This window comes from Mustela nivalis, assembly GCF_964662115.1.
Source record: "Mustela nivalis genome assembly, contig: HAP1_SCAFFOLD_755, whole genome shotgun sequence".
Classification (NCBI taxonomy): Eukaryota; Metazoa; Chordata; class Mammalia; order Carnivora; family Mustelidae; genus Mustela; species Mustela nivalis.
In genome coordinates, this window is record NW_028135908.1 from 153,169 (window position 1) to 297,347 (window position 144,179).

Genomic DNA, 144,179 nt, shown 5'->3' on the forward strand with positions numbered 1-144,179 from the left:
TCCCCTGAAATTCAGAAGTAGGTTTCTGGAGGGTGTGTAGGAGCCTCAACAGGGAAGCTTGCAGCCGAGGCCTATGTGGGGGCTCTGCTGCTATCAGCTGGAAGGGGAGTTTGGGAAATTCTCCCAATGTCTGTGGGCCTCAGTTTCCTCATGTGTAAGATAAGGTTGATATTCAAATTCTCCAAAGTCCCTTCCTGCTCAGTTTCTCTGAGTGCACGAGTAATTGAGGTGCCTGTTCCAAACCTTTGGGGACTGCAGCTGAGACCCGACTTGGTCCCTTCTCTGTGTGTCTCCTGCAGGAACCTGAGCTGAGTCCACACTGAAAGCAGAGAACAGAGGGAGCAGATGGAAGACTGGATATCAGCAGGTTTGCGGGATGAGAATAACACAAAGAAAGACAAGGCAATGGTGGAGCACGTGGTTGCAAAGGGACAGAAGAATAAGGACCATTCGAGTTCAGAAAAATCAGGGGAACCTGAGGAATAAATACACCAGCATCCAACTCTGCAAGAAACTGCCTGAGCTGAGCACGGAGGACCAGGAGAGTAACTTAGTCCATAGTGAACCTGTGCCCCTGCCAAGGAGCCCCACAGGACAGATTGGGATTTGTTTGTACTGCTGGAAACACCCAGTTCTCAGAGGAGGAGGATGCGACCATGAAACTCTGCCCCAGTCCCCTAGTTTCAACCTTGGAGCTGCCTTCATGGTGGATGTCTTCCAAGAAAGTGTGGGCTTAGAGGGATCAAGGATGTTTGGATAAGGGTTGGAGATGTCCATTCTTACTGAAGGGAGTTATGCCCTTACAAATCTGACCCTAATCATGGCTCTAGGTGCCAAATAACAAAGCAAACCACTTACTTCCATTGGTTGTACAGAAACAGGATGCTCTTAATGCACATAAATGGAAAGTTACTCTGCCTGTAGGGTCATGCAATAGAACAGATAACTTGGGCAGTGGCCCAAGAAGGGGATGGGTTGAGTTTGTGACAGTGTCTCCTAGGTCTTGGAGAAGAAGGTTTGGGGCTTGAAGTTGCAGGTGGGCTGGCTCATGGTAACATTACCCAATCTTGGGAAAACATGTCTAGCACAATTTTGGATTCAATGGACACTAAATGTTTAGTCCATGAACTGCAGTCATTCTTTCACAGGTTATCCACTATTGGCTTCAAACAAAAGTGACTTTTCTATTCATAGATACCAAGGAGCACCTGGGTGGCTCAGTCAGTGAAACATCTGACTCTTGGTTTCAGCTCAGTCATGAGCTGGTGGTAGTGGGATCAACACTGAGTTGGGCTCCATGCTCAGCACAGAATCTACTTCAGCTTCTTTGTCCCTCTCCATCCCCCTCTGTTCTCCCAGATCATACTACTCTCTCTAAAATAAATAAAATCTTAAAAAAATAACAATGCTCACAAATATGCAGGTTTAAACACATCCTATGATGATTTTGATGAACAACAAGGTAAAGCAGATTTTTAAATTTTTTTTTCCAACAGAGAGCAGAAGAGGCGAGTAATATATCATTTCGGCATCAAAAAATAAACAGGTAAAGGAAAGAATGTATGGAATTGTATGTCATCTACACAATGATCAGTTGGTTATAAACAAATTGGAATAAATCTATGTTTATATTGACTCATAGGTCCAGTGAAATTGGCAGAGCATTGGGAAACAAAAACTGGCCAGGGGGGAACCCGGGTGGCTCAGTGGGTTATGCCTCTGCCTTTGGATCAGGTCATGAACTCAGGGTTGAGATAGAGCCCCGCATCTGGCTCTCTGCTCAGCGGGGAGCCTGCTTCCCCCCTCCCTCTGCCTGTTGCTCTGCCTACTTTTTATCTATGTCTGTCAAATAAATAAAATCTTAAAAAAAAACCTCATCTAAAAGTCATTCACATAATTGGAATTTAGAAAACCACTAAGCAAACCTAAAGCAAAAATATTTAAAGCTGTTTGTGAGCCACATGTTAACCCATCAGGGGTGAACTTTATGAGACACCTAACACTGAATGGATGCTTTGATTTCTTTGAGATCTGTTACCTGAGACCCAGGGAATGTGACCTTGGGAGTTATGCAGGTGAGCAAGTTTTACCTGATAGGATGTTAAGTCCAATGACTAAAGATGTATCTTAAATATGCTACACACACCAATCATTACTTAAGTCAAACATCTTCACTCTTCCTTGGGGAAATGGAGCTGACACAAAGGACTGCAGATTCTGTTGCAGAATCGAGACCTGATGCTTACAGACAGATGGCAATGGACACCTCCTTCAGATCTGGAGTATAAGCCTTTGTCTCATAAGGCAACTGAGTCACACAACTCAGTCACACACAAGTGATCACACAAGTCGATCACACACACCCCTCAGCCTGTCACTATTACTTATTTTCATGCTGTTGGTGCCATCCTATAATAGACCACATCAGAAATGAGAGAAATCAGATTTGGGCACAAACTCATGGCATTTGATGGATATATCATTGCATACTGTTCCAAATTTTCTGGCAGTACATAATGCCAGCAATAGATTACTGAAGACTAAATTAAATAATAAGTGGGAACATCAGTCTCTAAATTTTGCAACTGTGGTGTTACAGCTACACACAAGATAAATTGGCAGCCTTGCCAACTGAATGGTTACTCTCAAGGAAAGTGTATTAATGGACATACAAAACATTTTGCATCCATTTGTCCACAAGACTCTGGACAATCTTCCCTGGCATACGACTGGATTTGGGTTGGATTATTCCTTTTCATTGGGCTGCTGAGAAAAGTGCAAGGGAATGGAATCAGATCCTTCTCACCTGACAAATACCTAAATCTAAAAAGATATGGTCACTGCCAGATCCAGCTTGAATCTGAAATGCATTTGCTTACATCAAGACCCAACATCAATGTATAAAACTCAGGTGTGATTTATGTGATTGCAGTGCCTAACTGAAAGGTGAAAAGCGGTATCATTTGTAATAGCATAAAGCTTGAAATACTGAGGGATAGATCTGACTGAAAATCACAAAATATTTCACAGAGAAGTGAATGAAGCCTTAGAAAATGAAGAGAACTTCCTTATTTGGGGGTGGCAAGATTCAATACTGTTCAAACATCAATTTTCCCCACTTGATCTATACATTCAATTCAATCTCTCTCAAAATCTCAGCCTGTGTCTTTGGTAGAAAGTGACCCGTTGATTTTAAAATTCATATAAAAATATAAATGACATCATATGGCCATACACTTGTGAAGCAAAGAACCAAGTTTTAGGGTTAGCTGTACCTGATTTGAAGAACCATTCTGAAATCATAGTAATCAAAACAGATTGGTATTGGCATATGACTGGTAAGTAGATCAATGAAATGGATTACAGAATCCAAAAACAAACTAATACTTATATAGTGAACAGATTTTTGACAAATGTGAGAAGCAAGGCACTGTAAAAAACATAATCTTTTAGAGCACGAGGGTGGCCCAGCTGGTGAAGTGTCTGACTCTTGATGTTGACTCAGGTCATGATCTCAAGATCCTTGGGATCTAGTCCCTCATCAGGCTCCATGTTAAGAGGGGGTCTGCTTGTGATTCTCCTTCTCTTCCTCTGCCACCCCCACATAAATAAATTTTTTTTAAAAATATAATCTTTCAACAAGGGGTAAAGTGTAATCTTTTCAACACATGAATATGGACATGACATGGGTATGCATATAAAAATAAATACATAAAATTGGATCCATAACTTACATTATACAGAAATTAGCCTAATATAGAGCATGAGCTTAAATTGATACCCTAAAATGTTAAAACTTTCAGAAGACATAGGAGAAAATCTTTAGGAACACGTGGGTCACCCAGTCGGTGGCTCATGTGACCCATGATATTGACTCACATCCTGATCTCGTGGGTTGTGGGATCAATCCCAGAGTTGGCTGTGCTCTCAGTGGGCAGTCGGCTTTAATTTCTCTCCCACTGTCCCTTTCTCCACATGCTCTGTCTGAGTCAGTCTCTCTAAAAGTTAAAAAAATGGGGCAGGCAGAGGGACAAGCAGACTCCCCGCTGAGCAGGGAACCCAATCTGGGGAGGGAAGGGCGAAGGGGGAGTGTGGGCAACCCCAGGGCCTTGGGATCATGACCTCAGCCGAAGGCAGATGAGGAAGCAACTGAGCTAGCCAGACACCTCAATCCAATAAATAAACCTTTTAAAAAAATCCTTATAACCTTAAGTTGGACAATGATTTCTATTCTTTTAGATTTTATTTATTTATGTGACAGAGTGAAAGAGAGAGCACAAGCAGGGGAGAAGCAGAGGGACAGGGAGAAATGGGCTCCCCACTGAGCAAGGAACCTGATGCAGGGCTGGATCCCAGAACCCTGGGATCATGACCTGAGCCAAAGGCTGACACTTAATCGACAGAGTCACCCAGGTGCTCCTGGACATTGTTTTCTTAGATATTACACCAATATTGTGATTTTTGAAAGAACAAATTGATAAACTGGATTTAATCAAAAGTTAAAACTTCGTCTCTTCAGAAGCCATTGGTGAGAGAATGCAAAGTCAAGTCACACATAGGGAGAAAGTAGTTATGAATTTCATACCTGAGGAAGGTCTCCTAATACAACATTGAAAGAACTCTCAAAAGTCAATAAGAAGACAATCCAATTTAAAATGGGTAAAATAAAATTGTCTGGGTGGCTCAGCTGGTGAAGCAGCTGCCTTTGGCTCACGTCATGATCTCAGCGTCCTGGGATCTATCCCTGCCGCCCTCTCTCTCAATCTCCCATGAGCAGGGAGTTCTCTCCCTCTGCCCTCCTCACCCTGCCCCACACCCCTGATCTTGCTCTCTTTCTCTCTTTCAAATGAAAAAATAAAACCTTTAAAAATTAAAATAATAAAATCAAATGGGTAAAAGATGCATAAAGACAGTTCAGCAAAGAATATATATGGAAGGTATATAACAACATGACAAGATCTATATCATTAGTCCTTGGGAAAATACAATTTAAACCATTATTTGCCAATAAAATGGCAAAAATGAAAAGGAACTCCATCCCAATTATTGGCAAGGATGTGAGGGAGCTAGATTTCTCATACACTGCAGATGGGAAGACTAAATTCTACTACTCTAGAAAATATTCTGGAAACTTTTTTTCCCCTTAAGACTGACTTCTTTGAGAGAGAGGAAGTGAAAGTGAGTGGGGGAGGGGCAGAGGGAAAAGGAGAGGGACAGAATCACAGGAAAACTCCCTGCTGAGCGCTGAGCCCTACTTGGGGCTCTGTCTCACCACCAATGAGATCATGACCTGAGCCAGAATCAATGCCAGATGCTTAACCAACTCAGGCACCCAAGCACCCCAACAGTTGGGAAATTCATCAGAATATTAAACCTATACTTACCATTGGCCATCAACATTCCACTCAAATGAAAAAAAAAGATATATTTAAAAAATCTATTGATTGCAACTCTAATTTTTTAATGGTTATTTTATTTTATTTTATTTTATTTGAAACTCTTATTTTTCATTGTCATTCAAATCCATCCACAGGTTAGTGACCCAAACAAATTGTGACATACCCAGCTCATCGAATATTATTCAGTTTTACAGAGTAATCTCTTCACATACATAACAAAATGGGTAAGAAAAATATTTTTTTCTCAGATAATTATTCTGAGCAAAAAGACATCAGAGCAAAACATGTACATAGCATATTATTTCATTATATAAAACCTCAGAAATTGCATATAATTCTATTGTTACAGAAAGCCAATCAGTGGTTTCCTGAGGTGGGAGTATGAGGGAGGAATTGCTAGAAGCACAAGGAAACTTTTGGGGGTGATAGATATACCCACTACTGGGGTGATGCATATATATGTTCAAACTTATTAAATGTGAGACTTTAATTATATATACTTTACTGCATGGAAATTATATGTCAATATACCTGTTGAAACAGTTTAAATACAAAAAAAAAACAAAACAAACAAAAAAAAAACTTTCAAACCCTGAAATTCACTAAGTGGTACCTCTATTTTCAAAAAAAATCAACCATATAATTTTGCAAGCTTGAAGTAAGCAATGAATCATTTCTTTGGATATGAAAATGAATATATCTATCTTAACGTTTCTATATGTAACTCTCGAAGAAAAGACAACCTTAAGAGAACATAAAGGGAAGCCACAGTATAGAAGTACGTTTATCTCTGACAAAGGACTTTTCTCTAGAATTAGATATCATGTAGTCTGAGAAGATAATTAATACAATAAAATAATTGGCCAAAAAACTTGACAGAAACTTCACAAAACAAGATATATGAATGGTTCATTAGCACATGACAAGAGGCATAACTCATTAGTCAGGAGGGAAAGAAATCAGTATACAATGAGATACCTTGTGTATCTACTTGTATGTCTAAAGTCAGAAAGTCTGAAATCTCACAAAAAACACTTGGAAGTCTCATGTAGCTGTGGGAATGAAAAATTGCACCACCACTTTGAATAGCTGACTTCCACTTATAAGATTAAATATAAATCCTATGGACAGTCATTCTATTCATAGTTATTTACACAATATGTCTATAGAATGATCAGCATGTGAAAGTTCATAACAGTTTTATTATTATGCCTAAATTATAACTGCCTCAAACCAGAACATGAAAGTCCAGTAACAGAGGAATGTATAAACAAACATAAAACCCTTGAAATCTTACGCAGCATAAAAATGTATCAAAATATTGATTGAGGTAAGGATATAGATGGATTTATTTTTTTTTAAGATTTTATTTATTTGCTAGAGAGAGTGAGAGAGCACAAGCAGGGGGGGTAGCAGAGGGAGAGGGAAAAGCAGGCTCTGTGCAGAGCAGGGAACCTGACATGGGGCTTGACCCCAAGACCCTGAGCTCATGACCTGAGCAGAAGTCAGATGGTTAACAACTGAGCCACCCTGGTGCCCCTCCTTTATGCATTTTTAAAAAGACAGACAATTGGCAAAGAATAGACAAACTGTTCTGATATAAATATCCTTTCCTCTGTTCTAGAAAGAAATAATGTATATATAAAAAGATTGGAGAGGAACCAATTTGTATGGAACAACTTTGCCAAGATCCTGAAGCAGGTCTACTTTCCATTAGGACCAGAGATTAATGGAAGCCCCACCAGTCTGGAGGGGGCTAAGAAAGTCCTAGAACCCTAGAATGATCTGGACTACCAGACACATGTTCCTCAAAAAGATCAACTACTCACCTCCAAAGGCACTGAGCAATTTGTGAAACTGTGGGTGAGTTTAAGACCAGCACCACTCTAGAACCAGAACTCTCCCTTGAACCAAAGCCAGGATATTGATAGATGCCATTTCGAAAATCACCGTTATAGGCCATGGCATGCTCCACAGTAGGGAAAATGGATACATGAGCATCAATTGAGAGAAATATCAATCAACAGACAAGAGACTTTTTTTTCAAGAGACATTATTAAATAACGTCCACCACCCACTAAAACCCAGGAAAGTTCTCATTCAAAAACAATGTTTTAAGGAACATAGAGGTATGCATCTTCATGATTTGTGGATAGAAGCTGATTTCTTAAATGTACAAGCAACCCAACAAATCAATAGATAAGCTGGATTTCATTCATTGATTCATTCAAGTTAAAAGCATTTTTGTTTCAAAGGACACTATCAAGGAAGTGAAAAGCCAATCTATGGAGTGGGAGAAATATTTGTAAATCGTAGTATCTGATGAAGGTCTTCTATGTAGAATACATTTAAAGAAACCTCTTACAACTAACCAGTCAGGAAAAGGACAGCCAATGTAAGAAAGGGAAAAAGAGTTTCAGTAGACTTTCTCCAAAAGATAATACCAATGCAACAGTGAACACATGAAAAGATGCTCAGTATCATTAGTCATTAGGAAAATACAGATATAGGCACCTGGGTGGCTCAGTGGGTTAAAAACTCTGCCTTAGTCTCAGGTCATGATCCCAGAGTCCTGGGACTGAGCCCCAGATCAGGATCTCTGCTCAGCAGGTAGCCTGCTTCCTCCTCTCTCTGCCTGCCTCTCTGCCTACTTGTGATCTCTCTCTCTGTCAAATAAATAAAATCTTTTTTAAAAAAAAAAAAGGAAAATACAGATCTAAAGTGCAGTGAGATCCCACTTCATCCCACTAGTGTGACTTCAAACAAAGAGACAATACATATGTCAGGAAACTTATAGAGAAATGGAATTCTTACACATACCTGGTGGGAAGGCAAAATGGTGTCATTGCTTTGCTTTGGAAAATAGCTTGGCAGTTCCTCAAAAAGTGAAACACAGGGTTACCTTTGAAATAGCAATTCCACTGCAAGGTAAATAGCTAAGAAAATTGAAATCATATGTCCATAGGATGCGAAAAGAAGTCTACGTAACACAGAGATGCAGAAAGAATATTGAGAAAGTTGGGACAGAAAAAAATTTTCAAAGTTAATTGCATAAACTAACTCTGTTTTCTGTCTTGTTTTTGTTTTTGCTTTGTTTTGTTTTTGCATAAAAGAAAGCTTTATTTACTACATACATCCTAATAAAGTATTGTAAATGGAGGAAGATCTAAATAAATTGAAAAGCTTTTCAAATACAAAGCAACTAATGATAACTAAACTGCTAGCATGCTTCTCTTGTGTTTCTAATGGATAGAGATAGAGAGAAAAAAACTAGAAAAGACTAAGAGAAGAACATTGTGATAGTCTACGACTTTACAAATTTCTTTTACTGGAAAAGCCTTAAGATCTGCGTTACCTTAAAGAGAAGTGGGATGAGTTCATGAAGGCCCTTAAGAAAACCTCTTGGGGGGTGCCTGGGTGGCTCAGTGGGTTAAGCCGCTGCCTTCGGCTCAGGTCATGATCTCAGGGTCCTGGGATCAAGTCCCACATCAGGCTCTCTGCTCGGCGGGGAGCCTGCTTCCCTCTCTCTCTCTCTGCCTGCCTCTCCAACTACTTGTGATTTCTCTCTGTCAAATAAATAAACAAAATCTTAAAAAAAAGAAAAACAAGAAAACCTCTTGGGTGGGTTGCCTGAGTAGTTCCCTTGGTTGAACATCTGACCTTGAGTTTAGGCTAGGGTCATGATCTCAGGGGTTGTGACGTTGAGCCCCTTATCACACTCTCTCCCTGTACCCATGCCCCCATTCTCTCTCTCAAATAAATAAAGAGAAAGAAAAACCAAAACTTCTTGGGAAAGTATTTCTCCCTTGATGATATTATAAACACATAAGAATGAACAATGAGAACTATGCTGAGATAATGTTTTAGAAAGAGATGGGAACTGTGCTATCAGCACAAGGGTAGACAACTATTGACATTGGCCACTGAGGGGTGGGACCCATCAGTGGTGACCTTCAGGGGAGACCAAGAAGCCTTGTATACCAGCATGGCCTTGGCAACTGGAAGGCAGGGTCTCCCAAAGTTCCACTGACACTCTGGACGTTCCATTCTGTTAGTGCAAGTACAGAGTGTTAGCTGCCATTCTGGGGGCTCCCTTGGTCATTCCAGTTGGAGTCTGAGCTACAAGCAGTGCCTTTGGCTCCCAACTCTGCCATCTTGAAACTTGTTTTTGTGGTTACCGATTCTCAAGTGCTATGGAGTATTGTTCAAATTGTTCCCAACAGTAAGTAAAGAATTTCTTTTTCCTCACCCCTCAGCCCTGATTAAACCTACTTGATGGCACTGGTTTTTAACCCATCATGTGTTTGGGTTTCTTCTCCTTGGTGCCCAGCCCTACCTTTCCTGCCACACATCACCATGGCAGCACCTCTTGCATCTCTGTGCAGGACAGGGGCAGAAACCAGTCTCCTGAAAATAAACCAAGGGCTTCAATTCCAGCTGGAAAAAAGCAAGCAGGACTTCTGAGACCTTAAGAAGAAATTCTTTATATCTGAAGCTACTGCCTACTTCCTGGCCAACCAACTGTAGAAATACAGTAAGTCCTACAAGGTCCTGCTCTACAAAGTCATGGCTGTGTGTACTCCTTCTAAGAAATGAAAAGCCTCTTCAGATGCTATCTTCTTCATTTCTAATGTCACCATAAATTTCATTCCGACCACAATGCAGTAATGGTAGAAGTGGGTATTTGACCCTCAGTTTCCTGAGGATGAGAAAATGGAAGACAAGTATGTTCGCATCCTCCCCAGGTTAGCAGTGACCTATAGGGTGGGTTAGAGCTTTCATCCCAGTGCTTGATTCCTGGTGCAGACACAGAGATGACTGGTCCTCTCAGGATCCTCTCTGTCCTATAGCAGACCCTTCATCTCAGTTGGTCTGGGACTAAGGAACTCCACCAGGTCTTGGTTCTTGGATGTTCCATTGGCAAAGCACCAAGCTAGCTACACTGCAGAAACATGCTGATGGTCCACGCGGCACCAGGGTTGTGGGGAGGGGGTAGGACTATAGCAGGTGACACTACCTGCTTTCCAAGAGAAGGAGGTGGGTTCTGGTTTCCCTGAAACTGTGGTATCCATGAAGGATGCCATCCACGCAGGGACTCCCCAGGTGAGAGGGAACCCGTGCTCAGGATCTGCTTCCCGAGTCCATGGAGGACAGGTGATACCTGGTTGGAAGACTTGGGGTGTTTCAGGGAATATGAGACAATCTTTGCTACTTCCTGTGTCTCTCCCTGAGCTGAGCAAACTTCAGTGAGGCAGGATGGTCAGCAGGTCCAGGCCTGAGCCATGAGACACGTGGCCAAGTAAGAATGAGGGTGAGTGGGGAAATCCACAGGTCCAGAAACCACCCAAGTTAATGCATGGGGCAAGCCCTCCCCCACAGTCAGCCTGAATTGGGGAGCTCAGCTGCCTGTTCATTAGGAGGGGGCTGTGGTGGCAGAAGGAACCATGAGAATGGAACACATGCACAGCTGAGTGACAAGAAGGATGCTGAGGCTGAATTTTTGTCATTTACTCACAGTTTGCCTTCAATACAACAAAGGGAGGTATAATTAAAAATGAGTGAGGCAGTGACAAGTAAAAATTGAAAACTGCTCTTTAGGAAAGTGAAGAGATGATGACCTCTCAGGGAAGGAGAAGCAAAGTTTCAATTGCAACTTTCCTGATAATCATCATGTAACTGTGGAAAACCAGTTGTGAAGATGATGAAGATAGTTACCACCCGAGGGCTTGGGGTGGAAGTAACACAACACAGGGGTGAAGAGCATGGGTTCTGGGTCAGTCCACCTGGACTCAAATCCCTGATGCCTATCTTGCTGTGCCCCAGTTTCCCTCTCTGTTAAACTATTACCATTGTGAGACCTACTTCTCTGAGTTGGAATGAATCCTGAGGAATTTTTTGTTAAGCTCTCACAAAAGAGCCTGGAGCCATGTAAACTCTGTTCATGATTCTACTGCTTCCAATGACACAAACATCATGAGGATTTGGCCATGTTCCTTTCAAGTCATTCTGGTGTTTTGCATTCTAGTTCACACAGGCATTTCTGGGAGAATTTTTACCTTTGAGACACTGTTCAGTATAGGAATCACAGCTCAGGTACCCATCAGTCATGTAATACTTGGGGCCTTACATCCTGTCCCTGCTTAGTGCTTTCCTTAAGAGGCTGCAAGGCCTTGCTGGGCCATGATCAGTGTTGGTATCAGGAGATACGAATTCTGACTCTGCCAAATACCAGTTAATCAGGGCATTTAGTTCCTCTCTGTGTCCTGGGGCTGTTCTTTCCTGGGATCTAAAACAGGGAATAATCCACTGTCCTGTATTTGGGAAGCTGACAAAAAAGACGTGGAACTCCCAGCACAGAGCCTGGCTGCCCGGTTCCATTTGTCCTGGGATAGACCCTGCCTCCTCCCTTGAAGGCAGAGAGCATAGCAGCATGTCCAGCTTTACACTGAGGCAGCCGTCTCTGTTTCTCAGAGTGTGAACAGTCCACCAACATCATTGAATCCGTGCTGGGGAAGGAGATGCTGTTTGAGATGGGCAAGCAGGCAGACACGTTGGCTGAGAAGCTCAGGTAAGGAGGGCTCTCTGTGGGAGGCTAGAGAGAAACTGTGGGCATTTCTGACTTGGGGTAGCAAAAGTCTGGGCCCGGAGAGGGGCAGAAACCATCATGGCAGTCACATTATACAAACATGTCCAAAACCAGTAGACAATAGTGACTGGTAAATGATGGAATCTAATGACTGAGAGCCTCATTTCCTCTTAAAAAAAAAAAAATCAAAATCACCATATACAAGGGAACAATTCACGACATTTAGCATTTTGACAATGTTGTGAGACCAAGACCCCAGTTACTTTGCACACTGTCAGGACCTGGCTGACTGCAGTCTGCCATCCTTTCTCTCAGAAAATGCTGTCTTCTTGACCTGCCATTCTCCTGAGCACACCAGTTAATGTGAGCCATACTGTCCACACTTCTGTGTCTGGCGCTGTGTCCATTCACTGCTCACTGCACTATACGTAGTTTTCCAGGGAAATGTGTGTGCCCCAGGTGAGCAGCTGAAGGGACATCTTCCTGATGTGTTCTTAGGAGGACACCTGCCTTTGTTTATAGAAGTAAAGATGCACGGGAAGTCCAGGGCATGACCAGAAGAACGCTCTGAATACAGAAGAGGCCTTGTTTTACCTCCTTTCTCTGCCACAGACAGGTCACCACACAGGCCAGACTTTAGCTTCAAGGACTCCTTGGGGAAACTCTGCCAGAAACCTCCATGAAGGCTACTGTTCAATTACTTGGATTTAAAATTTTAAAAATTTAAATTTAAAAATTTAACAATTTTCTCTGTCCCACCTTAGGCAATATCATATCCTAGTTAAAGATCAGGATAAAGAGCTGACCCGTTTCTATGAGAAGCTACAGGAAGGGAAAGATGTTTCCCAACTACTCAATAAGTACCTCGAGGACCTCTTCACCCAAAATGACAATGAGCATTGCCAAGGACAGGTCTTCCAAGAGCAAATGGCTGAGGGGCACAGGCAGGCCAAGTGCCTTGCCTGAACGCTCAGTCCAGGTAAGATAGCCACAGACCCTGATTGCACTGCACTGCTCCAAGTTCCTGGGATCCCAAGAGACTCCCCTCCTGCCCTCATACTGTTTGCAGCAGCTTTCCTGGGTTCCTGCCACATGTGGGGCCATGAGAGGACCAGGACTGGGAGGTGGTCGCAGAGAGGAGCAATGCACAGGGTGGACATCACATGGTCCACCTGCCTTGCTTCCTCCCTGAGGGGACACAATCTTTGGGGCAGGGGGCAGCATGGAACAGATTTAGAACCTAGAAAGGGAAATGTGACAGGAGGCAGCTTGTTAGTATGCAAGGATCCCTTGCAGAAGTGGGAGGTTCCCAGACTCAGCCCAGTCTGCATTGACCGTGGGTGAGAGAGTGAGTTTTACTTTATCCATAGCTATCCCCTCATCTGTAATGTATATCAAATAAATTCTTGGCACCATAGTGATCAAATGGGAAAATTCTTGAATGCACTTCAGTAAAAAAGAAAGGCCCTGACCATGTGGAGTTGGATGTGGTACTGGACTCAGTATGATTTGAAGGTGGGAACACAGTTTAGATTGAACACTTTTCGTAGAGAGATGTCCCCTTGAGGACACTGAAGCCCACGTGGGGTTCATGAAGTCCCTGGTGGAGGGATGTGGGAAAAGCTGGTTGTCCTGTCATGAGGGTGAGGAGGAGGCTCTGTGTGAGTGCTGTGAATGCACAGAGTCTGTGTCTGGGTGGGACTTGGGGCCTGCTGAAAGACATGCTTGTGGAAGTTAAGACTGAATCTGGACAACAATCCCCTGATATGGACAACAAGAGACAGGAGAAACAGTTGCCTAGGTTCAGTGATGCTGAGCGTCATAATCACAGACACACCGCCTGATGGATCAGAAGCCCAGGTCACAGAAGTTCTTAAAGACACTGCCCTAAACTCAGTAGAACATCTAGTCATGTAAAGACACTTATGTCTCTAGGGCCATAAAAGCTGCTGTGCTTATAGTGATGATGTGGGAAATAGCTGAAGGAACAATTCTGGATTACTTTGCAGATCATTAGGACAATCAGGAGGATTAAGAAGAATAAAAAACAACGACCCAGGTGACAATGCATATTCAGGAACTGGTAACATGTGGGTAAGAATGTACAAGGACGTAGAAAGAAAAGTAAGTGAGATCAAGAGAGTCCCAGGTGCCAGATGCAAGGATGAGCAGGACTGCAGATGGTCAACCCAGGATGCCCTGTGAGTCTGGTTATCTGTTGTCTTTATGGGGCTTGGAAGACCAAGATGAATTAACAGCCTTAGGATTCACAGTACCTACAAAATAGCCATTCTTCCCTGTAAATGGACGATGGAAGGAGATGCATATTTATTTTCCACAGTCTCTAAGGTCCTTGGTAGGAAGGTGAGCAGCAAAGGAATTGCTAGAGACAACTACCAAAATTAAACACCAAGAGAAGTAATTAACCAAAAACCAAAAAGTCAGGGAGTCATGTGACACTAATTAATACAAAGGTGCCAAGAAGGCACACATTTCTGCAGGCTGTAAGGAGTCCAGAGCTGTAACCACAAGACATAGGTACATGGTGGTTTCCCCTGGGCTGGTCTTCATCTGCACTTCATGTGGTGACTGTACCATACTGGGATGGTTGAGTCTCATGTCTTATCAGTCGTTCTGTGGCTGGTGCTCTGAGTATCTGCTGCTGCTACTCTCCCACCCCGAGGCAGCCACACTCTGTCTCTTGTAGAATGGAGAGCTTTTTCCCTCTGTAGGCAACGGCCCTTTGTTTCTACTGACACTCCCCACTAACTCCCATCAACACCGCACCAGCTAGAAAGCCACACTGTCTGATCCTCCTGGTGTGGTCTTCTCTCATTACTGTGTTATGCGGCACAGCAGGGAGCTGCAGGAAGTTGAGAAGAAGGAAGTCCCACAGGACACAGAGGATGAATGTGTTCTGACTCCTTCAACTCTGAAAGAAGGGTGTGACAGTGACCAGTCTTACAATGATGGTGAGTTCCCATTAAATGAACAGGAATTAGGCTCTGCTCCAGATTTAGCCTGTGAATGCTCCCATTCCAAAGGAGATGAAACTCCATGTGCTCCCTCAGGTAGTGTCCATATTGTTTGTTCCACACACCTTGTCTACACTGCAGAAGGTCATCTCTATACACAGGCCCTATAGACACACACATTGCTTTAAATCAGGACATAATGAATTTGGGAACATAGAGGTCAGGTGGGTCAGGGAGCCTTCAACCATCCTAAGTAGGGGCCATGCCTCAGACCCTCCAGCCCCACTGTCAGGTCATTGCCCCGGTGTTTGGGGCAACAAACTCTATCCACTTCAGTAGGACATCCACAAAGGTGTTGTCAGATACCCTACTTGGATCAAATGTCTTTTGCAATATGTACTGATACTTTCTCTTTACGATCAACCTCTCTCGAGGTTCTAGGCCTGTCCAACATTGTTGGCTGACATAAGGGGCTTTCCCTCATTTCACTGCTCTCACTCCCAGTTGCTCTCTTCTCTATTCTGGCTCAACTTAGCTAAGCAGTCACCTGAAAACAACTGTGTCATTACCTTGTGTGTTTGCTTCTGTGAAGCAAGGTTGGGATCTGGCATCACTAAAACCACAAATGGCTTTTGTTTTAGAAGAAGACCAAAGAGTCTTTTTGATTTGATGGTTTCTACAATTGATTCATTAATCTAGTCTCAAGTATAAATTCCTGAGAAGCTAGAAGACCATGATATCTCATGGAATTATCCTCTTTTGCAGCAACACTTCTGGCAGGTGCCTGGGTTCTTCCCCTGCATCTCTGGGGGAAAATATATTATAATCTCTTCTCACAGACTCACATTAGAGAAGGATATTGGGATAATTTGCAGGGGACAAGGAAGAGAATTTCCCCAGCAGGTCAGGGTACAGTCCTGTCTAATTCTGTGAAGGCTTACCCTTGGACATCCTGGAATATCCCTGCCAGAACAGTATGGTTTTACACTGAGAATATTAATGTCCTTCCAGTGTGTGTGGTCACTGCATTGGTAACATGGGAGGTGTGATTTCCTTAGTGTGAACTGCTGTCTCCATACTTCCTTGCAGAAAGTCAAGATGATCTTGGGGAAGAAAATGGACAACAACCAATGTGCTCTGGGTAATTGAATACTATAGACTATGAATTTTCCTGGTGACCCCTGGAGACCTCACATCCAGGGATAAAGAGAAAGTGTTGCCTAGAACTATTTCATCCATACGGCTAATAGAAGAACATCCCCTTTAACCATGTCCTCTATTTCCATGTGGTAGTTGTGGAGGCCTCAATTTCTTACTCCCTCACATGTTGAGTAACCTACGGAGAGTAGACACACAGGAACTAACCCAACCCAGGGATTCCTGTAATCAGCTGTTCTCTCCTCAGTGGTGCAAACACAGGTGAGAAGCATATCAGCTTTGTGCCTGTTTGACAGCATCACCTTGGCAGGATTTTTAATAGCAAGGGAGGAAATTGAAGAATAAATGTATGTCATATCAAAATAGTGGAAAAATATTCATTGGAGTCAGCATGCCTGAGAGTAAGGCCTCAGGAGCTATAGTCATTTGGGCACTGCAGATAAAAGTTAATACATTGTATGTAGAAGAGTTGAAGCGATGGCTTTGGATTCCCTCTGTGTGCTGGGAGTCATGACTATGATGGAGAGTTTAGTCTCCTCCTCCATCACTTCGTTATGAGGTCAGTGCACAGAGCATCTACAGCTCTGTCTCTCACCGATCCTCATATAGGATGCCACAGTCTGGTCCTCATACTGGAATAGTTTTTTCCTTCAAGGGGAAGCCAAATTGATTTCTGTGAGCACAACCTATTAACTCTGATCAAAAACACCTAGGAAGCAATGGTGTCTGATGCTTCTGATTTGATCTTTTATCATTCCTATCTTACCGTCAAAGCATGGAGCATCATGAAGGCGAAAAGAAGGAAGAACTACAGGACACAGTGGATATATGTGTTTTGAATCCTTCAATTTTAGAAGAAGAACATGAAAGCAACGAGTGTTATGCTGATGGCAAATTCCCATTTGATGCATAAGAATTCGGTTCTGCCTGGATATAGGCTCTGAATGTTCCCATTCCAAAGGGGCAGAAACTGCACATGGTTCCCAAGTAATACCCATATATCTTGTTCCTCACATGCTATGTAGATTGAAGGACTTGACCACCGTAAGTCAATCATATACTTACAAACTCTTTTGATTCAGGCTCTAAAACAGAGTTCAAAATAAGATATTCCATGAGTCAGTGAGCTTTGCTCAACTCCTGTCTAAGCCACAGCACTTTTATGTCTGGGCCACTGCCCATCACTGCTCTCAAGGCAGCCCTGCCAGAGAGTACCACTCTAGCCCAGGCACAGGAGGTCACTTCCAGACCTCCTACTTTTGAATTCATCTCTTGTGTCTCTTGCAAGGACCTAAATTTCATTCTTAAGCCATATCCCTGAATTTCAATGCCTGCCAAGGTAGCTGGCATCCTTTTCTATATATTTGGAGATGTCAGTATCCTGGTTCACTCTGCTCACTTAGTCTGTGTCTCCATTTGTCTTAAGTAAGCAGAGAATCAGAACTAGATCAATGCTATCATGCAGTGTAAATTTTCTGGAGCAAGGCAGAAACTTTCCTCACCCATAAAAAGCTCTTGTTTCTTTGTGGCTTTGAAGATTATTCTGATTTGATGGTGTGTAGATTCCATTTTTTGGTTTAATCTCAAAGGCTGATTCCTCTAAACAACTAACCAACAGCATTTCAGATGGAAAAAGCCTGAATAGTGCAGCAACACTCTAGGAAGTAGTTCCCCAATCTTGGGGAAGAGAATCATTTGTTCTTTGCATAGTCTCAAGGCAGGATGCTGTGATGATGGCCTGACATATCAGAAACATTTGTTTAATGGCTCAAGAGAGCAATCCCAGTGATTGCTTACAAGGACCTAAGTTCTCCAGGATGATTTTTCTCACAGTTGCCTGTAATTACTCTGCTTAGATTTCTGCCCTGTGCTACATGGCACACAGGAGTGGGCATTTGTGAAGGGGAATCTGCTTGATGTCACTTTGTCTTCGTTTATTTGCAGAAAACACCAAATGGATCAGGATGGACTGAAAGGACAGGAGTCAGTTGCCCCCAGGTAATTCTGAATACTTAGGGGCTGTGAATTGCAAAGTGGCAACCAGGGAAAAGCAGAAAGTGCTCAAGAGAGCTCTATTACCCATTTGGTCAATGACACATGATCCATTTTCACAACATTGTCTGTTTTCATTGTGGTACTGGGATTGCTCCCCATTTCTGAAGTACTTCTCTAGTTGAGTAACTAACCCACAGCCAGCTGACCCAGTTGAACTAATACATCACAGGAATCACTGTGCATGCTCATTGTCCCCGGTCTATTTTACAGAGACATGCATGTCTACTTTCTGCCTATTGGACTTATCAATTGACAGTGTTCATAGAATGAAAATATCATGGCAAGAAGACAAACATATTCTATCATGCCACCTTATTTAGAGAAAAGGACCTTCCCAGGCATGAGATACCTGGGACAGTCACCTGCTCCCAAAGCTGCCAGTGGTTGGCCACTAGATGCAGAATTGAATGCCATTTGAATGAAGGGGGAAAGCCACCATTCTGGAACTCTGTATGTAGTTAGTCATGGCTGGATGGCACAGAGAGAATTCAGTCTCTTCCTTCACAAGCTTGCTATTTGGCTTGTGTACTGAGCACTTATTGTCCTTTCTATCTGCCACAGCTGTCACAAGCACACACCTTGTCCCACAAACACAAGAAGAGTTGTTCCTCTCTTTCCTAGGTTAACCTCTTTGCTTTCTGGACCACTCCCTTCTGCCCTCCATCAAAGCCAGACAAGACAGAGAATTCAGATCCCTCTGAGGTTAATGTTCAGTTGTCCCCATGCAGCAGGCTCAGCAAACAGCTGCTAGAGGTGGTAGAGAAGGACACCTCATGGGACTCTCCGGATGAATGCTACTTGACCTGTCTGACTCCTACTGGCCTTACAAGAGCACCACCATCTTCTCACCTGAGAACCCAGAAGTCTGTTCCTCTCTGGAAGGGGCTAGTGAGTATTCCATTTTCCAGGTGATAAAGCTCCCAGTGGACATCCACACAGATCTCCTGTTCTTTATACCCTAGACCTCTTCCGTGCCCAGACAAGTTATCCCAGTGGGCAAGCTCTGTAGAGACATATTGATCTGAACTGGGCTCTAAGATTGATTTTTAAGCCCAGACATCAGGTGGGCCAGGGAACTTTCCTCTCTTCCTACTCCCAGGGCATCACCAGTCACCCTGGCTTCTCTGTCAGGTCACTGGGCCCATGTCAGGCACCACAAACTCAACTCACCTCAGCAAGATGACCAGAGAAGATGTCTGTCAGGCCTAATCTGGATGAAATTTCTTTTCTCACATTTAATAAGCTGTACATTTCATCTCTGAGCCAAGTCCTTTATGAACCTATGCTTGCCACAGTCAAATGGCATTCTTGTCCAGGGTTAACTGGCTTTGTTCTTCTTAGCCCCATTCTCTTTCTCCTTTAGGTTGGCCTTTCTTCCTAAACAGTTGTCTGAAAACCCACCATCAGTGCCTCCACTGATAGCCTGTTTGTGTATTTCTAGCAGCACAGCTGTGCCTTGGCATTTACTTCCCCACACACAAATTGCACTACAGATCTGTGTAGCACCAAAGACTCACTTTAACTTGAGGGTTTGTAGTTGCATTCCATCTGCTCAGTCTCAGTGTATAAATTCCACTAAGCTTTCAGCAACCCAGCTATCTGAGGAGAGAAGACTGAATACTGCAGTAATCCTTTTAGAATGCAAAGAGGCTGGCTCTCCAGAATCTGTGAAAAAAAGAGAAGTTAAAGTGTTTACACAGACTTCAGATAGGGGAAAGTGGGATGATAATCTCCTACCCAATGGCTAAGGCTGGTAAATCAAGGCAGTTATCACAAGGCAATACATGAGGTATCCTCATGTAATCTTCTCACTGAACATGCTCTCACATTAAGCATATCTGAGTGCCTGAGCAGCATTAGACAATGGACTCTTTTGTACTGAAAGTGATCTGCTTAATGACTGGCATGGTCTCTTTTTACAGAAAATCAATTCCATTGTGAGGAGAAAGAAGACCAAGACTTCGTAGGTCCCAGGTAACTCTGAAAACTCATGGGTTTTTATAAGAGACTCTTAATCTGGAGAAACAAACTGAGGGCTGCTGGGGGTGGGGGAGGGATGGGGTGGCTAGATGATGGACATTGGGGAGGGTATGTGCTATGGTGAGTGCTGTGAATTATATAAGACCGATGATTCACAGACCTGTACCACAGAAACAAATAACATATTATATGTAAATAATAAAAAGAAAGAGTCATGGGTTGCTATTTCAGTGGTTAAATTTAAGGACTGCATTTCAATGAAAAAAATAGAAACTGATGAATGTATCTATTTCATCCATTCTCCAACCAGAAAGTATCTCTTTTAACCATGATGTGTGTCTTCACTGTGTTACATGGCTAAATTCCATTAATGGACCCCTCCATCTCACTAACCTGCATTCAGTTGAACTTGGTGAATTGATTAGTCAGTGGGATTATCTGCATTCCCCTGTTGTCTTCTTTTGGTAAATCCACAGTGACAGGCATAGCTGTCTCTCCCTCTTTGGTGTTACCACATTGAGGATATATTCTAGCAAAAGAATACCTAGAAAAAAATTCATGTTTTATCACAGTAGTTAGAGAGTCACTGAACACATGAGATCTCTCCAGGTTGAGGATGCCTTTTAAAATTGGAAGGGGAGGTGAAATAGGAGAGACTATGGACCCTGGAAAACAACCTGAAAGTTTTGAAGGGGAGGGGCGTGGAAGGTTGGTAGAACCAGGTGGTGGGGTTTGAGGAGGGCACATATTGCATGGAGCACTGGGTGTGGAGCAAGAACAATGTATACTGTTACACTGAAAAGAAATAAAAAAAAAAGTCGCGTTCACTTGATCACTGAACATAACAGCAACAGCATTTATGCAAAAGTGTCAAAACCATCTTTAGAATTCTCTACAGTTACTGTGAGCCATGACTTCTATTTTACAATCGTTCAGTTTTTTGCTCAGAAACTCTGTTATCTGGCCACTACCCGGAGATCCTTCTGTTCTCTAGATATCTCTACTGTCTCCACAGCAGCCACACACTGCTCATGAAACAGGCGGATAGTTTTTGCATCAATAATGGTTGTGCTCCTTTGTTATAACTCAGCCATCTCCGCTTCCCATCAAAATCAGTAGGATGCTGGGGTGTCTCCTTTTCTTGTTTTAATGTTCAGATCTCCCCACCCTCCCAGGCTCAGCATGATGCTGCCAGAAGTGGAAGAGCAGGATGCCCAAGGGGACTCACTGGGTGAATGCTCTTTGACTGATTCACCCCCTCCTGAATCGTCTGACCAGCATGCAACTTATAGGAGGGTTGACATCAACTCATTTAAAGATCTGGACATCTGTTCTGCTCTGGAATTAACTAGCGAGTCCTCCACTGTCAAGGTGATAAAGACCCAACTGGACTCCCAAGTTGACCCCCTATGTTTGGTATCCCAAATTCTGGTTACAATGAGATGCCTCATCCCTGTGTAGAAGTTTGGTAGACATAGGGATGTCAGTCAAGCTCCAGGATAGACTTTTCAGCACAGACATCAGGTGAGTCATGGACCTGCCCTTTGTTCCTCATCTCAAGCCCTGAGATGGTCCTAACATAGGACACTGGATTCAAGGCAGATGTGACAACTCACACTCACTTGTCTTACACAGGCCAAGGTGTCTGTCTTTGCTCCTGATTTCCATTAAATGTTTCTCCTCATCTGTACTGCTCTTGTTTTCATACCCAAACAATGTCCTTGCACTTTTATGCCTGTCCAAAGATGTTGATGAAGTCCCAGAACCTTAAGTCAGGTTCGGTGTGGTGAGGAGGTTCGGAGCCGACGACTAAAGAAAGAATTCTTAAGACATCATTGGTGCAAAATGGTGGTTTATTAAAGCACGGGGACAGAACCCGTGGGCAGGAAGAGCTGCTGCCCCAGGTTGTGAAGGTGGGCATGTTATATACCCCACGGTTGGGGGGGGAGGTGGTAAAGGAATGGGGGATTTCGACAGAGTTCTCACATGCTAGGGAGGGTCTACAAGGTGCCGGGGGGGGGGGGAGTCTTTGCCATTATGGCTTGATTAATGTCGTCTTTAGGTCAAGCACTAACATCAAGATAATGGGGGATTCTTGGTGGGGCATTATGATCTGGCTATCATTTACATTCCTTTCTACCCCAGTCTCCTCCAGTTTATGGTGGGAGGGAGACATTAGGGCTTCAGGAACCAAGAGTTATTCGCCTCTGGAAATTTGTGCTATTGATAAGGTAACCTCCCTGTTCAGGTCTCTAGGACATCTTGTAGGGCAAGGGAGATTCCTGTTCTGCAGGATTGTGATCCCTGCAAGTTAACTATTTATCGTTTTATGGCAGTCATGGGTGCCTGAGGAATGCCACACATATGGAGGGGAGCGGGTGAAGAGGGGGTGCAAGGCGCCAGCTTTTGCTTTGTCCTCAGCCAGCCTCCTGCTCCCTCATCAATGTCATCAGCCTTACCTATATCTTTGGACTGGTTGTTTCCCTGGTTTAACTGCTCTGATCCCCACAGTTGGCTACAGCCCCTCTATGTTGGCTACCTTGAGTGAGTCATCATTGTTGGAATATCAGGACATCAGCTTCTCTGCCATAAGCTGGCTTGGATGTCTCCCTGAAGCAAAGTTGAGCCTGAGCATTGCCCCTCCCCATGCATGTCTCCTATGTCTGTGTAGCACAATGTATTTTACACAAAAGATTCCTCTTGCTTTGAGGATTTGCAGATTCTATCCATCAGTCTGGTCTCTGTGTCGAAATGCCTTTAAACCATCACACATAGAGTATCTCATGAGATAAGGGAAGGTGAGAAGGTTGCAGTAAGTTTTTAAAATTCAGGTAAGATGTTCCCCAGAATCTATGGTAAAACATTTCACTCCATACACAAGACTCTGTCTATATGGCCCGACCACATCAGGGAGTTCATGCCCAATGGCTAAGGAAGGCAAACCATGACACATTCCCAAGACATTCCCTGTGGCCTCCTGGAGGATTTCTCTCACATTATCCTCGGCCCCACTAAGGATAATTATGCCCCAGTGCTAGCTGTAGCAGATATTTAATTTTAATGCATAAATGGTGCTCTGTTGAATGTGATTGGCCCTGTCTCTCTCTATTTGTAGGAAGTCATAATGATCTTTTGGAGGAAGAAGACCAAGACCTGATTTACCCCAGGTAACTCTGAATAATCATGGGCTTTTATTTAATGGTGACATTTGAGATCCAGGCAAATCTAGAAAGTGCTAAATGTACCTATTTCACCCATTTGGATACCCACAAAATGGTCCATTATCAATGTTCTCTCTTTCACTCTGCCACTTGTATAGGCCCCTTGCCTAATCCCCCCCAACCTTGGAACCTACAGTCCCTTGGGGGAAATACACAGCCATCTAAGCCTCACTCAAAAAAACTGAAAAATCCTGAATACACCAGCTCTCTTTACATCTTAAGAACCAGAAATTCAACAACAAATTAAGTCAACCCTATGCACGAGAAGGGAAATAATCAAGATTAGAGCAGAGATCAGTGAGTTATCTAGAGATACAGTAGAACACATCAATGAAACTAGAAGCTGGTTCTTTGAAAGAATCAATAAGATCAATAAACCACTGCCCAATCTAATCCAAAAGAAAAAAGAAAGGACCCAAATTAATAAAATTATGAATGAAAGGGGAAAGACCACAATTAACACAAAGGAAATGGAAACAATCACCAGAAATTATTAACAGTTCTATGCCAAGAAGTTCAGCAACCTTGAAGAAATTAATACAATTCTGGAAATCTCTAAACTTCCCAGACTGAAACAGGAAAAAACTGACAACCTGAATAGTCTAATATCTAGTAACGAGACTGAAGCAGTGATCAAAAACCTCCCAAAAACAAGAACCCAGGACCTGACGGATTCCCTGGGGAATTCTACTCAACATTCAAAGAAGAAATACCTATTTTCCTGAAGCTGTTTCAAAGAATAGAAACAGAAGGAAAACTTTCAGATTCTTTTGATGAAACCAGCATTACTCTGATCCCCAAACCAGGCAAAGCCCCATCCAAAAGGACAGTTTCAGACTGATGCTGGTAGACCCAGCAATCACAGGATTTCTGGCATTATCACGGTCTCTCTTTGATTTGGATCCAGCCTAAGATGCTATCTGTCTCTGCTGGTTTTGCATTATGATGTCGGCAAGAATTCATGGCAAAAAGAGTGTTTAGGAAAAAAATTTATGTCTGTCTTTAGACACGTAGGCCTTGGACACACAAGCTTTCTGGGAATCCACAATGTTGCCATAGCGAGGGGTGTCTTGGGGTCTTCTGTAAATTTCACCAAAACGTATGCAAAAGAGTTAGTGCTGGTTGGATTGTTTTTCGAGTGTGCTGTGTGTTGTGACTGTCATGCACTGGGGAAGTTGAGACTCTCCCTTTAAACTCCCATTTTGGCTATGCTCTGACCACCTCCTGCTCTCTTTCCCTCCATGGTTCCCTGAACTATCCCCAGCACATCCACACTCTGGCCCCAGATGGAGGCAAAATAGCTCATCTCCCTGGATGAGGACTTCTCGTTTGTTTCCTGTGACCAGTCCCTCCTCCTTCTGTCAATGTGGGACTCCACATTGACTCAGCCTTCTTGTTGCATCTCCAGTCTTCCTAGTGACAGAAGGCTCCACAGGGAGCTGCCAGTGACAGAAGAAAATGAAGTTCCACAGAGGTCACTGGACGAATGTTATTTGACTTCTTCAGTTGGCCAGGACCTGCCAGACACCTGGAGGCCTTCCTTATACAAGTGCCTCATCCACATGTGAAAAGCAAGAAACCTTCTTGGATATGCATGAGATGGTAAGTACTCCCATTGTGAGGGGAACAATTTTCCCAGGGAGAGAGGGTCCCAGGAAGCCTGTCTTCTCTATATCCAACAATCCAAACAGGCCAAAAGATGGATCTATGCCAAAAAGCCTTGTAGACTCACACTGGTTTGATCTCTGCTCTTGGATTCAATATTAAATTACATACAGCCAGGAGCTCTATTGTGCTGGAATCACAGGGTCCTCACAGGGACATTCTCCAGTTGGTGTGGCATCTCCTATGAGAGCTAAGGGCACTGAACACCAGCAAGGTCACATCCCTTGCCCAGGACCGTTGGCCAGTAGGCGTGGACGTCAGACCCTCATCAGCCTAGACTATTCACTGCTCTCCACTTGGTCCTATCAGGCACTAAGTGGGGACAGGGCTTGCCTTTTCATCTCTGCTTTTCTATCAAATTATTTGAAATAGCTGTAAATGTGAACAAAAGATTGTACGACAGTCCCCAATGTCACCTGGGAGCCAGCCACACCTCTGCCAACACCTACCCTGGGAGTGACTCTGTCGTGTGAACAGAGGCTGCGGCTCATCCAGCTCCTCCAGGAGATGAGCATCTCCATGAGGTTCTCCACCCAAAAGCAATCAGGGCTGAGAGGTCCCAGGCCCTATCTGTTCTCACCAGGGGTCCCCTAGAGGCTCTTGACTAGGATGCCTGACATCCTTGTGTTCTGCACAGCTCCCTCAGAGATGCTGACAGCCAGGTCTGGGTTCCCTGGGAGGGAGGGATGAGAAAGGTTCAGACACATTTCTCAGAATGCAGGTGTGTGTCAAGCCCCATGATGCTCCAATACAGCAAGGTGAGCAAAAGCCTGGTGTTTAGTATCAGCTCTGAACCACGTGCTGGGCTTGCAATTTCCTGGCTCTTTCATTGGCCAACTTCTTCCTCTTCTTACATATGTTTCCTTCAGTCCCCTTACTGAAAACCACAGGAAATGGTGTCTTCATCTCATTGATTGGGAACATGAAATATAATTTCTAGGATCCCTGATCCAACAAAATTGCTCAGCAATATGTATCAACTTGTCCTGTCTAATCCTCAGATCCCTATAGTGCTTCAACTCTTGGAAATGGTTTCAGGCTCATCGCTAGAGCCCATCTTGCCTGCCTTTCTCAGAAAGGCTCATGTGCCCAGTTTCCTCACCTTCAACATCTTCAAGCCAATCTTCTCTGTTTGGTGCTCACAGTCACAGTGGAAATACTGGCCTCACAAGACCATCTCCTGCTTATTTTTTTTTTCCTTTTCTAAGGAAATAAAAGTCTACTTTGTTCCATTAAGTATACACATCACTCTCTCCTATAATCCTCCATCTAGCCCATCATCTCCCCTCACCTGCGGGGCCTCATCCCAGCCTCCTGTTCATCAGGATCCACTGCTGCTTGAAATTCCTCAAGACTGAGCTTCTCCACCCTCCTCTCGGTCTGTGTCCCTTACCCTCCAGCACTCTGTGTCCCTTCTTGGAGTCTGGGGTGGCCCGGGGCTCCTCTGTCAGACACCAATCTCCCTGAGAAATGAAGAGATGCAGTTCCCATGGGGAGGTGACATCAGCAGCAGCAGCACTGTGGCACCAGGGAGAAGTGCCAGAGAAAGAGCTCAGTGAGTGTTCTGAAAGCACAGCTCCAACAACGGCCTTAGGTTGCCATCCTTACAGTTCTCCCCCTCAAGCCTGTCACTTCTCCTTGGTGCCCACCGTCCCAGCACTGACTCATTCCCCTGGCTCTCCTCCTCTCTCTTTGACTCATCTCCTACAGAAGCCTGAGCAGGAAACCAGGCTCCATGCCAGTTACTTTGTCCTCTCTGGTTATTATAACAAAATTGCCACTGACAGGCTGACTTCTTAACAACAGAAATCAGTATCTCACAGTTCTGGATGCACAACAGAGCCACAATCAAACAGGGGCACATTCTGGGCCTGGTGACACTGCCTTCCTGGTTCAGAGGTGGCCACCTTCTGGTTCTTCCCTCACAGGGCACAGAGGTGATGGAATTTGGTGGGTTTTTTTTTTAAAGTTTTTTGATTGATTTATTTGACAGAGATCACGAGTAGGCAGAGAGGCAGACAGAGAGAGGGGGGGAAGAAGGCTCCCTGCTTAGCAGGAAGCCCGACGTGGGGCTCGATCCCAGGACCCTGAGATCGTGACCTGAGCTGAAGGCAGAGGCTTAGCCCGCTGAGCCACCCAGGTGCCCCTGGTGGGGTCTTTTTTATAGGGCATGGATCCCTTTTATGGGAGGATCTGCCTCCCAAAGGCTTACCCCATAGTACCATCACACTAGGGATTACATTTCAGCCTATCAACTAGAAGTGAATGCAAACTTTTGTGCTGTGACAGATGGTTTTACTCCGATTTGTTCCCACCAGCTCCCCCATACCCTTCCATGCTCACCTGTTTCTCAGCACCACTTTTTTCATTCCTGTTGATTCCATGTGTTTTTTCCCATTTCAAATGAGCAGAAGTGGGGTTAGAATGTTATGTTCCATGTCCCCCAAATCCCTATTTAATCATTGACTCAGTTAAATATAGGTATGTACATACAGACAGACACACACATTTAGAACTTATGTCACATAGATGATGTCTGTTCAATGTTTATATTACACATAGTGCACATGTATGAAATGTACAGCATGTTGAAGTGTGTTGTGTAAATTCCCCAGCTTTCTCTTCCCTGGTTGCTCCCAAAAGGCTTTCCTTCAACCTTGACTTTGGCTGAGCTCTGTAGTCTCTTCTCTCCAACAGTACAGCCTCTTTCCAGCACAATTTCCTTGACTTTGTCTTCTCTTCCCCAGAACTATTTCTTTTTACCAATTTTATTTCTCTTGATTTCACATTTGTCCATTGTGAACATGTTGGGCTCCTGGCACCATTATCCTTACGGGAGTGTGAGAGAGATGAACACAACAGGGAAAAATTGAAGTGTGTCCTTTGGTGTCCCCTCACCTGTGAACTGTCGGATGGCCTGTCTCATTCTGCCCACTGTCCTTCTTTGACATCAATGTATGTGGAGGCTCAGAAAGATCATGAATCACAACACATCCTGTTGTTCTCCTTTTCTTTTCAGAGCTGGCTTTGGATGCTTCATCTGCATGAAGAACCCTCCCAAGCCTGAGTGTGATGCTGGTGAGGACTCAAGGGATGGCCGGGATGTGTGTCTAATCTTTGGCCACATGAAAATCCTCGGTGTCATGAAACAGAAGATTCCCAAAAGAAAACTGTAGTTTGACAAGGGGAGACAAGCATATAGATTCCGTGGCCTTTAAGCTTAGGGTGCAGAGGTAATCACGTCTTTGGCTCTTGGAGCATGGATTCCTATTGCTCTCCTTCTGATTATAGCTCCACCCTCCCCCTCAAATGCACACATTGTCTGTTCTCTTCCTTGTTTGGTCATTCCCACAGCTGGTGCTACCTCTGTTTCACACGGGGGCTGTCACCCAGCTGGTCCTTCCATCTCCATCACCTGGTTGCATCTGAACTCTGCTGTGTTCCTGCAGGGGCTGTCCTGAGATTCCCTCACCCCTCTCCTCGAGGCCATGGGGAAGCAGGCCCTATGGCCCTCCTCAGCAGAGCAGCATTATTTACACCCATCAAACACTTAGAACTTGGCCTGAAATTACACTCTTTCTTGGCTTTTTTGCCTTCCTTCCCTGCTTCTGCAATTGCAAGGCTTCGTTCTCCCAGGACCATTGTCTTAATGAGTCACTTGCACAAGCTTTCTCCTCCTGGGATACTCAGGGAATCTGAACTAGGAGGACACAGAACCCTCAACTTCTCCATGTGAATAAGACGTGTTAAAACTTACAAGAAAGAGCCCCCAAGGCAAAATCTACTGAGAACCCAAGTCTCAGCTGGGAGTGCCACAATGAAAAGCTGCAGTCAGGTTTCCCCTCAATATATATATATAAAATATAATATAAATATATTTTTTCTTTTTTATGGTTGTCTACAATTTTAGTGCCATTGAAAATATGAAGTTATTAAGTAGTAAATATGCACCATTGGCCAATAGTTCCTGTTATCTTTCTTTTACTTTTTTTTTTGTAATTTACAACTATCTTTAAGAAACAAGATTGTTTTATGTTTGAATCTGTTGCATTTCAGTATGCAGTTTTTTCTATTAATTTCTTTTATTTTTTTATAAACATAAAATGTATTTTTATCCCCAGGGGTAAATCCCCTGTGAATCACCAGGTCAGTATTCAGTTTTCAGTTTCAGGTCAGTATTCAGTATTCAGTTTTCATAAAACAAATAAAACATCTTGGAAATTATCAAACTGAATAGCATTCCTTTTCAGTGTGTATGTTGAGGACAATGTTTTCATCACATCTGTGGAAGTTAGAGAATTTAGTAGTAGGCAATCCTGAGCTACACTGATGCTATTGCTACTGATTGCATTGTGTCTGTTTTGAGGAGTCCCCACCCCCAGGTTTGAAGGCTCCTATTGAGATATTCTCAAGCACAGAGATTTTTTTTCCCTCTTCTTTTTAAATTTATTTTTAAATTTATTTTCAGCATAACAGTATTCATTGTTTTTATACCACACCCAGTGCTCCATGCAATCCGTGCCCTCTCTCATACCCACCACCTGGTTCCCCCAACCTCCCACCCCCCCACCACTTCAAACCCCCCAGATTGTTTTTCAGAGTCCATAGTCTCTCATGGTTCACCTCACCTTACAATTTCCCCCAACTCCCTTCTCCTAACTCCCCATGTCCTCCATGCTATTTGTTATGCTCCACAAATAAGTGAAACCATATGATAACTGACTCTCTCTGCTTGACTTCTTTCACTCAGCATCATTTCTTCCAGTCCTGTCCATGTTGCTACAAAAGTTGGGTATTCGTCCTTTCTGATGGAGGCATAATACTCCATAGTGTATATGGACCACATCTTCCTTATCCATTCGTCCCCTGAAGGGCATCTTGGTTCTTTCCACAGTTTGGAGACTGTGGCCATTGCTGCTATAAACATTGGGGTACAGATGGCCCTTCTTTTCACTACACCTGTATCTTTGGGGTAAATACCCAGTAGTGCAATTGCAGGGTCATAGGGAAGTTCTATTTTTAATTTCTTGAGGAATCTCCACACTGTTCTCCAAAGAGGCTGCACCAACTTGCATTCCACCAACAGTGGAAGAGGGTTCCCCTTTCTCCACATCTCCTCCAACACGTGTTGTTTCCTGTCTTGCTAATTTTGGCCATTTTAACTGGTGTAAGATGATACCTCAATGTGGTTTTAATTTGAATCTCCCCAATGGCTAGTGATGATGAACATTTTTTCAAGTGTCTGATAGCCATTTCTATGTCTTCATTGGAGAAGTGTCTGTTCATATCTTCTGCCCATTTTTTTGTTTTTTTTTGTTTTTTTTTAAGATTTTATTTATTTATTGACAGAGAGAAATCACAAGTAGATGGAGAGGCAGGCAGAGAGAGAGAGGGAAGCAGGCTCCCTGCTGAGCAGAGAGCCCGATGCGGGACTCAATCCTGGGACCCCGAGATCATGACCTGAGCCGAAGGCAGCGGCTTAACCCACTGAGCCACCCAGGCACCCCTCTTCTGCCCATTTTTTGATATGATTATCTGTTTTGTGTGTGTTGAGTTTGAGGAGTTCTTTATAGATCCTGGATATCAACCTTTTGTCTGTACTGTCATTTGCAAATATTTTCTCCCTTCTGTGGGTTGCCACTTTGTTTTCTTGACTGTTTCCTTTGCTGTGCAGAAGCTTTTGATTTTGATGAAGTCCCAAAAGTTTATTTTGGCTTTTGTTTCCTTTGCCTTTGGAGACATACCTTGAAGGAAGTTGCTGGGGCGCCTGGGTGGCTCAGTGGGTTAAACCTCTACCTTTGGCCCAGGTCATGATCCCAGGGTCCTGGGATTGAGCCTGCTTCCACTACCACCCCACACCTGCTTCTCTGCCTACTTGTGATCTCTCTCTCTCTCTGTGTCAAATAAATAATTAAGTAAAATCTTAAAAAAAAAAAAAAGAAGAAGTTGCTGGGTCTGATTTCGAAGAGATTACTGTCTATGTTCTCCTCTAGGATTCTGCAGGAATTTTTTTCCTCAGCTGTGTCCAGTCTACTAACAAACCCATCCAAGGTGCTCTTCATTTTTGTCAAAGTGTGTTCTGTGTCTAACATCTCTTTTGGGTTCTTAGGATTTCCATTTCTCTGTTCACATGGTCCATGTATTCTTGCATGCTCTCTGTTCCATGCATTATAACCGTCAGAATATTAATTACAGTTGTTTGAAATTCCTGACCTGATAATTCCAATATCCTTACCATGTCTGTTTCTGATGCTTGCTCTGTCTCTTCAAATTGTGTTCTTTGCCCTTTTGGTATGCTTTGTTTTTTCCTGATAGCCAGGCATGATGTACTGAATAAATGGACCAGCTATAAATAGACTTTTGCAGGATGCCTGGGTGGCTCAGTTGGTTAAGCAGCTGCCTTCAGCTCAGTCATGATACCATAGGTCTCCCTGCTCCATGAGGAGCCCGCTTCTCCCTGACTCTCTGCTTGCTGCTCTGCCTGCTTGTATTCTGTGTGTGTGTGTCAAATAAATACATAAAATCTTAAGAAAAAATAAATAGACCTTTGGTGTTACAGTATGAGTATTAGGAGAAGGGAAGCATTCTATATTTCTATGATTAAGTCTCATGATATTTTAGTGAGTCTTTTAGTTAATGGATGTCTCTTGTGAACTTTGAACTTCAGAAGCATTTCTCAGCTTTGTTTTGTTTGCTTTTTTCCTTTCCTTTAGGTGGTACAGGATGGCTAGAATGGTCTATACTTGGCTATTTCCCATAGAAAATTAGACTGGCTGGACTTGGCTATTTTTCTTTCAGCAGGTGAGCTGAATCTCCTAACACCCCAGCAGATTAGACTGTGGTTAAATAGTTTCCCTTGAGGGCAGGCTTTGTTGAGGGGAAAGCAGGTTGCTCTGGTTAGTTCTTTTTCTTTTCAATTTTTTAAAGATTTCTATCATTGTTTTTATTACTGTGGAAAATTTCAAACATTTACTAAAGTAGAAGAAATAGTATAATAACTTCCAAAATATCGAGCATGTCATCCTGAATAATTATCTACATTTACCAACTTCAAATTTTCCCTGGCCCTGCCCAAAACACAAGTGGGGGAGGTTGTTTCCATTACTTATTGAGGAAACCTGGTCAAGCTGCTGGAGGTGTATCTGGTGAGGGGCATTTTAGGTCTCTTCTTCCTGGGAGTTTTTATCTCTCAGAGTTGTGTTGAGCCTGTAGGAACTGAGTGACTATACTTTGGGGTTTCCTACCCTAGTTCTCCTTCAGTGGTGATTTCTGCTGGAGTCTGTACTATGGTAAGTTTTAACTCCCATGTATTCCTGTGTTTGTCTCTCCAGTGTTTGAGACAGTTGATTTTTTGCCCTGTGTCCTGTCTTCTCTTAGAGAGCCATGAAGAGTTACTGCTTTTTCAGTCTGTTTAGTGTTTTCATTTGCTATAACTTGGCAAGAAATGACATGTGTAACTGGGAATGGAAATTAGGTGTTTTTTTTTTAATTAATAGGTTATATTTTAGAATAGTTTTGGGTTATAGAAAAATAAATCAGAAACTGCAAATTTGATATATATCATTTGCCCCCACATATAGTTTCCTTTAGTTTCTTGTGTTAGTAATTTACTGCATTATTGTCATACTTTTGTTAAAACTGAATCTTTATTGACAGATATGCTATCATTTCCTGAGGTCCATAGTTTATGTTAGAGTTCACTCTTTGTGTTGTATATTCTGGAAGTTTTGATAAATGCATAGTATGTATGTAGTTTATTACAATGTGCTACAGAATATTTCTCTGCCCTCTAATTTCCTGTGCTCTGTCTACTTATCTTTCACTCTTATCCCTAAACACGAGCAACCACTTATCTTTTTACTATCTCCATATATTTGTCTTTTCAGAATGTTATTTAGTTGGAAGGATACTGTATGTAGTCTTTGTGGACAGGCTTATCTGTAGTAAATATTGAGGGTTTCTCCCTGTTTTTTCAAAACTTGATAGTCTGTTTCTTTTTATTGCTGAATAATTTTCTGTTCCTGTGATGTACCAGTTTATCTGTTCACCTATTGTATGACATTTTCATTGTTTCCCATTTTTTACAATAATGAAGAAAGTGATATAACTTTTATGTGCAGCTTTTGTGTGAAGATAAGTTTTCAACTCATGTGAATAAATATTTAGAAGAGTAACTGTTGGATCATGGGATAAGACTGTGATGAAAATAAAAATTGCAAACTGTATTCTACATGTAAGTGGTCAGACCATTCTCTTTGATGCAAGCAATGAATGAGAATTTCTGTTGCTCCACATTCTCATCAATATTTCGGTCTTGTCAGTGTTTTGGGTTTGAATCATTCTAGATGTGCATTGATATCTTGTTGTTTTAATTTGCAAGTCCCTAATGCCCTAAGACACTGTGTAGCTTCTTCTGGGCTTGCATTTGCCCCTTGTTTTTTCTTCTCATCTTCCGTACCTTTTATTTTTTAATTTATTTTTTATTTATTTTTGGCATAACAGTATTCATTATTTTTCACCACACCCAGTGCTCCATGCAATCCATGCCCTCTATAATATCCACCATCTGGTACCCCAACCTCCCACCCATCCACCAAGTCAAATCCCTCAGATTGTTTTTTAGAGTCCATAGTCTCTCATGGTTCACCTCCTCTTCCAATTTCCCCCAACTCCCTTCTCCTCTCTAACTCCCCATGTCCTCCATGCTATTTGTTATGCTCCACAAATAAGTGAAACCATATGATAATTGACTCTCTCTGCTTGACTTCTTTAAATAAAAAATAAATTTTTAAAATAAAAATAAAAAATAAATTAAAAAAGATTTCTCAAAAAAATAAATCATTTGAGCAAAAAAAAAAAAAGAAAAACAAAAAATCCCCCTTTTTTTTCTTTTAACACATTCACCATGACTTTAAGAACAAATGGTAGATGTGTAAAATTTTTAATTCATTAAGTGACCAAATAAACGTAACGTTCACTTTCCTTACCAAAATTTGTGTTTTTTTTTTCTTTTTTTTTTTTTAATTTTTATTTTTTATAAACATATATTTTTATCCCCAGGGGTACAGGTCTGTGAATCACCAGGTTTACACACTTCACAGCACTCACCAAAGCACATACCCTCCCCAATGTCCATAATCCAAAATTTGTGTTTAAGTTTGTTAAAATGAGACTAGTATATGAACAGCCTAAACTTAAATTGTATTTATTTCTATGCATGAAAATTTTGCTTCTAATTAGGAGTCCTAAATGAACAGCCCTTCTTGTGTTCTATATTGAATTTTTGGAGACTTTTATTTATACTATTACTATAATATGTATGTATGTATCATACAAAAACAAAAACACAGTTCTGAAGTCAAAGTTCTTACATTATAGAATGATTTTAGTAAAAAGTGGTTATGTGGATAGTTGGTATTATTAATAAAAACTTTTAAAGGAAATTTATAAAATTCATTAATTCTCCAGAAAGGAAATACTTTCACTCTGTTTTATATTCATGAAATTTAATATCATGGTCATCCAAAAAGTTCAAACCTGTTGGTGAAAAAATGTCTTCAACCTAATTAACATCAAATTTTGGAAATGTAAAGTCTATGCTTTGAATACTGATATTTCTGGTTAAGAACAGCAAAAGTAAGACTTGGTAGAATTTAAGAGGCAATGTACTACTGTTTAGTTTCAAAGAATATTGATCCATACTTGGAACTTTTATGTAAGTTTTCAGTGCTACACCTTTGCTACTTAAATCCATTTACAATTTATTATACCATTTCTCCATTCTAAGAGGAGATAATTTGTCCCTGTTCCCTATAATCTAAAATGTAATAGTTCACCTGAAGATTGTTGAGTAACCCAAGGGTTGACTCCATGCAATTTCAAAATGATCTTGCTTTCAACAGCAGATGGACACATCAATATAGATACGCAAGTCAATTTTTTTCCAAATTTTTCTTCAGAATGCATAATGGATTTATGTGTATATAAATAGTTGTCCTATGAAAGCTTAACCTTATGTTTTAACTACTTAAATATTCCATTGTGCTGAACAAATTGTTTTTGTTTTGTTTTTTGTTTTCTGTAATTGGCTACTACAATATTTTTCAGTTTTTTTTTTTTAAACACTATCATGTCCAAATCCTCCCTGTGTGTTGTCTTTTCTAGTTCGTCCATGTTTTTACCTTTGATCCTATGAGTCTTGTTATGCTCTCTCTACGATTTAGGAATGCCTGCTTTATCCTTAAAATCCAACTTAATTAAATTCAAAACTCCTATATTGAGTTAGGAGCTGTGTTCAGCTCTGAGGCCAAGTAGGAGAACAGTACTCTATGAATTTCCCTTGGAAGTGGACAACAGAATAGGAAAGGAGGCATGGAAACAAATAATTATGATAAGTTAGAGATGTAACAGACTTAGGAAAATATTTGCTTTATGTGACAAAAGAATGACAGTACTACTACACTACAGAAGAAAGCTTTCTTGTTAATGTGCTACCAATAATATCTGATTGTCTTATATAAAGCCATACTCTATAAATCTATATAATATCCCCAAACTTAATTTCATTAGGAGTTGATTGTTTCCTTATTTTCTCCAACTATTACAGCTTGAAATATATCATTTAATTTCTTAACCGATTCCTAAGAGTACAACATATTTTAATAAATGATTCAAGAACTACTTTTATGGTCCTCTTTGAAGTGAAGACTGTAAAATCACCTCTCTGCAGTGACTCTGAAAGTTCTGAGAAAGCATTACGAATGACTTAGAATCCCCACATATGTCCCCTAGTTTCCTGATAGTAGAGATCACACTTAAAATGGAGATCAGCTGCTACATTTTAATTTTGGAAAACCCCAAATAATACTGATATTGACAAGAGCTGGAGATACGTGTGTGTGTGTGTGTGTGTGTGTGTGTGTGTATTTATCTATATATATGGAAAACATGAGAATGAGAGACTTAAATGTTTATCCCTTATGTGGTTTATTGTGGTGGTTAATTTTCGGTCTTCATAATATCTTATTTTCAAAATACCATTCTGGTTCTTATTTTCTTAGCTATTAAAATATTATTCTGAAGTATAATTTGACTTTAGGACTATTGACTTACTGAACTAGCTCTATGGTCTTGGATACACTGTTTAATTTCCCTGGTAAGACTGAAACATGTCTTGTTCCTCGTCATGGGTCAGGTGGTCTGTATGTCAGCATTAATTAGGGTATCAGCTCCTCTACTCTATGGTCAAATAATCTTCGACAAAACAGGAAAAAATATTCAGTGGAAAAAAGACGGTCTCTTCAATAAATGGTGCTGGGAAAACTGGACAGCTATATGTAGAAGAATGAAACTCGACCATTCTCTTACACCATACACAAAGATAAACTCAAAATGGATAAAAGCTTTTGGCTTCAATTTTGTTTTTGAGATTTGATTTAGGAGGTTGAGAAAATTTGCTAGTATTCTAAAATTACTGAGCAATTTTATCATGAATGCATTTTCTCAAGTGCATTCACCACATCTTTTGCAGTTAGCATATAATATTTCTCCTTCAATTTTAATGGAATAAGTTAAATATGTAGAAGTTTGTTTTTTTTTATGTTGACAACTTTGACTCAGGGATTATTTTGTTCAACTAGTTTCTTTAAGATTTTTTGTTAAGTCATCTCAATAACCAATATGGGGTTTGAACTCACATCAGGAGTCACAGGCTCCACCCACTGAGCCAGCTCAGTGTCCCTCCACCAATGTGGAAGCTTATATCCTGGGATTGGACCCCTTTTTCTTTTTTCTTTATTGCATTTAATGTTATAAATCTAAGCACTGAATAGCTTATGGGACGACTTTTAATAAGTTGTGTTTTCCTCAGTTATTTTTTTGAGGTTTTTTGTTATTTTCAGACCCATGATCCATTAGAAATAGGTCATATAATCTTCAAGCATGTGGAGATTTTCTAGATGTATACTACTCAGTGACTTAGAATTGAATACTACTGTAGTACAGAACAAATTCTCTACAAATTCTCTTCTAACAAAATGTGACCTGTTTTGTGGCTCATCATATGGCTTTTATCACTGAGTATTTCCAGTACATTAGAGAGAAATGTGTATTTTACCAATATTCAGTGTGATGTTATATAATATCAATTAAGTCAAAATAGGACCACTCTTCCAATCTGCTATATATTGACTGACTTCCTTTGCCTAATTAAAGACTGGAGGAAGGATATTAATGAGGCCGACTATTGAATTATGAAGAGGTTTTTTAGTTCAGTTTTGTTTTTTTGAAATTGTTGTATTTACCATGTATGTATTCTTCCAGGAATTGTTATCTATTCAGAATTAGTTTTCTATATGGCATCTTTTCTCTTCAGTCTAAAGAAATTCTTTCAACTCACTTGATTTAGCAGGTCTGCTGGAGATAAATTCTTCCACATTTTGTCTGAAATGTATGTATTCATTGATCTTTATCTGCTATTTACAGTTCTCTTGAAAGCCCAAAAAAATAAAAATGCCTAATGTGATTTTTTTATCGTAAAATTTCTATTCAGTGCTTTTGAAAATTTTCATCTCTTTATTGAAAAGCATTACTTATTCCCTCATGATACTTACTTCTCTAAATTATTTGATACATCAATCGTAATTACCTCAATCTATTTCTGATAATTCCAAAATCTGGACATTTCTGGGTCCAATATCATTTTTATTATAGTAATATGTTTTCACATTTCTTAATATTTCATTCAATGTGAGAAACTTTGTATAAAAAAACTGATAAAAATTGTTTCCCATAAAAATGAGACGGTTTCATCTGCCACATTACTCCTCTGGGATTGAAGGACAGAGTGCCTGATGCCTTGTGTAAGGTTCAGCCACCTGTTAACTTTCTCCTGCTCCTCTACATACATCCTTACTCTACCAGGCCCCTAGCTGTCCCTTGACAACAAGTGACCCTTATTCTCATGCCTCAACTCCAGGGACAGACAGTCATTCACCATGTTTAAATTTTAGCTGCTTTCCTCTTAACAGCATTTAGGGAGGTTTCTTCCTCCTCTCACTTCTCTGTTAAAGGTTAAATCCACCATGGATCTCATCTAGCAGGGGAATTGTTACTTTTCTGTATTCACAGGGTTCATATTCCCAAGTCTATATTCTAATAATATAACTATGACTTTGAGTATTATTTGTCTTGAAATAATTACTGGGTCTCAAGTGGAATTCTTTAGTGATACCTTACTAGCCTGGTACTATTTTAAAAGTGGCACGTGGAGATTGGGTCTTAAATTAGTTGTACTTGAAACTACTGTGAAAATGTGTATCCGTACTTGTGCTAAAATACCCACTGTGGGTATTTTAGTCACCCCTAACTGTGTCCCCAAAATTTATAGTTTGCTTGAGCAAACTGTTGGGAATAGAAAAAGGAAAAGACCATATAACATGTATACTGAGAAATACAGGTTTATGTTTTCTAAGGAATCAGGCCATAAGGCTTCCCAAATGAGTCTAATAGGTGCTGAAAAAATAGAGTTGGTAAGTTTGGGGCCACTCTATATAAACATTCATTTCTGCTATTAGAGTAAAAATGAGAATAAGCTTTCTTATAGGAGGTTATTGAGTGGACAATTCTTATATCTTGCCAAATACATATTAATTGAAACAGTCTGATTATATACTATGCAAATCAAAAAAAGATGATAATCACCAAAAAATAACAACAAACATAAAAGACATTGGGGTGTGTCTGCTTAACCAGTAAAAAGACCTGCCAATCTGAAAAGAGGGAACCAGGCCATACTTTAGAAAAGATAGTTGATTAATAATCAGAAGACAACTTATTTTGGTGAAATCCCATTGCTTTATTTTAACTTTTGTTTCCCTTGCCTCAGGAGACATATCTAGAAAGAAGTTGCTATAACTGATGTCAGAGTTTACTTCCTGAGTTCTCCTATAGTACTTCCATATTCTCCTATGGCTTTATGTCTCACATTTAGGTCTTCAACCCATTTTGAATTAATTTTGGTGTATGGTATAAGAAAATGTTCCACTTTCATTTTTTTGCCTGTTGTTATCAAGTACTTTGTCAAAATAAATCCTTCTGCACAGTGAAGGAAAAAACACACTAAAGGCAAATTACAGAATAGGATAAGATATTTGCAAGTGACAAATTTGATAAAGGGTTAGTATCCAAAATGTGTAAAGAACTTAAACTCAAACCCCCAAAATGAATAATATAATTCAAAAATAGGCAGGAGACATGAATAGCCCTTCTTCCAAAAATATACAAATGGTTAACAGGCACATGAAAAGATACACAACATCACTGATGATTAGAGATATAAAAAACTATAGTCAGCTATCAACTCAAAAGTGTCAGAATGACTAACCTCAAGAACAGATGAAATAACAGGCGTTGGCAAGAATGTGGAGAAAGGGAACCAATCTTGCATTGCTGGTGGGAGTGTAAAATGGTGAAGCCATTCTGGAAAACAACATGGAGTTTGGTCAAAAAGTTAAAAATAAAACTACCATACAATTCAGCAATTTTACTACTAAGTATTTACCCAAAGAATCCAAAAATACCAATTCAAAGGGATACATGGAGCATTATCTACAATAGCCAAATTACAGAAACAGTCCAACCATCTGTCAACTGACAAATGGATGAAGGGGTGGTATGCGCGTGTGTGTGTGTGTGTGTATGTAATTTCATTATTTTTATGGATGAGTAAAATACAGTGGGATATTATTCAGCCATTAAAAAAAAAAAAACCTTGCCATTCACAGTGACATGGATGGAGCTAGAATAAATAATGCTAAATGAAATAAGCCAGTCAGATTAAAACAAATAGCATATGATTTCAGTCATGTGTAGAATTTAAAAATGAAGGGAGCTCAAGGAAAGGAGAGAGAGAAAGACCAAGAGACAGACTTAACTATAGCGAAAAATGGATGGTTACGAGTGGGGATGGGTGAAATAGGTTACGAGGATTAAGGAGGGCACTTGTGATGAGCACAGGGTATCTTACAGAAGTGCTGAATCACTATATTGTATACCTGCAACTAATATTACACTGTATGTTAACTAGCTATAATTTAAATAAAAAACTAAATTCATTTTAAGTTACTGTTTTAAGTTCATAGTAGAACACAAATTCATGTAATTAAAGCAAAAATTCATAAGGGAAGAAAAGAATGTAAGAACAAAGTGAGTGAATAATGCAGAATTCAAATTATTTAGTAATAAAACGATGTATTACGTTGCTATTGTAAATGAGGCAGAAATTGGGCTTTAAAAAATCAAAAAGACACTCACCATTGAAAATAGTGAGGAAGAAAAACATGGCTGTCAAGGTGGTCATATTTCCAGAATAAGATTTTTCAATGATAGATGATAGAACAATTCAAAAAGACAAATGTAAACCATAATTTTGAGATGAATGTAATGTTTTAAGACAGTTTTTGATTTTTTGTAATAATGGTTTTACTATATATATTTTTTTGTTTTACTATATTTTACAACATTTTTAACAGCCACAGAAAGAATAAAGTTCTTATCATGCAGAAATCATCATGGTTTTCAAGTACAAAATTCTACAAAATTGTCACCATATCAAATTTATATTTTCAAATAGAAATTACTCTAACTTTATAATCAGTATAATAAAGACTATTGTGTTCCCTATTCAGAACCTAAAACAATAGCTTCGATATAGTAGCTGTTACTAAAATTTATAAACAAATAGTTTTTGTTTAAAGGACTATCATTTCTAAAAGCAAAAAAGGAAAACACATCTGTAATCACACTGCAGCTATACTGTTAATTTTTTATCTAAAGCTTCCCAGAGTTTTAACATAAATGTATATGTATATTTAGAATCCTACTGTATCTACACTAAAATGCATATTTAATAGGATTTGAATATACTTCTCAATCCTTCCTAGCACAATATTTCAGAGATTCTCAAAGCCCGAGCTGGGTTGAAAGAGGGGATGTTTAGCGCCAAACTGTGCTGGAGTCCAAGTATTTGAGGAGCTAAACAAAAACCATTGAAGGGGCTTCCCCATCTTCCTCCAATCTTGCACACGCTTGAAAACGAAATCTGTTGCTTCACTAATATCAAATCTTTTTCCCCCTAAGGGAAAATGTGAATATGAGTGTCCTCCAGCAACTCTGAGTTACATATAAAAATGTTTTTGAGTTCCAGCAGAGAGCAAGGTGAGAAAAGCAGCATGCCCATGGATCCCAGGGCCCTCCAGGCTCATCAGTGTGAGGCCGGCGGGTGAATTGGGGGGCCTGGGGACAGGTCGCGGGCTGTGACCTGCAAAGACCCAGCGCCCTTGCCGCGGCTGCCCACTGGCAAGGCCCAGGCTGAAGCAGCTGCAAGCTTCCCTGCACCCGACCTCACCTTGGCTTAGATGGCAGCGGCCTTTGGGAGCCCAGGCCTCACCTGCTGCCTACCCTTGGGCGCAACTCTGCAGGGCCTCCATCAAGCCCCAGCCCAAGCCCCCCGGTGCGCGGCGCCTTTGGACATCAGGTGTAGAGGAGCGAGAAGAATGGTGCCCACACGAATGCCTCCCACTGGGCCATCAAGGTCTGAGAAGGTGGGTCTGTGGGGACGCTAGCTCGGCCACCTTTGGGCCTTGCAGCCCCACAGGTCCCGCCCTGGGAAAACCACTTCGTCACCACTCATCTTCCATAGAGAACGGTGGACAGAGGCCCTAATGGGCCCAGAAGGACGGGTGGAACGGTTAATGGGCCACAGGCAGTTGGTCTTCATTACACCAAACATTGATGTTGGAAGATCGACATGGGAGAATTACATACGGCGTATGGCCAATGGGAAGACCACTCTTCGGGAAGATTTAATGGCCGTTTTTAGAAGGCCTGTGTACGTAATATGAAAAAGCTGCTCTCAGCTCCCCACCGCCCAACCTTTCAAAGGAAAACTTTTGCCACATCTAGGCCTTCTAGATGTAAAGATGTTGCAGACATATGATAAAGTAGAGTTAGAAAAATCACAAGTCTTGTAAATGCTTTTTTTTTTTAAATCATAGAAAAGATGTCTTTTGAAAATGACTTTGAAATGGAATTGCTAAACCACCTCTTGAAGGGACATCAGGAGCGACACACATCCACATTTGTTCAGTGGTTAAGAAGACATGAGGCAGATGACCTTGAGGAGGAAGAAAAGAAGGTTCTGTGCCAGACTGGTCATATTTAGAAGACATTTTCATATTACAACCATTGTTTTGTGTCTGCATTTTATCGCTCAACTACTGTATATATAGATAACAATGCTAAGTACAATTTTGAAATATCTACTCTTTCCAGATATTCTGAAGTGCCTGATAGGTGTTGAAAATAGAGGTAGTAAAAAGACATTCTAATAATAAATATCTTTTTGTTAACATTCATATGGAATGCGGTTTAATTTGGGGGGAATGGCCAAAACACCTCTTTGAATAGACACCTTGTGTTAGTGCACTGGTTCAAAGGAGGAGGGAGGAGAGCGCTGCCAGTGTGTTCATAGTGAGGGAAGATTAACCATTGTCCTTTATGTTCCTGCATTTTGGTTTACTTAGCTGTGTATATAGTGTATATACTAGACAAATGAGTCCTAATTTTCAACATCTAGTTTTTCTAGAACTTAAAGAGGTTGGCAGTGTATGACAAATTAGTAAAATTAGCATATTCTGTACACATTGCATTGAAATTCAAAGGAAAGCTTTTCTTCTATAACTGACTTTTGGCTATGAATTTGTTCAACCACCTTTAAACATTATACTTGCCTGTACTTGTCTACTGGATTTTTGGTGGAAAGAAGGAAGTGAGGGAGAGAATAGTTTAGTCCAAAATAATGGTCATATTTAGAAGGTATCTCCGATTATATCCATTGTAAGGTGTGTGCAATTTAATAGGGCTGTTGTGTACATAGTGGCCAAGTACCTATATGAAATATCTAATCTTTCTAGTTATTTAGAAATGCTTGATGTATTTAAAAGTAGGTTAATGCCTCCTATAAATAGCTTTTAAAAACTGATGGCTGCATAGTATTCCATTGTGTATATATACCACATCTTCTTGATTCATTCATCTGTTGATGGACATCTAGGTTCTTTCCATAGTTTGGCTATTGTGGACATTGCTTCTATAAATATTTGGGTGCACGTGCCCCTTTGGATCACTATGTTTGTATCTTTAGGGTAAATAGCCAATAGTGCAATTGCTGGGTCATAGGGCAGTTCTATTTTCAACATTTTGAGGAACCTCCATGCTGTTTTCCAGAGTGGCTGCACCAGCTTGCATTCCCACCAACAGTGTAGGGATTATGGACATTGGGGAGGGTATGTGCTTTGGTGAGTGCTGTGAAGTGTGTAACCTGGTGATTCACAGACCTGTACCCCTGGGGATAAAAATATATGTTTATAAAAAATAAAAAATTAATTTAAAAAAACTGATGGGAAATATTATCTTTGAAAGTGGAATTTCTAAACCACCTCTCTGAACAGTATACTTGTTCCATGGTTTGAGGGAAGTGGGAGGAAAGAAATTGCAAAAGATGCTTGACTAGTGTGTACTAGGAAATTTCAGTTTATCCATTGCCCTATATGTCATGTGAATTTAACTTGACTGTATATTTCTAAGAAATATACAGAAATAAAAATAAATTTCTATATATACTAGACAAGTAGGTCCTAATTTTATAATATCTAGTCTCTAGATATGAAAGAGGTAGCCAATGTATGACAAAAGTAGAGTTAGTAAACTAACACATTTTGCACACTTTGTGTTAAAATTCATCAAAAGGCTGCCTTCTGAGAAGGTCTTGAAGAGATGACATTGTAGTCATCTAAGTGACACGTGCCTATTTGTACTCACCCGCTGGGTTGGCAGTAGAGAGGAGTTGTGAGAAATGAAGAGTTCTAGACTGGAATGTTTCCATGCAGAAGACACTTTCAGATATAACCCATTGTTCCATGTGTGTAGTTGATTCAACACTACTGTGTATACAGTGGACAAACTTAAGTCCTTATTTGAAACATCCAGCCTTTCTAGATGGTTAGAAGTGCACAAAGTATGTTAAAAGTAGAGGTAGTAAGATAACACATTTTGTAGATAATCCTTTTGTTAAAATTCATATGAAATATTATTGTCTTGAAAATGGAATGATCAAAGTGATCAAACCACCTCTCAGAGCAGTACACATTCTGTGATATTTGTGCTGGTTCAAGGAGGAAGGAGAAGAAAGAGCAAAGGAATTTATACCAGTATGTTTATAGTTAGGGAGGATTATCCATTGTCCTGTATGTCTGCATTTTGTTTTACTTAGCTGTGTATGTAGTGTATATTAAGGACAAATGAATCCTAATTTACACTACCTAGTCTTTCTAGATGTTAAAGAGGTTGTCAGTGTATGACAAAAGTAGTAAACAAATGCATTGTGTATGCTTTGTGTTTAAGTTCATAGGAGAGACTATTCTGAGAACAACTAGAGGAAGGGAAATTGTTAAAATCCCCTCTAAGCATTACAGATACTTATACTTCCCACTAGGTTGATAGAGATGAAAAGAGGAAGGGTTCTAAGTAGTATGTATGTGAGCAAATTTTAAATAAATCCTTACTTGAAACATCTAGTCTTCTGGATGTTAGAAAGTGAACATGTTAAAAGTAGAGTTGCAACAACCTTTATTGTTAATTTATGGGAATGTTTGTATTTTGTAAATGGAGTTGTTAAACTTGATGTCTTGGAGAGCATACTGACTTTTCACTGCGTTCACTAGGGGATGGGGATGGGGTCAGGGAAAGAAGCGAGGAGAAAATTGTTCTGTGCCCATGAGTCTTCAAAGTTCTGTATGTGCATTTTAGTTAACATTGATGTATGTCAAAGGATAAACAAGTCATAATACCCAAAGTATATTAAAAGTAGAGGTAGTAATCAGGAACAGATGCTGGATTTTGTCAAATGCTTTTTCTGCATCAATTGAGAGGACCATGTTGCTCATCAAAATCAAAAGCTTCTGCACAGCAAAGGAAACAGTCAAAAAAAAAAAAAAGAGACAACCCATGGAATGGGAGAAGATATTTGCAAATGAAAGTGCAGACAAAAGGTTGATATCCAGGATCTGTAAAGAACTCCTCAAACTCAACACACACAAAACAGACAGTCATATCAAAAAATTGGCAGAAGATATGAACAGACACTTCTCCAATGAAGACATAAAAATGGCTATCAGACACATGAAAAAATGTTCATCATCACTAGCCATCAGGGAGATTCAAATTAAAACCACATTGAGATATCACCTTATACCAATTAGATTAGCAAGACAGGAAACAACATGTGTTGGAGGGGATGTGGAGAAAGGGGAACCCTCTTCCACTGTTGGTGGAATGCAAGTTGGTGCAGCCTCTTTGGAGAACAGTGTGGAGATTCCTCAAGAAATTAAAAATAGAACTTCCCTATGACCCTGCCATTGAACTACTGGGTATTACTCCAAAGATACAGATGTCGTGAAAAGAAGGGCCATCTGCACCCCCATGTTTATAGCAGCAATGGCTACGGTCGCCAAACTGTGGAAAGAACCAAGATGCTCTTCTACAGATGAATGGATAAGGAAGATGTGGTCCATATACACTATGGAGTATTATGCCTCCATCAGAAAGGACGAATACCCAACTTTTGTAGCAACATGGACAGGACTGGAAGAGATGATGCTGAGTGAAAGAAGTCAAGCAGAGAGAGTCAATTATCATATGGTTTCACTTATTTGTGGAGCATAACAAATAGCATGGAGGACATGGGGAGTTAGAGAGGAGAAGGGAGTTGAGGGAAATTGGAAGGGGAGGTGAACCATGAGAGACTATGGACTCTGAAAAGCAATCTTGGGGGTTTGAAGTGGTGGGGAGGTGGGAGTTTGGGGGTACCAGGTGGTGGGTATTAGAGGGCACGGATTGCATGAAGCACTGGGTGTGGTGCAAAAATAATGAATACTGTTATGCTGAAAATAAATAAAAAATAAATTTTAAAAAAAGTAGAGGTAGTAAATACTCCCTTTATGAATGCCCTTTTGTTAGACTTTAGGAAGGACTGTTCTGGGAGTGTTTGTCAATCACCTCTTAGAGCCAGATGTAGTCCTAGACTTGGTTATTAAAATGGTGGAGGGAGCAGAGGAGGGGTGAAGGGAAGGGCTTTTTCCTAGTTCTCTCCACATAGAGAAGACCATTTTAGGTTATAACCATAGATCTGTGTGTGCATTGTTATGAATTACCTGTGTTTGTTGTGGGCCAGTTTCATTATTTTGCAACACCTAAGCTTTTTGGATGTCCTGAGGTGACAATGTGTGATAAAATGTACAGCTAGTGAATCAACACATTTATAAGTTTCTTTTTGTTATTGTTGATAGGAAAGAAACATCTCGGACACAGAATTATTATGCTGTCTCAGAAATGTCAGGACTTACTAGGTTGGCAGCAGAGGGGCAGAAGGAAGTATAGAGGGAGAGATGTAGGCGGATGTGTTCATTCTTCTATTGTAAAAACTAGTTATTGTGTGTGCATCTCTTTCAATGGAAACATATCTCCTTGCTAATATTTGAGTAGTCTAGATTGGATAATGAATTCTTTTAGAAGCATTATACATTTTGTATTCTTACTTAGGAATGTTTTAATTGTAACCCTGCCAGTATCTTTATCTAGAGGCCTGTTGCCATTTTTGTCTTTTCTGAATTTTTTGTCACCAAGAAAGGCAGGATTGTATTTTTTTTTTCTTTCAGATGGAGTTGGTGTGGTGTATTCTTCGTTATCAAAATACTTACAGTTTGGGGGCTTTGAAATGGTAAATATCCATGGTGTATAAAAAAGCATGATACAGGGGCACCTGGGTGGCTCAGTGGGTGGGATCGAGCCCCACATCGGGCTCTCTGCTCAGCAGGGTGCCTGCCTCCCCTTCTCTCTCTGCCTGCTGCTCTGACTACTTGTGATCTCTCTATCTCTGTCAAAAAAGCATGACACATACTATGATCTTAATTACATTAAAATGCTTACTTTTGTAGATACACACATGGGAACTAGAAGTCAAACTGTAAACTGCTTATGATTATGGGTGACTTTGTTCTTTGCTTTTTGTGTTTTTCCATTTCCTTTTATGCACATGTTAACTTTTAAATAATAATTTCTTAAAAAAACTAAAAAAAGTTTGTTTTCTTTCTTTCTTTTGCTTACTTTCTTTTATTTGCATTCTTTAAAAGTTTATTTCTTTGGGAGGGAGACAAACCATAAGTGACTCTTAATCTCACAAAACAAACTGAGGGTTGCTGGGGGGAGGGGGTTTGGGAGAAGGGGGTGGGATTATGGACATTGGGGAGGGTATGTGCTTTGGTGAGTGCTGTGAAGTGTGTAAACCTGGTGATTCACAGACCTGTACCCCTGGGGATAAAAATATATGTTTATAAAAAATAAAAAATTAATTAAAAAAAAAGTTTATTTCTTTGAAAAATGGTTTGCTTTCTATTTAGCCCATCTGGTGTCATAAGAAAACTCACTTTTGGGGCTTCTGGGTGGTTCAGTGGGTTAAGCCTCTGCCTTCAGCTCAGTCATGATCTCAGGGTCCTGAGATTGAACCCCGCATCAAACTCTGCTCAGCGGAGCGTCTGCTAACATTATTAATTTCATAATTAAAATTTCAAAAATAGACATGTATACAGTACATTGATTTGTTTTTTCATATTTAATATACAACAATGCATATATACATGGCACAAAATAGTGAGGGATCATAATTCAAAGCCGGAGTCCTAGCCCAGTCCCGTACTACTTCACACAAATCTGTTACCTCCTTATCACTGAGTAACATGGTCTGTGTTCTTTATTTATCTTTAGAAATTTCTCATGACTTACAGCTAGAATGGCTAAGAGTGAAGATCAAATTAACCATCCTGTCATTACTCGTATCATTTTAAATTTTTTACTTCTGGGATATTTAAAAGATATGTTGCAACAAATATCTATCTATCTATCTATTTATTTATTTATTTATCCTAACTGGTTAACATGCTGCCTCTTGATTTGCCTCTCAGATGAAGAAAATTCCTCCATCTACAATTCTTTCTTATTCCCATAAATCCTTTTCTGGCAGTTATAATCTTTATTTTCATGTTGCCTAGATTGACTAAAATTTACACTACTGAATATTGACATTTCCAGCCAAGATAAAAAACAATAAATGTTAAAATTCTATGACTTAGAACCATGGTGCTTGCATAGGCAGCAGTATCCCAATCTGTGGGTCAGTGTCCTAGCTCTGAGATACTCAAGAATGGAACTCACATGTTCTTGAAATGGATTTTCTCTAATTACGCATCATCAAGGTCTCAAAGGTGTGATTTGTTACAGTTAGTTTATATTCAAATCAGGTTTGTATTTTTCCAGATTTTCTATTTCACCTTTATGCCGTCCTTATTGACTGAAGTAAAGAGAGCTTTCTTTAGCATGGACTATTTGTTCCATACATACTTTTTGGTATCTACTTGGTTCCTTTTCTTCAAGACTATTTCTCCTTTAGATGTCACACAACTTATGTTCTTATTTTAATGTTGTATTTCAAGGTCTCCTTAGTGCATATATCAAGTTACCATTTCCATTTTGCTGGAACTCTAGTTGAATTCACTGTTGTGGGTATAGCCTTCCTTTATTTTACCTTTCATTTATATTATTCTTATTAAAATGTTCAGAAAACATCCTTAAAAAAAATGAAGATAGGGAAAGAGGCAGGCAGGAAGATACACAAAGAATGGAAGACACAGGAAGAGAGACAACATAGGAGGTAAAATTTCTGTCTGGTGGTCTTAGGAGACAGAATTTTAGGCTTGAATCATATTTTACAGTCAAAATGTTAAAGATATACCACAATTTTATTTGTAGACTCCAGTGTGATGAAAATCTAATGCAATTCTCCTGTACTTTCTCTCTAGAAACTCAATGCTCTGCATTTCAAAGTTATGTATCAAGGGGAAGGTTTAATTAGCTATATTTTACACCCATTCTTAAGGGCACTAGGCAGTCCTTTTATTGTGAAATTTGTGGGATGCTTTATCCCTTCAGCTGTTCTAAATGACTTCTCTGCCTGCTATAAGTATTTGTCCTTCTCCTTCTTTTCCCCTTTTCCCCAGCTCAAATACATGCCATTCATATATGGACACGATTGGAATGCTGCATTAGGCTGTTTTTCTCTCAAAATAAATCCCTCTTAGTCTTCTTAACTCTGAATAAAATTTCCTTTTTTTACATGTTTTAATGTTTTAAAATTTCTAATTTACATAATGAATATACAAAAATTTTTAAATTTATTTATAACGTATTTTCAGCAGAACAGTATTCATTATTTTTGCACCACACCCAGTGCTCCATGCAATCCGTGCCCTCTATAATACCCACCACTTGGTTCCCCTAAACTCCCACACAACACCCCTTCAAAACCCTCAGATTATTTTTCAGAATCCATAGTCTCTCATGGTTCACCTCCCCTTCCAATTTCCCCCAACTCCCTTCTTCTCTCTAACTCCCCATGTCCTCCATGCTATTTGTTATGCTCCACAAATAAGTGAAACCATATGATAATTGACTCTCTCTGCTTGACTTCTTTCACTCAGCATCATCTCTTCCAGTCCTGTCCATGTTGCTACAAAAGTTGGGTATTCATCCTTTCTGATGGAGGCATAATACTCCATATTGTATATGGACCACATCTTCCTTATCCATTCATCTGTAGAAGAGCATCTTGGTTCTTTCCACAGTTTGGCGACCGTAGCCATTGCTGCTATAAACATTGGGGTACAGATGGCCCTTCTTTTTACGACATCTGTATCTTTGGAGTAAATAACCAGTAGTTCAATGGCAGGGTCATAGGGAAGTTCTATTTTTAATTTCTTGAGGAATCTCCACACTGTTCTCCAAAAAGGCTGCACCAACTTGCATTCCACCAACAGTGGAAGAGGGTTCCCCTTTCTCCACACCCCCTTCAACACATGTTGTTTCCTGTCTTGCTAATTTTGGCCATTCTAACTGGTGTAAGGTGATACCTCAATGTGGTTTTAATTTGAATCTCCCTGATGGCTAGTGATGATGAACATTTTTTCATGTGTCTGATAGCCATTTTTATGTCTTCATTGGAGAAGTGTCTGTTCATATCTTTTGCCCATTTTTTGATATGATTGTCTATTTTGTGTGTGTTGAGTTTGAGGAGTTCTTTATAGATGCTAGATATCAACCTTTTGTCTGTACTGTCATTTGCAAATATCTTCTCCCATTCCATGGGTTGTCTCTTTGTTTTCTTGACTGTTTCCTTTGCTGTGCAGAAGCTTTTGATTTTGATGAAGTCCCAAAAGTTTATTTTGGCTTTTATTTTCTTTGCCTTTGGAGACATATCTTGAAAGAAGTTACTGTGGCTGATATCAAGGAGAATATTGCCTATGTTCTCCTCTAGGATTCTGATGAATTCATGTCTCACATTGAGGTCTTTTATCCATTTTGAGTTTATCTTTGTGTATGGTATAAGAGAATGGTTGAGTTTCATTCTTCTACATATAGCTGTCCAGTTTTCCCAGCACCATTTCTGGAAGAGACTGTCTTTTTTCCACTGTATATTTTTTCCCATTTTGTCGAAAATTATTTGCCCATAAAGTTGAAGTTCCATATCTGGGCTCTCTACTCTGTTCCACCAGTCTATGTGTCTGTTTTTATGCCAGTTCCATGCTGTCTTGGTGATCACAGCTCTGTAGTAAAGCTTGAAATCAGGTAGCGTGATGCCCCGTTTTATATTTCTTTTTAAACAATTCCTTAGTGATTCAGGGTCTCTTCTGATTCCATACAAATTTTTGGATTATTTGCTCCAGCTCTTTGAAAAATACTGGTGGAATTTTGATTGGAATGGCATTAAAAGTATAGATTGCTCTAGGCAGTATAGACATTTTAACAATGTTTATTCTTCTGATCCAAGAGCATGGAATAGTCTTCTAACTTTTTGTGTCATCTTCAATTTCTTTCATGAGTGTTCTGTAGTTCCTCAAATACAGATCCTTTACCTCTTTGGTTAGGTTTATTCACAGGTATCTTATGGTTCTTGGTGCAATAGTAAATGGAATGGATTCTCTAATTACCCTTTCTGTATTTTCATTGTTAGTGTATTGATTTGCAAATGTTGAACCATCCTTGTAGCCCAGGGATGAATCCCACCTGGTCATGGTGGATAATCTTTTGAATGTGCTGTTGGATCCTGTTTGCTAGGATCTTGTTGAGAATCTTAGCATCCATATTCATCAGTGATATTGGTCTGAAATACTCCTTTTTGGTAGGGTCTTTGCCTCGTTTGGGGATCAGGGTAATACTGGCTTCATACAAAGAGTCTGGAAGTTTTCCTTCTGCTTCAATTTTTTGAGCCAGCTTCAGGAGAATAGGTGTTATTTCTTCTTTGAAAGTTTGGTAGAATTCCCCAGGGAATCCGTCAGGTCCTGGGTTCTTGTTTTTTGGGAGGTTTTTGATCACTGTTTCAATCTCGTTACTAGATTTCGGTCTATTCAGGTTGTTAATTTCTTCCTGGTTCATTTTTGGGAGTTTATAGTTTTCCAGGAATGCATCCAATTTATCTAGGTTGCTAAGTTTATTGGCATATAATTGCTTATAATAACTTCTGATGATTGTTTCTACTTCCTTGGTGTTAGTTGTGATCTCACCCTTTTCATTCATAATTTTATGAATTTGGGCTTTCTCTCTTTTCTTTTGGATTAGTTTGGCCAATGGTTTATCAATCTTATTGATTCTTTCAAAAAACCACATACTAGTTTCATTGATACGTTCTACTGTATCTCTGGTTTCTACCTCATTGATTTCAGCTCTAATCTTGATAATATCCCTTCTTTTTTTTTAATTTTTTATTTTTTATAAACATATATTTTTATCCCCAGGGGTACAGGTCTGTGAAACGCCAGGTTTACACACTTCGCAGCATTCAGCAAAGGACATAGCCTCCCCCATGTCCATAACACCACCTCCCTTCTCCCAACCCCCGACCCCAGCAACGCTCAGTTTGTTTTGTGGGATTAAAAGTCACTTATGGTTTGCCTCCCTCCCAATCCCATTTTGTTTCATTGATTCTTCTCCTACCCACTAAAGCCCCATTGTTGCATCACCACTTCCTCATATCAGGGAGATCATATGATAGTTGCCTTTCTCTGCTTGACTTATTTCGCTAAGCATGATACGCTCTAGTTCCTTCCATGTTGTCGCAAATGCCAAGATTTCATTTCCTTTTAAGGCTGCATAGTATTCCATTGTGTATATATACCACCTCTTCTTTATCCATTCATCTGTTGATGAACATCGAGGTTCTTTCCATAGTTTGGCTATTGTGGACATTGCTGCTATAAACATTCAGGTGCACGTGCCCCTTTGGATCACTACGTTTGTATCTTTAGGGTAAATACCAAGCAGTGCAATTGCTGGGTCATAGGGCAGTTCTATTTTCAACATTTTGAGGAACCTCCATGCTGTTTTCCAGAGTGGTTGCACCAGCTTGCATTCCCACCAACAGTGTAGGAGGGTTCCCCTTTCTCTCCATCCTCGCCAGAATCTGTCATTTCCTGACTTGTTGATTTTAGCCATTCTGACTGGTGTGAGGTGATATCTCATTGTGGTTTTGATTTGTATTTCCCTGATGCCAAGTGATATGGAGCACTTTTTCATGTGTATGTTGGCCATTTGAATGTCTTCTTTGCAGAAATGTCTGTTCATGTCCTCTGCCCATTTCTTGATTGGATTATTTGTTCTTTGGGTGTTGAGTTTGCTAAATTCTTTATAGATTCTGGATACTAGTCCTTTATCTGATATGTCGTTTGCAAATTTCTTCTCCCATTCTGTCAGTTGTCTTTTGATTTTGTTAACTGTTTCCTTTGCTGTGCAAAAGCTTTTGATCTTGATGAAATCCCAATAGTTCATTTTGGCCCTTGCTTCCCTTGCCTTTGGCGATGATCCTAGGAAGATGTTGCTGCGGCTGAGGTCGAAGAGGTTGCTGCCTGGGTTCTCCTCAAGGATTTTGATGGATTCCTTTCACACATTGAGGTCCTTCATCCATTTTGAGTCTATTTTCATGTGTGGTGTAAGGAAATGGTCCAATTTCATTTTTCTGCATGTGGCTGTCCAATTTTCCCAACACCATTTATTGAAGAGGCTGTCTTTTTTCCATTGGACATTCTTTATTGCTTTGTCGAAGATTAGTTGGCCATAGAGTTGAGGGTCTATTTCTGGGCTTTCTATTCTGTTCCATTAATCTATGTGTATGTTTTTGTGCCAGTACCATGCTGTCTTGATGATGACAGCTTTGTAATAGAGCTTGAAGTCCGGAATTGTGATGCCACCAACGTTGGCTTTCTTTTTCAATATTCCTTTGGCTATTCGAGGTCTTTTCTGGTTCCATGTAAATTTTAGGATTATTTGTTCCATTTCTTTGAAAAAGATGGATGGTACTTTGGTAGGAATTGCATTAAATGTGTAGATTGCTTTAGGTAGCATAGACATTTTCACAATATTTATTCTTCCAATCCAGGAGCATGGAACATTTTTCCATTTCTTTGTGGCTTCCTCAATTTCTTTCATGAGTACTTTATAGTTTTCTGAGTATAGATTCTTTGCCTCTTTGGTTAGGTTTATTCCTAGGTATCTTATGGTTTTGGGTGCAATTGTAAATGAGATTGACTCCTTAATTTCTTTTTCTTCTGTCTTGTTGTTGGTGTAGAGAAATGCAACTGACTTCTGTGCATTGATTTTATATCCTGACACTTTACTGAATTCCTGTACAAGTTCTAGCAGTTTTGGAGTGGAGTCTTTTGGGTTTTCCATATATAGTATCATATCATCTGCGAAGAGTGATAATTTGACTTCTTCTTTGCCGATTTGGATGCATTTAATTTCCTTTTGTTGTCTGATTGCTGAGGTTAGGACTTCTAGTACTATGTTGAATAGCAGTGGTGATAATGGACATCCCTGCCGTGTTCCTGACCTTAGCGGAAAAGCTTTCAGTTTTTCTCCATTGAGAATGATATTTGTGGTGGATTTTTCATAGATGGCTTTGATGATATTGAGGTATGTGCCCTCTATCCCTACACTTTGAAGAGTTTTGATCAGGAAGGGATGCTTTTTCAGCATCTATTGAGAGTATCATATGGTTCTTGTTTTTTCTTTTATTGATGTGTTGTATCACATTGATTGATTTGCGGATGTTGAACCAACCTTGCAGCCCTGGAATAAATCCCACTTAGTCGTGGTGAATATCCTTTCAATGTACTGTTGAATCCTATTGGCTACTATTTTGGTGAGAATTTTCACATCTGTGTTCATCAAGGATATTGGTCTATAGCTCTCTTTTTTGGTGGGATCCTTGTCTGGTTTTGGGATCAGGGGATGCGGGCCTCATAAAATGAGTTTGGAAGTTTTCCTTCTGTTTCTATTTTTTGGAAGAGTTTCAGGAGAATAGGAATTAGTTCTTCATTAAATGTTTGGTAGAATTACCCCGGGAAGCCATCGGACACTGGGCTTTTGTTTGTTTGGAGATTTTTAATGACTGTTTCAATCTCCTACTGGTTATGGGTCTGTTTAAGGCTTTCTATTTCTTCCTGGTTCAGTTGTGGTAGTTTATATGTTTCTAGGAATGCATCCATTTCTTCCAGATTGTCAAATTTGTTGGCCTACAGTTGCTCAAAGTATGTTCTTATAATAGTTTGTATTTCTTTTGTGTTAGTTGTGATCTCTCCTCTTTCATTCATGATTTTGTTTATTTGGGTCCTTTCTCTTTTCTTTTTGATAAGTGTCCAGGGGCTTATCAATTTTATTAGTTCTTTGAAAGAACCAGCTCCTAGTTTCGTTGATTTGCTCTATTTTTTTTTTTTTTTTTTTTTTTGGTTTCTACTTCATTGATTTCTGCTCTGATCTTTATGATTTCTCTTCTCCTCCTGGGATTAGGGTTTCTTTCTTGTTCTTTTCCAGCTCCCTTAGGTGTAGGGTTAGGTTGTGTACCTGAGACCTTTCTTGTTTCTTGAGAAAGGCTTGTACCACTATATATTTTCCTCTCAGTTGTGTCCCACAGATTTTGAACCGTTGTATTTTCATTATCACTTGTTTCCATGATTTTTTTCAATTCTTCTTTAATTTCCCACTTGACCCATTCATTCTTTAGAAGGATGCTGTTTAGTCTCCATGTATTTGGGTTCTTTCCAAACGTCCTCTTGTGGTTGAGTTCTAGCTTCAGAGCATTGTGGTCTGAAAATATGCAGGGAATGATCCCAATCTTTTGATTCTGGTTGAGTCCTGATTTAGGACCGAGGATGTGATCTATTCTGGAGAATGTTCCATGTGCACTAGAGAAGAATGTGTATTCTGTTGCTTTGGGATGAAATATTCTGAATATATCTGTGATGTCCATCTGCTCCAGTGTGTCGTTTAAGGCCTTTATTTCCTTGCTGATATTTTGCTTGGATGATCTGTCCATTTCAGTGAGGGGAGTGTTAAAGCTCCCTACTATTATTGTATTATTGATGATGTGTTTCTTTGATTTTGTTATTAATTGGTTTATATAGTTGGCTGCTCCTACGTTGGAAACATAGATATTTGAAATTGTAGATCTTCTTGTTGGACAGACCCTTTGAGTATGATATAGTGTCCTTCCTCATCTCTTATTATAGTCTTTGTCTTAAAATCTAATTGATCTGATATAAGGATTGCCACTCCTGCTTTCTTCTGATGTCCATTAGCATGGTAAATTCTTTTCCACCCCTTCACTTTAAATCTGGAGGTGTCTTTGGGCTTAAAATGAGTTTCTTGGAGGCAACATATAGATGGGTTTTGTTTTTTTATCCATTCTGATACCCTGTGTCTTTTGACAGGGGCATTTAGCCCATTAACATTCAGGGTAACTATTGAGAGATATGAATTTAATGCCATTGTATTGCCTGTAAGGTGACTGTTACTGTATATGGTCTCTGTTCCTTTCTTATCTACCACTTGTAGGCTCTCTCTTTGCTTAGAGGACCCCTTTCAATATTTCCTGTAGAGCTGGTTTGGTGTTTGCAAATTCTTTCAGTTTTTTTTTGTCCTGGGAGCTTTTAATCTCTCCTTCTATTTTCAATGATAGCCTAGCTGGATATAGTATTCTTGGCTGCATGTTTTTCTCGTTTAGTGCTCTGAAAATATCATGCCAGCTCTTTCTGGCCTGCCAGGTCTCTGTGGATAAGTCAGCTGCCAATCTAATATTTTTACCATTGTATGTTACAGACTTCTTTTCCCGGGCTGCTTTCAGGATTTTCTCTTTATCACTGAGACTTGTAAATTTTACTATTAGGTGACGGGGTGTGGGCCTATTCTTATTGATTTTGAGGGGCGTTCTCTGAACCTCCTGAATTTTTATGCTCATTCTCTTTGCCATATTGGGGAAATTCTCCCCAATAATTCTCTCCAGTATACCTTCTGCTCCCCATCTTTCTTCTTCTTCTGGAATCCCAATTATTCTAATGTTGTTTCATCTTATGGTGTCACTTATCTCTTGAATTCTCCCCTCGTGGTCCAGTAGCTGTTTGTCCCTCTTTTGCTCAGCTTCTTTATTCTCTGTCATTTGGTCTTCTATATCACTAATTCTTTCTTCTGCCTCATTTATCCTAGCAGTGAGAGCCTCCATTTTTTATTGCACCTCATTAATAGCTTTTTTTATTTCAACTTGGTTAGATTTTAGTTTTTTTATTTCTCCAGAAAGGGCTTTTATATCTCTCAAGAGTGTTTCTGTAATATCTTCCATGCCTTTTTCGAGCCCGGCTAGAACCTTGAGAATTGTCATTCTGAACTCTATATCTGACATATTACCGATGTCTGTATTGATTAGGTCCCTAGCGTTCAGTACTGCCTCTTGTTCTTTTTTGTGTGTTGAATTTTTCCGTCTTGTCATTTTGTCCAGATAAGAGTATATGAAGGAGCAAGTAAAATACTAAAAGGGTGGCAACAACCCCAGGAAAATATGCTTTAACCAAATTAGAAGAGATACCAAATCGTGAGGGGGGAGAAAGGGGATAAAAAGAGGTTCAAAAAGGAAGAAAGAAGAAAAAAAAAAGAAAAAAGAAAAATAAAAGAATAGAATTACAAAAAGAAAACAAATAAGAAAAATATAAAAAAGAAAAAATATATATATTAGATAAACTAGTTAAAAAACGTTAAAAAAGAAAAAGGTAGCAGTTAAAAAAAAATTAACCAGAAGGTTAGAAAAAATACAAAAATTGAAAAAGAAAAAAATTAAATTAACTGCAAGACTAAAAAAAATCACAGGGAAAAAGCCATGAGTTCCGTGCTTTGCTTTTTCCTCCTCTGGAATTCTGCTGCTCTCCTTGGTATTGAAACCACACTCCTTGGTAGGTGAACTTGGTCTCAGCTGGATTTCTTGTTGATCTTCTGGGGGAGGGGCCTGTTGTAGTGATTCTCAAGTGTCTTTGCCCCAGGCGGAATTGCACCGCCCTTACCTGGCGCTGGGGTGAGTAATCTGCTCGGGTTTGCTTTCAGGAGCTTTTGTTCCCTGAGCGCTTTCCATAGAGTTCCGGAGGATGGGAATACAAATGGCGGCCTCCTGATCTCCGGCCCAGAGGAGCCGAGAGCCCAGGGCCCCACTCCTCAGTGCGCCCTCAGAGAACAGCGCCCAGTTACTCCCTTCTGCCTGACCTCCGGCCGTGCTCCGAGCTCACCGAGCCTGCGACTGGTTCAAGGTAACACCAAGCTGTGAGCTTACTGTCAGCTCTGTCTCTGTAGCCAGCTTTCCCATTCCAATACCCACAAGCTCTGTGACACTCAGACACCCCCGATCCTTCTGTGACCCTGTGGGACCTGAGGCCATGCTGACCCCGCGTGGGGTTTGCCCCAGTTTAGCCTCTGGAGCGATGTCCCTCAGCGGAACAGACTTTTAAAAGTCCTGATTTTGTGCTCCGTTGCTCCGCCGCTTGCCGGTAGCCGGCCCCTCCCCCGGGGTCTATCTTCCTGTCGCTTTGGATTCACTTCTCCGCTGGTCCTACCTTTCAGAAAGTGGTGTTTTTTGTTTCCAGGATTGCTGTTCTTCTTCTCTTCGATCTGCCGATGGATTTTCAGGTGTTTGCAATCTTTAGATAAGCTATCTAGCTGATCTCCTGCTAGCTGATGTAGTCTCAGCCTGCTACTTCTCCGCCATCTTGACTCCTCCCTCCAGGGTCCATATTCTTAATAATTAATGCCATCCTCAATTTTAAAATCTCCACAAAACTATCCATTTCTGTTTCTATAATTAAAAGAATGCATGTGCATGACACTTAAATTTTCACAGAAGGATTTAGAGTATTTTATTTCTGTGTACTTTATCAAGTTAGCTGGTCGAGGATAATTTTCTAAATCTAAAAGGGAGTTTGGATCTGAATGTAGAAATTTGCAAGAACCACAATTTGGGAACCACTATCAAAGCCTCAAATACAAAAAAAAAAAAAAATTAAATGTAATTTCTAGTCTAATGTGTAAAACTTAACCTGGTGATAAAACCTGGAGATGAAAGTTAAATTTGAAGTGACAGAGTCTTACTTTTCAGAGTATCTCAAATTAAGCAGTAGGTGCACCAATATAAAGTATAGTAGATTTAAATCAGAAATTTAGAACATCACCAGTTGGTTTGGAAGATAGCATTTTGTTGCCTTGTAAAAGCTTAGAAAAGGATATTCCCTCAAAAAAGAGAAATTACTGTCATTGATTTAAAATATAATAACAAAGGTGTCTAGAGCAAACCGGCAGGGCTTTATGTGGAATAAATTACTCATTTCAATTTTTTCTATAAAACATTCTCAAATTTATTCTAGTTCCCTCCCCCAAAAGTCTTCAGCATTCTAATTCAAATTGGTAAAAGGCTGAGAAACTGTTGAAATTTCCCTAAAGGAACTACACCAGATTAAACTAGCTAAAAACAAGTGAGGAAAGCAAAACTCCTATGTAGTAGAACGTTGGGATGAAATGGGCATGCTTACTTTGTCTCCATTTAATTCCTGATGAAGTCAAAACCATGGTATTGTGACCCTGAGTGAACTGCAGAAAGAATATTTTCTAAAAATGCATGCATGGTATCAGAAAGGCCAACAAAGGTAAGTGCAGGGCAGAACATGTGAGATGAAAGCTTTCAAGAACAGTGACAGCCACTTTTTCCAATTGTCCCTCAACCTTACTCCTGGAACCTAGCCCAGGAATCCCCCTGGGATGTGGGGCAGCGTGGTCACACAAGCCCCCAAGATAATGATGGAGATGAGTTCAACTCATCCAGCTGAGCTTTCTTCAACCACAGGAACATTCTCTAGCCCGAAGCTGAGAGGAGAAACAATGTAAGAACCATGTTTTCATAATCTGTCATTGAGTGGGACATTCATTTCCTTTACAAGGAAAAAAAAGATTCTGATCTCTACTGTTGTACAGGGAATGATTTTCCAAAATAAGCATAGTAAGATATGGATGTCCACAAGTGAATTAGCATCCTGGATTTCAGTGAGTTGCCAAAGTTTAAGGAGTCTGTTCATCCATCTCTCTGCAGCTACTATTGTGAATGAGATGATTCTGGGGCTGGTTTGAAAGAGTTAATATTGGAAATCCCTCTTGTACAATGTCTGCCAAGGAATCCCTAACAATCTGAGTGGTGGAGTTACCTCTTGTAGGTAGGATATTATTGAACAGGGCACAGGAACTTGGTCCAACATTAATACAACATTCATGGAATGAGTCATAAGATTAGGTTGTTAGGGCAACATACTTACTACCTTTCAGTACTTTAATAAGATTGGCCTGGGTCATTGCAAATACTCTGGCATGAACTTGCAGATGATAAGAGATGGAATGAAGGTGATGAAGGTGTGAGATGGTCCTGTTCACCTTATCTGCAGAGAGGATAGTGGATGCTCATTATTTATCCATGGATGTCTGAGCTCAGGAGCAGGTTCTTTGGTCTTGGAGGAAGAAGCAAAGATAAAGATCTGATTTGTCACCAGAAGGAGCAGTGAGTTGCCTCTGTCTGAAAGTCCAGAGACCTGACTTCTTGGCACAGCTCTTGTCAGGACTATCTGTGTAACCGTGGACAAACCACTTAATCTCTTTCAGGCACAGGTTACTCGGTGGCCATAAGAGGAGTTTTAATATGTTGGCTGCTGAGGCCAGAATCAGAATGACATCTCGGGTTTCTCTAACTTAGGCAGTTTCTATAAGACCTGTTCTGTAGACACGGGGAGTGTCATGGTAGACTTTCTTTGGTATAAAAAGGAATTAACCATCATAAATTCCCCCAACTTCAGAAGAAATCAGTAATGTGGGCCACAAGTCTTAATCTAAAATTGGATGGACAGTCTTTTATTATAACAGATATGGAGAGGAAGAAATGCCCCAGCTTTGTCTGTCCAATATGGTGGCCATGAGCCCTGTGTGCCTAACTGAATTTAAATTTGAATTAAATTAAAAAAAAATTATTTCCTCAATCATCTTAGCCCATTTTGAGTGCTCAGTAACCACACGTGTCTACTGTATTGGGCAGCACATGCATAGAATTATAAAAAGTTCTATTAGTCAACAGTGTCTCAGATCTTTGCCCAGACTACAAACTGTAGCTATTGTCCCTCCCTTAGTGCAAGACATGGATGTTGGTGTCCTCGGATGACTGTGTCTATCATTAAGAAACAAAAAAAATGTATTAAAACTCACTTGGAAGTAGAAGAACTATAAGAAACTCTTCAGGCAAAAGATGCTGGAGGCATTGAACTAGAGTTTGAGAGAGGTGGGGAGGTTAAAGGAAGGAATTAGGAAACACCAAAACCATTCTGTGCCTTGAATCTTGACTAGTCCTGAGCTTCTGTAAAATACACATCCCCTAGAGGGGTGTTCCTCAGAGATATGGTCACCCCATGACTCTGGAGATGGAAAAGGATGAGAAAAGCAGGTTTCCCTTAATCAGGCACCTCCTCAGTACTCAATGTTGGAGAAAAGGTTAGTCATGTTGGGCCCATGTTTCAAAAGACAAAGTTGTTATGTAGCCAGGCTGGAAGTACAGGAAATAGTTCAGGCTTTCTGGAAATAGGTGAGGGAGTAACCACTCTATCTAACAGTAGTTCCTTAGGTACAGATCAGTGCAGTCAAAGGCAGTGAATGTTCTAAGGCTTAAGCTTAAATATTAGAAAGTATCAGTGATAAAATCTTTTCTGAAGATTTGGTACAGTGGTTCCACCTTCAGCCCTGCTGGCTAGGGGGCCATGCATATGGGGAAAGGAAGAAATCAGAGGCAGATGGCAAAAAGTGTAATTTTAGCTGCTGTCTGAAAGCCACCTGTGAAGGGAATCACCTTTGTCCTCTGGACTCACTTCCAGGTGCAGCTTCAGGGAATGATACTGAAGACACTAATGCTGAGTTCACAGACAGCATCAAGGAGGAAGCTGCACACAGTAGCCAGCAAGTAAGTCCAAGTCAGGTTCTGGGTTCCCAGGGTGGCAGGCCCATATCCCTTTGGGGTCTGGTAGTCTTCTACAGCCCTTGTAAGCTTAGAGTAAGAAGCTATCTTTTTCTCAAAACCACTTCCCAGTCTTCTTTCCACCCTCCCTGAGCTTCCCAGCCACATTGCCAGCCAACCCCTATCCTCACTCAACTTTTCTCTTCAATCCACCTTTTCTCCCCCGCTCCTTCTATCTATTGCTTCTCCTTCCCACCTTTGCCCCTATGTACCACCTATAGCTCTAGCTTCAGAAGAATGTTTACTTACAACAAGACCATGGACAGTTCTGCTCTTGGGTTTTTGTATCAGAAACACACCACAGAAGACAGGGAGTCATCAGAGGCTGCTGGGGGAGGTGGCAGGCCTAAGATCCACTTCAGGAAAAGTGCTGAGAACCTCCAAGAGGATCAGAAATGCTTCCAAAGGAGGGAATCTGTCTTGGTGAAATCTTGTTACACAAAATAGAAGTCTGTTGGACAACCTGACAGACCACCCAGGTTGGGACACATCAGAGACCAGCAGGTGACACTTCAAGAGCAAGCCCCCATCAAACATCAGAACTTGGTAACCAGGGCTGAAATACTGTATACAACAGCCATCACTGAAGGTGCAACCAGCAGTTCGCAAGCTCAAGAGTTGAATGCCTTGGACCTCAGAGATTAAGTCACAGACAGTGATCCCAGTGCACTCACTGGCACTCCTGTGTGTCTCTACCTTGCCCAGAGACACTTAGCAATCACATCTCCTACATGGACCATGCCTGTGAGTCTCTGAGTTATTAAGGAGAAAGTGGATCATTTGGTATCTGTCCTTCTGCAGAAGTAGCTGGGCTTTTCCAGGGATAGCTTCCTTGGAGCTATTAGAGAAACTGCTGGGAAAATGAGTCTCTCTGGGTCTGCCTCTATACCTCCTGTATAATAAAAAGAGGAGACCAACAAAAAGAACCTACATGAGCATTCCTCAAATCTCACTGGACTTGGCACAGTCTTTGGCTCTTGGGGACATAAGTAGTTGGTTGTCTGGGATACCTCACATCCTCAACACCATTTCTTCCCCTTCTACCAAGATCCCCTTTTTGTTGCTCTAGCCATACCTGACCTTTACTTCTCCCTTAAGTTCTTGCATGAATTCCATTTCTCCTTTTGCTTGAACAGCTTCTTCTAATTTCTCCTAACCAATGCTTGTGACTTTAATTATGTAGAGTATTGCCTCTCCGAACAGATCCCTCTGCCTCCCACTCCTCCCACTGAGGGGCTCTGGGGAGAAGAGAGGGATCTGCAAGATAAGAAAATGTCCACTCTAGGAGTTAGATTGGGGTATCAGCCAGTCATGTGATTATTGCTGCTGTGGACAGGATTAGTTCCCAAAAAAGTGAACAAGAGGTACAGAAGTGAAGACAGCCAAATTCTGATTGATACGATCTTAACTATGAGTAGTCATGTGAGCCTTTTGCTCTAGTTCTCAGTTGTAGGCAAACAGATTTGTAAAGTTATTCCTTCTCAACCTTCCTTCCTATAGCCTAGCATGGAGCAAATAACCAGATGACATTTTGAGGTCAGTTCAATCCTGGACTAAACCTTTTGCATTGAGGCAAGTATATTTCCCTTGCAATGGCTTCCCTACTGCTTGGCAGAAATACTTAATGAATTATTTGTTAGCCTTTGGATAGGGCTCATGATGGACAAATTTATATACCTGTTGGATGGAAATATCTTGGGTAAGCATAATTTTCTTTCCATCACCTTTCCTTGAAAATCAATGTCTAGTTTTGGGTAGGAGGAACCTTGGTGTATGAAATCATTGTAAATTCACTATAGCTTTTCTGGAGTTTGAGGATGTGACTGTCCAGCTACCAAATAAATAAAGCTTGCTTTGCCATAACTGTTTTGTGTCCAGATTCTCAAAACTGTGTTTGCCGGTTTCTGGTGAAATAGACTCTTACAGTTAGGTTCTGAATTCCTCTTTGCTGCATCCTTGGAAGGTAAACTTTATTCAACACCAAGCTACCTTCGTACCTCAGGTATACACAGACTTCCCCTAACAAACACATCTCACATTGTGTTCCTTCCAAGGCAAGAGCTATCTTTTGGCCAAAGCAAGTTCTTCATCCTTATTTTCAGACTCATTCACATCTGGAAGTCTCAGGTCTGGCTATGTTGGTAATTCTCCCCAGGTATCTCCCACAAAATCCCATTCTCAAGCAAATGTAAGGTCTCTAATAAATAACTAGGAAATGCCTGTGAAATGAATCAACCATTGCCTTTCTTCATTTAAATGTGTGCAACAGAAAAAAGTTATCAAGTGTCAAAGGCAATGATGGAGAAAAAAGTCAGTAGACTTCTTTTGAAGAACTTGAAAAGAAAATCATTAATACCTTTCACATATGTGAGAAGTGACACATTGTGAAACATACATCATAGAGTAAAAACAAAACAACGCAATTCAAACAGGAGATGAGATTTGCATATGAATTTCTGTAGGGTAAAAGGAAACCCAGCACACACAAAAGAGGTTTAATTTTACAATGGAAGCAACAGAACAAATGAATTAGGAACTGGCCAGTGGGGCGGAAAGTGTATGATATATAATTAACAATAGACCTAAAGGATTTATACTAACACCACACATACTGAAAGCCCTGGGATTTTATTTGGGAAAAAATATAGAAATGTCAACTTTCCACTGATGAGAAAGAAAAACTGATTAAAAAGCTAGATTCTGAGTCATTTTTCATGCATTTACATTTCAATTTTAAAGATAGATTAGCCTAAAGTAAGCTTCCACTGACACAGAAACCAAATTAGCTGGGAAACAAATAATAGCTCTCTTTTCTATTTTCAAAGTGGGAAATTAGACCAGGTGTACCTTCAGGTCCTGTATGGTATAGATATTCCATGGTTCTTTATTTTTTTAATTTTTAAAGACACTATGTATATTTAAATCAGTGAAAGATAACATACATTCAGACGGCAGTTGGAGAGGAGAAGGGAGTTGAGGGAAATTGGAAGGGGAGGTGAACCATGAGAGACTATGGACTCTGAGAAACAATCTGAGTGTTTTGAAGGTACAGGGGGGTGGGAGGTTGGGGGAACCAGGTGGTGGGCATTAGAGAGGGCACGGATCGCATGGAGCACTGGGTATGGTGCAAAAACAATGAACACTGTTACACTGAAAAAATAAATAAATTTTAAAAAATAAATAAATAAAAATAGATAGGTATAGATGGGGCATCTGGGTGGCTCAGTCAGTTACTTGGGCATCCAGGTCTTGATCTTAGCTGAGGTCTTGATCTCTAGGTCATGAGTTCAGGCCCCATGTTGTGCTCATCCCTGGGTATGGAGCCCACTTAAAAAAAAAGATATCATTAAAATGAGATTTTTTTTTTTTAGATTTATTTATTTGAGAGAGAGAGCCCGAGCAGGAGGTAGGGGGAGAGGGACAAGCAGACTCCCTGATGACCAGGGAGCCCAACATGGAGCTCAATCCCAGAACCCTGGGATCATGACCAGAGCCGAAGGCAGACACTTGACTGACTGAACCACCCAGAAGCCCCAAAATGAGTTATTTTTAAAGAGAAAGAACACTTAGTTTTTGGCAAAAAATAAAGTGCCCATATTCAAAGCTGATGGTAATGTTTATTTATTTTCTTAAAGGTTTTATTTATTTGAGAGAGAGAGCACAAGCAGGGACAGGGGCAGAGAGGGGGAAGCAGACTCCCCACTGAACAGAAAGCTCAATGTGGGACTCAGTCTCAGGACCCTAATATCAAGACCTGAGGCTGAAGGCAGATGCTTAATCGACTGAGCCACCCAGGTGCCCTGCCAGTGTTTATTTTCTTAAGTTTGTTGGAAAGGGTTTATATAGAAAGGTAACATCTCATAGTTTAAATGAGGGGTTGAAGTCCTAAGTTTTCAGAAGTGGTTTTATCCAGTCCCCCTTTCTTTATTTTGTTCCAGTGCTTGGTGGCACATATGGAGATAGGCCAACCTAACTAAGCTTGGTAGGAGAACAAGAGAGGCAAAAGTCAGGCTCAGAACCTGAGGAAGGCCTGGGAAATGAGCAGCTGTGTCTATGCATCTTTCTTCATTCTCTTTCTTTGCAACTTCAATGGCTGTGTTACTGGCAAATTCATGCTGTGAATCAACTCCACCCATGCAGCCTAGGTCTTACCAAGCTCCATTATGAGCAGAAGTCTGTGGCTTTGTGCCAGGCCAAGCAGTTCTGTCAGTCATTGATCCATTTAAGTGGCTCTGGGCCCTGTTCTGTTCTCTATTTTTGTAACCTGAATGAAGGTATAAAGCATGTAATCAGTTCTACAAAGCATGCCCAATTGAGTGGCTTCTACTTGATTTATGGAGATGCACATAAAATATTTTGAAGACTTTGATCATTGAGAATATTCGTTCTGGATAACCAGAACAAATTTACCAGTGACAAGTACAAGTCACACCATTAGTACAGATAGAAGAAACACCACAAGCCCAAAATAGCTGTGGTAGAGAGGTGGAAAATTGGGAAGTCAACATAGACCCGGAGCTAAGTAGAACTCCAAAGTGCAGTCGCAGACAAAAGAAAGAAGCAACATAGCTATTCCTCAATTTGAGCCTTTAGCCCTTTCAGTTCCCCCTCAGCTCTCTTCTCCTCTAAGTGTTGGTGGATCTCGGTGGTGGATTAATATTGGATGGATGGACAAGAAACCCTTGCACAAAAATACCTAGTCATACACCGAATGGGTTCTCATACTCAGGTTTTGGTTTCACACTTTTAAGAGTGTGGGGAAAATTGGAAAGGAACCCAAGATGAACAATAAGAAAGTCTTTTAAAAAATTCTCCTTTGAGGAAAAGCTACACAATCTGCTTGAGTTGACGCACTGAAGAGTAATTTCAGGAGTATCCACGGAACATAGAAAGGTGTTGGGAAGTTGTTTCCATCTTGTTTTCTCCTCAGGTGCTTAGATTTGTAGAGAGAGTTTGCCTGTCAGCATCAGCACAAGAGTGATAAGCAACAAGTGGGGCAGGTGGCCTCACTTTAACTTCTCCGTAGTTATGGGGTGTGATTCTCCTGTTGCCAGTGAAATTAAGTTTCTGTTTTACCTATGGCAGAGTGCCTCCTGTCTCAGTCTTCCCTTTTAGGGCATGAGGTGCAGGCTTGGCCTTAGGCTCTGAGAGCTGCTGTCTAAAGCCGAGATCTTAAGTCAAGGACTTGGATGTTGTGGCATCAAGGTAGTTTCCTGTCTTGTAAGAAGCATCCCAGGAGACTCGGTTCCCAAGGGAGAGAAGAATCACAGGATCCACACTCTCTGGTCCTGTGTAAACCCCAATTGCTTGCATTGGGTTTTTGTTTATGATGGGCTTGTGGTTTTTTTTTTTTTTTTTCTGACCCACATTTGGATGCAGCTCTTCTGCCCATGGCGGCAGTTCTGAACACTGGCTCTCTTGTGTCCTCCCCATCCAAGCCAGTCTCCAGGGCCCTTATGGCTGAAGAAGTCCTTAGGGTGAGCTCATTTTAGGGCTGTCTTTTTTGTTTCCATTAATGGCTGCCTTTGCAATCTGATGTTCCTCTTGAATCCTCTCTCATGACCTAACTTCTTTAAATTATAATTTTATTTCAGCTTATCAAGGTGGCCTTGGAGAAAAGCCTAGCAGCTGTGGAGACCCAGAATGTATGTTTTCCCCCTCCTTCCTCAGCAGGAGGGAATAATAACAGAGGTCTTTAGGAGGAAATGCTCCACCTGAGGGCCGAGATCCACCAACACTTAGAGGAGAAGAGAGCTGAGGGGGAACTGAAAGGGCTAAAGGCTCAAATTGAGGAAGCAGGATTCTCCTCTGTAGCCCACATCAGGTAGGACACTGCCCAGAGGAGGAGAGCCTGCCCATCAGGATGCCACCATAGACAAGTGAGTTCACCTTGCTGCAACAAAGGCATTTGTGCTGCTCTAGGGCTTCCTGGTCCACATCCCAAGCTCCATGCATTAATACTTCAAATTCTTAAGAGAAAACTCAATAATATTGGATAATGGTGATCATTCAAATTATTTAAATCTGACCTTAATTCCATGTAATAATGCCCATTATTAGCTGTAGAGTCACAAGTGAGAATCTGCCAGTGTATGACTGGAACACTTTGAAGAATGTCCTACTACCCATGACTACCCTACATGACTACCCATGACTACCCTACTGCTGCATGTAGAACCAGAAGAGTCCCTGAGGGAAGATGATGTATACAGGGGCCCCATTGCTTCCACTCAGCTCTCTCTTAGCAGCGTGAATCCCTAAATCATGGAATAGCACTTTTTTTTTCCTAAAGATTTTTTTTTAATTTTTATTTATTTTTTTATATTAATTTTTTATTTTTTATAAACATATATTTTTATCCCCAGGGGTACAGGTCTATGAATCACCAGGTTTACACACTTCACAGCACTCACCAAAGCACATACCCTCCCCAATGTCCATAATCCCACCCCCTTCTCCCAAACCCCCTCCCCCCAGCAACCCTCAGTTTGTTTTGTAGGATTAAGAGTCACTTATGGTTTGTCTCCCTCCCAATCCCATCTTGTTTCATTGATTCTTCTCGTACCCACTTAAGCCCCCATGTTGCATCCCCACTTCCTCATATCAGGGAGATCATATGATAGTTGCCTTTCTCTGCTTGACTTATTTCGCTAAGCATGATACGCTCTAGTTCCATCCATGTTGTCGCAAATGGCAAGATTTCATTTCTTTTGATGGCTGCATAGTATTCCATTGTGTATATATACCACATCTTCTTGATCCATTCATCTGTTGATGGACATCTAGGTTCTTTCCATAGTTTGGCTATTGTGGACATTGCTGCTATAAACATTCGGGTGCACGTGCCCCTTTGGATCACTATGTTTGTATCTTTAGGGTAAATACCCAATAGTGCAATTGCTGGGTCAAAGGGCAGTTCTATTTTCAACATTTTGAGGAACCTCCATGCTGTTTTCCAGAGTGGCTGCACCAGCTTGCATTCCCACCAACAGTGTAGGAGGGTTCCCCTTTCTCCACATCCTCGCCAGCATTGTCATTTCCTGACTTGTTGATTTTAGCCATTCTGACTGGTGTGAGGTGATATCTCATTGTGGTTTTGATTTGTATTTCCCTGATGCCGAGTGATATGGACCACTTTTTCATGTGTCTATTGGCCATCTGGATTTCTTCTTTGCAGAAATGTCTGTTCATGTCCTCTGCCCATTTCTTGATTGGATTATTTGTTCTTTGGGTGTTGAGTTTGCTATGTTCTTTATAGATTCTGGACACTAGTCCTTTATCTGATATGTCGTTTGCAAATATCTTCTCCTATTCTGTCAGTTGTCTTTTGATTTTGTTAACTGTTTCCTTTGCTGTGCAAAAGCTTTTGATCTTGATGAAATCCCAATAGTTCATTTTGGCCCTTGCTTCCCTTGCCTTTGGCGATGATCCTAGGAAGATGTTGCTGCGGCTGAGGTCGAAGAGGTTGCTGCCTGTGTTCTCCTCAAAGATTTTGATGGATTCCTTTCGCACATTGAGGTCCTTCATCCATTTTGAGTCTATTTTTGTGTGTGGTGTAAGGAAATGGTCCAATTTCATTTTTCTGCATGTGGCTGTCCAATTTTCCCAGCACCATTTATTGAAGAGGCTGTCTTTTTTCCATTGGACATTCTTTCCTGCTTTGTCGAAGATTAGTTGACTGTAGAGTTGAGGGTCTATTTCTGGGCTTTCTATTCTGTTCCATTGATCTATGTGTCTGTTTTTGTGCCCGTACCATGCTGTCTTGATGATGACAGCTTTGTAATAGAGCTTGAAGTCCGGAATTGTGATGCCACCAACGTTGGCTTTCTTTTTCAATATTCCTTTGGCTATTCGAGGTCTTTTCTGGTTCCATATAAATTTTAGAATTATTTGTTCCATTTCTTTGAAAAAGATGGATGGTACTTTGATAGGAATTGCATTAAATGTGTAGATTGCTTTAGGTAGCATAGACATTTTCACAATATTTATTCTTCCCATCCAGGAGCATGGAACATTTTTCCATTTCTTTGTGTCTTCCTCAATTTCTTTCATGAGTACTTTATAGTTTTCTGAGTATAGATTCTGTGTCTCTTTGGTTAGGTTTATTCCTAGGTATCTTATGGTTTTGGATGCAATTGTAAATGGGATTGACTCCTTAATTTCTCTTTCTTCTGTCTTGCTGTTGGTGTAGTGAAATGCAACTGATTTCTGTGCATTGATTTTATATCCTGACACTTTACTGAATTCCTGTATAAGTTCTAGCAGTTTTGGAGTGGAGTCTTTTGGGTTTTCCACATATAGTATCATACCATCTGCGAAGAGTGATAATTTGACTTCTTCTTTGCCGATTTGGATGCCTTTAATTTCCTTTTGTTGTCTGATTGCTGAGGTTAGGACTTCTAGTACTATGTTGAATAGCAGTGGTGATAATGGACATCCCTGCTGTGTTCCTGACCTTAGCGGAAAAGCTTTCAGTTTTTCTCCATTGAGAATGATATTTGCGGTGGGTTTTTCATAGATGGCTTTGATGATATTGAGGTATGTGCCCTCTATCCCTACACTTTGAAGAGTTTTGATCAGGAAGGGATGCTGTACTTTGTCAAATGCTTTTTCAGCATCTATTGAGAGTATCATATGGTTCTTGTTTTTTCTGTTATTGATGTGTGGTATCACATTGACTGATTTGCGGATGTTGAACCAACCTTGCAGCCCTGGAATAAATCCCACTTGGTCGTGGTGAATAATCCTTCCAATGTACTGTTGAATCCTATTGGCTAGTATTTTGTTGAGAATTTTCGCATCTGTGTTCATCAAGGATATTGGTCTATAGCTCTCTTTTTTGGTGGGATCCTTGTCTGGTTTTGGAATCAAGGTGATGCTGGCCTCAAAAAATGAGTTTGGAAGTTTTCCTTCCATTTCTATTTTTTGGAACAGTTTCAGGAGAATAGTAATTAGTTCTTCTTTAAATGTTTGGTAGAATTCCACCGGGAAGCCATCTGGCCCTGGGCTTTTGTTTGTTTGGAGATTTTTAATGACTGTTTCATTCTCCTTACTGGTTATGGGTCTATTCAGGCTTTCTATTTCTTCCTGGCTCAGTTGTGGTAGTTTATATGTTTCTAGGAATGCATCCATTTTTCCAGATTGTCAAATTTATTGGCGTAGAGTTCTTCATAATATGTTCTTATAATAGTTTGTATTTCTTTGGTGTTAGTTGTGATCTCTCCTCTTTCATTCATTTTTTTATTTATTTGGGTCCTTTCTCTTTTCTTTTTGATAATTCGGGTCAGGGGTTTATCAATTTTATTAATTCCTTCAAAGAACCAGCTCCTAGTTTCATTGATTTGTTCTATTGTTTTTTTGGTTTCTATTTCATTGATATCTGCTCTGATCTTTATGATTTCTCTTCTCCTACTGGGCTTAGGGTTTCTTTCTTGTTCTTTCTCCAGCTCCTTTAGGTGTAGGGTTAGGTTGTGTACCTGAGACCTTTCTTGTTTCTTGAGAAAGGCCTGTACCGCTATATATTTTCCTCTCAGGACTGCCTTTGTTGTGTCCCACAGATTTTGAACTGTTGTATTTTCATTATCATTTGTTACCATGATTTTTTTCAATTCTTCTTTAATTTCCTGGTTGACCCATTCATTCTTTAGAAGGATGCTGTTTAGTCTCCATGTATTTGGGTTCATTTCAAACTTCCTTTTGTGGTTGAGTTCTAGCTTTAGAGCATTGTGGTCTGAAAATATGCAGGGAATGATCCCAATCTTTTGATACCCGTTGAGTCCTGATTTAGGACCGAGGATATGATCTATTCTGGAGAATGTTCCATGTGCACTAGAGAAGAATGTGTATTCTGTTGCTTTGGGATGAAATGTTCTGAATATATCTGTGATGTCCATCTGCTCCAGTGTGTCGTTTAAGGCCTTTATTTCCTTACTGATCTTTTGCTTGGATGATCTGTCCATTTCAGTGAGGGGAGTGTTAAAGCTCCCTACTATTATTGTATTATTGTTGATGTGTTTCTTTGATTTTGTTATTAATTGGTTTATATAGTCGGCTGCTCCCACGTTGGGGGCATAGATATTTAAAATTGTTAAATCTTCTTGTTGGACAGACCCTTTGAATATGATATAGTGTCCTTCCTCATCTCTTATTATAGTCTTTGTCTTAAAATCTAATTGATCTGATATAAGGATGGCTACTCCTGCTTTCTTCTGATGTCCATTAGCATGGTAAATTCTTTTCCACCCCCTCACTTTAAATCTGGAGGTGTCTTCGGGTTTAAAATGAGTTTCTTGGAGGCAACATATAGATGGGTTTTGTTTTTTTATCCATTCTGATACCCTGTGTCTTTTGACAGGGGCATTTAGCCCATTAACATTCAGGGTAAATATTGAGAGATATGAATTTAGTGCCATTGTATTGCCTATAAGGTGACTGTTACTGTATATGGTCTCTGTTCCTTTCTGATCTACCACTTGTAGGCTCTCTCTTTGCTTAGAGGACCCCTTTCAATATTGCCTGTAGAGCTGGTTTGGTATTTGCAAAATCTTTCAGTTTTTGTTTGTCCTGGAAGCTTTTAATCTCTCCTTCTATTTTCAATGATAGCCTAGCTGGATATAGTATTCTTGGCTGCATGTTTTTCTCGTTTAGTGCTCTGAAAATATCATGCCAGCTCTTTCTGGCCTGCCAGGTCTCTGTGGATAAGTCAGCTGCCAATCTAATATTTTTACCATTGTATGTTACAGACTTCTTTTCCCGTGCTGCTTTCAGGATTTTTTCTTTGTCACTGAGACTTGTGAAGTTTACTATTAGGTGACAGGGTGTGGGCCTATTCTTATTGATTTTGAGGGGCGTTCTCTGAACCTCCTGAATTTTGATGCTTGTTCCCTTTGCCATATTAGGGAAATTCTCCCCAATAATTCTCTCCAGTATACCTTCTGCTCCCCTCTCTCTTTCTTTTCTTCTGGAATCCCAATTATCCTAATGTTGTTTCGTCTTATGGTGTCACTTATCTTTCGGATTCTCCCCTCGTGGTCCAATAGCTGTTTGTCCCTCTTTTGCTCAGCTTCTTTATTCTCTGTTATTTGGTCTTCTATATCACTAATTCTTTCTTCTGCCTCATTTCTCCTAGCAGTGAGAGCCTCCATTTTTGATTGCACCTCATTAATAGCTTTTTTTATTTCAACTTGGTTAGATTTTAGTTCTTTTATTTCTCCAGAATGGGCTTTTATATCTCTCGAGAGGGTTTCTCTAATACCTTCCATGCCTTTTTCGAGCCCGGCTAGAACCTTGAGAATTGTCATTCTGAACTCTAGATCTGACATATTACCAATGTCTGTATTGATTAGGTCCCTAGCCTTCGGTACTGCCTCTTGTTCTTTTTTTGTGTGTGTGTTGAATTTTTCCGTCTTGTCATTTTGTCCAGATAAGAGTATATGAAGGGGCAAGTAAAATACTAAACGGGTGGCAACAACCCCAGGAAAATGTGCTTTAACCAAATTAGAAGAGTTCCAAAATCGTGAGGGGGGAGAAAAGGGATAAAAAGAGGTTCAAAAAGGAAGAAAGAACAAAAAAAAAGAAAAGAAAAAAGAAAAAAAAAGAAAAGAATTTTAGAAAAAGAAAACAAATAAGAAAAATGTAAAAATGAAAATATATATATATTAGATAAACTACTAAAAAATCATTAAAAAAGAAAAAAGTAACAGTTAAAAAAAAAAATTACCCGAAGGTGAGAAAAAAAAAAAAACAAAAAATGAAAAAGAAAAAAATTAAATTAACTGCAAGACTAAAAAAAAATCACAGGAAAAAAGCCATGAGTTCTGTGCTTGGCTTTCTCCTCCTCTGGAATTCTGCTGCTCTCCTTGGTTTTGAAACCGCACTCCTTGGTAGGTGAACTTGGTCTTGGCTGGATTTCTTGTTGATCTTCTGGGGTGGGGCCTATTGTAGTGATTCTCAAGTGTCTTTGCCCCAGGCGGAATTGCACCGCCCTTACCCAGGGCAGGGGTGAGTAATCCACTCGGGTTTGCTTTCAGGAGCTTTTGTTCCCTGAGCGCTTTCCGTAGAGTTCCGGAGGACGGGAATACAAATGGCGGCCTCCTGGTCTCCGGCTGGAGGAGCCGAGAGCCCAGGACCGCACTCCTCAGTGCGCTCTCAGAGAACAGCACCCAGTTACTCCTTTCTGCCTGACCTCCGGCCGCGCTCCGAGCTCACCGAACCTGCGACCGGTTCAAGATAACCCCGAGCTGCGAGCTTACTGTCGGCTCTGTCTCTGTAGCCGGCTTTCCCGTTCCAATACCCGCAAGCTCTGCGACACTCAGACACCCCCGATCCTTCTGTGACCCTGTGGGACCTGAGGCCACGCTGACCCCGCGTGGGCTTCACCCCGGTTTAGCCTCTGGTGCGATGTCCCTCAGCGGAACAGACTTTTAAAAGTCCTGATTTTGTGCGCGGTTGCTCTGCCGCTTGCCGGGAGCCAGCCCCTCCCTCCGGGCTCTAGCTTCCCGTCGCTTTGGATTCACTTCTCCGCCGGTCCTACCTTTCAGAAAGTGGTTGTTTTTCTGTTTCCAGAATTGCTGTTCTTCTTCTCTTCGATCTGCCGATGGATTTTCAGGTGTTTGCAATCTTTAGATAAGCTATCTAGCTGATCTCCGGCTAGTTGAAGTAGTCTCAGCCTGCTACTTCTCAGCCATCTTGACTCCTCCCCCCTTTTCTTAAAGATTTTATTTATTTATTTGACAGATCACAAGTAGGCAGAGAGGCAGGCAGAGAGAGGAAGGGAAGCAGGCTCCCTGCTGAGCAGAGAACCCGATGCGGGGCTCGATCCCAGGACCCTGGGACCATGACCCGAGCTGAAAGCAGAGGCTTTAACCCACTGAGCCACCCAGGTGCCCCTGGAATAGCACTTTTAACAATATCTGCTGATTGTTAACTTTACAGAGTGGTATATAGCTGATTCATTGGTTAGATTGACCAACGTGTGTTTTTTTAATATTTTCTTTATTTATTTGAGAGAGAGACAGAGATAGAGCACAGGTTGGGAGGAGAGGGAGAAGCGGATTCCCTGCTGAGCAGGGAGCCTGACCCGGGGCTTGATCCCAGCATCCTGGTATAATGACCTTAGCCTACGGCAGACACCCAGGTGACTGAGCCACCCAGGTGCCCCTGGCCACTCTGTTTTTCATGGCATTTCTCAAAAGATGATTAGGGAACAGACTGATTATGTAGGAAGACCATTCATTTGTTCATCCCTGAGGGTCAAAATCATCCTGGGGCCTGTTGTTTAGAACACAGCAGTGCAATTGTACAATTTCTAATTCATGCCCTATAGTTTCCCTGCCTACTATGTGGCACTTAAACGTCCCCAAGTTATAGAATAATATTAGTGCTTGGCATCTAGCCTAATCCTTATTTCATAGTCAATGAAACTCCAGTCTAAAAAGTTCTAGCAGCTTGCTCAACATTGCATATTAAATTTTTAATATCTAAGCCTTCTGGATAACCAGAACAAATTTAGAATGCCTCTAAATTTTTAATATCTAAGCCTTTTCTTCTATGCTGTATATTTTTTACAACAGTCTTGGAAATATTCTTGTGATCATCCTTCATGCTGGTTCTTTTACACTGAATTGTGATATTCCTTCCTTTTTTAAAGATTTTTATTTATTTGATAGAAATAGAGAGCACAAGTAAATAGAGTAGCAGGCAGAGGGGGAGGAAGAAGCAGGCTCTTTGTTGAGCAGGGAGCCCAATGTAGGTCTTGATCCAAGGACCCTGGGATCATGACCTGACCTGAAGACAGACACTTAAAGGACTGATCCACCCAAGCACTTCTTTCTTTCTTTCTTTCTTTCTTTCTTTCTTTCTCTTTCTTTCTTTTCTTTTTTTTTTTTTTTCCTACGGAGAAAAAGAGAGTACATGTGAGAGCATATGCACAAGGAGGGGGAGGGCTGGAAGGAAAGGAGAGAGAGAATCTTGAACAGCCTCCATACCTGGTGCAGAGCCTTATGTGGGGCTCAGTCTCACAGCCCTGAGATCATGACCTGAGCTGAAATCAAGAGTCAGATACTTAACCAATTGAGTCACCCAGGTGCCCCCATGATATTTCTTTCTACTGAAGTGAAATTCTACTTAGGTGAAAGCTAAGTCATTGTTGTTTAAGTAATCTCTCTGCTCACCATGGGGCTTTAACTCACAACCTCAAGATCAAGAGTCACATGCTTTTCTGACTGAGCCAGCCAGTTCAGGATTCTAAGAAACTCAATCTAGGAGGACAGCCAACTGCTAATTCTTTAGATATGAATTACTAGTTTATTGTGCCTCTTCTAGTCAGCAGTTCTCAATACAGCATGCTTACAGATCACCTGCAGGACTTAAGTAAAATATAGATCCATAGGCCTTAGCTCTAAATTTGTGGAGGGGGGGTTGTTTTATTCTGTTTTGTTTTGTTTTCCAAGTACCTCATAGAATTCTGTTAGTACGTTTCAGGACTGCAGCTGGTATAGCAGAATAAAATGACTCCTCTGTTATAGACGCTGAACTGACTAGACCATATATATATGCAATTCCATTTAAGCATCCAGTAGCTCTACTAGGTATGAGTTATCCTAAGTTTATATAAAAGGATACTGAGGCTTAAAGAGGTTAAGCAAACTGCTGATTTAAATGAATTGCCTTGGGGGGAGGAGTCAAGATGCTGGAGAAGTAGCAGGCTGAGATGACATCAGGTAGCAGGTCAGCTAGATAGCTTATCTAATCATTGCAAACACCTACAAATCCAATGGGTAACCAAAGAGAAGAGCAAAAATTCTAGAAACAGAAAATCGATCACTTTCTGAAAGGTAGGACCTGAGGAGGTGAATCCAAAGTGACAGGAATATAGACTGCGGAGGGAGGAGCCAGCTCCCAGCAAGCGGTGGAGCAATGGAACACAAAATCAGAACTTTTAAATGTCTGCTCCACGGAGGGACATCACTCCAGAGGCTAAACCATGGGGAAGCCCACGTGGGGTCAGCATAACCCCAGGTCCTGTGGGGTCACAGAAGGACCGGGGGTGTCTGAGTGTCGCAGAGCTCGCAGGTATTAGAGTGGGGAAGCCAGCTACAGCGACAAAGCCGAGGAGTGAGCTCTCAGCTCGGGGTTACCTTGAACTGGTCACAGGCTGTGTGAACTTGGAGTGTGGCCGGAGGCCACAGAGACAGAAGTGACCGGGCGTTTTTCTCTAAGTGTGGCAATTGAGCGCTTTCCTCCAAGGCAAGGGAGACGGGGTGGTTGGGTGCTTTTCTCTGAGGACACACTGAGGAGCAGGACCCTGAGATCTTGGCTCCTCCAGGCCGGAGATTGGGAGGCCACCATCTTCATTCCCGTCCTCTGGAACTCTACAGAAAGCGCTCAGGGAACAAAAGCTCCTGAAAGCAAACACAAGTGGATTACTTAGCCCAGCCCCTGGTAAGGGTGGTGCAATTCCAGCTGGGGAAAATACACTTGAGAATCACTACAACAGGCCCCTCCCCAAGAAGATCAACAAGAAACCCAGCCAAGACCAACTTCACTCACCAAGGAGAACAGTGGAATTCCAGAGGAGGAGAAAGCAAATCTTATCTGGACAAAATGACAAGGCGAAAAAACTCACCACAAAAAAAAAAAAAAAAAAAAAAAAAAAAAAAAAAAAAAAACAAGATGTAGTACAGAAGGCTGAGGACATAATCAATACAGACATTGGTAATATGTCAGATCTAGAGTTTAAAATGATGATTCTCAAGGTTCCAGCCAGGCTCAAAAAAGGCATAGAAGATATTAGAGAAACCCTCTCCAGAGAGATAAAAGCCCTTTCTGGAGAAATAAAAGAACTAAAATCTAACCAAGTTGAAATCAAAAAAGCTATTAATGAGGTGCAATCAAAAATGGAAGCTCTTACTGCTAGGATAAATGAGGCAGAAGAAAGAATTAGTGACATAGAAGACCAAATGACAGAGAATAAAGAAGCTAAGCAAGAAAGACAAACAAATACTGGACCACAAGGAGAGAATTCGAGAGATAATGACACCATAAGATGACAAAACATTAGAATGATTGGGATTCCATAAAAAGAAAGAGAGGGGGGAGCAGAAGGTATATTGGAGAGAATTATTGTAGAGAATTTCCCTAATATGGCAAAGGGAACAAACATCAAAATCCAGGAGATGCTAAGAACGCCCCTCAAAATCAAAAAAATAGGTCCACACCTCATCACTTGGTAGTAAAATTTACAAGTCTTAGCGACAAAGAGAAAATCCTGAAAGCAGCCTGGGAAAAGAAGTCTGTAACATACACGGGTAAAAACATTAGATTGGCAGCAGACCTATCCATAGAGACCTGGCAGGCCAGAAAGAACTGGCATGATATATTCAGAGCACTAAGCAAGGAAAACATGCAGCCAAGAATACTATATCCAGCTAGGCTATCATTGAAAATAGAAGGAGAGATAAAAAGCTCCCAGGACAAAAAAAAAAAAAAAAAAAAAAAAAAAAACTGAAAGAATTTGTAAACACCAAACCAGCTCTACAGGAAATATTGAAAGGGGTCCTCTAAGCAAAGAGAGAGCCTACAAATGGTAGATCAGAAAGGAACAGAGACAATATACAGTAAGTCACCTTACAGGCAATACAATGGCACTAAATTCATATCTCTCAATAGTTGCCCTGAATGTTAATGGGCTAAATGCCCCTGTCAAACGACACAGGGTATCAGAATGGATAAAAAACAAAACCCATCAATATGCTTCCTACAAGAAACTCATTTTAGACCCAAAGACACCTCCAGATTTAAAGTGAGGGGGTGGAAAACAATATACCATGCTAATGGACATCAGAAGAAAGCTGGAGTGGCAATCCTTATATCAGATCAATTAGGTTTTAAGCCAAAGACTATAATAAGAGATGAGGAAAGACACTATATCATACTCAAAGGGTCTGTTCAACAAGAAGACCTAACAATTTTAAATATCTATGCCCCTAACATGGGAGAAGTCAACTATATAAACCAATTAATAACAAAAGTGAAGAAATACATCGACAATAATACAATAATAATAGTAGGGGACTTTAACACTCCCCTCACGGAAATGGGCAGATCATCTAAACAAAAGATCAACAAGAAAATAAAGGCCTTAAATGACACACTGGACCAGATGGACATCACAGATATATTCAGAACATTCAATCCCAAAGCAACAGAATATACATTTTTCTCTAGTGCACATGGAACATTCTCCAGAATAGACCGCATCCTGGGTCCTAAATCAGGACTCAACTGGTATCAGAAGATTGGGATCATTCCCTGCACAGTTTCAGACCACAATGCTCTGAAGCTAGAACTCAATCACAAGAGGAAATTTGGAAAGAACCCAAATACATGGAGACTAAACAGCATCCTTCTAAAAAAATGAATAGGTCAACCAGGAAATTAAAGAAGAATGGAAAAAATCATGGAAACGAATGATAATGAAAACACAGTGGTTGAAAATCTTTGGGAAACAACAAAGGCAGTCCTGAGAGGAAAATATATAGTGGCACAAGCCTTTTTCAAGAAACAAGAAAGGTCTCAAATACACAACCTAACCCTACACCTAAAGGAGATGGAGAAACAACAAAGAAAGCCTAAACCCAACAGGAGAAGAGAAATCATAAAGATCAGAGCAGAAATCAATAAAATAGAAACTAAAAAAACAATAAAACAAATCAACGAAACTAAAAGCTGGTTTTTTGAAAGAATTAATAAGATTGATAAACCCGTGGCCAGACTTATCAAAAAGAAAAGAGAAAGGACCCAAATAAATAAAATCATGAATGAAAGAGGAGAGATCACAACTAACACCAAAGAAATACAAACTATTATAAGAACATACTATGAACAAATCTATACCAACAAATTCGACAATCAGGAAGAAATGGATACATTTCTAGAGACATATAAACTACCACAACTGAAACAGGAAGAAACAGAAAATCTGAACAGACCCATAACCAGTAAGGAGATTAAAACAGTCATCAAAAATCTCCAAACAAACAAAAGTCCAGGGCCAGATGGCTTCTCGGGGGAATTCTACCAAACATTTAAAGAAGAATTAACTCCAATTCTCCTGAAACTGTTCCAAAAAATAGAAATGGAAAACTTCCAAACTCATTTTATGAAGCCAGCATCACCTTGATCCCAAAACCAGACAAGGATCCCATCAAAAAAGAGAATTACAGACCAATATCCTTGATGAACACAGATGCAAAAATTCTCAGCAAAATACTGGACAATAGGACCCAACAGTACATTGAAAGGATTATTCACCACGACCAAGTGGGATTTATTCCAGGGCTGCAAGGTTGGTTCAACATCCACAAATCAATCAATGTGATACAATACTTTAATAAGAGAAAGAATATGAACCATATGATACTCTCAATAGACGCTGAAAAAACATTTGACAAAGTACAGCATCCCTTCCTGATCAAAACTCTTCAAAGTGTAGGAATAGAGGGCACATACCTCAATATTATCACCCACTGCAAATATCATTCTCAATGGAGAAAAACTGAAAGCTTTTCCGCTAAGGTCAGGAACACGGCAAGAATGTCTGTTATCACCACTGCAGTTCAACATAGTACTAGAAGTCCTAACCTCAGCAATCAGACAACAAAAAGAAATTAAAGACATCCAAATCGGCAAAGAAGAAGTCAAACTATCACTCTTTGCAGATGATATGATACTATATGTGGAAAACTAAAAAGACTCCACTCCAAAACTGCTAGAACTTGTACAAGAATTCAGTAAAGTGTCAGGATAAAAAAATCAATGCACAGAAATAAGTTGCATTCCTTTACACTAACAACAAGACAGAAGAAAGAGAAATTAAGGAGTCAGTCCCATTTACAATTGCACCCAAAACCATAAGATACCTAGGAATAAACCCAACCAAAGAGGCACAGAATCTATACTCAAAAAACTGTAAAGTATTAGTGAAAGAAATTGAGGAAGACACAAAGAAATAGAAAAATATTCCATGCTCATCGATTGGAAGAACAAATATTGTGAAAATGTCTATGCTACCTAAAGCAATCTACACATTTAATGCAATTCCTATCAAAGTACCATCCATCTTCTTCAAAGAAATGGAACAAATAATGCTAAAATTTATATGGAACCAGAAAAGACCTCGAATAGCCAAAGGAATATTGAAAAAGAAAGCCAAAGTTGGTGGCATCACAATTCCGGACTTCAAGCTCTATTACAAAGCTGTCATCATCAAGACAGCATAGTACTGGCACAAAAACAGACACATAGATCAATGGAACAGAATAGAGAGCCCAGAAATAGACCCTCAACTCTATGGTCAACTAATCCTTGTCAAAGCAGGAAGGAATGTCCAATGGAAAAAAGACAGCCTCTTCAACAAATGGTGCTGGGAAAATTGGACAGCCACATGCAGAAAAATGAAATTGGACTATTTCCTTACACCACACATGAAAATAGACTCAAAATGGATGAAGGACCTCAATGTGCAAAAGGAATCCATCAAAATCCTTGAGGAGAACACAGGCAGCAACCTCTTTGACTTCAACCACAGCAACTTCTTCCTAGGAACATCACCAAAGACAACAGAAGCAAGGGCAAAAATGAACTATTGGGATTTTATCAAGATCAAAAGCTTTTGTACAGCAAAGGAAGCAGTTAACAAAACCAAAAGACAACTAACAGAATGGGAGAAGGTATTTGCAAATGACATCAGATAAAGGACTAGTGTCCAAAATCTATAAAGAGCTTAGCAAACACAAAACACCCAAAGAACAAATAATCCAATCAAGAAATGGGCAGAGGACATGAACAGACATTTCCAAAGAAGACATCCAGATGGCCAAAGGACACATGAAAAAATGCTCCACAACACTAGACATCAGGAAAATACAAATCAAAGATGGTGAGATACCACTTCACACCAGTCAAAATGGCTAAAATTAACAACTCAAGAAATGACAGATGCTGGCGAGGATGCGGAGAGAGGGGAGCCCTCCTACACTGTTGGTGAGAATGCAAGCTGGTGCAACCACTCTGGAAAACAGTGTGGAGGTTCCTCAAAAAACTGAAAATAGAGCGACCCTATGACCAGCGATTGCACTACTGGGTATATATCCTAAAGATACAAACATGGTGCTCTGAAGGGGCACATACACCCAAACATTTATAGCAGCAATGTCCACAATAGCCAAACTATGGAAAGAGCCTAGACATCCATCAACAGATGAGTGGATAAAGATGAAGTGGTATATATACACAATGGAATACTATGCAGCCATCAAAAGAAATGAAATCTTGCCATTTGCGATGACGTGGATGGAACTAGAGGGTATTATGCTTAGCAAAATATGTCAATCGGAGAAAGACAACTATCATATGATCTTCCCGATATGAGGAAATGGAGATGCAATGTTGGGGCGTTGGGGTATAGGAAAAGAAAAAATGAAAGAAGGTGGGATTGGGAGGGAGACAAACCATAAAAGACTCAATCTCACAAAACAGACTGAGGGTTGCTGGGAGGAGGGGTGACGGCAGAGGGTGGTGGGGATATGGACATTGGGGAGAGTATGTGCTATGATGAGTGCTATAAAATGTGTAAACCTGGCGATTCACAGACCTGTACCCCTGGGGATAAAAATACATTACATGTTTATTTTTTTTTCTTTTTTTTTAATATAATTTTTTATTTTTTATAAACATATATTTTTATCCCCAGGGGTACAGGTCTGTGAATCACCAGGTTTACATACTTCACAGCACTCACCAAAGCACATACCCTCCCCAATGTCCATAATCCCACCCCCTTCTCCCAAACCCCCTCCCCCCAGCAACCCTCCGTTTGTTTTGTGAGATTAAGAGTCACTTATGGATTGTCTCCCTCCCAAACCCATCTTCTTTCATTTATTCCTCTCGTACCCACTTAAGCCCCCATGTTGCATCACCACTTCCTCATATCAGGGAGATCATATGATAGTTGCCTTTCTCTGCTTGACTTATTTCGCTAAGCACGATACGCTCTAGTTCCATCCATGTTGTCGCAAATGGCAAGATTTCATTTCTTTTGATGGCTGCATAGTATTCCATTGTGTATATATACCACATCTTCTTGATCCATTCATCTGTTGATGGACATCTAGGTTCTTTCCATAGTTTGGCTATTGTGGACATTGCTGCTATAAACATTCGGGTGCACGTGCCCCTTTGGATCACTACGTTTGTATCTTTAGGGTAAATACCCAATAGTGCAATTGCTGGGTCATAGGGCAGTTCTATTTTCAACATTTTGAGGAACCTCCATGCTGTTTTCCAGAGTGGCTGCACCAGCTTGCATTCCCACCAACAGTGTAGGAGGGTTCCCCTTTCTCCACATCCTCGCCAGCATCTGTCATTTCCTGACTTATTTATTTTTAAAAATTAATTAATTTATAAAAAAATGAATTGCCTTGTTAAAGCAATGTTGTTGTTGTTTAACACTTCCATCCAACCCTGGTGAAGGGTTCGGTGTGAAGAAAGGATGGAGTCTAGAATGTCGTGGTGAAAATTAGTTGTTTATCCATTTTATGTCTTCTACAAGTATGCATGTTTTATGTGTCAGGCACTGCGGAGGCTCTGGGGATACAGGATGAACAGGATAGGAAGAATCCCTGACCTCATGAAGATGATTTATCGAAAGAGCCAAACATAAAGCAAATAATAACAGAAGTACTTTTGATTGTAGTTCTGATTGGTATTATTTATTTCTTGTTTTCCTAGGTCCCAATTTCTTATCCAGTGGTTGAAAACTGACCAATGATAATTAATAGAATTGTAGGACCCATAATAAATTTGTCCCAGGAAAGGTCTTTCTTATTCTTTTTTTTTTTTTTCTTAACACTGTAAATACCCTTGTTTATTCCAGAGATGAGTGAAAATTAGAACATGAGGCTGAGGGGATGCCTGGGTAGCTCAGTTGGCTGAGCATTTGCTTTTGATTTGGGCCATGATCTCCTGTTCTGGGATCAAGTCCCGAATCTGTCTCCCTGCTCAGTAGGGAGCCTGCTTCTCCCTCTTCCTCTCCCCCTGCCTCTGCCACTACTTACTACTTATGCTCTCATTCTCTCTCTATCTCAAATAAATAAAATCATTTAAAAAAAAAAAAGAAATGAACATGAGGCTAGCTGACCAGGATAAAGACAACTAGATCATGTGTGTTGTGTCCAAGGTTTTTAGGGACTGTGTTGCCAGCAAGTAGCTGTGGTAATGCAGGAGTCTCTCCTCCTGAATCTATCCAATAAGGGAGCCCATGTCCATCTCTGAGGTGGCTTCCTGCTTTGGGGTGTCTCTGAGTCTCTGCTGAGCTTGATGGGGGCTATGGAAACTGAGGCCGAGAGAAGAGCCACCCCCTCATGGTGTGTGTGTGTGTGTGTGTGTGTGTGTGTGTGTGTGTGTGTTTCCTGCAGGAACACCATGCTGAGCCTTTGACTTGAGAATGAAGAGCTGAAAGAGCAGATGGGAGAAACAATGTCTAATGGATGGGAGATAGAGGAAGACAAGGAAAAGGGTGAGGTGGAAGTGGAAACTGTGGTAGCCAGAGGGGGTCTGAATGAGAATAGCCTTCAGGCTGAATTCAGAAAGCTTTAGGGAAAACTGAAGAATGCCCACAACATCATCAGCCTCCTCAAAGAACAGCTCGGGCTGAGCAGCAAGGACAGGAATAGTAAGCTTAGCCCAGAGCTCCTTGCACACCTGGTCCGGGAGATTGACAGAATGAACACAGAGCTGGTCTGTTCTCCTGAGAAGCCCCAATGCCAGGAAGAGGAGTGCATGACCATAAAGCCCTGCCCTAGACCCCAGAGTCTTGACATTGGGGCTGCCTCGCCGTGGATGGCCACAAAGTAAGTGTGGGTTTAGATGGAAATAGAGACCTGAGTAGAAGGCCTGGAGGTAACAGTTTTTACCTAAAACAGTTCTTCTCCATGGGTCAGAAGGGACTGAGGGAAGGGCACCTTTGCCCCCCAAGCAGTGGTAATATTCCTCACACATTCATCTTTTGGAAAAGCTTTTACAACATTGTCTCACAAACATTACTTGGGCAATTAATTTTTCATAAATAGTGTTTCATTTTCCAGATGGCACACTAGGCATTGGGCAGCAGGCAGAAAGACCCAGTCTCTGCCCGTAAGTCTGCAGTGTGGTGGGGAAAGATGGCATAAAACAGGTTATTTCAACAGGATGCCATATAGGGATGCTTGGGACTTAAGGAAGCCCCAACAAGTGGTGTGTAATGACACCTCTCCATATCACTGCCATTTTCATCACAGCCCATCCTAGGTGTCTGTTCATGGGCCACAGGATTGGGCTGTTGGGATCCTCCTAAGGGGAGGGGTTTTGCTGACTATTGAGTAAATGGAGACTAGAGAGGATTCGGGCTGGGGGGAGTGGAGGACAAGGCTGGGACAGGGGCATGAGGATAGATGAGGAGAGGTTTCTACCCCTCCTCTCTTTAACCGCTGAACCAACCTTAACTGAGAGCCCCTCAGTAGACTCCAGTGGCACTGTACTTTGTGTTGAAAATACAGAGATGAATAAAACATTACCTTAGCTCTGCAGGAGCTTGGAGCTGAAAAGCAAGCCACTACCAAAGGGCTTGAGGAATGCTGGAACAAACCCATGAATATAGTCCATGGGGGGTCAGAAAGGGAAGGGGATCGGGACTGCCTGGGACTGTTACTGCCTGGTCTCTCTGCTGGCTCTTTTCACAGCTGGATAACTGGCCCCAGGCACAAGACCCTGGAACCCCATCAGAATTTAGCCTTCCTGGATCCACCAAGCACCTGCACCCCCAGCTGGGCCAGTGCAGACAGACAACGCTACCAGGACATCCAGGAGCAGCTGCTGATGTCAGAAGCCACAGTCTTTTCCCAAGACAACCAGATGGAGAAATACAGAGTCATGCTTAGTAAGTCTTAGGTTCACCATCACTAAGACAGCTGCCTATGTGCTTTGTAGACTTCCCTTTTCTTCCACAGCCTCAAAACAAATTTAATCCCAACCACCAGTGTCCTAGAATTGTAGAAATGGTTATTTAACTTCAGTTTTCCAACTGGTAGAGAAGAATAAAAAACAAAGGAAGCTTGCAGTGAGCATATAGGGAAGAAATGGGCTAACATCTAGGTTTGCTGATTTCTGCTATAGTCAGCAAACTGCTTTACATCTCTCAACTTATACTGACAGTTTCTCTCCTCTTGGCACCAAATCACAATCTTCAAAAATATACCATCACCATTGGTTTAGAATCCATGCTTTCTACTAGAACTTCCTACAGTGATTGAAATGCTTATGGAGCACATGAGATGTCTCAAATTCAACTTCAGAATTTTGCTTACTTTTAATTAATTTAATATGAAGTTGTCACGTGTGGCTAGTAGCTATGTTTTTTAAATTTTTATTTATTTTTATTTTTAAAACATGTTTTATTTTGGGGGGGATTTCAAAAGTTAATTTTTAATCTGTTTAAAAGATTTTTTAATTATTTATTTCTAGCATAACAGTATTCATTATTTTTTCACCACACCCAGTGCTCCATGCAATCCGTGCCCTCTATAATACCCACCACCTGGTACCCCAACCTCCCACCCCCCGCCAATTCAAACCCCTCAGTTTGTTTTTCAGAGTCCATAGTCTCTCATGATTCACCTCCTCTTCCAATTTCCCCCAACTCCCTTCTCCTCTCTAACTCCCCATGTCCTCCATGCTATTTGTTATGCTCCACAAATAAGTGAAACCATATAATAACTGACTCTCTCTGCTTGACTTATTTCACTCAGCATCATCTCTTCCAGTCCCGTCCATGTTGCTACAAAAGTTGGGTATTCGTCCTTTCTGATGGAGGCATAATACTCCATAGTTTATATGGACCACATCTTCCTTATCCATTTGTCCATTGAAGGGCATCATGGTTCTTTCCATAGTTTGGCGACCGTGGCCATTGCTACTATAAACATAGGGGTACAGATGGCCCTTCTTTTCACTACACCTGTATCTTTGGGGTAAATACCCAGTAGTGCAATTGCAGGGTCATAGGGAAGTTCTATTTTTAATTTCTTGAGGAATCTCCACACTGTTCTCCAAAGAGGCTGCACCAACTTGCATTCCCACCAACAGTGGAAGAGGGTTCCCCTTTCTCCACATCCCCTCCAACACATGTTGTTTCCTGTCTTGTTAATTGTGGCCATTCTAACTGGTGTAAGGTGGTATCTCAATGTGGTTTTAATTTGAATCTCCCTGATGGCTAGTGATGATGAACATTTTTTCATGTGTCTGATAGCCATTTGTATGTCTTGATTGGAGAAGTGTCTGTCCATATCTTCTGCCCATTTTTTGATATCATTGCCTGTTTTGTGAGTTTTGAGTTTGAGGAGTTCATTATAGATCCTGGATATCAACCTTTTGTCTGTACTGTCATTTGCATATATCTTCTCCCATTCCATGGGTTGCCTCTTTGTTTTTTTGACTGTTTCCTTGGCTGTGCAGAAGCTTTTGATTTTGATGAAGTCCCAAAAGTTTATTTTCACTTTTGTTTCCTTTGCCTTTGGAGACATATCTTGAAAGAAGTTGCTGTGGTTGATATCGAAAGGTTACTGCCTATGTTCTCCTCTAGGATTCTGATGGATTCCTATCTCACATTGAGGTCTTTTATCCATTTTGAGTTTATCTTTGTGTACGGTATAAGAGAATGGTCGAGTTTCATTCTTCTACATATAGCTGTCCAGTTTTCCCAGCACCATTTATTGAAGAGACTTTTTTTCCACTGTATATTTTTTCCTGTTTTGTCAAAGATTAATTGACCATAAAGTTGAGGGTCCATATCTGGGCTCTCTACTCTGTTCCACTGGTCTATGTGTCTGTTTTTATGCCAGGACCATGCTGTCTTGGTGATCACAGCTTTGTAATAAAGCTTGAAATCAGGGAACATGATGCCCCCAATTTTATTTTTGTTTTTCAACATTTCCTTAGTGATTCAGGGTCTCTTCTGATTCCATACAAATTTTAGGAATATTTGCTCCAGCTCTTTGAAGAATGCTGGTGGAATTTTGATTGGAATGGCATTAAAAGTACAGATTGCTCTAGGCATTATAGACATTTTAACAATGTTTATTTTTCCGATCCAAGAGCATGGAATGGTCTTCCATCTTTTTGTGTCTTCAATTTCTTTCATGAGTGTTCTGTAGTTCCTCGAATACATATCCTTTACCTCTTTGGTTAGGTTTATTCCCAGGTATCTTCTGGTTCTTGGTGCTATAGCAAATGGAATCGATTCTCTAATTTCCCTTTCTGTATTTTCATTGTTATTGTATAAGAAAGCCACTGATTTCTGTACATTGACTTTGTATCCTGCCACATTACTGAATTGCTGTATGAGTTCTAGTAGTTTGGGGGTGGAGTCTTTAGGGTTGTCCATATAAAGTAGCATGTCATCTGTGAAGAGAGAGACTTTGACTTCTTCCTTGCCAATTTGAATACCTCTTATTTCTCTTTGTTGTCTGATTGCTGTTGCTAGGACTTCTAATACTATATTGAACAAGAGTAGTGAGAGTGGGCATCCTTGTTGTGTTCCTGATCTCAACAGGAAGGCTGTGAGCCCCATTGAGGATCATATTTACTGTGGGCTAGTAGCTATGTTATAGAGCTGTACGGATCTTAATGTTTTAGGACTCTAAATTAATTCAACCCCATTCACATATTTAATGAGCTTCTGTGGATAAAGCACTTGCTAGTTTCTCAGGGCTTCTAGGGATGATAATATATATAATACCCAACATAAAGATATCTGGTCCACACAAAGCCTCAGTTGTTGTAGGTGACATCACCAGTGGCACACAGGCTCATCCTGGTGGAAGGAAGTCCTGCTTGGAGTGCGTTGTTTCTTCTCCCACTTGGGTCCAAAGAAGGTTCCATTCTACTTTGGCTGTAAACTCCCTGCCCCTTGAGAGCTAGGGCATGTGCCACTGAGATTGAGAGGGTACATGGGAGAGGGTACTCTGAGAGCCCCTGTGACACCCTGTGTCTCTTCCTAAGGAGGCAAATCCTTGGTAAAGCAGGACAGCAAGCAGGTGCAGGTAGACCTCCAGGATCTGGGCTATGAGACCTGTGGCCGAAGTGAAAATGAAGCTGAGCGGGAAGAGAGTACCAGTCCCGGTAGGAACACAAGGGCAGGGCTCACCTGGTCTTCCTGGAGTTGGCCTTCCCATCTGGGAGCTACTGGCCAGTCCCACACCTAATGAGGAATAGGGCTGAGGGGTATGGTCGATGGAAGGGGACCCAGGACCAGTGAGGCACAGGAAGTTTGGCAGACAACTCTGGTCCAACACGAGGCTGAGTGTGAGTGGGAATGTCTCTAATTACTTTCCAGCATACTGATATTGATTAAAAGAAGAAAAGTTCTGTCCAACTGATGATCATCTAAGGCTTACTTTTTACTGAAGAGACCAGATGAGCTTGGAGACAAGTAAACCCTAAGCTAAAAAATCTGTTTTTCCATCCTAGAAGGACATTGACTGTAGAGACACCCATCAAACTGAAATTGAGAAAAGGAAAAACACTCAGGGCAGTGGAAGGTGACTGTACCTGGTTCCTGACCTGCAGGCTTTTGAGTGGGTGGAAATACCATGTCTGAATGCTAGTAAAGCATGGAGCTGAATAAAGTACTGCCTCAACTTTTGCTCTAGTGATTCCTATCCCCGGCACCAGAGCTGTCTCCAAGCCTCAGCAGCACAGTGTATCTTTATTCAGAAAGATGTCTTTTTCTTCTCTCAGAGTGTGAGGATCACAATAGCCTCAGGGAAACAGCCCTGATGGAGTGGTGCCTCAGCAGCTAGCGCCCCAGGAAAGAAGCTCTTGAAGAGCCCTTAAGGGAAGCAGGAGGAGTTCCGTGCATATGGAAAGTCGGAAGATAGCTCTCTCCTGAAGAAGGACATTGAAGACCTGAAGGCCCAGCTGCGGAATGCCAACAAGATCATCTAGAACTTCAAGAGTGAGATCTGGTCAATCTCAGTTATAAGTGATTATTCATCTAGTCTGGAGACACTGCGAAAGCTGAAGGCCGTTGACACCCTCGAGGGATCTTCACCTCACAGTGTCACTGACAAGGATGAGGGATGGCTGTCTGATGGCACTAGGGCTTCCTATCCCCTAGGGATTCAGGCTAAAAAGGATCTGGAGAGTCTGATCCAGAGAGTGTCCCAGCTAGAGGCCCAGCTCCTGAAAACTGGAGTGGAAGGGAAGCTGGCAGAGGAATTGAGATCAACCTCCTGGCCTGGGTAAGGGGGGCACTCTTTGGACGTGATAAGATTAAAAATGTCTAAGTTTGTGTTGGAGGTTGGCTAGCCCAGGCAGTAGAAGAGATAGGGTGATCAGAATAGGGTGATCAGAAGAGTGCCTACTTTAATGCTAGGCCTAGATCCAATAGGGTGATCAGAAGAGTGCCTACTTTAATGCTAGGCCTAGATCCAAAGAAAGGTCAGTAGGCCCTGCTTGGGAGACACCAGGTCTCTGGGATTTCCTCTCAGGAATCTATTAGTAAAGTGACTGGATATGTCATGTAGTAGGAATACTGGAGTCAGATTGCCTGGGTCTGAAGCCTAACTCTGGCACTTTCTAGCTGTTCAACTTATTTAGACTTTCTGGGATCTTTCCTCACCTATCAAATGAGGAGACTAAGAGAACCTATCTCAACAGGTGGTTACTGGGTTTAAATGAATTAGTACAAGTGATCAAAATTGCCTAACATATATTAAGCTCTCAGTACAATTTACCATAACTGTTACTGTTGTTGATGCTTTGTGTTGGAAGACACTGGGTATCTGTCCTTGTTATCTGCACTGAGTATCAGAACATGCAAAAGCTTAGTGGCCTCAAACAATAATTCATGTGGATTTACAGGACTCAGCAGTGTAGCTGTTGCTTGGGGGGGTCTCTCCTGGGGCAGCCATCTGATGGCTTCACGTGTCTGGTGATATGATGCTCCTTGCCTTCTCTCTGTCCCCCTTTGGCTTCTTGTCTTCCATGGTCTTTCTTCTTGGGGTGGGCCTCTCAAGTGGTCTCAAGGTAATTCCACTTCTGTATGGCAGCTGGCTTCCAACAGAGCAGAAATAGAAGTTGCCAGGACAGTTCAGAGCTACTCCTTGACTTAGCACAGTGTTGCTTCCCTTATTACCTCAGTCACAGTGCTCACAGAGCTTTCCCAGATTTAAGGATGTGGAGAACAGCCTCTACTTGCCAATGAGAGAAGGAGCAAAGGCACATTGGCAAAACAACATGTGGAAAAGGAATGTAATGGCCCTCTTGGCAAAACAGTCTGCCATAATAGAGATGATCTTCCAAATAGAATAGAATAGAAATGAAAGGTCTTATCTAGACTTAGGATTAAGTGATTCCTTCCCCCCCCCCACAAGTTTATGTATTTATTTATTTTACATAATGTCTCAACCCAACGTGGGGCTTGAACTCCTGACCCCATCATCAAGAGTCGTGAGCTCTTCTTACTGAGCCAGACAGCCAGGTGTCCCAGGATTAAGTAATTCTAGTCACTGAACTTATTTTTATTTATTGTATCTATTGAATATCTACTCAATAAATACATTTAGTGTTTCTTGAGTATCAGCTGTGAATGTACACTCTACTAGTCCCTTGAAGAATGTAAAATTGGGCACCATATTTACCTCCATAGGACCTAGTATTTTCCTGGACATAGGGCTAACTTGCACAAAACATTGTAAAAATCACTAAATTTCTAAACTGACATCATGTATCAGAACAGGATTTACTCTTAAATACTTTGGCTTCTGTGCCAGAATTTTGCCTGGGGAGCTCCTTTGAAATGCTCTCATGGAAATCTCTACTGAAGGCCCGTAATTTCACATTCACTCATTTTCATTCTTACTTTTTCCTCTTCTCTTCTGTATTAGGAAATATGATTCCCTGATTCAGGATCAGGCCTGAGAGCTGTCATACCTATGCCAGAAGAGACAAGAAAGGAGAGGCATCTGTTACCTTCTCACATAGCAAGCAAAAGATACAGTAAAAAACTTTTGAGGACCTTTTTAGGAGCAGTGACATTGAATACTACCTGGGACAGAGCTTCTGCGAGCAACTTGCCCAGGGAAGTCAGTTGACAGAGAGGATTACCAGCAAATTCAGTACCAGTAAGTTGGCCACAGGGCTTTGGCACACACTCAGTCACTCCCATAGCCCCAGGCCCAGGTGGCCACCACACCACCACCACAGTTTCTAACCCAGGTCCTGCTTCCACTTCATTTCCTGGGGCCATTACAGGAGCAGAATTGGTCAGTGGGGAACACTGAGGAGAAACACAGGATTTGGAGGTCATGATTGCAATGGCAGAAACTGATGCACTCATGGCAAGTCACCTTTAGGGAAGCAGACTGTGTCCATCCAGAAAGGGAGAAAAGGGAGAAAAGATCAGAAAAGATCAGAGGATGTCATCATAGTGAAAAGAGCCTGACCTGAGAATTGCAAGACCCCAGTGGTAGCCTGGATGCTGCCATTAATTTGCTTTGAGCAATGGTTTAGCCTTTCAGTGTCTCTTTGTTTATCACATGGTGTCATTCGTGCATATAATTCCATTATAGTTAAAGCACCCTGCCCTTTGGACATGGCTTGGGCACTGAATGTTGTAGTGCAAGGGCTAGGAATACGGGGTTTTTTTTTAATTTATTTTTTATTTTCAGCATAACAGTATTCATTGTTTTTGCACCACACCCAGTGCTCCATGCAATCCATGCCCTCTATAGTACCCACCACCTGGTACCCCGACCTCCCACCCCCCGCCCCTTCAAACCCCTCAGATTGTTTTTCAGAGTCCATAGTCTCTCATAGTTCACCTCCCCTTTCAATTTCCCCCACCTCCCTTCTCCTCTCTAACTCCCCATGTCCTCCATGCTATTTGTTATGCTCCACAAATAAGTGAAACCATATGATAACTGACTCTCTCTGCTTGACTTATTTCACTCAGCATCATTTCTTCCAGTCCCGTCCATGTTGCTACAAAAGTTGGGTATTCGTCCTTTCTGATGGAGGCATAATACCCCATAGTGTATATGGACCACATCTTCCTTATCCATTCTTCCGCTGAAGGGCATCGTGGTTCTTTCCATAGTTTGGCGACCGTGGCCATTGCTGCTATAAACATTGGGGTACAGATGGCCCTTCTTTTCACGACATCTGTATCTTTGGGATAAATACCCAGGAGTGCAATTACAGGGAAGTTCTATTTTTAATTTCTTGAGGAATCTCCACACTGTTCTCCAAAGAGGCTGCACCAACTTGCATTCCCACCAGCAATGGAAGAGGGTTCCCCTTTCTCCACATCCCCTCCAACACATGTTTCCTGTCTTGCTAATTTTGGCCATTCTAACTGGTGTAAGGTGATATCTCAATGCAGTTTTAATTTGAATCTCCCTGATGGCTAGTGATGATGAACATTTTTTCATGTGTCTGATAGCCATTTGTATGTCCTCATTGGAGAAGTGTCTGTTCGTATCTTCTGCCCATTTTTGATATGATTGTCTGTTTTGTGTGTGTTGAGTTTGAGGACTTAATTATAGATCCTGGATATCAACCTTTTGTCTGTACTGTCATTTGCAAATATCTTCTCCCATTCCGTGGGTTGCCTCTTTGTTTTCTTGACTGTTTCCTTGGCTGTGCAAAAGCTTTTGATTTTGATGAAGTCCCAAAAGTTTATCTTCGCTTTTGTTTCCTTTGCCTTTGGAGACATATCTTGAAAGAAGTTGCTGTGGTTGATATCGAAGCGATTACCTCTAGGATTCTGATGTATTCCTGTCTCACATTGAGGTCTTTTATCCATTTTGAGTTTATCTTTGTGTACGGTGTAAGAGAATGGTCGAGTTTCGTTCTTCTACATATAGCTGCCCAGTTTTCCCAGCACCATTTATTGAAGAGACTGTCTTTTTTCCACTGTATATTTTTTCCTGTTTTGTCGAAGATTACTTGACCATAGAGTTGAGGGTCCATATCTGGGCTCTCTACTCTGTTCCACTGGTCTATGTGTCTGTTTGTATGGAATCAGAAGAGACCCTGAATCGCTAAGGAAATGTTGAAAAACAAAAATAAAATGGGGGGCATCACATTACCTGATTTCAAGCTTTACTACAAAGCTGTGATCACCAAGACAGCATGGTACTGGCATAAAAACAGAAACATAGACCAGGAATACGGGTTTTTGTTGTTGTTGTTGTTGTTTTAAGCTTTTTTTTTAAATAATTTTTTATTTTTATAAACATATATTTTTATCCCCAGTGGTACAGGTCTGTGAATTACCAGGTTTACACACTTCACAGCACTCACCAAAGCACATACCCTCCCCAATGTCCATAACCCCACCCCGCTTCTCCCAAAACCCCTCCCCCCCCAGCAACCCTCAGTTTGTTTTGTGAGATTAAGAGTCACTTATGGTTTGTCAACCTCCCAATCCCATCTTGTTTCATTGATTCTTCTCCTACCCACTTAAGCCCCCATGTTGCATCACCACTTCCTCATATCAGGGAGATCATATGATAGTTGTCTTTCTCTGCTTGATTTATTTCACTAAGCATGATACGCTCTATGACCCAGCAATTGCACTACTGGGTATTTACCCTAAAGATACAAATGTAGTGATCTGAAGGGGCACGTGCACCCGAATGTTTATAGCAGCAATGTCCACAATAGCCAAACTATGGAAAGAACCTAGATGTCCATCAACAGATGAATGGATAAAGAAGTGGATGGAATACGGGTTTTTTATTGGAGTTCTTTACTTAGAAGACATTTCCTGAGAGTACCAAGAGATAGTGGGATCAGTCTTGGGAGCCAACCATCCCACACACTGGTGGCAGGTGCAGAGGTGGTACAGGATGGTTTGTCATCTCTCAGAGCAAGAGTGGGCTCTCCATGAATGCTATGATGGGACACAGAGCATGCATCTGGGAGTGAGTCTGTGGCAGGCTTGGAAGGTGGAATATTCCAGAGAGAAGCTGAACAAGTGTGCTTCAAACTTCTTTGCATTGATTTAGGGTAGAGGAAGTCCTGAGGCTGATCACGAGGTCAGGGGAGGTCTGCCTGGTGAGTTCAAGAGAGCCCACAGGTCTACCCTCTGAGGATACAATCTGCAACCTTCCCAAGTAATTCTCCTACATGTCTTGGACATACACAGAGGAATCACCATTCTGCACCCACAAATGCTCTTGCATTCATGATGTAGGAAGTGGGATCTGTTTAATTTCTTACCATGTCTTTCTGAGTTTGGCTTTCTGAGGATCATAAAAGTGAGAAAGATCAAGTTGGACTTGAACTGCTGGCCCTCAGGTAACTTGAAATAGGATCTGGTAAAGGAATCTGGAACAAGGCCCAAAGGGGTCCAGGGTGACTGTAACTTTACAAATCAGGGCAGGGAAATGCTGATTATAACATTTTTATATATTCATGAGACACTTTAGCCTCTCTTTTGCTATAATTCTGTTGATTTCTATCGTGTAATTATTCTCCAGGTTTAGTAACCTAGACTCATCCTGACCCAACAGGAAACTAACCAGGTTCCAGGGGTCTTGGCACCCCCAAGGCTCTCCTCTGCTTTCTTCCCAGATGTTTAAAGATGAGGCTGTGCAGCTATGTTCACTTAACCTAAGTTGGTCGGCTCATTTAGTAATAGTCCAGTTCTCCCTGGGGGAAAAAAAGAATTGAAGAACCATAATGTAGTTCCTCAGAGGGGAAAGGCCTGGGTATTGCAGATGCCTGGGAGGCTGCAGTCTCTCAGGAACCAGTTTTCAATGAGTCACTGCAGAAAATCTTACCATGTACAGTAAAATATGGGCTCAAAATCCGTAGCTGTAGCCTCTAGTCCAAGCATCTCTCTGTTGGAAGCCTGCTTTAGGCCACATGGTGCTGCTTCAAATCCCTGCAGTGAAGAGCAAAGCATTTTGGTTTTGTTTTCATTGCTAATCCATCCCAGACACATACCTGGGCTGTAGCTCAATCATCCACATGATTCCACGCATCTTGCTCTCGGTTGTCAAGGGCGATGCCAGACTGCTGCGTGTTTGTCACCGCTTACCTTCTTGGAGACTGGTAACCAGCAGTTCTTGGGGCCACACTTGGAGCAGCTGTGCCTTACAGGGCTGGCTGAGTCTCTGCTAGTTTCTGGTGTCTCCTGTGGCCAGTGCCCTGGATAGTGATTGCTCCTCTTTCTCCCACTGCACCCCACCTACTCTCCGCCCCTAACCAGTGATAAGTTATTTTGATGGTTCTTCACAGGAAAGGTTCCCTTGACTTAGGTGGCTTTTCCCGTGTGCCTTGGTCAGGACAAGTTGGGCTGGTGCCCTTGGCTTCGCCTATTGTCTCCTTACACCCCACTAGGGTCAACAGAGAGCTGCAGGAGAAGGAGAAAGTGATTGAGGTCCAGTAGGCCAAGCTGGACGCCCGGTCCCTCATGCCCTCCAGCAGCCACGACTTGTCGGACTCCCGGCACTCTCCCAGCAGCTCCTCCTTCCTGTCTGATGAGCTGGAAGTCTGCTCTGACATGGATGTAGCCAGTGAGTACACATAGTACAAACAGAAGAAGGCACTGCCTGGTCACTCAGGTAACCTCCTGTTTCTCTAGCCAGGCCTTATAGATCCTCGCTGGTGTGTGTCAGGCTGAACATGGCCCTGGGACCAAGCACCAAGTACAGGCCCCAGTGCCTCAGATCTTTGCTCTGCTCCTGACTCTGCAGGGTGTTTCTGGGTCTCCATTGCACTTGCAACCTGGTAGACCCAAGGGGAAGTGCAGTGGGAAAAGCGAGAACATCCAGGCAGGTTCTTCCCCATTGTCTCATGAGCACAGACCGTCTGTCTTACTTCCTTCTTCAAATGGGACATAATCTCCCTCCTGCAGAGGTCTTGCTCACTGCGTATCCTGAACTAGTGTCCCCTGGGTATCTGTCAGCAGTCACGGATGCTGTCGTTCCCACCTGGTACTTTTGGAAATGCCATTTTCACAGTTTCTAGGTCTGGGCCCCACTCCCACCCCTAAGGTGGCTTGCCTCCCTCAAGAAGCTATCTGCAAGCAAGGAAATGAACACGGCTCACAGTGTTTGTGCTTGGTGCTTTCCCAGAAAGCCAGGCCCTGCCTTGGTACCCCTGGCTCAATAGAAGGCCAGATTCCAGTTCTTTGTCGACCACCAAACATTTTCTTTCATTCATGGGTTTTGTAGATTCCATCCATCATTTAAGTCATTCCACTGTACTGTCTTCTAAGCCATCACCTCGGGAGGTTAAGGCTGAACCCAGCAGCAACCCCATCAGCTTGTCAGCTCCCCAGAACCACCCCCCCAGGAGGCCAGCCAGGCCCATCCAGGTATGCGACAGCCAACACAGCGGGAGCGCTGTCTCCTCTCCCTCAGCAGTTCTTCAGGGACGAATGTTTCCACTGTCAGAGGCTTCTAGACATCAGATCCTAGATGAAATCAAGAGGCCTTCCTAGTCCACCAATTGTGTCTGCATTTTCTTGGTTCTAAATATTTTAGGCAAATCAGAGATCTGCAGTTGACTTTGATCAGAATACCAATTTTGACCAGTAGTCAGTGAATCCTTTTAAAGTAAACATTTTCATTTCTTTCTTTCATTTCACTCTGGGGAGCAAAGAGGCAAAAGGGGTCTCTCCCATGATTATAGTCACCACAGAACAAAAAGAAAGTCACTTCATGGCTAGCCTGGAAGCATTACCCATTTATCTTCAGGGCAAGCCTCTGCAACAACTTGGGATGCTTCAGGATCCTATAAGATTCTGTTCACATTACATGGCCATTCATTCATGGACTTATGAACAGCTGGGCAGCTCCTGATATGTACGTAGTGCCTGTCCTGAAGCCAGATGGAGGGGTACATTTCATTTAGCTGCCCCAACTTAATTGCCAGGAGTGTGCTGTTCAGTTAGAGCCCCACACCAGCGATGGCAAGAAGAAGGCAAGCCTTGTCCCTGCCTCCTACCCCTTGCCACAACCAGCTGGCTGCCCTCGGTGTGGTTTGTCATAAGGTGCCCGCAGAAGGCACAGTGCTGTTCTTCTGTGGCTCCCATTTCTCCTGAGAGCCCATCAGCCAAAATCTTAAGAAGGGAATGTTTCTAACCCTTTCTGAGCTGGGGCTCAAGGTTTCTGGGCCAGAGTAGGCAGCAGCTGGCCCAGGAAGTCATGGGGAAAACCTGTTTGCCTAGTGTTATAGACATCTGTGCAAATGCTCTGGGGTCAAAAGGAGCAGAAGGCCAGGGGTTTTAAATCAGAATGCCTACCTGAAGGATGCCTGACCTGTGTCACTGGGCAATGTGGGGGTCCTCGCAGTGTTTCTCTGACAGTGTATCAGCATCCCGGGGCAAGGGATGTGATTAGAGTGTACTCATTGTTTTCCACGGCAGGCATTCTCCACAGACCAGTCTTGGTTTCTGCTCCCTCCACAGGCTTCCTGCCATATAACTGTTTTTAGGAAAGAGAAGATAGATTCAGACTTCAGAATGTCCCAGGGTCCCTAAAGACTTGTCCATAGATGGACTACATCATGGTCATCTGTGGAGATCTACTTTAAAGGCAAGTTTCCAAGCCCTCCTCCCAAAGTTTATGACTTAGTAGAACAGAGCCTGAAGCAACTGCACACATTAAGAATTTTTCCTAAGTGATTTGAATGCCTAGACTGGCATGCAAGCTATTGTGTCTGAGTCACTTTACCAAGACCTTGATTTTTCTTTTGGTGAATGAATGTGTTGACTTGAGATTCTCAGGTTTGTCTCCATGAGACTTGCATGACACGAATGAGGAATTCACATTTCCCCACAGTCCTAGCCCGCTTCTGCCCTCCTCAGGGTGAGCCCTCATACTCTCAGAGGAGCTCCAGGTGTAGGAAGTCTTGTCACAGGGGCAAGGACCGACTCCCACTCAGGGGTGATTGGGAGCATTAGTGTGAGGACATCCTGACCCCTCTGTGCCTGGAACAGTTGGGAGAGGCTCTCATAGCTGCCTGGCATACAGCTATGCCACCTTGCCTGCTTTAGCCGGTTGTTTCCAAGATGAGCATAGAATATGTATGCCAGAAGTCCCCAGCAAGGGAGAAGGCAGAAGGGTCTGCTAAGCCTGGCTCTTGGGTGGCAACCCTGGCCCTTCACCTTGTTAGCTGTCACCATGCTGAATGATAGTCGCACCCCAAGGAGACATCAGGACAATAAATAGTTTCATTTTCTCCATCTTTTCCCCATTTCTTTCTTTCTTTTTTTAATTTATTTTTTATTTATTTGTAGCATAACAGTATTCATTATTTTTGCACCACACCCAGTGCTCCATGCAATCTGTGCCCTCTATAATACCCACCACCTGGTACCCCAACCTCCCACCCCCCACCCCTTCAAAACCCTCAGATTGTTTTTCAGAGTCCATAGTCTCTCATGGTTCATCTCCCCTTCCAATTTCCCTCAACTCCTTTCTCCTCTCTAACTCCCCATGTCCTCCATGCTATTTGTTATGCTCCACAAATAAGTGAAACCACATGATAATTGACTCTCTCTGCTTGACTTATTTCACTCAGCATAATCTCTTCCAGTCCCATCCATGTTGCTACAAAAGTTGGGTATTCATCCTTTCTGATGGAGGCATAATACTCCATTCCTTTCTTTCTAATGACGTATCTCCTTTCTTCCCAACTCTGTGTTTCTAGGCCTTCACTTTCCCTCCATACGCACGCTGGTTAGCCTTCCCCAGGCACCACTGCCCTCAACAGCACCCAGCTTCCTGCCTTTCAGCCCCACTGGCCCTCCCCTCCTTGGCTGCTGTGAGACCCCCGTGGTCTCCTTGGCAGAGGCTCAGCAGGAGCTGCAGATGCTTCAGAAACAACTGGGAGAAAGTGAGCACTTCCTGTGGTCTTCATGTGCTTGGGCCAGGCTGCCCCACCCCACGTGGCCCTGCAGGGCTTTGGCTTTGTGGCGGAGTTTTGAAAAATGACCTAGGGTACACACGTCAATAGCAGGGGACTGGCGGGTGGCCCTCCTTGCTTTTTTGGGGGGAAATACCTTCACTGCTGTCTTTCTGGTGTGTGTGTGTCTCATCATTTCATCAGGTCCTAGACCTGCTCCTGTCCCACTGCTGCCAGTATGGGATACCAGCAAGTCTGCTGAAATCCTGACACAGCGGTGATGTGTCAGCAGGCAGGGCACAGGTGAGAGCTTTTGTGCCTTGCCTATATAGGCGAGACAAAGTGGCCATTTCCAGTGAGTCCTTTCCATGCTTACGATAGTCTCCCGCTGTGAAACACACTCTTCATCAAGTTTGGCTCCTGACATCATTAGGTTGAGGGTGTGAAGGGTAGTAGCAGTACAGGGATTCAGAAGAGGTGACAAAGCCCCCCTTCCTAGGGTACAAGGTTCATTTCTACCCTGGGACAGGTGACAGGTTGGCGGCTCAGACTGGAAGCACAGGCTGTGATACCTGATTGTAAATTCTGTCCTCTGACTCCCAGAGATCATTGATTGTATTGATGATGACCATACAGAGCCTATAACGGTTATTTTTTTGGAAAGGCTTTGATATATGTCTGGGTTGGATGACTCATTGTAAAAATTGTTGGTGTGGGGTCATTTATAGCTTAGAAAGAAAAACCCTCAAATGAGGAATTTGCTCTCTAGTAATGCTTTAAAAAAAAAAAAAACCTAGAAATCAGTTTGATGTTACCTTAAAACCACATTCTGTGCCATCAATAAATAAATAAATAAATAAATAAAGGCCCAGATGAGCCAGAGATTGATGGTAAAGGAAACCAGGCACAGTGTCCAGTGACCTAGGACCACAGCTGAGAATTCATATACTTGAAGCCCCAGTTGTCATTTAGTCCAGCTTATTTTTTATGTCAATCCTGAAAGTGACCACACTCTTTAGTCTACTCTGTCCCAGTTTGATTCCCAGAACCAATTAGATAACATCATTTTGGGGGGGGGGGGTATCTTTTTTTATATATATAATTTTTTATTTTTTATAAACATATATTTTTATCCCCAGGGGTACAGGTCTGTGAATCACCAGGTTTACACACTTCACAGCACTCACCAAAGCACATACCCTCCCCAATGTCCATAATCCCACCCCCTTCTCCCAAACCCCCTCCCCCCAGGAGACAAACCATAAGATAACATCATTTTTAAGAAAGTTTGTACATCTCCCTTTTTGAAGGCAGTAACATCAAAAAGACTTCCTCCTGCTTATCACAGCTTTACCCAGGTGTAGCAGTCGAGGCTAACCCAGCAACACAAACCAGGTCTTCCTGAGCCTCACACCACATGTGTGATAGGTAGAGCCCAGGCAGGGAACTAAGGCTCAGGGAAATAGAGCTACTTGTTTAAGGTCACTAGTAAGTGGGAGAGATGGGCTTGAATCCAGGTCACAGTCCTGTGTTTCCATGATACCTTTTCTGTCTAGGATGGTTTTGTTACCATCCTGCTCAGAGCTAAGCTCAAAAAATTCTGGAAGACCCTTGAAACAATCTTTTCTCTGTCTCTTTAGAGATCAGTAGACAGTTCATCAGAACCTCTGATCTAGAATTTGACATTTTAGCAGATCTGGAACCAACAGTTGATGGAAAACAATTTTGTCCCATATCAAAATGGCAAGAGAGATCTCTAGCTGACTTTTCTTCTCCTTTACCTTTCTGTATTTGTCAGTTTGTCCAAAAGGAGAGATAGGAGACATCTGTGCATGAAAAAAGGGTCTGTTGATGGGATCAAGTCATACCTAGTCTGAGCCATTGACCATGGCTGGTCCATCGACCGTTTGAATGGTCCCAGCTTTGGTGAGCAAGATTACAGCCCTGTCTTTTCTGTCCTGAAGCACAGGCCTCTCTGAGGGATGGCAGCTTACCAGTGTTCCTTGTCTGCTTGAAAACAAGCTTCCTCGTGCCTTCTTGGGGCACGGTGGGGCAAAGATCTCTTTGTGTTAGAGTCTGTCTGGTGTCTTTGCATGGTTTAGGGCATGTGCTCTCTCTTGTGTGGCCTGGGCAACCAGGAACAGCTGATCCCTGTTACTGATAGACTTGAACTCTTCTACAGCCTTGGTTAAAAAGTAAGCTGTCAACTACCCCTGATTTCCCCCTTTTCCTTGTGTTGGCCTGGGGAGAAAGGGGGTGTAAAAGAGGCAGGAAATCACATCTTTACAAATCCCAACTAAAATCTAGATGTTGAGGGTCACGTGGGTAGCTCAGTGACTCTCAGTGAGTTAGGCATCTGACTCTAGATCTCAGCTCAAGTCTTGATCTCAGGGTGATGAGTTCAAGCCCCACATTGGGCTGCACACTGGACATGAAGCCTACTTTAAAAAAATAAAAGATTCAGGGCCATCTGGGTGGCTCAGTGGGTTAAAGCCTCTGCCTTCAGCTCAGGTCATGATCCCAGGGTCCTGGGATCGAGCCCCGCGTTGGGCACTCTGCTCCGCAGGGAGCCTGCTTCCTCCTCTCTCTGCCTGCCTCTCTGCTTACTTGTGATTTCTCTCTGTCAAATAAATAAATAAAATCTTTAAAAAAATAAAAAGTGCTCATTAAAAAAAAAAGATTCAAATGCTGACACAGTTTATCCCCCAGTGATCCTAATGAACATCTATTATTTTGCATATTGAGGAAGGAGAGACCCATGATGGGTACTTCTCAAATTTTGCTGCCATTAGAATCACCTGGGATGGTTTTAAAACACCCAGTGCCCAGGGGCGCCTGGGTGGCTCAGTGGATTAAGCCGCTGCCTTCGGCTCAGGTCATGATCTCAGTGTCCTGGGATCGAGCCCCGCATCAGGCTCTTTGCTCAGCGGGAGCCTGCTTCCTCCTCTCTCTCTGCCTGACTCTCCGCCTACTTGTGATCTTTCTCTCTGTCAAATAAATAAATAAAATCTTAAAAAAAAAAAAAAAAAACACCCAGTGCCCAAGCTGTATCCCAAGTTAAGGCAAAATCTCTGGGAGGTCCAGGCATCAGTATATGCTTGTTTACATTTTCCGAAGTGACTGTAGTGTGTAGATAAATTTGAGAACCAGTTACAAATGGAGATAAAAATTGACAAGTAGCCAATTGCATTATCCCCTCTGAGGAGTTTGGCTTGGTTGGAGGGAATGATGACCTCTTCCTCTTTGCTTAGGTCAAGTTACCTGCTTACTATGCTGCCCATGCTGATAATCCCTGAAGGAAAGCAGTCTCTGAATAGGAATATCCTAAACTACAGACCTGCCCACCTCTCTCTGTCTCTCCCACAGCCTGGACTTCTTTTCACATAGAAGCAAAGACGAATTGGCGCAGGGGAAAGCCCATGATTTCCTAAGATTTATGAGAGCATCAGTCTATGTTAAATAAAAGGTCCCACATCACTCTGTGGATGCTAGCATTGAACACATCTATGAATAAGAATGTGCTATTTCCTCCAACTTTGGGACTGAGTTCTCCTTCCAGAACTTTCCTGGACTGTATCGTGAGGAATTATATTAGAAGCCAGGAGTGCAGCCTCTTGACTTTTCCTTTGTGTACACTGGTGACTTCCACATACTTTGTCCATCCTCCGCCTCTTGGTGTCTCATGCCAGCAAACACATGAGGTGAAAGTTATGGCTTCTAGGTTATGGTCTTCATCTAACTGGTATTCCACAATGGACTGGGATTTCTGACATCGCACATGTCCCCTTTAGTGTCCACTCTTAGCAACCCCACACTTCCTTGCTGGTCCTTCCCTTCCAATCCTCTCTTCCTCACTCTGGTTTCTTTCTGCCCAGGTGTCAGCACCGTGCATTCTGCTTCCCCATCTGCACTGCCAAGCAACCATTTAGAAGCCAGCTCTTCTCACTATCTCAACCCCGCCCAGCCCCACTCTCCACTGAGGGGCGGCCCAGAACTGGGCAAAATCCTGGAGCCCGGCTATCTGGGCAGCGGCAGCCAGTGGGATGTGGTGAGGCCTCAGAAAGGGAGTTTATCCATATAATAATTGACTCTCTCTGCTTGACTGATTTCACTCAGCATAATCTCTTCATATGGTTTCACTTATTTGTGGAGCATAACAAATAGCATGGAGGACATGGGGAGTTACAGAGGAGAAGGGAGATGGGGGAAATTGGAAGGGGAAGTGAACTATGAGAGACTATGGACTCTAAAAAACAATCTGAGGGGTTTGAAGGGGCGGGGGGGTGGGAGGTCGGGGTACCAGTTGGTGGGTATTATCGAGGGCACAGATTGCATGGAGCACTGGGTGTGGTGAAAAAATAATGAATACTGTTATGCCAAAAATAAACTAAAAAATAAATTAAAAAAAGAAAAAGAAAAAGAAAGGGAGTGTATCAGGCGACCTGTGCTCAGGATCCTCTGTGTGTCAGCTTAACTCCAAACCCCCAGGTAAAAAACATAAAGCCAAACAGGTAGGTCTGTGAAATGAAATCTCATTTAGAGTCTTCTAGCTGGACAGGGGCATTTTTCATTTCTCTAGTCCCTGGCTCACAGAGTGGGGGTCAAATTTAAGGGTCCTATCTGTGCTGGACCTTCCTAAGTGCCCCACTTCAGCCTCCCTGCCCATGGCCTCAGTGCTATTTGGGGAACTAGGAGAGTCAGCGACACACCTTGTGCTCTCACGTTCATGTCCTTAACCACACAGGAGAAGTTTATATCCATGGACTTCTACATTATGCCTCCTCTCTGAGGCTGGAGGAAGGGCTTGATGCCTCATTAAAGAATACTTCATCAAGTAACCATAAGAATGATATCAGGCTAGAGTGAAGTCTTCCCTAACACACTCAGGAGAGAAAGTCACACTCAGCTCACCACACATTTCCCGACACTTCAGTTATTTTTCTAAACCATGTGGAACTCCCTCACCCTCACCGGTTACACTGGTCACCATACACTTACATTTAAAACTCCCTCATATTTTGGGGCACCTGGGTGGCTCAGCTGGTTAAGTGTCTGCCTTCAGCTCAGGTCATGATCTCAGGGTCCTGGGATCGAGCCCCGCATCGAGGGCTCCCTGCCCAGTGGAAAGTCTGCTTCTCCCTCTCCTTGTGCCCCCCACCTTCTCATTGACTGTGTGTGTGTGTGTGTGTGTGTGTGTGTGTGTGTGTGTGTGTCTCAAATAAATAGTCTTGAAACTTCCTCACACTTAACTGCATGTAGGAGGAGGCCCCTGGGGCATGCTTCACATGGTCTGTCCTGGGTTTGACAGCCTGTTTCCTCTTTAAGCAAAGTTGCTGTGCTCCTGAGTGCCCATGTGAGAAAATGCAGTTGGTGGAAGGGTGGGGATGTTTAGGGATCCTGCTGAGGAACCACTGGCTGTGCCCCACTTCCACCTGGGCCCCCCTGGTGACCAGGATTCCTCATCTTGCACCTCTCCCCGGTCCTGATGGGATGGCTGCAGGGGCTGACCTGCTTGAGGAACATCTTGGAGAGATCGGGAACCTGTACCAGCGCCTGGAGGAGTCCATCTGCATCAATGACTGGCTGTGGGATCCACTTGAACACTGGCTCAGCTGTGCAGCCCGTGGGAGCGGTAGGAGAGGCCCAGAGCTGCCCACGCTGCCACGATTGGGGAGCCTCTGGAGACTGGGCTTTACACTTTCCAAAGCATGTGCTCGATTTTCCTCTACTTGCTCCTTCCAAACAGTCTGGCAAGGCATGGGGGAGGGGGGGTGGGCAGGTGCTCTTATCCTCACTTAGAGCTAAGAGAGAACTTTCCATCTGGCAGAACTAGCAAGGCATGTCTGCAGGACATCTGACTTCCCAGCCCGTCCTTAGTCTGCTCATATATGTGCCTGCTGACCTCTCCACCTTGTCATGGGATTGGCACGTGGTGGAGCCCACTCAGCGGGTGCCCTCCAGCAACCACTCACCAAGGTGGCCATTCTCCCAACACTCTCCTCTCAGGCTGGGGTCCCTTGGAGGCCATTCCTTCTACATGCCCTTGTCCTGCCCCCAGCCCCAAGGGGGCTCCTGCGGGGACAAGAGCCTCTGGAGCAGCTGCAGCTAGGGCACATGGTGGGGTCCGCACAGAAACCAGGCACTTGGCCCGCCAGGCTTGGAGTCCAGGCACTCCTGCTGGGTTGGGACAGTATTTTTGGAGGGACAGAATGGGTAGTTTCTGGAAAGTATCTGTTACCCTAATGTGTAACATGTCTGCTTACACTTTCTGGAACAGGATCTACCTCCAGTTTCTATAGCCCCAGCCTGGAAACCACACCTCAGCTCTACAATGAGAACAGAGTCCTTAAGGAAGAAAACTGAAGCCTTCAGGCTCAGCTGAGTCATGTTTCTAGAGGTGGGTGGTAAAAGCCACACACTGCGCTCCTTCCTGGTCCCTTTCCTCCTGGCCACACCAATCACCTTTTAAAGCCAAGAGAAGAAGGTGGAGATAACAGCTAACCAGATCCTCCAACCCAAAGTCCCATGTGGTTCTCAGTCTAGAAGGGGCTACTTCCTGAGAGGTCCCAACTGTGGGCCCTCACACTCCAAGGTGCTAGAGACAAAGATAGCTCTAAGAAACCCACCACCTCTGTGCAACCCACAGATACTCAGATACTCAGTCATTAGTTATGAACTGGATACCAGTTAGGTGTCTGTTCTCCCTGTCCAGACTTTACTGCAGCCTCATGTGTCTCTCCTGGTACTGAGCTGCCATCCCCGTCTCCTCACTACTTCCCCTCATTCATCCAGTCCAGGCCCCTCTCTTCTCAGTAATCCTCAGGACTCTGTGCCTGGAAGTAACAGCCAGATGTCCTCCAGAGCATTCCCAACACTATTCAATGGGCATCTAAGGGAGATGGGGCATCACTTACTCTGTGACTTGGGGGACAGCTGACCTTCGTGTCAATTGACCTGATCAAATCAATATATGGTCAATAAAAATTATATTTACCTGCAAATATTTATTGAATAGTCATGAAAGACTAATACTTTCCTAAAGGATCAAGCTTAGAATGTTGTGGAACGGGAAGAGATAGCAAGTGATGTTTCTGAATCTGTTTCTTCAGAGCAGGAAGATGTGAGGGGAGAGGTCACTGATGGGGAAGTAATGAGACGTCACAGAGAAGAGAGAAGACACAACTGCTAAACCACCGTTGCATGCTGGGACAGGCTAGCACAGACCTCAGTGGGGAGAAGTCACTAAGATGTGAACAAGCACGGTCAGCCAGGCCCAGGGACTTCCCCCTGGTAGACTGACAGCTCCTGCAGCCTGGTTCTCAGAGTCCCTGTCCTTAGTCTCTGGGAAATCATGCAGGTAATTGAGATTCCACAAGACCAGAAAAGGACAGATGTGCCCATTTGCAAATTGACGAATATAATATATTCTAAAAACTGTAGACAATAAGTCTTGATGTTGCTCTTTAGCAAAATTAAAGAACGGATTATCACAGAGAGGGTGTGTGAACTTAGAAAATAGTGAGCATTAGAAACCACAGCATTTGGGGCTCCTGGGTGGCTCAGTGGGTTAAGACCTCTGCCTTGGCCTCAGGTCATGACCCCAGGGTCCTGGGATCAAGCCCCACATCAGGTTATTTACTCAGTGGGGAGCCTGCTTCCCCCTTTCTCTCTGCCTGCTTCTCTGCCTACTTGTGATTTCTGTCAAATAAATAAATAGAATTGGGGGGGGGGAGAAGCCACAGCTTTTGGGGCACCTGGGTGGCTCAGTTGGTTAAGCGCCTGCCTTTGGCTAAGATCATGATCCCAGGGTCCTGGGATGGAGCCCCCTGCTCAGCAGGGAGAGGAGTCTGTGTCTCCCTCTCCCTCTGTTTCCTCCCTGCTGCTCCTGCTCTATCTCTCTCTCTCAAATAAATAAATTTTCAAAAGGGAGGGAGAAAGGAACAGAAGAAGGAATGAAGGAAAGGAGGAAAGAAAGAAACCGCAGCGTTTTCTCTAATAGCAGGGTAGACCTTATGAAATCAGAAGATCAAGGGCATTGTAAAGATGGAGACTCCACATTCCCCAGGGTGTGTGGATGTAATGAGCTGACACCCTCTGCTTCTCTAAGCAGATGTGGCATCAGCTTGCATTCCCGTTGCCTTAGTTCTATGCATCAGGATGGAGGAGCTTGGGCTCCTTGTCCTGCCAGCCTCTGCCCCCACAGTGTAAGTCGTCCTGTGTTCTGCTCCCCAGAGCACTCCCAGGAGACGGAACGCCTGAAAGAGGCCCTGCTGTCCTCCTGATCCCGGCTTCAAGAGCTGGAGATGGAGCTGGAGCGCCAAAAGGGGGAACAGCAGCAGCTTCTGGAAGACTTGAAGGAGAAGCAACAGGAGATCTTGCATTTCCAGGAGGAACGCCTGTCCCTCCAGGAGAAAGACTCCAGGTAAGGGAGAGCCCAATAAGAAGGAAAGGGGCCCTGTTTTCAGATTTAATTGGATATTGGCAAGACAGGTATTGGAGCCTTTGGGGGTGCTCAGTTCCCCTCTGCTATTCCTGATTTATGGATGAATTTGAGCAGAAGGAAGGACTTATCTGAGAATGCCTTTTCACTCCAAATTTGGGAGAGTAAAACCCTATTTTAGAAGGCTCAGCATATCAGGGGCACCTGGGTGTTCTGTTGGTTAAGTGTCCGGCTGTTGATTTTGGCTCAGTTTATGATCTCGGGGTCATGAGAATGAGCCCTGTGCTGGGTTTGGTGCTCAGCTTGGAGTCTGTTTGGGATTCTTTCCCTCCTCCTCTCCCTCCTCTTCTGCTCCTCCTACTGCTTGCAGGCAAGTAATCTCTGTCTCTCTCAGATCAGTCTTTTAAAAAAAGGGGGGAGGCGTTCAGCATATCAGATCCTGGAGAAAAAAAAAAAAATGTTCTCATCCTTCCTATTAGTTTAAGGATATTAGTCTCACTGTAATGTAGGAAGCATCCCCACCAGTCATCATGGGCATCCCTGACATAAACCCTATGACTGCCTATCACTGGGAATAGAGCACTATAGGGGCAGGAGAATGCAGAGCTTGCATGTCTGCTCCCAACTAACGTAGCTAATGGCATGACATAAAGCGAAGTTACTTCACCTCTCAGAGCCTCTGTTTCCACATCCATAAAGTAAAAGTAATGGTCTTCATGACCCCTGGGTTGACATCTAGGGCTAAAGCTCCATGATGCAAAGGCTGGATGACAGGTGGCCTGGAGGGGCCAAGGGGCACCAGGTTCTCAGCGGGCCCTTGCCTCCCCCGTGCAGGCTGCAGCACAAGCTCGCCCTCCTGCAGCAGCAGTGTGAGGAGAAACAGCAGCTCTTGCATTCCCTCCACTCAGAGCTACAGATCTACGATGAACTTTGTGGCAATTCCAAGAAAGGGCTGAAAGATATGTTTTCTCCCTCCTCACCTCCCTCATAAGCTCCATGCCCTTGCTTAGGATTCTGAAGAGGTCCTTACACTGGGAGTGGTAGAGCTCTGGAAAGCTACAGAGTTCTGCCTCAGCCAGGTCTGGGGCTCCCAGTAAGAACAAAGTAGTTCTCTCATGTAAAAGCCCAGAGGTTGGTGACATGTGCAAGATCCAGCCAAGACATCCTTAAAAGTAGGTAGATAAGAATCCAACTCTGTCTGCCTAGGGGGCCAGAGAAAAGTTGAGCAAAGTCCAGATTATGCTCATGTAAGGCTCTCCAGATGCAGGTGGGTCACGTGAGTCTCAAGGCAGTTCTGGTGTGCAGTATCTCACTCAGTGAATGCTGAAACCCACGCAGGAAAAGGAGGCAGCTCCATACCAAATGCATGGCCTCCTGGGGCCCTAAGAGGAAAGGGTCCTGAGTAGAAAGGAATGCCCCGAAGGAGTTTTCTGACAAATGCTTGGAAAAGCTTGGATCTGAGCCACCAGACCCCTTCTCTCTCTCTTCTTTCAGCTCCCACCTGGGATGCCTGTCTCCAGGCCCCTTTGAGCAGTGGACTGTGCCACCTGGTGGCAGAGATCCGAGCTTTGTGAGGGCAGCTGGAGCAAAGCATCCAGGTGAACAGCTGTCTGAGATTGCAGCTGGAGCAGCAGTTGGATGGCAGGGGGAGCAAAGCCAGCCTCAGCCCCTCCTCGCTCACCAGGAGGACCCTGGAAACAAGCAACTGCTCCTCCAAGGTAGGAAGGGCAGGGGGACCAGAAAGCCCGTTGCCAGGATGTCTGTGGTGGAAGATCTTCCCTATTCCACACTCCTTAGGGTCCAGGTGAAATCAGAGTTGCTTCAATCTCCAGTCTTGGGTGAGTGGGTGGGATTGAGGGTCCCAGCTGGCTCAGGCCCCAGATTCCGAGTTTGCAGGTACAGGTTGCTTGCCTTGGGCAAGGTGTTTGAAGTCCCCAGGTACTGAAGCCTTACTTTCCTCATCTTCAGGGTGAGGACAATAATCATATGTATCTTATGGACAATCATATGTATGTTATATGGTAATATGGTAATTAAGCCTTCAGTGCAATAATTTATAAGTGCCTGACACGGTATGCATCGCTCAATAGTTAATAGCTTGTGAGTTAATATCTATTCCTTGTACTTGTGGAGTGCTTTAAAATTTACCACAAGTTTTCAAACAATTTTCCAAACTGTTTCATCTGAGGTAAGGGAGGTTTTACTTTCATATTTCAATGTGGGAAAACTTTGAGATTGAGACATTAACCAGCTAAGACCCGACCCAGGATTCGAACTGGATGTTTTTATTTCCAGCTGCTGGCCTTCCTCCTCACGTCCTTCCTCCTCACCAGCGTCTGTCTCCGTATCGCTTGCCTTCCAGATTCCCATTCCCTGATTGGAGGGGAGCTCAGCTGAGGGGAAACCATTCCCGTCCCGCAGGCAATGCTGGTTGTGGAAAGCAAGGGGATGATAGCTCCCTTTATTCCCAGTGGCAGTCATCTCCTCCCCTCCCCTCCGCGTCTGCCCTTCCAGATACTGCCTTGCCTGCTCTCTCCCTCTCTTCTCAATGTGCTTCATCCAGCCCCCTTCGCCTAGCTTCAGTCTGAATGTTAGTACTGTTGCCCTCCATCTTGACACACTCATTTCAACTTATTCTTTTCTTTTTTTAATTAGCCATCTTCTCTCACCTCCAGGACCCTATTTTCAATTTTATTTCAGTAGGAGCCATTTCTGCTCAGGATTCTCTAAAGATGAGCTTTCAGACACGTTCCTGCCTGCTCTTCCTGGGGCATGTTAATCCTTAGCTTCCCCCCCACCACCAGTCCTGCTAAATTTTCACTAATTAGGCACTGACCTGTCAAATGAAGGTGACACTTCCAAGATCCTGTGGTGTGGCCATTAGATGAGAAAGTGTCACATGGACTATGTCCCATAGTAACTGCTCGGCCACAATAGGTGAATGCCTGGCTCCCCCTGGGGAGCCGTGATGGTTGTAGTGTTCAGTTATAACTCCCCACTCTGCCCTCCTGGCCAGACTTCCTCTGTTACTGCATCCCCATGACCCCAGGCAGGACTCAGCCCCAGTGACTCGGACACTGTGCCTGCTCCTTACCCACAGTGGCCTGAGCTGGAGAGCTGGTTCTAGGCCAAGTCCTGAGCAGGATTTTCTGCCTTCTCTGATATTTTCCAATTCTTCCACTGTAGGATTGCTACCTGGTCTCCAGGAGGGCATCTCTAACCTTCCATGCCTTCTGTCTCTACTCTTCTCATCCTGCCACATTTTTCCTATCACTAACTCATCAGAATGGTGATTGGAATGCTAGTTTAATTGCCCACAAGTCCATTCATACTTTGATTCAGTATTTTTGACACATATACTACACATATCTGATGTGGAAATATTGGGACTCAGAGCTCAAGAAAGAATTCTTGAGACCTCTTCATGCAAAAAGGTGTTTTACGATAGCATGGGGACAGGACCAATGGGCAGAAAGAGTGGCACTGAGTTTGGGAGGAGCCATTGATTATATACTTTAGAATTGGGGGAGGTACAGGTGAAGGAAAGTTTCCAAAAGGACTTTAATATGCTAAAGAAGACTCATGGGATCCTGGAGGCCTGGCTTTTGTCAAGCTAAGACTGTTTTTCCCTTTAGTGGGTCTTTAAGATTAAGACAGTTGGGGTTCCTGTAATGTCTTATTCTGCCTGCCTCTGCATCATAGGTTTAGTTACAAGGCAGTGTACTAAAAATTGCACACATAATTATTTTCAAAACGCAGGCTAGAAAAATGCTCCTAATAATCTTTCAAACCAGAAGTCGCTTCTCATGGAGCTCGCTTCCATTAAAGGGACATGTTCTTGTTCCAAACTAAGGGATTTGTTTGCTGTTGCTTACCGTCACAGTTGGGGTGTAATGAGAACCAACCACGCTGCCTTAGGTCTCTGCTGGTGACAACTAGGCTGTGCTTGGGTTTGGTTCAGGGTTCCTGAAAATAGTTGTTGTCTTTATGCCCTAGACTCCATTGCTTCCCTCCAGTCCGAAAGGTTGGTATGAACTCCCCAGCATTCACATTCCCTGCCTTTCTGCTGCCACTACTGGCTCAGAGACCACCATTTTCAAGAGGACGAATGGTAAATATGGAAATGGAAGGATTCAGGGATTGATGATGGAAAATTCCCAATACAAGTAGCCTTTGGTTACTAATGGGTACATTACCTGAATGTAGAGATTTTTCTTCTTGGGTCCCAAAGTCTTTAGTCCTACTCATTGCACCTTCTGTGGCCATCTGTTTTGCCATTATTCTTCCTCCTGTGGTTTTCCTATTGCTCTGTTGTGCTTCACTGCATGGTGATCTCTCCATCCTTGAAAATGCTCTCTGTGTCTAGCTTAATTTCTTTGTGTCTTCTTTTTTTAAATGGGTTTATTTTTAAATTTATTTATTTTTATTTTTATTTTATTTTTTCAGTGTTCCAAGATTCATTATTTATGCACCACACTCAGTGCTCCATGCAATACATGCCTTCCTTAATATCTACCACCAGGCCCTCCCAACCCCTCACCTCCCTCCCTTCCAGAACCCTTAGTTTGTCTGTCTTCTTAACTGGAAATTTAAAATTTTTATTAAAATAATATTTGTCCTGGATATTTCATTTGTCAATAAGGATAAAATTTTTCCTCCTGGCAATTTGATCATTATGAGATGATGTAAGAAAGATCATAAAAACATAGAACCCAGAAATCTATGGACTTCACACCTTGCTGTACTTTTCCCAGAGTGCCTTTCCTATTCCTGGCCTCTTTCACTCCTTGATGTCTATTTTAGAATGAAGTGGACTGAGGATATGCTTATCACTGTGAATTCTATGTTGTTGGGGTTTTGTTTTTCAGAGCTGAATTTGGATGCTTCTCCAGTGATGAAGAAACCTCCCAAGCAGGAAGATGAAGCTACTGATGGCTCCTTTGCCAATAAGCATGGCTGGCATGTCTTTGGCCACATTGATGACTACAGTGCCATAAGACAGCAGGTAGGGGAGAACAAACTGCTGGTCAAAAAGATAGCAGCTCCTGAAAATAAATTTTAAAAAAATTTTTTAAATAAATAAATAAAAACAGATGAAAAAAATAAAGAAATAAAATGTGCCACATGGAGGGAAAAAAAAAAAGATAGCAGCTCTTGTGAGATCAGCCTGCACCTTCCCTGGCCTTGAAACTCAGGGCACAGAGGTAATCACACAGTAGGTCTTAAGTTCTCCTTTTCCTTGTGCCCTTTCTCCTTCTGATCTTAGCTCCTTCTCCCACTGCATATCTCCCATAGCTGAGTCTACATCTTCTGCTTACACCCAGCTGGGCTTTTCTTCTCCATCTCCTGTTTTCACTATACACTCTGCCCTGACTGACGTTTCCTCTCATAAACACAGAAGAGTCAGAATTGTCATCCTCATCTGTAGGGGATTTGCTGAGTATTGGCTTATGTGTCGTGCTCTACTGAGCACCCTTTCCTTGCTTATTATCTGGTCCAGTCACCCTGGCATACGGTCCTTGATCAGAAGAGTAAAAGCACTTAATCAGGCGGCTGGAAATTCAGGATTTGCATCCGCATGGGCCACATGTTGTGGAAGGGGCAAAGCCTGGCAGCCATGGGACTTCTCTGGGCAGACTGAGCAGGGCAGGGAAGCAGGCAGCGCACCTTCTCAGAGTGCTTCCCTGTTCAGAGACCAAGTACTGTTCATTTGAGGCACTGGAGGTGCATGGATGTGTGGGGACAGCCCTGTCTGCAAGAGCCTCCACTCCAGAGAGAGGGCCACATATCCAAGTAAATAAGGACAACAGAGGATCTGGGCTCAGTGTCGGAAGCCATCCTCTGAGTTGGGAGGGTGCAAACACAGAAGGGGTCCTTGGTCCAGGCAAGGAAAGTCACAGGGTCCTAGAGGAACCACTGGTGAGATACACAGCTTCTCTGGGTGGTGGAGGATAGCATCCCAGGTAAAGGGAATGGCATCACAGTCCTTGGAGCTACAAATGGTTCAGCCCAGTTGAAGCAGAGGTATGATTTAGAGATACACATGGGGGTGCCAAAGCAAAAATCAGGGACCTTAGAGCCAAGAGCACAAAGCAGGACTAGCAGCTTACAGAGAGTATGAGAGAAGTCAGAATCTAGTGATTCTTACAAGTTGGGGGTCACTGCTGAAATGGAGATCCAGGGCTTCCAGGTTTAAAAACGGTTTCACACGTTCAAGCAGGCCCATGCTTGTGCCTCACTCTTGAGGGAAACCTGAGCCCTGTGCTGAGGGAGCCAGAGCAGGGGGAAGGGAATGATCTCTCAGTCTGGTGCCCAGGGCAATCTCTACTTTCTCAAAGGTGCCGGGCAACAAAGGCACCCATGAACTTGGGAGCAGCGCCCAGGCCCTGCAGCACACCCTGGACGAGTCGGCCTCCCTCCTCACCATGTTCTGGCGAGCGGCCCTGCCCAGCTCCCCCAGCCCTGTCCTGTCTGACAGCACAGTGAGTGGCAGCCTCCTTCATCGCTTCTGCCTCAAATGCCATTCTGCCTCCTCAGTTCCCAAGTCCTAAAGGTCAGGAGCTGGACAGTTGAGACAGGGGTGCCTTAGGGGAGGGTTCCCAAGGGAAGACCTGTCATCCATGGTGGCAGCTGGCAGGGTAGGTCCTACAACATCCCTTCTCCTCCCACCGCCAGCAAAGAGGGAAGGACAGAATATGAAGAGGGCAGACACGTGAGGACCCCGGCAACCAGGAGTGTTTGGGTTCTTTCACTTTCTGAACTTAGCTCAGCCGAAAAATGTAGGGACCTGTGAAAATGTTGACACTTCCTTTCCCCGGGCCATCCCCACAGAATGTCACCAAGAGATAAGCAGCTTCCTAGAGCCACCCACTGCATCCCACACACAGCTTTTCTTATCCCCAGAGTCAGCCGCCCCACCACCAGGTGCTCTCAGATATAAGGCCTGGACTCTGGTCAGGGGGAGTGTGGACAGCAAATTTTCTCCATCTCCCCCTACCAGCCCTGCCTAGGAGCCTGAGGCCAGATTAAAGCACTAAAACCTTATGGGCCCCAACTAAGCCGGTTCTGAGGCAGAGGGTGTTCTGCCATCTTGAATTTGCGCCAAAGATTTACAGAATCGCACACTGTCTCCCCAGGCAAAACACGCCCAGCTAGCAAGTCTTATCCATGAGGCCCTGGTACTAGAACTGATGTCAGCACTGAATGAGCGTTCTTGGTCCACTGCTGGGAGTCCTGGCACTGCCCGGGGATCAGGACACCTACAGCCACAGGAATGGAGGCCTGTTTCCATCTGCACCTGGGTCTCAGTGTGCTGACCTAGCACCCTCAGTCTAAGCTGGCCTCAGCTGGAGCCTTCTAGGGGCTCTCGTGGAGGGACTCCAGTCCAAAAATCATTGAGAGGATTGTAGAATCCTGCTTTTGATTTTCAAGAGCCACAAAGCGTCAGGTTCTTGAGGCCTTCTGACCTGTGACAGAGAGCCTATTTCCCTCCCCCAGGGACAGTCCCTGCAAAGGGAACTTCTGGAACTGAGAACCAGACTGTCCAAACAGGAGAGTGTCCTTCAGAGCACAGTGGAGCATCTGAAGACCGCCAACCAGCAGAAGGAGAGCATGGAGCAGTTCATCTTCAATCAGTGTGGGTGCCCCTGAGCCAGGGGATGAGAGAGGAAAGGTAGGGGCAGGAGGACTTCCAGGCTCCCCACTTGTGCTGCCGATGGACCAGGACCAGACAGACTGGGTGGGGTGGGGAGGAGGGCTGCAGACCACTGTGTGATGTCCCCAAACCTCCTGTGCCATGAGTAATTGGGGATGTGGAGGGAGGGGTGCATGGGGGCAGCAGGACACCCTGATCTGAGCTGCCAGAAAGAGACCCTTTGGAACACACTAAGCAATTATGGCCCCAGATGGTCACTTCTACCTATTGGGCTGTTTTGTTGTTTTAGTGACCAGGACACATGATGTTTTGAAGAAGGCAAGGACTAATTTGGAGGTAAGGACACCACTGCACCTGCCAGAGCCACAGAACCCAGCCCAAATCCATCCCCACCTGTCTCCAGAGTCTGCAGATGATCCCCGACCCACTCTGACCTTTCAGGAGATTTCAGTCCATTCCTAGGACTCAGGTCTGCACTAAATGTCCTTCTAGCTTCGCTCCCCATCACCTCTCCCACCCCAGTCCCTTCCCTGCCATCTCATCTCCCAATGACATCGTGACCCTCTTCTTTCCTCACCGCACTTCTTCCCTCCTCTAGGCCAAGTCAGGAGTCCGAGGAAAGTAAGTGAGTTGATTCCCAAGATCAGAGGACATGGGGAGTATGCCTCTGAATTAGCTTCTAGGAAAGGGGCTCTGGGGCCAGCTCTAGTGTTTCCTGTAGCCCTTTTCACTTCATAAAAAAATAAACTGGAGATGCCATCAAATTGGTTGATTCTGTTGCACATTCTATTGGAAGAGAATAGCCATTCAGTCTTGGTCTTTCTTTTTTCAAAGAAAACTGTTGGGTCTTCTTGACCTAAAAGAAAATTTGATAATAAAAGAAATGAAACTTGAAGGGAAACATTTTATGTATATGGCAGGTATTATGTACATTTACTTGAAATACTAACCTAATCCCTAGCAAGTAAGCTGAAGTGTACCAAATGGCTTGTAAATCAGAAACTAAACCTTTAGGGGAACCTGGGTGGCTCAGGCAGTTGAGCATCTGACTTGATCTTGGCTCAGGTCTTGATCTCCTGGTTGTGGCTTCAAGCCCTATGTTGGGCTCCACGCTAGCCATGGAGATTCCTTAAAAAAGAATAGGAAAAGAAACTAAACCCTTCACTGGACATTAAAGTTTTGCCATAAGCAATTGGACCTTTTCCTAGGAATGTTCCTTATGTTGCCTGAGAGAATATTGATCCCATGGCGTGAAAATGGGTTGGGCCATGACTTCACCCTCTCCCCCTTTTTTTTTTCTAATTCTTTTGTTCTTCTCTGATGATTCCTTTCTTTCCTGAGCCTCTTTAGAAGAACACATACAAGATGGCCTCTGTAAAGCCTTATTCCTGTTCCAGCAAAGGTAATCCAACAGCCCCACACACCCACTGGCTTCCCCATGTTTGAAAGTTTCCTCCACACTTCCCAGAGACCAATGGGAAGGGCCTGAGGCCTGCGTTCCAATCCCAGGCTTGTCACTAGCTGGCCCTGTGGCCTTGGCCCATCCATCTGTAAGAGGTGGCACTAGGGGCTGTTGGAGCTCCCTGCTGAAGGGGCCTCTCCCTCTCCACATTAAGTACATGGGACATGAACTGAGCAGGGGACTTCCCTGCGTCATGTCCTCTCCTTCCTACAACAGGCTATTTCTTCATGGGCATGTTTCATACTAAGCGCTTCGGTTCCCGGGAAGTCACAGAAGCCATCATTTTGCTCCAAGTGAACTGGGGAGTGGACTGGCCCATGAAGAGGGAGTGTGGGATCTGAGCATCTCATGTGCAGTGGCTCTGAGTGGGGCTGTCACCTGCCTGTGGTGGTGGGGAAGCTTCCCTCTCACCTGGTACCAGGGGCTCCTCAGGTCTACACCCCCTCCCCTGGGCTCATCCTTCTGACAGGCTCTTGCTGAGCTCCTGGCTCAGCCCCCACCAGTGCTCACTGTAGCTCAGGGAGCCACCAGCAGAACCTGATACCAAGTTCTCACCTTGTTGTATTTCTGTCTCCAAGTGAAGTACGTAAGGGCGCTGCCATGCACCCCAGTCTTATGACCCTTGCCTTCCAGGAGCCATGGAAGAAAAGGAGCCACCGGAGGTCCTTCAAACAGCAGGACGACTGGGCTGCCCCCCTTTGGTGCAAATCCCATCTGCTGAGGAGACCTGGAACCCAGTCCTCCACACCTGCCAGAGGGTCCCATCCTCTTCCCAGTGGAGGAGGATAAAGGGCAGACAGCTTCTCCTGTGGCTGAGGAACACCACCCGCCAGGGGCTGCTCAGCCCAGCACTGATCTGTAGAGGAGCTCCTGACACTGCTTCTGCGCACCTCACTGACCTGGGAACCGGCCATGGCCAGTCCTCGCTCCAATGCCTGCCCTCAGACAGTCAGCTCAGGGGACACAGGACCCTGCTTCCTAGAGATGGGACCCCTGATCCCCACACAGGAGCTCCTCAGCCCTTTCCAAAGCCCATAAGTGACAGCAGTGCCCTGAGGGCCAGTGGGGCTCAGCACAACTCCCAGATCCATGCTTCCCTGGGGCCAGTTTAGCCCGGCTGCCGTTCTGCTGAGCATTCATCTACACTGTGGCTCCTGAGTGCTTCAAATGCTTCTGGTGAAAGCAGTGGCTTCCCATGTGCCATCTCCTGCTTAGCCTAGCACCTCCTAGTCCCCTTCCTTTATGATCTTCAAAGTATGGCCACCTCAATCTGAATATGCTGCTCCCTTTCATCACCCTAATTCCTCTCTAGGAAACTTGGGCTCAGGGCCAGCCCAAGCCCATTGAAAGTCCTGTAAGACAAACCAGTGATCATTTTTAAATGGCACCTGAGAAACCCCAGTTGTGGGAAAGCCTAGTCTGTGTCCTGACAGTGCTTTAGAAGGTGTGTACGTGTGTATAAATGTATGATAGATATTTTTATATGTTGCTGTAGTAATTTGTTGAGGGCAACATAACTGGTGGACAGGGTCTGTTAGAGGAAATGAAACACAGTCCTTTGGGTGGCTATGAAAGTAAAATGTGTACAAATAAATAAAAGGTTTTCCTCACATGCTCTGTTTCTGATTTCTGCACCAGTCTCTAGGCTGAGCATGTAAGAGTAGGAAAGACACACTGTCCCTAAGAAGGTCATAGACTATACTATTGAAGTCTACACTTAAAAGGAGTTTTGCCTTCTCTGCCATTTTGTAAGAAATCCCCAATCTAAAAATATTAGAGAGTGGTTCTTAGGTTTGGGGAGCCTTAGAATCAGCAGTGGAGATCACAGGAGCCACTTCCTGGGCTCTAATCCCAAGTATTTCATTGATGAATCTGCATTTCTTACACAAATACCTCAGGTGATTGTCTTCTTTTTCTTTTTTTTCTTTTGGGTTTCAGAGCTTTTCGTTTTTGTTTTTGTTTTGTTTTTAGCCTTTTTTTTTTTTTAATTTCTTTTCAGTGTTCCAGAATTCATTGTTTATGGACCACACTGAGTGCTCCATGCAATACGTGCCCTCCATAATACCACCAGGCTCACCCAACCTCCCACCCCCCTCCTCTCCAAAACCCTCAGATCATTTCTCAGTTTCCACAGTCTCTCGTGGTTCATCTCCCCTCCCCAACTTCCCCCAACTGCCATCTCCTCTCCATCTCCCCATGTCCTCCATGTTATTCCTTATGTTCCACAAATAAGCGAAACCATATGATAATTGACTCTCTCTCCTTGACTTATTTCACTGAGTATAATCTCCTCCAGTCCCGTCAATGTTGATACAAAAGTTGGGTATTCATTCTTTCTGATGGAGACATAATACTTCATAGTATAAATGGACCACATCTTCCTTATCCATTCATCCGTTGAAGGGCATCTTGGTTTTTCCTACAGTTTGGTGACTGTGGCCATTGCTGCTGTGAACATTAGGGTACAGATGGCCCTTTTCTTCACTACATCTGTATCTTACCCAAGGCGATTCTGATGCAGACCATAGTTTAAAACTGTTGTTCTCCAACATTGACCCAAAAGTATAAATAGATTTGTCTTACTTTGATTGATAACCTTTAACTGAAAAGCGTGTAAGTCCTTCCATAAATGTTGGCACAGAGATCTGCAAATATTCCTTAGTTATGTCCTTTTGCCTTTCAAGAATTACTATAAAGCTATCACTCCACAATTATTTCCTAGAAAGAGGCACAACCAGGGACAACAACAAGCAAAATCCTCAAATAGTATCTGACAACCATCACCACCACTGCCACCAGTAACAAAAAGACCCCAAAAAAGACTCTCACCTGAGGTAGAGATGCCCCCTATTTTTATAGTCAATGGAGTGACTCCACATCTGCTCTCACACTCTGTTATGCAAGTATTTCCATGAAGGCCTTTGGCTGTCAATACAGAGGAACTCGCTGCCCCAATCGGCTGAATGGATGAAAGCCGGTAAGCTATTAAGGCAAAGAAACCAAGCATGAGACCATGTCACCCTGTGCTTATTCCAGCATCCCAGCGATTCCTCCTCCATCCCTGTGCCGCCAGGGCTGCTGCACTCTGATGGGATAGTCAGTAATCAGTGAAGAACTCACACACTGCTTCTACAAAATTCATTTTAAGTACATAACATTTAGGAAAGCAACAGAGTATGGTGTCATATTAACCTCACTCTGCTCAGGACCCAGTCACAGATCAGTTGCTTTCCACCTTTTGTGAAAGGCTGAAAAGTAGCTTTGTGCCTTAAGGGACCTCATTGTAACAAAGAAAATGTACCTTTGATGGGAACATTGTCCAATATTCACTTCTTTGTAATTTATGTCCTAACCCTCCCTGTGAGAGTAACAGAGCCCACTCTTTCCGTGTGACCGCCAACGTCTTCCACTTGGCATAATTCCCATAAGAACCTGGATGAGCCCCTGCAGGGAACAGACTGTGGATCCTACAGAAAAGGGGGGGGGGGGAGACACAGGTGATGAGGAGAGCAAAGGCCATTGAAATGTAAATAAAAGCAAATTTCCTTACAACCTGCAGCCCATGACAAAAAGAGCAGGATGTCCTCCAGGAATGCACAAGCACCCTAACGGTAATGCTTTGCTAGAGGCAAAAAGCAACCTTAGCTAGAAAATAGCCAGACCTCCAGGATCATGAAATCTCTTATAACACCTAAAAATCCCTTTGGAAATGTCTTTATCTCCACCCTCCACCCCCAACGTACAGTATATGTTAAATCACTCCTCACAATCCCAGGGCACCTCTTCCTATCCGGGGTCCTGTACCTGAACTTTAATAAAAACACCTTTTTTGCCCTGAAGATGCCTCTTGACCATTCGATCCTGGCCCACATCACATCAGCAGGTACCTAAAAGTAAGACATAAACACGAATAAAATTAGCTCTTGACCTGTGGACCTAAGACAGAAAACCTGCAGAGTTTGTACAGAATTTATCGCATTCCCCAGAACCCATTACCACGGAGGTGAATAAGCTAGATGCTTCTTTTTTTTTTTTTTTAATACATGAAAAACCACTAGGTTTTATTAATGAAAATATATTAAGTTCACACATACACTAAGTTATGCATTTCAAATCCAGTCTATCGTCACTGTTCAAAATACAGAATACACGTGTGCAAAACCGTTCGAGTGTTGTTGGAAGGATGTGGAGTACCTAGTTCCCAAAATTTCAGGACTGAGGTACATTCCTAAGACAAGTGTATGTTCAGTGGTATGGCACTGTAGGGAAGAGTTAGCTACCTTCCTTCAGTCATCTGTCAGGATTTCCTCATTTAACCATATCAAGTCATAATCTCTAACAATTGCTTACAAAGACTCATCGATAGTGTACTACCTCCCACCTCCTTTTTCTTAAAGAACAATTAGTAAAACCTTCTATTTCTAATATTGAGGAAGTTCTTTACTTTAAAACATAGAGAAGTATGTGTTCTGAACACCTATTTCATGGTAACATACATCAATGTTGTAACTATAAGCAACTCCAAGGAGACTTTCCTCATATGTTGTATATTATACAGTCCTACATCTTCCATGGAAAATTAGGCACGTGTGCATCCCACTTAATGTAGCAGGGCATCTAGTATCTTTGATGGAGCAACAATCAGCCACATGGTCTTCCAGACTCAGTAGGGATAAAGGGATTCTTGGTAGAGATTTCAGAGTAAAATAAAATTATTTGTCACAAATCTCAAATAAGGTCAATGTGAAAAATGTTTAAAAATATAGTGAAATTAAACACACATAAAAGCCTCTCTATGAAATCTGTTGAAACGTTTTCTAAATGTTTGATTTTTCCTTGTAATAACTATTTTCAGAGTAATGTCTGAATTGAGTTCCTTCATTCGTTACAGTTATTGGCGTTTGAGTTCAATTAGAAAGTCTTCTAAATATTTGTGTCTTTAAATTTACTTTATTTCATGCACTCTCTGGTGTTTACTCCAGTGTGTATTAAAATGAAGGTCTTTCCACATTCATTAGTTCCAAGGGTTTGAATCTAGTAAGCATTTTGTGATATTGAGTAAATACTGAATTCCAGAAAAGGCGTGTCTTGTCCACTTTCTTGACATTTTACAGTTCTTCTGCTACATGGTAACTATGACTTGAAGTAAGTTGGGAGTTCCAGTGAGAGGTCGGACACATTCTGTCTATGTGCAGAGTTACTCTCCTATATAAAATCTTGGCCATGAAGTAAATGAAGAAAAGGCCATAGATGTTTTCACACATACATTATGTCTGTAGATTACTCTCCAGTTATGAATTTGGCAATGTCGAGTAAGGTTTGAGGGCCACATAAAGGTCTTGCCACATTCTTCACATTCATAAGGTTTCTCTCCAGTATGAATTCAGTGATGTGCAGTAAGTCTTGAGCTGTCATGAAAGGCCTTGTCACATTTGTTACATTGGTAAGGCTTCTCTCCAGGGTGAATTCGGTGATGTTTAGTAAGGGACGTGACCCACAAAAAGGCCTTGCCACAGTCATTACATTTGTAAGATTTTTCTCCAGTGTGAATTCGGTGATGTTTAATAATATCTGAGGGCATCTTAAAGGCCTTGCCACACTGTTTACATTTGTAAGGCTTCTCTCGGTGATGTTGAAGAAGCCCTGAGCTCTGCTTAAAGGCCTTGTCACATTCTTGACATTGGTAAGGTTCCTCTCCAGTATGAATTCTGTAATGTTGGGTAAGCACTGAGTTCTGATTAAAGGTCTTGCCACATTCATGACATTGGTAAGGTTTCTGTCCTGTATGAAGTCTGTGATGTTGAGTAAGGTCTGCAGGGTGCATAAAGGCCTTGCCACATTCTTGACATTGGTAAGGTTTCTCTCCAGTATGAACTCAGTGATGTTGAGTAAGCTCGGAAGGCCACATTAAGGCCTTGCCACATTCCTGACAATTGTAAGGTTTCTTTCCAGTATGAATTCTGTGATGTTGGCTAAGCCCTGAGCTCTGGTGAAAGGCCTTGCCACATTCCTGACAATTGTAAGATTTCTCTCCAGTATGAACTCAGTGATGCCGAGTAACGTCTGAACTCCACTTAGAGGCCTTGCCACATACTTGACATTGGTAAGGTTTCTTTCCAGTAGGAGTTCGGTGATGCTGAGTAAGGTCGCAATGCCACTTAAAGGTCTTGCCACATACTTCACATTGGTAACATTTCTCTCCAGTATGGGTTTGGTGACTTCCAGGAAGCGTGGAGGGCAATGTAGATGCTTTCACACCTTTTGCCCATTTGTACTGTTTCACTCCAGTATGGATTGGCTTATGTCCCTTTACTGATGAAGGGTCCTTAAAAGGTTTACCACATTCCTTGCATTTACATATTTTGCATATTTTCTCTCCAGTATGCATTCCCGGAACCGAGATAATGTTGAGTGGCAGTCAAAGGATTTACAACATTCCTTAAAAATACAAGTTTTCTCGCCCCTAGGAATTGTCTTGTTTCTATTTTGTCTTGATGACTGACTAAACAGGGTCCCTGGTTTATTAGATGTGAACGGGCTTTTTGCCTCATGAATTCTCTGATGATCAGCAACACTGCAGGACTGGTTATGAGCTTTCCCACATTCATTATCCTTGTGAGGACTGTCTCCAGAAGAGAGTATACTGAGGTTAGAGCTTGGATGAAAGCCTTCCCCACATTTATCACATTCATAATGGTTCTCCGCAAACCTAGTCCTGACACATCTGTGAGCATGGGAGCCCTGGTTCAATGTTTTCTCAGATTCAGTGCACTGAGCAGTTCTGTCTCCAGAGAGAAGCCTCTGGTCATACTGTAGGGTCGACTCCTCTGTGAAGCCCCTGTCAAATGGATCCCACTGAGCACTTTGTTTTTCATTTCTGAATCTCTGATTTAAATTCAGGCCAGTCCTATCTTCCAAATGGCTCAAATCATTATTCTCATCATGGACTAGGTTACTTTCCAGATGTGCCAAATGATCTGTCCACAAATCGCTATGATGGAATATCTGATTGGAGCTTGTGCTGACAGAAACACACTGCTCTGCATAAACAGTTGACTTCAAAAGGGAGGATTTCCACAGACATTTATGTCCTTCACCATTTGGAGCAGTGAGATTCTCATGAAAGGCAGTTGACTTGGTTTGGATTTGTCTTCTCTGAAATCTTTGATGCCCATCACGCTCCCCATCGTTGTCCCAGTCTCTATGTAAGTGTAAAATCTCAACAGCACTATGTTTGTATCTGTGCATTGATCCATTCCAGAAAGAACCTTGTATGCTCTGCTTTAGCAGGAAACTCTGGGTGTCCTGCGAAGATACAGCTGAATGGAAGCCTATGGTCTCTTTTCTCTTCACATCCCAGAGCTGCTTCTCTTGCTCCAAGAAAGCGATCAGGTCTGGCTTTGACACAGTGAGACCTAAGAAGCAGAGGTGTCCATAGTTCTCCAACATCACATTCCTGTACAGTTGCCGCTGAGTGTGGGTGAGGTGTCCCCACTCCTCCTGAGAGAGTTCTATGGCCACATCCCTGAATGTCAGCTGTCCCTGAGAACTGGCCATTTCTCCTTTCCTTTCGTCCTCTGGATTTCTTTCCCACAAGATACCTGCTGAGGCCTCTTTTGCCAGCGAAGCAATGAAGCTGCTGTTCCTCTTGATCCCCAGCTCCGTGTTCACATTAGATTTGGGGTCTGAGGCGTGGAGTTCAGGTCATACAGCAGAAATGAATTTAGGAGAGGAAAACTTGTTTTTCTGGCTCCATTCTGAGTTCTTTGGCTGAGACTTTTTGAGTATCAGAGGGTTCCAGTGGAGAGAAAAGTTAAATGCTTCCTTTTGTTCACAAGTCAATACTTTATCGCATTCTTTTTAAGTCACAGATATCTTAAGAGAAAGTTTCCTTAATCTGGAATAATGGTGGGGAAATCTGAACCGGGCAGTGCCAAGTCCACAGGGTGGTCTTCTTTGCTCCTCACAAGAAGGAGCAAGCTAGATGCTTCTTACCGTGACATCAAGTCACCATAAATGGAGTGCCTTAAAAGAACAGTTCTGAGGGTGCAGAGTCCCAACAAGGATCTCAATGGACTAAAATCCAGACGTCCACAGGGCACTTTCCCTTCTGGAGGCTCTAGGAGAGGGTGGAAATTAGTCAAGGGAAACCACACTAAAATGCAGTCACAAGGTTTTAGCAAGGGAGCTCCTCTGCCCTCCTTACCTCCTATTGCATTGCAGCCCCAGGGGAGAGGCTGATCTGACCATACAGGGACTTGACATTGCACAGGCATAGGCCTCTACTAACCTGGCCAGAGTAAGAAATGCTAGCTTTGTCCCCCCAGGGAGACACCAGCTCTCTTCTGACTCACAGTTCACCCCGATGGACTTTTAGAACAATCTTCCCAACTGACCCCTTTCCTCAAAAAGAAGAGCATCCCTCCCATTTGTTCTCTGGACTTGCTTATGGATTTGCCAACATTGCTTTATCCCAGATCACCTTTCCCTTTTATTCCCGACAAGTCCCATTTTTGCTGGTAAAATAATTGGCAGTTTGTGTTTTTTAGGTGAAACACACAGTGTGTCTCTTTGCCTGTTCCAGCTTTTAGAGGCCCTTCCTCCATGCTTAGCCCCAGCCCCAGCAGAGAGAGTCCTCCTCACGCAGCATCCTTCTGACCTCTTTCTCTGCCTCTTCCAGTTTTAAGACCCCCTTGTCATTCAGGGGGTTGCCTGGAGAATCCAGAATCATCTCCCCATCTCAAGGTCCTTAACATAAGCACCTCTGTAGGGTCCCTTTTGCTGCTGATGGAACACGTGCACAGGTTCCTGATGATGGGGTTTTGGAATACAGGTGAGGTTTGGTGGAGTGAGGTTGGGATCCAATGACAAAGAAAGAATTCTTGCAATGTCTCTGGTGCAAAATGTTGGTTTTAGTAAAGCATGGGAACAGGACCCTTGGGCAGAAAGAGCTGATGCCCTGGGGTTGGGAGCCAAGGCTCATTATACACTTGGGCATTAGGGGTTGGGAAAAAATGAGGTATTCAAAAGAATATGCTAAAAAGGACCTTCAAGATCCTGGAGGCCTTTGCCATTGTCAAGTTAAGGTTGTTTTTCCCTATAGTTCAGCATTACCAAGAACACAGCTGGCAGCTTCCTGGAACTGTCCCAGAGACCTCACCCAGGAGTGGGATGTCAGGAGCTCAGGGAGTCAGCCTGTGCTTTCTCCTTTAGCTAGCCTTCTGCTTCCTCCTCACTGGCATTATCTTGGGCACCTCCTAAGGACAGGGCATTATTCTGCCTCCCACCACACTACAAACTAGGTGACAACTAAAGTTGGACACCCTCCACCCCCCCCCAATCTTTTCAAATTTCAACAATCCAGTAAAAGCAAAGCACTCCCTCAATGCACAATCAAGATGAAGGCAAATCAGGACCCTAGGACACTCCAACCAGGGCCATAAAATTGCCCAAGTACTGGTCTCTTGGGAGTATTTGTTTTGCTTTGTTTTTCAGGCCTGGATTTTTTCCATCAAAAGGCTATCTTTGATGCAGAAATCTCATCCAAGGGAAAGAGCACTTCAGTGGAGGGAGGGAAGGTGGTGGCAGAGCTGGGGGCCTGAAACCCTGCTAACCCCCTGACGTGAACTCTGAGCCCAGTCTAAGGGAGCAAAATGGATGGTTTCCTTTGGCCCGGTCCTCAAAAGCAGGATCCTTGGGCGTTCTCTCTCTGGCAGCCATGAGGGGCGCCACGTCCCTGCCCTAGGAGCCTGTCTGGTGAAGAAGCCAGCCCTGGTGGTGTTCTCAGGGCCTGGGATGTTGCTGCCAGGTGTCAGCCAGAGGGCCAGCCCAGAGGTTGCTGGCTTTGGGTTCCCCGCCCCCTCCCATGGGGTATCTAGGCCTCTGGGTTGTGTGGGGGACTGGCTAGGAGGCTGAGCCCCACAAGTGCAGCCAATGCACTCTGTCTCCTCAAAGCCTGTTCTAAGGAGAGGGAGAGAGAGAGAGAGAGATGGATCTGTGCTTCTCTGTCTGCTGGAAAGTCCTCCCTCGTGTTCCTCTCAGGCTGGGGCAGCCTCCCCTGTGCTGAGTGCTCTGTGTGCCTGTCTGTGTGTGGTGGCAGGGAGACCCCCTGACATCATAGATAGGGCGTGTCTGATGTAAATCAATTACTCTTAGGCAGTGGTTCTGGGCTGGAGAACTCCTGGGGCAGAGGATGTAGCAGTGCTGTAGCTTTCATTGTATTAGGAAGACTCCTGTGGAGGGTGAGGATGCTTGGGGCAGGAGTGGGTGCTGAGGGTTTTGGAGAGCTGGCTGGTGAGTAGTGAGCATGTGTGCAGTGTGGACTGTGGGTGAGGCTAGTGTGGGGCGGAGGCGGAGGCGGAGAGGGTCATACTTACCCAGCAGGTGAGACACCATGATCAAGCAGGTCGTTTTCCCAGGATGAGGCTTGTCCATTGCACTGCAGATGTGCTGATCCCTGTGATTTCCCCAAATGTGGGAAACTCGACTCCATAATTGATAGCAGTGGGGGACTGCGTTCATGCTTTCCCTGGGTAATAGGGGAGATGCTCTGATTTTTTTTTTTCTTACAGCTTTATCATTTAAGAGAGCATTTGTAGTTGGTGCTGTTTTAGTGGTACCACTTACTTAGTGAATGCGTGATTTATAACCCACTTAACCACATTGCTGGTTGATTGTCTTTCTCACCAGAGACACGTGGGAGTCCTTTATGCACAGTTTTTAGGAAAAGATTGGGCCTCTTGTTTTTCTTGAGGTCTCTCCTGAAGCAGCGTGCCACGTTCTCCAATATTTTGTGTGATTCTGCTTACATTTTGGTGTCTTTCAGCCCAAGGATCTAGGCGAAGAAGGTGCTTTCTTCTTCTTCTCCGCGTTCCCCAGGGAACACAAGCCAGAGTCTGTCCCCCTCTGCTGCCCTCTGGCTCCCCTTTTCCCACCAGCACCCTACAAAGCCTCATGCAATCCCCAGACTCCCTATCCTTAATCAGGCCACTTCTTACCCTTGGCAGCCTTCCTCCAGAAGGCCTTTCAGAGAATATAGGCGTTGGAATTTGACATGCTTTTGTTTGTTTATTTATTTATTTAAGTTTATTTAAGCAATCTCTATACCCAGCAGAGGTGGGGGGATCCCGAGCTCAAGACCCCTAGATCCAGAGTCTGGTGTTCTCCAGACTGAGCCAGCCAAATGACTCTTGACAGGCTTCTAAAGAGGCATGTCTCTGAAGGTTTTGAAGGGGTCGGGGGTGGGAGGTTGGGGGAACCAGGTGGTGGGTATTAGAGAGGGCATGGATTGCATGGAGCACTGGGTATGGTGCAAAATCAATGAATACTGTTACACGGAAAAAAATAAATAATTTTTTTAAAAAATTTTAAAAATATAAAATAAAGAGGTACGTCTGTCCACTTGCAAAAGACCCGTTCAGTTGGCACCATAGACCTTTCCCAGACAGCAGGTTAGCTCTTGGGCAAGGGGTGGTGGGCCTTCTGCTTACTCTCAGGCTCAAGCAAAAACTGTCCTTACAGCTGTGTTGCTTTGCTCCAAGCTTGAAGGGGTTTCTGGCTTTGTGCTTTCACTGGAGCTGGGGCTTTTTCCCTGTAAAAGCCTCTATTCAGAATCTACATTGACGCTTTCCAACTTTGATTTTTACTTAGTGGGGGGCACACCAATAGGGACTTACAGGAAATGGTTTACTCTTCTCGACCATTTAACAAATCACTAAAGCTACACTGGAAATGTTCCCAAGTAATTTAAATGTATCGCAAACAAAGCTTAATATTACAGAAAACAAAAAATATGCAGAAACCAACATGATAGCATTCACAGTGTGTGGCATTCCATCCAATGGTTTGAGGTCTGCAGACAAGCAGGGGAAATGAGCTCTCATGAGGAGACGGGTCACTTATCTGAAAATGACCCAGAGCTGACACCAAGGTGAGAATCACCAGAGGACAAGAAAGTGTTTGTTATAACTGCATCCCATCAGTTCAAAACATTCAGCAGATGCATGGAAAATGTAAAACAAAACAAAACAAACAAACAAACAAAAACTTCACATTAAGAGATGAAAACCACAATGTCTGAGAGGAAATGTATTGCAAGGTGCTGGCAGCGATTAGAGAAGGCAGAAGAAAAAAGTTTGATAGGAATCCCACGGAATCTGCAGATCATGGTGCTGCCTTCTTAGATACTTCAGTCCTTCCAATCGGTTAACACAGGATGTCTTTCCACTTGTTTAGGTTTTCTTTAATCTCTTGCAGCAATGTTTTGTAGTTTTCAGTGGACAGGTTTTGTGCTTCCTTGAATCAGTTATTCGTAGATACTATTCTGGTGGGTGCTGTTATAAATTGAATTGTTTTCTTAATTTCCTTTTCCAATTGTTCATTGCTAGGGTATAGAAACACCTGATTTTGTCTGTCTTATACCCTGCAGCTCTGCTGATTTAAGTTATGGACTCTAGTAGTTAGGTATTTGGTGTTTTTCCTCTATGTAGGAGCACGTCGTCTGCAAATACAAATAAAAATTGTCCTTTGAAAAACTTGGGGGTTAGGGGTACAGGTTCCCACAATTGAAAATCTGTGTATGACTTTCGACTCCCCAAAAACATAACTAGTAACAGCCTACTAAAGCCTTACAGACAACAGAAACAGTTGATTAACACAAGTTCTTTGTTGTTTGTATTACATACTTTATTCTTTCAATACAGTGAGTTAGTGTAAAGAAAATGTCATTGAGAAAATCATGAGGAAGAGAAAATACGTTGACAGTACCATACTGTATTTGTAAGAAGAAAAAATCACCCCTTAAGTGGACCTACATTGTTCAGTACAATTCAAACCCGTGTTGTTCCCCAGTCAACTATAGTTTTATTGCTTCTTTTTCAAATGTTTCCCCTCGCCTTCAGGTTATTTTAAAACTTGATTTATAGTTGATACACCATGTGACACCAGTTTGACTTGACAAGATAGTGACTGGACAACTCTATAAATTATGTTACGTTCACTGCAAGTGTAGCTACCTTCTGTCACCACACAGAGCTGTTACTGTATCACCGAGTATATAATCTGACATCTATCCTCTTAATATATATATTTTTTTAATCTTCACTGTGGATGATGTTTTGACAGAGTGTAGAATTCTACCCCTGCCTCTCCCCCCACCACTACTATGGGCCTCCTTTGGACTCTGCCAGAGAGAAGCAGTGACACACAGGAGGTTCCCCACATAGGTCACTGCAGCACCTGATCATGGACGAGGATGCTCAGCCCAGGACAGGGAAATACAGATTAGCAGGAACCCTTCTTTGCAAGCCCAGCTCCAATTTGAATAAACAGGGTGCCCCTTCTAAGTCCCTGCAGAGATGGCTCAGCACCCAGAATCTGGCCATATATAGATGGTCAGAAATGGGCAGATTCCCTCTAAACCAGCCCTAACCATTCCATTTAAACTTAGAAGAATTTTAATAGCAGCACAGGCTCTTTTCTCTATTCTGATGGGGAAAGGGGAGCCTCAGTGCCAGTGCGAGAAGAGCAGCAATTATGTCATTATGTCATTGGCTGTTAACCTAATGGTTGATGGGTAGAGCCCAAATAGCGGACTAAACCTACTTCAGATCTATCCAGGGGCACGTGGGAAACTCAGTAGGTTAAACGTCTGCCTTCAGCTCAGACCATGATCCCAGAGTCCTGGGATGGAGCCCCCATCAGTCTTCCCGAGCCTGCTGCACCCTCTCCTTCTGCTGCTCCCCCTGCTTGTTCTCGCTCTCTCTCTCTCTTTCTCCCTCTCTGTCAAACCAATAAATATATAAATATAAAATAAATCTTTTTTAAAAATCCTTCCAGATCTTGCCAGCTGCTTTCATGTGTTCTGCAGCCCTCACTTCCTTCTCAAATCTCCAGCGAGCTGGTTACCCATCTCTTTGCCTCCTGCCCCCTGATATCCTTGTGCCACCTGGATGTCTCCTCCCTTAAGTCATCTGCCCCCTTGTGGAGTTCAGGGAAATTGCGGGGGCCAGAGGCTGAAGGCACAGGCCCTGAATCCCTGACTCCAGCTGTGACCTCAGACACCAGGCTCTAAATCACCAACTGCTGGACCCAGGATGTGGCAACTCAACAGCCAGTATTTGCCTGGGGACCCCAGGATACACTGAAGTGGGACTGTCGCATTCTTTCTCTTTTTTTTAAGATTTTATTTATTTATTAGACAGAGAGAGATCACAAGTAGGCAGAGAGGCAGGCAGAGAGAGAGAGGAGGAAGCAGGCTCCCTGCTGAGCAGAGAGCCCGATGCGGGGCTCCATCCCAGGACCCTGAGATCATGACCTGAGCCGAAGGCAGCAGCTTAACCCACTGAGCCACCCAGGCGCCCATCTTTCTCTTTTTTTAAGGTGAAATTTACATACAAGAATCTCACCCATTGTAAAAGTATCCTACAATGACAGCGTTGTTCAGCTAGGACCCTAGTTTGTTTTAGAGGCTTCCTTCACCTCCCCCCACCTCCTCCAGCCCCTCTGCAGACAATCTCTGCTCCCTCCTTCAGCCCCAAGCAATGCTGATCTGCTTTCTGTCTCTATGCATGGCTCCATTCTGGACATTGTACATAAATCGAATGAGACAGTATGTAGTCCTTGGTGACTGGCTTCTTTCATGTAGTATGCTTTTCAGGGTCCTCCATGCTGTAGCTTCAATCAGATTTCTCTGTCTGTTGTTGCCAAATAGAATTCCATGGTACAGATGGGCCACATTTGTTCATTCACCAGCCAGTGACCTTTTGTGTTGCTGTCAGGTTTTTCCTATTGTGAGTCATGCTGACCTGAATGATACTTAACAAGGCTTGAGTGGTCAAATGCTTTTATTTCTCTTGGATTTCTGGTTGTGGAATTGCTGGGAACAATGGGAAGCTTGTGTTGAACTCTTAAGAACACTCAAAGTGACTTTCAAAGTGGCTCTTTCATTTTTGTTCCCCCTAGCAATCTAGGAGAGTCCACTTTCTCCACGTTCTCAGCAACACTTGGTATTGTCTTTTGATCAGAATCACATTTCTTGGTGTAAAATGGTTCCTGGTTTTACATGCATTACCCTGCAGACTAGTAACATTGATGACCTTTGTCTGTGCTTATGAACCATGTATGTGTCTTCTTTGGTAACATGTGTATCTGAGTCTTATACTGGCTTTTTATTAACAGTGTGTTCCTTCTGCCCATTCAAAATACTCTTATGTCTTGTTGATGTGAGTCCTCACTGGGTATTTAATCCACAAATATTGTCTCCTTATCAGTGGCTTCTCTGTTCCTTTTCTCAGTGGTAAAGTTGGATGCAAAAAACATGTTTGTCTTAAGTTTTTCTCTTCCATGTTTTGTTCTTGCTGTAGCGACTGAGAACTCTTCACTTAATGCAAAGCCCTGACCATTTTCTATTGTGTAATCATCTGGAATGGTTGTTATGGCTCTTCTACTTAGGTCTGCAACCATTTTGAGTTCATGGCTGTGAAAGGGGTGATTTTCAGTAACAACCATGGGGAGAGCTTTGTCCTGACGGGGCAAGAGAACCTAGAGATAACGTGTTTCTCAGTTATTCTCCACCAGCCAGGAAAGGGGATTTTACCCTCTTGTACCTATTAATGAAGGGCTGAGTGCCTTTGGGGAGGGGAGTTCAATAGGGCTGGTGGTCATATATGGCACTTACTCCTCATTCTCTGGGACTGGGTACAAAGTAGCTCCAGGAGCCCAGGGCAGTCCTAGTCAGAGATGTCTTTAGGAGCACAAACACACTGAGAGCAAGAGAGGATTACACAGAAAGGATGAAGGAGATCCCAGGGGATCTGATATGGTTTCCTACGGGATCTTCAATCAGTGGGTAGGAAACAGGACTCCCACTCAGCAGGAACTCAGGAAACATGCCCAGAGGGAGGAGAGCAGATTGAAGGCAATTCCCAGAGTTTGATCTATTTTTGCCAACATGAAAATCATGATATGTGCCTGGATATCAAAGGTGCCTGAAGGGACACATGGCTGGCTCAGTCGGTAGAGTGTGCAACTCTCAACTCAGGGGCCCCACATTAATTATGGAGACTAGCTAAAAAAAAAAAAAAAAAAAAAAAAACCAGAAACAAAACAAAAAACAAATAAAGAAAAAATAAATGGGAGCGTGAGTCAGGAATCTGGAATTACTCCCTCTAAGGAAAGGACAAGGCAAGGGTGATGGGTGGCTCGGTTGGTTAAGCGGCTGCCTTCAGCTCAGGTCATGATTGCAGGGTCCTGGGATCCAGCCCCACATTGGGACCCTGCTCAGCAGCTTCCCTCTCTCTCTCCCTCTGCCTGCCCCTCTGTTTACTTGTGCTCTCTATCTCCCTGCCAAATAAGTAAATAAAATCTTTAAAAAAATAAAAGAAAGAAGGGATGGGGCAGCTCAGTCCTTGCAGAACAAGAGCCATTCTGAGCCCTGGAGAATCCTAATTGTTGCCATACATTTCCCAAAAGAAACCAGAGACCCTACCTCTTTAGTATTTGCTGGGTTTCCCATGCGTGTCAGAGGTTCACTGGCTGACTAAAGTTGGCACACTAAGAACAGAAGTAGACCAAGAAACAGAATGTTCCCTGGATGCACCACATTACTCTCTTCGCTCACTGCAGTCTCACTGGAAATGAGAATGGGCATCGAAATACCTGGTATTCAGCACAGGTTAGGAAAAAAATGGAAAGTTTGGGTTAACAGATTAAATTACTGTGTCCTTGGAATGAATTTGAAGGCGAGTGTGTTGAGCGTTTTGTAGTTTCTGTGGTGGAAATGAAGGCTAACAACAAAAGAGTTCTACAAGTCAGAGTAACTTTGGTCACTTAGTATCTTCCCACTGTACAGAGTTTTCTTTCAATCTTCTGATCCCATGGTCTCGTGCTTGAATCTGAACATACTTGCACAAGGAAGTTGATGTCATTATCACACCTAAAATCTGTACCACTGCATGTCACAGTGCTCATGCCTAAGGGTACTTTGGGCTCATTTCTAACTGCCTGTAGCTCCCTTGTGGCTGACTCTGAAGGCAGCCCATTGTACCATGTGTGCTCTTCTCTCTGGCCCCACCTCCAGGTTAAGCAGTGCATCTGAGCTGTCTCCATCACTGGGGAAGGATGGAGGTCAGGGAGGTAGTAAAGAGACGGGGGTGGACTGGGGGCACAAAAGGAAAGTAGGCCTGTAAGGGGGTTGATTCCAGAGAGGACCATTGCATTGTTTTGTTTTGTTTTGTTTTGTTTTGTTTTGTTTTAGTTTCTTTTCATTGTTCCAGAATTCATTGTTTATGTACCACAGCCAGTGCTTCATGCAATATGTGCCCTCCATAATACCCACTACCAGGCTCACCCAATGTTTTTTTAAAATTATTTTATTTCTTTATTTGAGAGAGAGTGCTTGAGAGAGCAGGAGTGGTGGTGAGGCGAGGGTGAGTAAGAGGGAGAAGCAGACTCACCACCGAGCAGGGAGCTGGACATGGGGCCTATCCCAGGACCCTGGGATCCTGACCTGAGCCAAAGACTGACACTTAAGAGCCACCCAGGTGCCCCTTGAAAAAATTAAAAAAAAAAAATCTGCTACACTTAACATACAGCGTTGTATTAGTTTCACATAAGATCATGATGTTAATTTTTTTGATTATTTATTTATTTATTTTTATTTATTTATTTTACAGGGTGATGGGCAGAGGGAGAGGGAGAAAAAAGGCAGATGGAGAGAAAGAAAGGAAGGAAGGAGGGAAGGAAGAAAGAGAAAGGAGGGAGGGAGGAAGAGAGAAAAAAGAAAGAAAAGATAAGAATGGAAGGAAGGAAAGAGGGAGGGAGAGAGGAAGTAGGAAAGAAGGGAGCAACAGAAAGAAAAAGAACGAGAAAGAAAGAGAGAGAGAGAAAGAAGAAAGAGGAAGTACCCTGGTCAATTTTCCTCGTTAACTTCTAGTGAAGACCCCGTTAGCAAAACCCGAATGCTGGTGACCCCTGAGAGGGCCCCTCTCTGGCATGCTCTCAGGACAGTGTATATGATGTGTATAGATCTATTTAAGGAACAAAATTTAGAATCTATTGATTAATATGGCCACATTCCCTAGAAACTGTCACATCAGCTATGTAAGCACAGCCATGGGAAATCACCCCAAACAGCTCCATTGTGTGCACCTGGGTGGCTCAGTGGCTAAGCATCTGCCTTTGGCTCAGGTCATGATCTCAGGGTCCTGGGATTGAGCCACACATCAGGCTCCCTGCTCAGCAGGAAGCCTGCTTCTCCCTCTCCCACGCCTCCTGCTTGTGTTCCCTTTCTCGTTGTCTCTCTCTGTCAAATAAATAAGTAAAATTTTTTTTAAAGTTAAAGAAAGAAAACTTAGAGATAATATATGTTTCGTCTGGGTCAGAGCACGCCCTCTTGTGGGAAGCAGGTTCCTGCAGTTAGTGTGGCTGGGGTCTCAGGTGCTTTGCTGGTACCTCAACATTCGAACCTTGAAAATGTGAGTAAAACTTGATACTGGGGATGATTTATGATTTAGGAGGACTGATTTGGCAATACAACTCCTTATGTCACCCCCATATTGGTTGGATGTACTTTTATGCAAGTCTCTGATGTTTTCTGAAATACTTGCCATTGGCCAAGGTTAAAGCAGGATAATCTGTGTACAGAGTGACTGGTGGGTCATGGATTTTGTGGCTGTGATGGCCAAGTTTGTTGCTGAGCTCTCTTCCAAAACCACGTATCATTCTTTTGCATGTGCCCATTTGCAATGCGAAAAGTACAAAGTAATATTGGCCTGCTGCTTTTTGGTCCTTGTCATCAATTCCTTGAAAGTTCAGGATCATAATAGCTGTCAATATCTTTTTTAAGATTTATTTATGTCATTGACAAAGACACAGAGAGAGAATACAAGGAGGGGGAACCACAAGGGAGAGGTTGAAGCAGCCTCCCCGCCAAGCAGGGAACGCAATGTGGGGTTTGATCCCAGGGATCATGACCTCAGCTGAGGGCAGACACTAAACTGACTGACTCAGCCACACAGGCACCCCGACCTCTTACTAAATCCCAAACCTCATCTATCATATCTTGTATCTTGTTTTATACAATTTCCAATAGGCAGGGTCTGCAACTCAGGGGCAATTATTTGAAAGCAGTAGAGGGACAGGGCCTGGAGCTCTCACAGGAGAAATGACCTCTAATCAGGAGACAGATCAGTCATCTAAACATAACCTATAGCTGATGCAGATGGGAGAGCCACCAGAAAAGGACATGAAAACATTTATTGTAACAATTTTATATCACTTGAAAATGAAAAATAGATAAATATGAACAAGACCCTATCTATCTTTGAGAGATGAAAATGACAATGTCTGAAAGGTAGTGTACTCCAAGAGACTGACAGCAACTAGAAAATGCAAAGTAAAAATATTGATACAACCATATTGACTCCGTAGATTCCTGTATAGTATTGCCATAGGAACTACAGTAAATCATCCATACATGCACATAGTGGCTTTTACCATTAGGTCTTTAATCTCCTACAGCAGTGTTTTATACATTTCAGTGAACAAGTCTTATTTCTCCTACAATGAATTTATACCTAAATATTTTGCTGTTTTCAGTGCTGCTGTAAATGGAATTGTTTTAATTTCCTTCTCAGATTGTTCAGTGGTAGTGCATAGAAACACAAGTGATTTTTGTATATATAGTACCCTGCAACCTTATGGAATGAGTTTATGGACTCTAATATTTTTGTGTGTGGACGCTTTGAAATTTTTCTATATTTAAGCATGTCCCCTGTAAATAGAGATGCAGGTTGACCCTTAAAGAATGCAAGATTAAGGGAGCTGACTCTCAAGGTCAAAAATCTGTGTATACCTTTTGACTCCCCCAAGACTGAGCTACTAATAGTCACCTGTGGACTGGAAGCCTTAATGAAAACATAAGGAGTCGATTAACTGCTCTTTTGCAACTTACATGGATTCTACACTGTATTCATAAAATAAAGTAAGCTAGAGGGAAAAAATGTTATAAGGACAATCATAAGGAAGAGAACATATATTTAAAGTGGTAAGCTTTGTTTGTAAAAAAATGCACCAGTAAGTATACACATGCTGTTCCAACCTGTGGTGTATAAGATCGACTATAGTTTTCTTTCTTCCTTCCCACACTTCTTTTTTCTCACTTTCAATTTTGAAAGATATTCTGGCTCAGTATAGAATTCTCTTTGCCTTGGGCCACCCCTGCATTTTGCCAGCAGAGAGGAACAGCGACAGATGGGAGGTGACCTCAGCCCTGGAGTCTCGGATCAGCACCCACAGGGACAGAAAGACTACAGGAGCCCTTGTTCTTGGCACACTTGCTCCAACCAGAAGGACCACAGTGTCCCGGAGGCCACTTCAAGGAGGGCTCAGGTCTCTGGAGCTGCCCCCAACAAGAGGCCAGAGGCAATCTCTCCCTCTCACCTTCTCAACTTCCCTCTCTCATTCCCCCAACACTTCATGTTGCTGACCTCCCCACCACCATCATCCTTTTGCTGCTTTTCAGTATTTCATGGGCACACCTCTCCCTGCCACCAGCATCCAAGGCTAAGGCAGCAGAGCTCCTCTGGGTGGAGAGGAGCTTGCGTGTTCCAAGTGTTGCCTTCTAAATATTTCTCCCACGCTTGCTTGAATCTAAATCAGCTGCATGTCACAGACTTGTAAATGCTTTTGCCAACAAGAAAATAGTGGAGGGTGTGTTTGTGTGTCGGTGTGTGTGTGTTGCCTTGGAAATCATAAGGTGCTGCCTCAGGAATCTGGAGTTCCTTCTCAGGAAAGGATAGGGGAATTATCTTGGTCCTTGCATATCAAGAGCAATTCTGAGCCCTGAGAGAATTCTAAATGTTGGCTGACACTTCCCAAGATCAATCCGAGATCCTATACTTTTAGTATTTACTGGGTCTCCCATGTGGCTCAGAGGTCCACTGGCAGACAAAAGCTGGCACACTAAGGAGAGAAGTAGACCAAGATACAGAATATTCCCTGAATGACCACTACTCTCTGCCTTCACTGCAGTCTCTCTGAAAATGGGAAAGGACAATCAAAAGACCTTGCATTCAGTACAGGATAGAACAAAAGATGGAATATTGGAGTATAGTTCAAATTATTATATTTTTAGACTCTACTTGAGGGCATGTGGAAAACCTACTGAAAAGTTCTGGGCTATGCCCATGGGTAGGAGGGGCTAATGGAGACTGCAATTACACAACTCAGTATAATTTAATAACATATTTCCCTCTTCGTAGGGTTTTTCTTTCATTTTGTCTGATGCCAGGCCTGAATCTACACATATTTGTAAAAAAGAAGTTTATATCACAGAAAGCTTTAAAAATCCACACCACCGATTTGATGGTACTATTTCCTAATGGTGCTCCAGGCTGGCTTATGACTGCACGTAGCCACATCATGGCTGACTCTGAAGGCAGTCCCTTTCTAGGCATGTGTATGGTTGTCCTTGGCCCCACCTGCAGATTAAGCAGTCCCTCTGAGCTGGGTGCATCACTGGGGGAAGGATGTTGGTCAAACAGGTAATAAAGGGAAATGGGGGTATGAGGAGCGAGAAAAAGCATGCTCATAAGTGGGTGGGTTCCAGAGATTATCCTGCTGTTTCTTCCAGCAATATGCATAGCTCTCTGTCAGAAATCCAGCACTGACCAATAAGCAATGCTGAGAGACAGCAACACTGCTGTCTCCCAGCAGTGTTGGGAAAAGAATTCAATAAAAAGAATCTTGAATCCCTGCTGCTTTATAAGCTGTGCCTAAAAATTCCCCCTAGACAATTTGGGGAAGAGAGGAGAAACTGTGTTTCTTTTAAGTGTTGTGATTTCACTTCAGTGGGGCTAGCCTGGGAAACAAATATACCCCAGTCAATTTTCCTTGGGAACATCTGGTGAAGAACCTCTTGGGATGCCCATGAATGGTGGTTACCTTAGGAGAGTTTTTTTTTTTTTCCTAATTTATTTATTTTCAGCATAACAGTATTCATTATTTTTCCACCACACCCAGTGCTCCATACAATCCATGCCCTCTATAATATCCACTACCTGGTACCCCGACCTCCCACCCCCCGCCCCTTCAAAATCCTCAGATTGTTTTTCAGAGTCCATAGTCCCTCATGATTCACCTCCCCTTCCAATTTCCCCCAACTCCCTTCTCCTCTCTAACTCCCCATGTCCTCCATGCTATTTGTTATGTTCCACAAATAAGTGAAACCATATGATAATTGACTCTCTCTGCTTGACTTATTTCACTTAGCATCATCTCTTCCAGTCCCGTCCATGTTGCTACAAAAATTGGGTATTCGTCCTTTCTGATGGAGGCATAATACCCCATAGTGTATATGGACCACATCTTCCTTATCCATTCGTCCGTTGAAGCGCATCTTGGTTCTTTCCACAGTTTGGCGACCGTGGCCATTACTGCTATAAACATTGGGGGTACAGATGGCCCTTCTTTTCACTTCTGTATCTTTGGGGTAAATACCCAGGAGTGCAATGGCAGGGTCATAGGGAAGTTCTATTTTTAATTTCTTGAGGAATCTCCACACTGCTGTCCAAAGAGGCTGCACCAACTTGCATTCCCACCAACAGTGGAAGAGGGTTCCCCTTTCTCCACATCCCCTCCAACACATGTTGTTTCCTGTCTTGCTAATTTTGGCCATTCTAACTGGTGTAAGGTGATATCTCAATGTAGTTTTAATTTGAATCTCCCTGATGGCTAGTGATGATGAACATTTTTTCATGTGTCTGATAGCCATTTGTATGTCCTCATTGGAGAAGTGTCTGTTCATATTTTCTGCCCATTTTTTGATATGATTGTCTGTTTTGTGTGTGTTGAGTTTGAGGAGTTAATTATAGATCCTGAATAACAACCTTTTGTCTGTACTGTCATTTGCAAATATCTTCTCCTATTCCATGGGTTGCCTCTTTGTTTTCTTGACTGTTTCCTTTGCTGTGCAGAAGCTTTTGATTTTGATGAAGTCCCAAAAGTTCATCTTCGCTTTTGTTTCCTTTGCCTTTGGAGACATATCTTGAAAGAAGTTGCTATGGCTGATATCGAAGAGATAATTGCCTATGCTCTCCTCTAGGATTCTGATGGATTCCTGTCTCACGTTAGGGTCTTTTATCCATTTTGAGTTTATCTTCGTGTATGGTGTAAGAGAATGGTCGAGTTTCATTCTTCTACGTATAGCTGCCCAGTTTTCCCAGCACCATTTATTGAAGAGACTGTCTTTTTTCCACTGTATATTTTTTCCTGTTTTGTCGAAGATTACTTGACCATAGAGTTGAGGGTCCATATCTGGGCTCTCTACTCTGTTCCACTGATCTATGTGTTTTTTATGCCTTAAAGAACTGGAAAATCAACAACAAATCAAACCAACTCTGCACATAAGAAGGGAAATCATCAAGATTAGAGCTGAGATCGATGAGGTAGAAACCAGAGATACAGTAGAAAGTATCAATGAAACTAGAAGCTGGTTTTTTGAAAGAATCAATAAGATTGATAAACAATTGGCAACACTAATCCAAAAGAAAAGAGAGAAAGCTGAAATACATAAAATTATGAATGAAAAGGGAGAGATCACAACGAACACCAAGGAAGTAGAAACAATCATCAGAAGTTATTATCAACAGTTATATGCCAATAAGCTAAGCAACCTAGATGAAATGGATGCATTCCTGGAAAAATATAAACTCCCAAAATTGAACAAGGAAGAAATCGACAACCTGAATAGACCAATATCTAGTAACGAGATTGAAACAGTGATCAAAAACCTCCCAAAAAACAAGAGCCCAGGACCTGAGGGATTCCCTGGGGAATTCTATCAAACTTTCAAAGAAGAAATAATGCCTATTCTCCTGATGCTGTTTCAAAAAGTTGAAGCAGAAGGAAAACTTCCTGACTCTTTATATGAAGCCAGCATTACCCTGATCCCCAAGCCAGGCAAAGACCCTACCAAAAAGGAGAATTTCAGACCAATATCACTGATGAATATGGAAGCTAAGATTCTCAACAAGATCCTAGCAAACAGGATCCAACAGCACATTCAAAAGATTATCCACCATGACCAGGTGGGATTCATCCCTGGGCTACAAGGATGGTTCAACATTCACAAATCAATCAATGGGATAGAACAAATTAATAAGAGAAGAGAGAAGAACCACATGGTCCTCTCAATTGATGCAGAAGAAGCATTTGACAAAATCCAGCATCCGTTCCTGTTAAAACGCTTCAAAGTATAGGGATAGAGGGAACATTCCTAAACTTCATCAAATCTATCTATGAAAGACCTACAGCAAATATCATCTTCAATGGGAAAAAGCTTGCAGCCTTCCCGTTGAGATCAGGAACAAGACAAGGATGCCCACTCTCACCACTCTTATTCAACATAGTATTAGAAGTCCTAGCAACAGCAATCAGACAACAAAGAGAAGTAAAAGGTATCCAAATTGGCAATGAAGAAGTCAAACTCACCCTTTTCACAGATGACATGATTCTTTATATGGAAAACCCAAAAGATTCCACCCCCAAACTACTAGAACTCATACAGCAATTCAGCAACGTGGCAGGATACAAAGTCAATGTACAGAAATCAGTGGCTTTCTCATACAATAATAATGAAAATTCAGAAAGGGAAATTAGAGAATCGATTCCATTTACTATAGCACCAAGAACTATAAGATACCTGGGAATAAACCTAACCAAAGAGGTAAAGGATCTGTACTTGAGGAACTACAGAACACTCATGAAAGAAATTGAAGAAGACACAAAAAGATGCAAGACCATGCCATGCTCTTGGATCGGAAGAATAAACATTGTTAAAATGTCTATACTGCCTAGAGCAATCTATACTTTTAATGCTATTCCGATTAAAATTCCACCAGTATTTTTCAAAGAGCTGGAGCAAATAATCCTAAAATTTGTATGGAATCAGAAGAGACCCGGAATCGCTAAGGAAATGTTGAAAAAAATAAAACGGGGGGCATCATGTGACCTGATTTCAAGCTTTACTACAAAGCTGTGATCACCAAGACAGCATGGTACTGGCATAAAAACCTTAGGAGAGTTATTACCTATGGCATGCTTTTAGTAGGATGTATGTAATGTGTGCAGAACCCTTTAGGGTATCAAATTTAGAATCTATGGCTTTCTGTGCCTCAGTTCCTTGGAACATGTCACATCAATTATGTATCTGCATAGATGACCCAAAACAGCTTCATCTTGTGTAAGCGATGATCTCATATACCATATACATACCACATATGTTCAATGTGGGCCAGAACATGTCCTAATGTGGAAAAGAGATTCTTACAAATAGGAAACATGTTATTAATATACCTTTCACGTCATGTGCGGAGGCTTCAACAAGCAAATAGGAAGTGCAACACATCCATCTTACCTTGAAAAACTATGGGCATTGTTGAATACCCATGGTAGCATTTGCTAGTTAACCTGTGCTGCCCTGGCATAGCCTTGTCCGCTTTACACTGCACATTCATTATCTCTAGGACTTACACGTGCGCACACAGGCACACTCTCCTCCAGTCCCTCAGAACAGAACTTGTCGACAAAATATGTGCCAGTCCTAGAGTAGTAGGTCCCAGAGCCTGTGAGCAGAATATGCCTAAACAGCAGCCCATTTCCGCCTTTACTACAGAAGACTCATCCATTATGTGGTCCCTTTCCTGTTTACCTTCTCTCTTCTCCATGACCCCCAGGCCCACAGTGTATCCCACCCACCCCACCCTCTGGCCAATGCCCAGCCACTGACCAGGAAGAAATCACGTTGACATCCCTGGGTTTAGGCCTCCTCTGGTTTCTGTGGCATTGCTGGGCCTGCCACGTAGAAAACTAGCTCTTGAAAGTGAAAACTGTAATAGTAGGAAAAAGAGCAACAACCAAAAGACTCGTAGAATAATGAGAAGGGTATATTCTGGAAATCAGAGTGAAAATTGTAAGAGGACAAACAGAGAAGATAGACCCATAAGTTGTGTGTGGTAAGCCCAGGTGTGAGGAAGAGGATTTGCAGTGGAACAAAAAATGTGACGCCAGTGTCGTCCTCAGCTGGGGGGAAGGCATGGGGACCAGCTTTCCAAAGGTTCCTGGGAAGAAGAGGGAAGGAAGGGCCTGAAATTAAACCCCATAGAGCCATCCAGTCCTGGATGCATGTAGTGGTGACGGGCAGCATGAACACTAGGAGCTCAGCCTCTGTCACAGATTCAGAGGAATGCAATCCAAACAACATGCAGTTAAATAGGGTAGAGTGGTGACATCTTGCTAGACTGATCCTTGAAAGAAATGAAGCATTTCCTTCTGAATGTGGCAAGCAAGAGTCCTTTCGAGGAGGAGTCAAGATGGCGGAGAAGTAGCAGACTGAGACTACTTCAGCTAGCCGGAGATCAGCTAGATAGCTTATCTAAAGATTGCAAACACCTGAAAATCCATCGGCAGACCGAAGAGAAGAAGAACAGCAATTCTGGAAACAGAAAAACAACCACTTTCTGAAAGGTAGGACTGGAAGAGAAGTGAATCCAAAGCGACGGGAAGACAGACCCCGGGGGGGAGGGGCCAGCTCCCGGCAAGCAGCGGAGCAACAAAGCACAAAATCAGGACTTTTAAAAGTCTGTTCCGCTGAGGGACATCGCTCCAGAGGCTAAACCGGAGCGAAGCCCACGCGGGGTCAGCGTGGCCTCAGGTCCCACAGGGTCACAGAAGGATCGGGGGTGTCTGAGTGTAGCAGAGCTTGCGGGTATTGGAACGGGAAAGCTGGCTACAGAGACAGAGCCGACAATAAGCTTGCAGCTCGGTGTTACCTTGAACCAGTCGCAGGCTCTGTGAGCTCAGAGCGCGGCGGAGGTCAGGCAGATGGGAGTAACTGGGCACTGTTCTCTGAGGGCGCACTGAGGAGTGCGGCCCTGGGCTCTCGGAGACCAGGAAGCCATCATTTGTATTCCCATCCTCTGGAACTCTATGGAAAGCGCTCAGGGAACAAAAGCTCCTGAAAGCAAACCCGAGCGGATTACTCACCCCGGCCCCTGGTTAGGGCGG

At 42.7% G+C, this 144,179-nt stretch overlaps 1 pseudogene across 1 annotated transcript; it reads left to right on the plus strand.

Moving 5' to 3' along the window:
- Positions 1 to 59,180: 59,180 nt before the first annotated feature.
- Positions 59,181 to 117,837, plus strand: LOC309857475 (myomegalin-like; annotated as a pseudogene). Its single transcript has 27 exons — positions 59,181 to 59,208; positions 61,462 to 61,547; positions 67,196 to 67,425; positions 84,077 to 84,511; positions 85,379 to 85,575; positions 88,698 to 88,814; positions 89,433 to 89,935; positions 91,583 to 91,819; positions 94,937 to 95,000; positions 96,048 to 96,271; positions 96,884 to 97,026; positions 99,366 to 99,551; positions 103,436 to 103,608; positions 103,970 to 104,048; positions 105,061 to 105,192; positions 105,838 to 105,957; positions 107,793 to 107,982; positions 108,835 to 108,959; positions 109,495 to 109,718; positions 111,997 to 112,111; positions 112,869 to 113,035; positions 113,145 to 113,204; positions 114,339 to 114,482; positions 115,498 to 115,636; positions 115,944 to 115,990; positions 117,005 to 117,056; positions 117,700 to 117,837. The product of its transcript is annotated as a myomegalin-like (transcript).
- Positions 117,838 to 144,179: the final 26,342 nt, after the last annotated feature.